General features: G+C 40.6%; 1 protein-coding gene and 1 long non-coding RNA gene across 3 annotated transcripts; one reads left to right on the top strand and one right to left on the bottom strand.

Annotated features, from left to right (window-relative positions):
• Window positions 1-59,635: 59,635 nt before the first annotated feature.
• Window positions 59,636-136,965, bottom strand: CRADD (CASP2 and RIPK1 domain containing adaptor with death domain). 2 transcript variants are annotated; one of them, XM_015628534.3, is made up of 4 exons: window positions 136,825-136,965; window positions 134,146-134,386; window positions 133,299-133,604; window positions 59,636-60,153 (listed from the first exon to the last, which is right to left on the bottom strand). In XM_015628534.3, the coding sequence occupies exons 3-4, from the start codon at window positions 133,594-133,596 to the stop codon at window positions 59,858-59,860; spliced, it is 594 nt and encodes a 197-aa protein (XP_015484020.1). In that variant the 5' UTR covers window positions 133,597-133,604; window positions 134,146-134,386; window positions 136,825-136,965; the 3' UTR covers window positions 59,636-59,857. The 2 variants fall into 2 exon arrangements, with proteins under 2 accessions (XP_015484020.1, XP_015484021.1); XM_015628535.3 differs by lacking the exon at window positions 134,146-134,386 and having other exon boundaries at window positions 136,825-136,964.
• Window positions 70,682-71,862, top strand: LOC107204790. The gene is made up of 2 exons (XR_001521743.3): window positions 70,682-71,136; window positions 71,563-71,862. It is a non-coding gene; the product is annotated as an uncharacterized LOC107204790 (long non-coding RNA).
• Window positions 136,966-144,179: the final 7,214 nt, after the last annotated feature.

Genomic DNA, 144,179 nt, shown 5'->3' with positions numbered 1-144,179 from the left:
CCCCAGTTCTTCCACTGCTGCCCTTCAGTTCCAGTTTTACTTGGCTTTTGTGCATGGAATTGAATCAGCCTGCTTTTGTTAAATTTCCCAGCTTAAGAAGAATTGTTTGGAAAGTGATGAGAAGAATCCAAAACCAGTACCCGAGTGAGATTTAGGCACTTGCTCTTTTTCAGGTAAATGAGAGGCCCACATTTGAAACATAGTCGAAATTCAAGGCCTTTAGGGCAGGAAATTGCACATTTAAAATTTTATTCTCAAGCTGGTAGAAATCATTGTAACTCCAGCTATGCATCCGGCTGGAATAATGAGTAACACCGCAGCCGACCATGCCAGAGGCTGCTGCTGCTGCTCTTCCCTGCTCCAAGGGCAGCACTTGGCACTGCTGGGGAGCCTGAGCTCCATCCATTCCGGCACCATGGCAGGTTAGAGAAGCTCAGCAGCTGGCAAAGGTGGGGTGCAGGAGAGCTCACCGTGCGCTGCGAGGTTCTGGAGCCCACTGGCTGAGGATGGTGGGGGGAGCTCCCATATGATGTCCTTTGGGAAATGGTAATTTTGCCATCCGCTGTGGTTGTGGAGGGCGGGATCCAAGAGATAAGGCCCAGGCTCTGGCTCCTTGCCACAGCTGGGAAGGCTGGTAAGAGAGGAATGGGTTCAGCTGCCTGGCTGGTTTAGCCAGCTCAGCCGTGGTGCTGCCCGCAGGGGTACACACACCCCGCTGGCACTGACAGCTGGCACAAGACATTCTATTTGCTTGCTTGTTTTTGTGTTTGTTTTCAAAGGGAACCACCTCTCCCCCTTTATCCATGAGATCTGAGCACGGGCAGAAAGCACATCTGTAAAGCAGCGTGCCACGCCCGGAAAGGCCTTACAGAAATGTCCATTCTGTGATTGCAGTAACTGGGGATGGGGGCACGGTGTGTCCCGTGGGAAGGGGGAGGTCTCTGGAAGTGCAGCTAAACCAAATGAAAGGGTCTCTTTCAGCAGCCAAGAGAGCATATCAGTATTAACTGGAAACATTAAGCTTGTATCAGTAGTTGTATGGTTTAGAAAGTTTGACTTCCTGGAAATTAGTCAAACATTTCTTTTCCAAGTATGAGCACGGTACCCCCTCACAGAGGATTCAGTGGATGAATTTGTACTTTTGCATAATTTATAGAGTGGTGCTTGCCATCTGTGACACTTGGATACACATTCTCTGGGAGACTTGTTGGCATCTTAAAAAGAAAGGTTTTGGTGTGGTTTTTCCCATCTGAAGATGCACTACAGGAACTCCAATTTTCTTTCCTTGGATGATAAATTAAATGCACATGATTTGTTTGTCTTTGGTGCCTAATATGTCAGCTTTAAACTTTACAGTTAACAGCTGCAAGGAGGCACGAAATTTGAGCTTTTTTCCCCCATCCACTGTCCAGACAGCTGCAAACTCAAGATCTGGGTTCTCTATTTTCAATAGTTTCTTCCAAATCTTGAGTTCTAGCCAGTTTCCTTTCATCTCAAGTGAATGCTGAGCCATGGTGAAGGATGGAAGGGGCACAGGGAGCTCCCACATGGAATGGTTAAGTTCCCAGGAGTCACCCCATCCACAGATGTCAGTTGTATCTGTGGTGAGTGTGGAGTACAGAAATAATATTTAAGTCAAAGTTTTATCTTCAAGGCTCTTGGAAAGCTCCAGCTTAAGACCCAAAGGCAACAAATCTTCTATGCAAGGTGCTACCATTTGCCATGAAATTTTGTTTTTAAAGCCCCCTAAAGAATCCATACACAAAAACAAGTGACATCATTTTAGAACAGATTTTTAAAGTAGCTATTAAAAGGTCACAGGCAATTAGAAAATTACTAGTGATTTATTAGAAAACTGGAATAATGTCATAAAACTGCATTCAGATTCTATCCTTCTACACCTTACCGCATTTTCCAGTGGAAGCATTGTGTTTCTCATTGTTTTACGAGGTAGTTCCCTGAGCAGAAGATTCCAGGGAGCTCTGATTACTCGAGCTTTAGTGACTATTGAGATTCTGCACCTCATACAGTGCAAGTTCTGATGGAAGCCTTTCCTATGGCTGGAGCATTTAAACTTCCCTTCTCCTGGGTATCTTCCTTTAATATCTTGTAGTAGTTTTCAGAGCTCATGGCAAAAGTAGTATCTTAGGTCTCTCTTCTCCACCCAGACCCAAAAGATCACAAAAACTGTAGGAATGTAATTAATTTAAGGGTTCTACAGGTCTCTTTTGATATGGCTGCAACTGGCTAAAAATCACGGAAGAGGACAAGGAGAAAGACAAATGGATCTCTAGGCTCTGTAATCATGTCAATAGCCAGGTATCTCTAGGAAATTAGACTAAAAATAATTTCTCTGGAAGTTCTTTCTGTGGGACTGGCCTACCCAAGCCACAGGATATCCTTATTAAGGGACTACTCTAGGAAATGGGAAAACTGACTTAAAAGTTCTGTCAAAGGTCCAAAACACACTATATAAAACTTGATTATTTTCTCCAGTGCAGTCATCCTGAGTATTGCTTCTCAGGGCTCTAAGTTTGGAAGATTAACCTTGAAATTGCCATATTATCTTCCACTCTGTTGTTCTGACAAACTTTTCTTTCTCCTCCCTTTTTTCATGGCTCATGGGTCTGTAAATTCTACTCACTGCGTGAATACCGCATAGGTGCACATGCGCTTATTAAAATGTAAAATCCATACCAGAAAATTCTTGGTGTTAGGCTTCTATTTCCAGCACAGCTAATAATAATTCACACTACATACATGTGAGTATATATGTAAATAATAATAATAATAATAATAATAATAATAATAATAATAATAATAATAATAATAATAATAATAATAATAGTGGTAATACAACCCCCCATATATATTTGCATATTTGTTAACTGTTCCTTTAAGGTGCCAGAAATGAGGCAGCCAGGGATCAGTTTAGGCAATGTTGTAGGCTGTGTGTAGGCAGTGAGAACCTAGAATATGAATTTGAGCTCAGCTTTGATGTAATCTCCAATGAAGTTAGGGGAGTTGCTCTGGATTTTCTCATTTATGAGAATGGAGCCTGGCACAGAGCCCTGTGGCTCAGGTTTTATCATACATACAAAGTATCACCTAATTGTACTTGCTTCTACAAGATTAACCCCGATGGTGAGATTTCTGCATGTAAACAGCAGTGAAATACATTGTGTAATCCCCATGACTGATGTTTTTGAGCGTGTTTTAGGCAGTGCTGTGATGGCTGTCTGCACTAGATTCCTTACCTACCGGAGGGCTGGCAGTATCAGCACAAAGGCTGGTTTGCAATGTCTCCTGCGCAGTCAAATCAAGTCAAAATCAACCACTTCAAAGAAAGGATGTATGGAAGGCAAAATTTCTGATTAACTCTCCCTTGAAGAAGGTGTAATGCTGACATGTAATGCTGATATGTAATGCTGACGTGTGTAGCTTCTGTCCTGCCTTCCTTTCCCCACCTTTCCTTTCTGATACATGAGCAAGCTTCTTGACAGAGATAGGAATTTACATAAATACATAAGCTCAGCAGCTCTCAGGACTTGTTCCTCAAGTGACTGAGAAGACTCTTTGTAGCACCACAGCTTCTTGCTGTGACTGTGAACATGATCAAAGATTAGGTTGACACATGTGAAGATTTATGGCCAAGGCAAAGATGGGCGGTTTTAATGGGAGGGTTAACTGTGATCTTATCCTGTGCTTGTTTGTTCCCAGTTAATTTTGCATGGAGACCCAGCTCCAACTCTCTGAGAGTCCCCAGCTTTGTGAACTCAGACATCGCAGCTGAAAAAAAGAGAAGCCACATAAGACTCTGCCCTTAGGTTACCCACTTCTTCAAAGGCACAAATTTGGGCTCTTTTACCTAGAAAATCCTAGAAAGCATGCAGCAGATGCAAGCAGGAGCATGTGAGCCTGTGATGAAAGCTGGGTTTATGACAAAAGCCCAGCATCAGGTAAGCTCCATAAAAAGCTTGGTTAGAATTTAAAAGTCTAATTAAGAAGCAGCCAAACAAAGGACAAATAACTTTGTACTCACAGCGCTCTACAGAGAAAGAGTAAAGAATCCACCCAGCTTCTACCAAAATTAAAGACATATTTATAAACAGAATTGTTTCTAACAAGAAGACAAATCTCATCCTTGTGTAACTGTCCTGAGGTCAATGGAGAACCCTGAGGGATTAATTAAAATCAGAAAATTCATAAAAGTCTTCTATGATGTGCCAGCTGGTCTTAAACAGGGAAGTATATTAATGGTTTCTCAACAAATATGTTGCAAGATTAGCTTCTTTTATTCAGCAATTCTTGTGCTCAGTAACGGTCTCTTTTTTCTTTGCAGAAATAACATTCCTCAGTACTGCTGGAAAAAGAAAAAAAACCAAACTAGTACTCTTTGGATGGATTCTAAATCTTTAATTTGTGAAGGCATTGTTCTGGAATATGTGGAATCGATTTTGTTTTTCTTTTTATTATAATTTGCAGAAAAATTCTTGCTCTGTAGAAAATGATAAGGATATTTTAAGTTCTTAATTTAAAAATTAATTGTTTTGTTTAACTCTATGTCATAATAAAAATGTCATAGTCACAATCCACTCAGTCCTTTGAGCCAGATTTTCAATACAAGAGTTAATGTCTATAAATCTAAAATTATTTTGAAAAATGTTTTGTAGATTCAATAGGAATTGCAGTGTTTCTTAAAAAAATTCTCTCCAACAAAATTTCTTTTACTTTAATAGAGAATATGCATAACATCTACAGAAATCCACTGAAATAAATTAAATAATGAAATTTAGTCATTAGGAATATTCTTACAGCTTCTCATATTGGTTTTGGCAGCTTGAAGAAATAGCTCATTATATATTTATTGTATATCAATAATTCTGTTCCATATGTAATTTTCCTTCCATTTTTATTTTTTAAAGAAATTAGCTTTACTTATTAGGCTCTCCCAGTTCCCTGGGAGTTTCCAACAAAAAATGGTTTGTTTAAAAAAAATAAGAATCTATTTCCATTTCAATGTGTTATAGTAACCTGTTCTTTATTTTAAAACTGAGTGAACAGTACTATATTTTCTAATAACCTCTTCTTCCTAAATCTCAGATTATTTCTAACACAAAGTTGAATATGAACATAAAATATAGTAAAGCTGTCTGTGCAGGAGAAAAAGGGCAGAATACAAGAAAAAATATAGAGAAAAAAACCCAGCAACAGTACAGCCAAGATTTTACTTCTCTGAAAACTGAAAACTTCCACTTATTTTTGTATTTCTGCTCTCTATCTTTTTGGAGGGCATGAAGACATCTTCAGGAAAGACATGCTCTTGTTGTGTGAAACACCATTGTAATATACAGTCGAGAGATACATGGATTGCAGAAGAGGGAACACCCCACTGTACATTTGTAGACCTGTTCTGTGGCATAACAAAAAAAACCTCTATAGAAACATTACATCCCACAGCACATTTCCTGGAAGTTTAAGAACTGGCTGCAACTATCAGAACCATACTAAGAACTATAACTAGTTTATTACAAAAAATAATAATGACTTATTACTAGCAATTAATTTAAAACTGTAAGAAGCTCTGTTTTTAGGAATGTCTTGACTGGACATTCAGTAACTTATTTGTACAGACAGAAAGCAAGCTTCTGAGCTTCAGCCAAATCCAGAACCATCTAAACTACATCAGTACTTAAGGCCTTACTTCCCAAAGCTGAACATTTTACACAAGAAACATTTTCAGTCAGCTAGTGGCTACATTTCTGCTGGCTCTGTGCAAACAACAGTCCACTTTTCTCCAGGCCAGTTCCATCACATTTTTGCAGTAGCAGAATATGATAGACAGCAGTCAAAAAAGCCTTGATCCAATTGCCCTGGATGTTCAGTGCGAATCTTTTATGCCACCAGTTTTATTTGAATTTAATCAGAAGCAAAAGGATTTTCATGATCATCTAATCTTGGCATAACTCTGTCATTTCCAGTACCTGTCCATGACTGCAACAAAAAAAAATCTGTGTAATGTGGGGTCACTTGAATGAATGCCCAGGGGGAGACATAGGCATACTCCTCACCTTCTGGAGCATGTCTTGGGGTTTCTCAGGCCTTAACCTCTCTCCCCTTCTCTTTTCTCTCCTTGCTCCTTACCTTTCCCATATTATCTATCCAGGTCAGATCCTCTGTTTCCATTGCTTCCACAGGCCCACACCACATGAGAAAAAACTGCAAGCAGGAAAAGAATAATACAAAATGAAGCCAGACCTTACTCATTGTGTCACAGCACGGCTCCACACTTTGGAACCAGACATGGTGCAGGACAGACCAGGTCAAGATATCAATGGCCCTCTCCTCCTTATAAACCCTCAAGCTGCAAATCTGAATGTGGAGATACACATGAAAGAATTTATATGAGTCCATGAACCCAAAACAACTGTTGAAGTTTACGCATCTAGTACTATAACTACTTCATCAGCAGGGCGGCACCAGTGAACCTTAATGATGAGTCTGAACTTCTGTTGCCCTCAGCATCCTTTCAAACTTCAATTTCCATTGATCTAACTCTAAATTTCTCCTTGCTAATAGACACTGTCTCTGTATCTCTGTCTTGTATTTTGGGGTTAGTTGCAGGCCATGCCCTTCTACCTATTTCACCAATGTTTACTTTGTGCTCGTTTAAGTTATACACTATAAGCAAGAAACAAGGGCTTCCTTGCATCCACTTTTCCCCACCCCCAATCACTCAGTAAATTATATGATAATTGTTTATAGGAAATTACCTCACAATTTCCTAATTTTGTAGGATGATCCGAAGAACAATTCTATTACAACACATGCCTTGGGAGTATTCAGCTGGAACCTATAGCTACAGATGATTCCTGAGCTGTTGGCAGCTAAAATGTAGACCACGTTTGTACATGGCAAATAGTATAAAGATAATCTTTTTGGAGATAGATACTCCATAACACCTGATGCAAAGAGACAGTAAAAAGGATTGTGTAAGGATGATTTGGAGAAGCATTATTTATATCAAGTGTCTATGTCAAAAAAACTCACCAAATAAAACAGGATACTCCAGTGCTGACATTTTACAATCAGTTATTACATAACATGACATTTTTTTAAATTTTAGAAGTATGCATAAATCTTGCCAGCACAAGCATCTCTTGCTGCCCTCTTGCTTGTAACTCCCTAACGTTCTTATTGTACACATAGGTAGGTTTACACAAGTTTTCTGTACCTGAAATTGGTGCATATAATATTTAAAAGACAAGAATTTTTAACAAAAGCAGCACAAGTAGGAAATAGAAGTATTAAAAAAACCTCTCAAGAGTTCTGACAAGCAGTGGATGTTGAAATATCTGCAAATGACAACATAGGATGTTTAGATGATCAGCTAAAGGTGAACTAAATGCTTCTACAGTTTCTGTTGAATATAATTGCAGTAGCCCAGAAAGCATGAGTGCTGCAAATTTCATTAAATATAACTGTTACCCTTCCCAGCATCAAGCTCTTAAATCTTTGTAATGAGCAGCAGGCATTTTGGTAAAGTCAGAAATAACTATGATTTTGTAAATGATTGCTGTTTCATGCATATATCCATTTTCATCAGTTAAAGACACCATCAACAGTTCTTTTTTTCTACTAACTGCCTCTGATTTACTGGCTGACTTTGTTATTTCCTTTGTGCAGTTTATAGGACATAATTATCTAAAACGGAAAGGAGAGAACTTCTAATAGACATTTTTCTGCAGACAGTTTCTGCTTTATATTTATTTAGTTCACCAGCCTCTCACATCAAGGAAGATGTACTGGCTTGCAGAGGGAATAAAAATGGCAGAACTGTGATGAAAATAAGCAATAAATAGTGAAAGATATATTACCAAATCATTCATTATTTCAGCCATGTAGTTTTTGTACTATAAAATCAAAACAGAAATTAAGCCATCACTTGCAAAATGCATCAAAGGTCCTTGTGACTGTAGGGACCCAACACAGGATTTATACTTCTTTTAAAGCAAACAGTCTCTTTGAGAAACAGTGAGTCAACCATCCAGCTGCAAAAAAGAGTGCTTTGTTTCATTTTCAGGTTATTTAACCCCATTTTCAAGATGCCTCCATCAATTTCAAAATGAAAATAATGTTGAAATGAGGAGTCCAGACGTGCTCTGCTGAAAATGTTTAAACTAGACTACCACCACTACCAAAATTAGAATTTTCTTTGCTGTTTATGTCACATGCATAGAAGAGACCATGCTGTACAAACCCCAATCTAGAAATTGACGGAATCTCTTTTACATATTGCATAGCCCCATTTTACAATTCAAGTGCACATTATTTCCCAACAGTTAATTAGAAAGGATGTGTGTCTGAATATGAGTTACTACATCTTGATTCTTCTCTTCATGAGGCAGTTCAATAGCAACCTTGAAAACCCAGTGAAGTGAATGAAAGGGAATTTGTCCCAGATTTTTGTTTGGAAGATGAGCACCAGAGAGCAGCAGTTCCCAGGAGTTGAAGAGCTGTCAGCCAGCAGAGCAGCTTCCACTGTACTCAGTATTTGTTGTACGACACAAAGCTGCAAATTCTGTTTAAAAAGCTGCAAATTGTCTTCTTCCAGGAAGTTCTCTTACTTTAAAAAATGAGATTTTGCGTTATTAAAAATGACTGTGATTATTTTAGAGAATTTACTATTTTTTTATGTGTGGTAGACCCAGCTCATCACGCCTTTCCCCTATTTCTATTTCAGGGATTTCTGTGTCTGTGAATTTTCAAAGTTTGAAAGGGAAAGTGCTAATCCATACATTAGATATGGTGGAGCAGAATCCCACAGTGCCTAGTGAGTGTGCACTTAACTTTCAGTGCCATTAGAACTTCACAGCTCAGGCTTAATTATTTTTTATTAATTTTCCTCACATCAATTACAGCATATTCTTGTTTTCTACCCAAACACGCTACATGCACAACATTCTGGGTTGAGGGATTATTACCTTTTAAGGTGACAGACTTTGGATTTGGAGAATTTATCAGCTATTTTGAGCTGTTAGGAAGTGTAGAGAATCTTGCTCTTTCCTTCAAGCTTTTCTGTGCAACTGAGTTTCCACAACCACAGCCATCAGGCCTTGCCTCAGCACTGCCAGATAACAGACTCCTAAAGTGAACAAAAGCACACAGAGAATTTAAAGATGATATGCTGGGTCAGAGCAAAAGTTCCATTTATCCCATCTGGCCACAGCAGCTGCAAGGAGAGTCCATGAGAAAGAGGCTGATTATAATCCTTACATTGTTATACTTTCCCAGTTTCTAGAAATCAGGGATTAGGGGCTTGCTGAGCAGAGCTGCTGTTTAACACTCAAAGATCTCACTCCATAGACACCTGATTTTATTTTAAAACTCTTCATATGCTAAACCTCTGTGGCATGTTTTGGCACTTCCACAATTTTCTGTGTGCTATTGTGGAAGATTATTTTTGTTTGATTTAGGTGTGCTGTTAAAACTCTCTGCTGAATGATCCCAGTTCTTGTATTGGGAAAAGCAGAATTGTTCGGTCCTCCTCTTCTCCATACAATTCAAGCTTTTTATATGTCTTAGGTGTGTCCTGTTTGGACCTTTTTTCAGTGTTAGCAGTCTTCATATATAATGCTCCACTTTTCCCAGAAGCCTCTGCTAATTTTTGCTACCATTCTTTCTGAAGTTTTCTAACTTCCACCTCCTTTGTGAGACAGAGGCCAAGACAAAAGCGAACCCTGTCTCTAAGCTGGGACAGCATTATTAAAATAATGCTGCTTTGTCTTAGTCCATCCCTAATGTTGTTCAAATTTTTGACAATGAAAGGTTGTCAAGCAGATGTGTTTGGAGAACTGTCCAGAGTTGTGCCTCATCTCCAAAATAAAACCAGCTAAATTTGGATCTGATAATTGCCAAAGCGTGCTTAGGACTGCGTTCCCATGTGTGAATTACTTCGCCTTTATCGAGGGTTAATTTTATCTTCCATTTTATCACCCATTCAGCATGATGCAAACTTTTCAAAATTCTTCAGTATGCTTTGGTTTCAATTGTTCTGACTGCTTCCAAAAGACCAGCAAACTTTTCCCTCTCAATGTTCTTCAACTTTTCTAGGTGATTTGTGGCTATTCCCAGCCAGATCCCCCTGGGATTCCCCGAGTTACTGCTCCAGGAAGAATAGCAACCATTTATTCCTGCCTGCTGCTCCATCTGCTTTGAGCAGTTATTAATGCACAGCAATCTCCCCCTGACGTTAGGTTTCTGTAAGATTGTTTAGGAAGGGATATTTTAGAAAGGTTTAGGAATCCAAAGGTAATTTTTTTTCTCAAGTTGCCCTTGTCTACAAGGGCAATGATCCTTTCAAAGAACTGTACAGGATTTGTGAGGCATAATATCTTTATTTATGAACCCTGTCCTCTATCTCCAGTAAGCTGTATATATTCATGTCTGCTAATTCTGCTCATTATTATAACTTCCATCAGTCTGCCTCAGCAGGAAGTCAAATTTACCATTCTCTGGTTTCCTGGCTCCCCTCCGGAGATTATTTTAAAAATTGAGGCCACATTTGCCACCTTCCATTACTCTGGAACCTGGGCCAATGTAAGCTATAGGTTACAAACTACTGTGAAAAGTTCAGCAATTTTATATTTGAATTCCCTTAGATCCCTCGAGAGATTGTTACCTGTTCCTGGCAATGTGTTGCTACTCACTTTATTGATTTGCTCTAAAACCTCTCTACTGACAGTTCAATTTGACCTAACCCCTCAGCCTCACCCCTGTAAATAAAGACTTGTTGTGCAAACTTCCTTAAACCTCTCTCTGCTGAGTTCTGACACAATCTTTCTCCTTTCCTTCTTTTTCTTCTTTTTCTTTTTTTTCTCCTTTTCCTTTTTTTATACTTTTCTTATTTTTCTTATTTCTCTTTCTTTTCCTTTCTTTTTCTTCTTTCCTCTTTTCTTCTTTTTTTTTTTAGTTCTTAATAATCTTCTCTGTTTTTGTTAACCACCCTTCTTAAAGTGTTGTGTTAATGTAATTGACTTATTAACCTTTTTCTCCTCTTAGAGTATTAAACTTCAGTAGTTTAGTCACTAGAGTGTTACATTTTCCATGATTCTATCTTGAACTGGATCTGATACAGTGTTTTTTTTTCCCCTATGTATATATAGTATTCACCTAGACCAGTTTGGGGACTGCTTCTTTTCACTTTTCTTGAGGAAACATAGTCATTTATGATGTCTTCAACTTCTGTGTCTGTGTGGTGCCCACAATGACATTTCCCCATTGTCAGGGGGATAAGCAATGACTGGAATTTTCCATTACTGTTCTGTTTTGGATCTTGGAGGCCGTGGTCACCACTGTGCTCCACTGATGTTGCCCCAGTATTAACCTATAACCCACAATTTCAATCCAGAGTGATACCCTCAGACTTGTTGATGTGGATGACTTAATCACATTATTTGACTGCCAAGGATTTCTTTAACACAGATACAGTTTCTCCACCAGCAGACAGCTATGCTTTCTGTTATGATTTTTACCTTCATGCTACACTAATTTTCTTTCCTTTCTCCTAGTTCACATTACAATATCCTGTAACAATATCTTCATTTAGACTCAAGTATTGAGTTCATCTGACTGTTTTTTGACCATTACCTTTAGCCCACAGGCATTGTACATTTTTTATCTTATTCTCATTGTATGTTCTATTTGATTGCAGCTTTATTTATTTTTCGATATTGCTCAATGGTTTTATAGACTTGTTTTGCATATTCTTTTTCCAGAAAAGAGAGATTTATCTCTTCCTCTATGGAAGATGAATCATCCTAGATTGGGTGTGATTGCTGATTTTTCATCTTTCTTTCACTTCTACACATGTATAACCTTTTCAAGTGAAGTTTATGAAGCTTCTTTTTGCTTGCAAAACAAAGTAAGAATTACATTAGGCCAATACTAAGGGCATCGTATTAATAAACTGGTCTGTTAAAGTAAAGGTAGAAATAGTCCTTTGTGATGAAGTATCTTTGTTCTTTTCTGATTTATTTGATTGCTAACAATTATCTAGTAAAAATTCAAATGTTCTCCATGACCACTGTATGACCTTAATTAATAAAATCTGAACTGCGCATGCAAGGCACCGCAATCAACAGCAATAGCAGAGCTGAACACCATTGGAAATGCATGATGCACCTTTTAGAAATTTTAGGAAAAACCAGTGAAAGTGGCCACATCACAGTGGCACAAGCTATTGTGAATTATACCTGATACTGCTTTCATTTGGACACCACAGTCCCTTTCTTATCTTTTTTGCACTGCAGAGAAGCATGCTACCTAGCAGAACATTTAAGAGAAGATTGCTTTGAGAGCTTCATTGACTTCAGCCATGGTAGTTTTTCCTTCTGGCCTCAATCCTGTGAACTGATCTGGCTCAGAGTAGGCAGAATCTGCACCAGCATGGACTCCTGCTTGGCTCTGGGGTCCTGGGAGAAGCTGGGCTCCTTGCTGGAGCTGTGGTCATGGAGGGGTGCCAGTAAGAGCTCATCTCAGTGCTGTTACTTTTCCCAATGGGAATAATTTTTGACATTCTTATCAGAGTTCCTCAGTTCAGAAACAGAAAAAAAAAGTATAATTACTATTTCACCGTTTCACTGTTTACTTTGTTGCAAAGTATTTTTAATGACAAACAATATTTAAAATGTCTGTATGCATATACATTTATATACCCACACACACACATTTGTGAATATAAAGCATACAGGAGCACACATATAATACATGTGCTGGCCCTCACGCACAGAAAACCACTAATTATACCTTTGAGAAGGAGAATAGAAAAAGAAATAAACTTTTTCCAGGCGCTTCATACTAAGTCTGAAGAAAAGTCTCCAGATGTCAATTTTCTTATAGCAATTTATTTAATCTGTTCCTGGATTTACCTCATTTTTGGTTAATCTTGCACAAATTGTGCATGTCTATATGTATATATATGTATTTTTGATAAGTATCTAACTGTGTGTACATTCATTTGTCTATGTGTCTTTGGACTCCACACTTTTTCACAGGCCATATACATTTATAATGCGAATGTAAATCAAACCTTACATATATTTAGGGAGCTGAAAGACTTGTTTTCTTTTAAAGACAAAAGGTTTTCAGGGCAATACCTTACACTCAAGTGTTGAAGCTTGTGGAGTGTGAGACTAATTGTTGCATATGTGAGGAAGGAAAAAAATGCTCCAAAATTCTCCATGAATGAAGATCATGGTAGGGAGGGGGAAAAGCACTTCAAAGAAATAAGCATAGCACTGAAAAGAGTAAGTATAACTCCCTGAATCTGTGCAATTAAACTCTTAGGTGCTTCAAAGCCAAAGAGAGATTCCTGTCTTGCTAAACTTGCATTTGTTTAGTTGTCCCTACACAATCCAAGTGCAGAAGTGAGTCACAAAGTTGTGACAAGGCTGAGTAGTTTGCATAGGGTCACTGCTGGCAACAGAGAAGCAAAAATCTTCTCAAGATTGTAAGGGTCTTCAAATACAACAACAGTCAATTAGCTAAAAAAAGTCTAAATAATAATAAAAAAATAAAAATTAAAAATATTTTTCATGCATTTCAACAATCATCATGACCTGTGATAACCCCTCATATTACACTATTAAGAAACTTTAGGTTATATAAAGAGCACTATTTAGCCAGTATTTATCTGCTTGAATTTTGGCCATCTGTTGTCTCTTCTGCTGGAAGGCTATTTTCTTCCCATCAGATGTCCTCAATCCAACAGCTACTTCAATAATGTAATAGAACTTGAGAAACCCATTGAGATTTGAAGAAAGCTGAGTTTCCTTCTCCAATTTGTAAAAATGAGATGTGAGAGGGTGACATCTATTAGTTCTAAAATGCTGAAAAACTTATTGATCCAAAACCATTAGTCTGATTAAATGTCTATGAAAAATGATGTTTTGTCTAAGGTATCATTTGGTTTAAATGTGTAGCCTGTTCCAATTAAAACTTTTCTTGGTCATTCAGCACAAGAATTGCATTTTTGTGCTATGTATCTAGTGTGTATATTATATCATCTTGGCTACCAAAAAGGAAATACCAGTTATAGACATGGGCTACTTTAAGTAACAAACCAATGTACTTTAATAGCTACCAACCTATGAAAATCAGTCTTTGTGTAGGAAAATAAATCTAAAATCCAAATACAAGTAGAAAATCAAAATCAAAGAGGACTATTTTATTTATGGCTAAAACGAAGTTATTTCAAATCATCTTGCATTGTCCTGGCACAAGAGGTCTCTTGTTGGCCAAGAAGTCATCCCCTGGACAGGTTCAGAGAGAAACTGGTGCGCCCTGTAATGGGCTGAGCACTGGAGAGACTGCCTAGGACTGGGGCTTTCCTCCCTGACATGGAAATAACCAGAAGATACACAGTCAAGCCAAGAACTGAGTTAGAGATTCTGTAGCCTTCAAAGACCATTAGGTATTAGAAAAGTTGGTCTGGGACTTTAGTACAAATACAAAAAAACAAATTGTATTTTATGGGATTATTGGATGATATATTGATTTCAAAAGAGTGAGTTGGTGAGTTTTATTATAGACAGCTACCTTGGCAGGACCACAGAGTGACTTGAAAGTAGTTGCATAACTCTGGCCCCCAGTTCATCTCAAACCCTTTCATTCTGGTCTGCCTGTCTTTTTTTTTTTTTTTTTTTTTTTTAATTTCTTCACTTAGCACTTGATTAAAACATGCCTTCTGCAAAGCTTTGCACTTCTGATATGAAGACATCAAGAGATGAGAACTTCACCATGCCTGTGGTCTACTGTTAAACAACCTCATTGATCAAAATCTAAATTTTATATCTCATATGAGTTTGTATGGTTTTGGCTTCCAGCCACTGAATTTGTGCCATTTCCCTTGAGCATAGAGCACTTTTATAGCTAGTATTTCCATCTCCAGCAAGCATTTATATGCTACAATAAATTATTTACACATGCTTTCCTTTCTAATTGTTTCTTGATAACAAGACCTCTGTTACAGCAGTCGGGACAGACACCAGTATGTTCTTACCTTGGATGGCAACACAAACCCTATGCTCACATATATAGATGAGATGCTAGACTGTTGTTCTTGATTAAAGAACAAGTCTTCAGTGTATTAAAGAGCACAACTTTTTATTGTTGCTTTCTGTACTCAAATGGAAGTATAAATCAGTGAGAGGAGCCCAGGCACTACCAGGGAAGGTATAGATCCCTGGACGTATGTTGCTACTGCCACAGCCCCAGACTTGCTGCTTTCCCTCTCTTTTCTGAAATCATAGATAAGAAACTTGTTCAAAGTGGATTGCCAGAGTTTATTTATTGTACTTTACTAAACTTCCCCCTTTTAAGGTCTTTAAACAAAGAGGCACTTCATAGCAAACCTCTGCTGGTTTGTCAGTCAAACACTTTGACCTTTCGCAGCTCTGCTGTAATTGAAGGATATTTTTTGAGTTTGAAAGGCTCCTATGGGATCTCAGTCATTGCCCTGCATGTAACACAGGGAATAACTCAGGCAGCCCTTGTCTCTCCAGTCTGCACACTGGTTTAGTTTGGGATGGTATGGTTGCTCTGTTCCCCAGAATATAAATCTCTCAACAAAGCCATCTGAACTAGCTTGTTGAGATGTGGCTTTAGTATGAGATGAGTATAGACCAGAAGTTAATATAAAACCTTCACACCCATGGCTTTCATAGGTGCAGTCTTTGCTGGATTAGAAACTGGCTGACTGGCCCAGCCCAGAGAGTGGCAGTGAATGGAGCTACACCCACTTGGTGGCTAGTCACCAGTGGTGTTCCCCAGGGCTCAGTGCTGGGCTTAGTTCTGTCTAAGGTCTTTATCCATGGTCTGGATGAGGGGATCAAGGGCACCCTCCTGTCAGTTTGCAAACAACACCAAGTTGGGCAGGAGTGTTGATCTGCTGGAGGGCAGGAAGGCTCTGCAGAGGGATTTGGACAGGATGGATCCATGGGCCAAGGCAGACTGGGTGGGGTTCAACAAGGCCAAGCGCTGGGTCCTACACTTGGGTCACAACACCTTCCCACAGTGCTACAGGCTGGGGCCAGAGCTGCTAGAAAGATGCTCAGAAGAAAAAGATACAGAGGTGCTGAACAACAACTGAACATGAGGCAGCTTGTGCCCAGATGGCCAAGAAGGCCAAAGACATCCATATCAGTAAGAGTGTGGCCCGCAGGACTTGGGAAGAGATCAGCCCTGTGTACTCAGCACTGGTGAGGCCACACCTCAAATTCTGTGTCCAGTTCTGGGCTTCTCACTGCAAGAAAGACATTAACGTGCTGGAGGCAGTCCAGAGAAGGGGAACAGAGCTGGAGAAGGGTCTGGAGCACGAGCCTGATGAGGAGCAGCTGAAAGAGCTGGGGTGTTTAATCTGGAGAAAAAGAGGCGTAGGGTGACCTCATCACTCTCTTCAGTGACCTGATGGTTTTCTGGGCTTCCTGTAAAAGAGACCTCAGCCTGTTGCACACCATTCTCCTCAGTTATGCTTCTTTTATTACAGCTTCATTACATGGAAATTGAGCATTAAACTAGCACAAAACCACTGGAGTGGAGTGAGGAATTGGGATCCTCCCATTTTTATGCATATAGTTGTGCCACAAGCCAAAGCGTGGGTTTCAGATTCTGAAGCTCTTGGCCTTAGGCTTTATGTATGAGTTGCTGCAACACAGCTGTAGGTTTGATGCTGTCTTACTAGGTGGTATACTGGCAAAACACAGCAAAATAATTTGATTCTGGGAAGAAATTACAGCACAAGTAGACAAAAAAAAACAAAACAAAAAACCAAACCAACAACCAAGTGGTGTTCCTGACAGCTCCTCTTACTGCTGAAGGGGCTCCACCTTGTCTCACAGATGGCTGCCACCTCCTGCCCAAAGTAAGGGAAAGAGAGGAGAAAAAGAAAATATGAAAGCAAGGATGACCGCAACAGTCCCAGGTCTGAGTACAGCATTAGTACTTGGCACGGCACAGCCAGTCCCTGAGAGGACCAGGGATGTGGGTCCTGAGGCCATTCCCATGGGAGAGGACTGACATTGCCTCCTGCTTTCTCAGAGCCTCCTGGAGCTCAAGCACTGGGAGCTTCTGCTCCCCTCACATCCTGAGAGCGATTGTTCCTCCCTGAGCACAGACAATTTGCATTATGCAGTACAAGAAAGGCAGATGATGGCGTGGGTGGTGGCGCCCCTGAGGTGGCCTCGCAGCAATGAAGAGGGTGGTGGGAAGGGAAGGCCAAGGGAAGCTGCTTGGTCTGCTGGTGCTCAAGGCCAGCCCTTGATGCACAGACACCAAAGCAAGCCTTGTGGACAAGCACTGGCAGAAATGTTTCCTGAGGCAAGGAATGTCTTTCTCAGGATGTCCTGCCAGCTTCCAAGAATGGTGCTCCATGTCACCATGATTGCCCTGGGACAGAAGAATATTGTGCTCTAGGTTAATTATAATTGACATTTGAATTTAAAAAATCCCCCATTCCTCACCCCATCGATCCCTTTGCTATTTGATTCCAGCGTGCACATCTAAAATTAGGCTTTTGAAAATACTTCATGGCAGGGGTTGTAAATGGTATATTTTCATAAGCCTGCTGCTCTTGAGGCTTATGTTTTGCCATCTTATGGCTTGGCTAATGGCCAGAAATGCATCTGTGTAAATCTGGGGCTTGAAGGCTTGGTAATATGCTGTGACTTCAATAACAAAAGAGCTGAAAAAAAATTCCACTAAAGCGTATCAAGCTCATTTAAACAAAGAGCATTGTTATTTAATCCTTATTCTTGTACCACTAAGAACATGGTAAATAAATCCGCAGCAGTCAACAATCTACCAGGGTTTCAGCATGGCATTATCTCCTCCCGAGGTTTCCTTGAAACACCTCTGTGGACATTTTAACACATGGCATGCAATCTCAGTTCAGCACTGTGCAGATGTGGTGGGGCCTGCTGCAATGGTGTGCACTGGGCGGAAGGGAAATTGCCTCCTTCTTCTTCCAACAGCCCAAGTACTCCACTTTGACACCCCTTCAGAACATGGCAGCTTATTTTTTGTGCATTTTTTAATGACCATCCATTACATAAAAATAAAACATAGGCCACCAAATCATCTACACAAATAAGACAAGTTTTATGTAGTCAAAGATTTGGCTTTGGATCCCATTTCAGTGGGGTGTTCCCTAAAGAGTATCTCAAAATGAAACTAGGCTATTAAAAGAAATTTTAATGTTCTGTTTTTGTAATGAATTTCTAATTTTAGTCCCCACTGCAGGACTCCAGGATTCTTCTGAGCTTTGGACCAGAGATGTGCTGATAATAGGGGTTGAGATTACCCATTCAATCTGTTTCCCCTGATTCAGAGCTTGTTTACTTGAAGAAGGAAACAATGTGCATACTATGGGTGAATGCAAAGGGCAGCTCCCAATCCTTTGGCATCCATCATCCATGTGTCTGTAACACATTCCATTGTGAAGTTTGTGTTGATATCTCTGGTAGCAGATTGCCACAAACTGTGAAAAAGTATTTGCAAAGAGGAATAAAGGTGAGGTACAGTTGATCTTGTTTTCTCACTCCCTCACATTCCTGCCTGTGCTCCATCCTGCTTTTCTTCTGACATCAGGGTAACACTGCATTCGTTTAATCTCTCTGGTGTGTGGCATGCAACAATGTCCTCAGTGATGCTATATTAGCCATCTCCAAGGCTGCCTTTTTAAGGCTTCTCTCTGCTCCCTGCATTTTAGCAGCCCTTTACTGTGGCACCATTCTCGTCATTCCTTCTGATATTTTTGTCTTTGAGTTTCTCCACATCCTGTCATTAAGCTATTGCTTGAAGCCACACTACACACCCCTGTTATTTTCTTTCCTTCTGAGCGCTTGTCTTTGTCCACCATCTCAGCTAAGATAACCAGGATAAGGATTTGGTGTTTGCAATTGCTAAAAAAAGTGAAAACCATAGAAGATTTAGGCATACCAGTGCTGTGATTTCACTACCAAATCATTGATGGAAGCAGCATGGCTCAAAGGACAAGGGCTGGACAGAAGGGTGGGACATTTACCCTCCAGTTCTGGTGAGAACCAGAGCAATCACTTGACTTGCTCTCCTCTGGTTTCCCCAGCTGTCACATGAAGCTGATGGGGTGCCACTAGGCTGTGCAGGGAAAGGGCACTATAAGTGGCAGATAATTATTAGAATTGCTTGCTTGATTTCAGGCCATGACATTTTGTGTCTCTGGAGACAGAGGTCAGGGAGGGGGTTCATGAGGAGGAAATTCCACATTGCCTGAAGGCATAGATGGCATTTCCATTACTGATGGAGAAGGGTGTAAAATAAATAAATCACACATGAATGGTGTTATAGATAATAATTTTCTCCCTTTCTATCCCACTGGTCTGAATTGTTCTCATGTGTTTATTTTGTTAGGTAGAAATCCCTTTCAGAATTGCAAACACAGCTTTTGGTTGTGAAAATTGCTCCACTTCAAAGGAAGGCTGAGCTTTTGACTGTATCTCTTCACTAGCTTTAGCCCTCCCAATACCCTTCCCTAGAGCTTTGGAAGACATCACCAAACCAGATGGGCTCTGTGCATGTCCCAGGGTCTGGAGGAGACCTTATGTCCCCCTAGGCATCCCCAGTCTGGGGTCCCACCAGGGCCTCTTGGTCTGACAAGGGTGAGCTATCCCTGCTTTTGGGCTCTCCACGTTTGCACTGCGGAGATTCCAGGTCCCTACTCCCCTGAAGGTGAGTGCCACCATTTTCCTGCCTGTCCCACCAGCTGCACTAGCCCTCCATACCTCCACACACTTGTAGACAGACAAAGTCACACATGTGGAAAACCTCACACCAGGGCTTCTGGCATGAAGACAAGATCATATAAAAGCACTGAAAGATCATATAAAAGCACTGAAAGACTCCAAAAAGAGGGGGCCTGCTGTGATGGGGAAATCAGGAGTCCTTTTAGCTATCAGAGTGCTGGTGTTCAGAAGAGCTGTTGTTTTCTCAACACCATGAGGTATGTCACAGCTTGTGGGCTGGTCCATAATGATCCTGCTACAGCACACCGTGTGAATTCCCATCCCAGCATCTCTGAGCTGACCCTGTCTGGGCTGCATACTGGTAGCAAAATGCCCATAAACAGCTCTTCCCCCTCCCTGCAGAGGGGCTGTGCCTCACTTCTGCAGCACTGAGTGGCCACAGTCCCTCCTCCAGCCCAGGGTTCACTGGTCAGATTGATCTGGGTCAAGTTTACCACCTACAATGCTTGTGGTGCTGAGGACCCCAAGGCTTCTCCATGCTTCATGTTGAGGGATAGAAAAGGCTTTTGGGATTTTTTACCTTTCTTGGATACATCCAGCTTACTTCATGTGCATGGAATGATGTTTCTGGTCTGACTGAGCTGCTTTATATTTGGCCAGATATATCTTTTCACATCTGGACAAGATTTTCAGAATCAGAAAACGCAGAAGAAAAGCATGTTTCTTAGAAACTCTTGATACTAAGTCAGTATTGGGCGATGGAATGGGTCATGTGCCTCATGAGCCTCTGAGGAAAAGTGCCAGGAGGAGGTGAATGGACAAACACCATTGGTGAGGGTGAGCAGGAAAAGAAGAAAAGAGCCTCTGCAGAAACCCTGTAGAGCTAAGAGCCCAAAAACTGGATTTGGAAAGGAGAGCTGGAAGCTTGCACGACTGGGGAGGCCTCATCATTCCAGGAATCCTATGTAAGGGTTCTCCTTGTCCTGTGGTTCTGCAGGTACAGACCCAGTGCATTTCCCTGGGACTGGGGTACATGACTTCCCTTCAGGAAAGTGTCATTGCCTGGCTAGCTCTCATCCAAACATCTGCATGGAGACGAACAGGAGATCAGTCATTGCTGGAGATATCCTGCTGTAGAAGTCTCTGCATGCCAGTCTCTGATGCATTCTTGCATCTGGGTCTTGGCAGAGATGACCAAGGGTTGTCTGGCATCAGATTTTTACCTTAGCTGCTCTTCCATGTTTCCATGGCAGAAATATTACTGACAGGGACTTCAAGTGTATATGGAGATTACATGGATTTTGGGGTACTGGCTAGGGGCATGGAGTCCCAGGTTGTGCCTTCTCAATATGGTTGAAGAGGAACTGCACCACTATTGAGTAATTGGGACTTGTTGGGACAACTCACACAACTGGAGTGCTGTGATGGGTGAATACCAGGTCTTCAGTGAAGACAGGCAATGAGACAAGGGGGTGTGGATATGTGACAGAGCAGCTCTGAGATAAGGAGTTCTTTGATGGGCCAGCTGGGAGAGAACCTGTGGTTTGGGACAAGTAATCAGTATTTGCTTCAGTCTGGTGGGAGCTTGTTAATGACCACTTAACTGGCATGAGAAAGAAGGCAAAGCCTTCCTTGAAGAATCTGAAGATATTTCTGGATCACATGCTCTGCTTTTGGGAGATTTTAACTTCCCTGGTGTATGCTGGAAGAGCAGTACAGAGGTATACAGGCAAGGCAGGAGGTTTCCAGAAAGGAAAGGCCAACTGCTTCATAAAGGTACTAGACAGGACAAGCTGGGATCCTACACACCCTAGACCTGTATTAACAAAGCATTCACACTGGCTGAGGGAATAATAATTGGTGTCGGGTTTGGTCATGGAGATACTGAAACAGTGGACCTAAAGATACTGAAGAAAAGAAGATGACTAGTACTTAAGACCACTAAAGGACTTCAGGAGAGCACAGACTTCAGTTTCTTCAAATCATTGAAGTCTGCATCATGTAGAAACCAGCCCTGAAGACAAAAAAAGCTTAGGCAAACTGGCAGGTCTTTACTGACAAACTCTTCTACGTACAAAATAGTCCCTAGTGTGTGGAAACAGGTATATCAGGAAACTGACTCAATTCATCAGAAAAATCATGACTGAACTACAATGCAAAGACTGAGTGTAGGAAGAAATTTCTTCATCACGATGGTCAAGAAGTAGCTGCCCTGAGAAGCAGTGCAGTCTCCATCCATGAAAGTTTAAAGGTCCCAAGTGGCTGAATTCCTGAGCAAGATGATTCAATCTTAGACCAAATCCTAATTTGAACAGAGGGTTAGACTGGTGACCTTCTGAGGTCCTTTGCAGCCTGCATGGTTTTGTCATTATGTGAAAGAGTTAACTTGGTAAGACTACCTGGTTCTTTATCATCTATGTCATTATGATCATTGAAGCCAAGTGAATTTCCATCATAACACGCTGAGTAAGTGTGAGTCTAAGGCTCTCTTTTTAGCCTTTTTATGTGCACATTCAGGAAGGCAGCAGCTTTGGAAAGTCTGGATGTTGCAGATACCAGTAACACTGCCAAAGAATGCTGGAGTGATGTACAAATGCCAATATACATCTACAAATTCTCTGTCCTTGTGCAGAAGTAGTTATAAGACCTACCAATAGTTTAAAGGGATATTTTGGTTTAAAAATACAGAGTAACATCACTGATGTTACAAAGAGAAATGAAAGGTTTCTATTACTGTCCTGACACTCTGTATCAAAAATCAGGTCTTATTTTTCCAAGAACAGCCCTTCATGGAGTGGTGAGTATTGTTGATTTTTCAAGGATTATGAAGTAAAGCTTCATATCAGTCTGATCTCTCTAATATTTGGAGATCAGCTTATCTTATTGGGCAGGTTGCCATAAGTGGTTACAACTGCAGAAACTCTACATTTGAACAAGGATTTTATCAAATCACTCACATCTGGAAAAAGACCAAGAAAAACTGTGGCTGGAGAGAATGGAAATCATGCCTCAAAAGTGGGATGAGAAGCTGCAGAATTATTCAAATGCTATGTGAATTTATGTGTACATCTGCCAGGTGACCAAAATTGCCATCTGAATAAGGCATTATTCCCAGTTAGACCAGGTTTAGCTAAACAAACCATTACACTAGGCATAATTTGACATTTTCCATCCTTATAGCTTTTCTATCACGTGTGGCTACCCCAAGAGCACTGTAAATTCATACCCTAACTCAATGCACACTAGCCTCTCCTTTGCAGACAAGCCCTTAGAAGCAGAGGTACCTCCTCCAGTATGAATGCAGAACTGCTTGTTTAAATGCTGCCAGATCAGGAAGCGATTCATGGTCACTGCAAACAAAAGGGGGTAAATGCACCACTGGCTATTGGAGTAGATTACTTCATTTAGTAATTAAGGCATCCATTACATTTGGATTGTTTAGCCAAAAAAGGCAGAAACAAATCCATAGGCATCCACTTCATGTATCAGTGTGCGGTCTCCACTGCCTGTGAGAGCACTGTGTGCAGAAGTACTTTCTCAAGCACTACTGAAGGTTCTTTTTCCACTAATGTGAGAAAAAGGGGAAAAAGATACAAGACTTTTTGTATCCTGGTTGTGCTCCACAAAGCAGCTGTGCCCAGCCATAAGTGTCAGGCCTGCAGAACACCTGGGGCATTAATGCCAGCTGGCCTGGGTGGAGAGGTGTGCCAACATCAGTAGCAGCAGGAGCTCCGAGCACAGCGCCAAGGGAGCACTCTTTGAAGATGGCATGAGACCACTGCTCCAGCTTGCTTTTTGCTAATACTCCAGCAGGAAGTCTGGGCCAGACAGAAGTTCTCCAAGGATTCAGGGGCAGCAAGGGCTGTAAAAAACCACGTTGCTGGATTTGCAGGCCATGGCCTGCATCTGCATAGCAAGCTGCTCTTTGCACATGGGTAAATTCAGGATCTGTATTCCCTTTGCTCATTTCAATACAGTCTGTGAGTTCACAGAGTGAACATCAAATTCAGATGCAGCTGGAAAAGATTGCCTTTTGAACTAAAACTTCTCTTTTGTTGATTCCTTCTGGAGTGTATTGCCTGGAGTAAAGCATTTACAAGTGCCAGTTTTTCAATTAATTTCACTTACATCACAATTCACAGATTAGAGATGGAACATGTGGCCAGGTCATCTATTTTATCTGCCAGTATACCATTCCAGAAAGAGACGATATAGCCTGCTTTTCATTTGCTTTCCCAATTAGAAGGGAGAGGGGAGAGAAAAATAATTCATGTGATGTTTTTCTGCCACTTGAGTTCCTGTAGATTGTAATAGGTATGTTATTAAAATAAGGGTGTTATTAAAATGGGACCATGCACACACATTTATGTGTACCAGGAATAACAACCAACAGGAGGGAGAGAACCAGAATTAAGTGCTTTATATGCATAAGGCATGTCTACACAGATCACTGCAGACAGATGTGGGCTCCTCTGCAGGGCATGTTAGGTTGGGCACAGAGCTGCAGGAAAATGGCTCAGTGACTTCCAGATCAGAACTGTCTCCCATTTGATCAACTCAGATCATGGCAGATGTGTGTACTTGTCTGGGCTCATCCATGTAGGCATGCCCAAACTCACCTCCAGACTTTCAAAATATCCCTGGAATGGAAAGGAACTTTTCCAGTTAGGACTTAAAATAAATATTTGCTGGGCTAACAAGCATACTTGATAAAGTGTTTGCGGTGGAGAGAGACAAAAAGGACAGTAGAAACCAAAATTAGATGATGATGAAACAGCTTGTTTAAGCAGGACCCATTTATCAGGAAACCATGGCACATCTCCAGCCTAGGGTCAGGTATTTATTTCCCAAAATGAAGAGGAACATGAAATTTAAAGAGTAAAATTTGGCAGAGTTCATGGAATAAGAGCACAGAAGGAGGAGAAAAAGCATAATTTAATTCTCTTTATGGGGCTTACAGACTGAGCTATGCTCTGGGTACCTTGGATGCCATTGGCAGTGTTTGTCTCCTTTTCTGCTCTCTGACTTTTTGAGGAAAGAAAGTGTAGAGTGATCATGGGCATTAGCATGATCACTGATTGAATTTACCTTAAGCCACCGAATTAAAGCCACCATCCGAAATCAGTGAAGAGGGCTAGTCACTCCCAGAAGCTGCATTTAGGGTAGTGAGAAAGGAAATTTACTATAAGTGACACGAATTGCACCCTGTGATTGTTGTCTCTTTCCTTCTTTTGATCTAAATCACACGAAGTCAGGGGAGATGAATCTCATCTTAAAGGGAGTAACAGAAGGAAGAACGGCAACAATTCACAGAGGATTCTGCACACACCAGATCTGTCTTCACTTCTGGTGTAAGCCTAGGAGTAACTCAGTCATCAGTGGGGGTCAACATAGCAAATTTTGTAGACAATAAAAGGCCTCAAATGAATATCCTTCATTAAACCAGAATTCAGAGGTAGCACTGTTGGAAGCAGCAGACTCACTTTTGACTATCCCCCCATCACGCAGACCACATTCCTTGTCTCTCAGTATATTGAGACACCTCAAAGTTACTATTTTTTTTATGGTGGTGCTACAACCTTGAGAATTAATAAAAAAATCACAACTTGTATCATATGTTTCCTCTGCTTATACAGATATTGCCAGATCAAATTACTAAAAAAAAACAAACCACTTCACTTGCTCCATTTAAGACTATTAATTTTGGCTTTTTCCACTATCCAGCTTAGTAATGGTTAAAGGTCAGATTCACCTGCACGTATCCTTTAACAAACACAGTTGGTCTGTGATGTAATCAGAGACACACCGGTATAGGCAGTACTGCATATTCAAAAATTTCTTGGTAAAAAAGCTAATGCTTGCTGGTTCTCTGTTTCTCTCCAGATACCTGACCAAATCTGCCCAAAAGAGTGGCAGATGTAGCAGCATCCTTGACCATCCTTGTGCAGGCTGTGAGCAAGGGCTGGACACAAGTATTTAATATCTACAACACAGGAGGACCAAGGCACACTACAGGTCTCTGCCTCCCTACTGCTCTTGCTGCTCTGTCAAATGAACTCCTTATGTTAGAGAAAATGAACAATAATAAGCGTGCTTAAAACAAAGGCTTTAATAATGTGGTAGACCCCTTCACCTCATAGATCAGATTAAAAAATGTCAGTGCTGTAATGCCCTTTCAGGTAAGAAAAAGCCAGTGAGGCTGCCTTGGTAAACAGACTAGCCTGGAAAGAAAGGAGATTTGCTGTGTACCATAAAGATGGAAAGTATACAAATACCTGGCTGAAAATGGCAATAAATCCCAGCAAACACAATAAAGGATAATCACATGTGCAGCAGCAGCAGCTAATTAAGGCTGCTTGGCTGTAAAGACCTGAAGGCATCACTGTGCTGTGGGATTGAGCGGCCCAGGCCTGTGTCATGGCTCGTTTGTGTGTGATTGCTAAAGACTGGCCATGGCTAATCCCAGTCCTTATCCCCTGCTCTAAATGAGGTCACTCATGGCACTCCTTGGGAACGAAGTAAACATTCAACAGTGAAACACCTCTTCACAGTGGCTCTCCACCCTTCTTCCCAGAGCAACCTCTGTGAAAAGTCAAAAAAAGGATAACATTGTGGCATCAGGAGTATTTTAAATGGGGACATGTCGAGATTAGGAGATGGCTAGCATCTGAAAATCTGTAATTATTAGAATAACTAATGTTAATGTATTCCATTTGGGCTAGACCAGCCATGTCAGAGATTATTGCAGTTTAAAAAAAGTAAAACAAGAAATCTGAGGCAGTTGTGTTTCTCCAGGATTTTTTTTTTTAATGAGTGTTTCATTTATAAAGTCCAGATTTTAGTATCCTGCACAGCCACAAGACGACTAGGCCTACCTCAAACTGATCAAAATGGAATTTTTCCATTGGGTTGACTATCCAAACATCTGTTTTGTGGTTCGTTCAACCTTATACGTCAGTATGATGTTAATCTCCTTTATACAGAAAGGCTGAAGTAGTGCCAATGATTTAACTTCCTAGGAAGATGGAAGATCCTTTCTCAAGCTGTAAATCCTTCTGGCCTATGGCCAAAGTGAAAAATGTAAATCACCAGAGTGGAAATATGGCAAAACATGATTTTCTGTCTAAAAAAGGGCAATATTAACTTTGGAAATTAATCAGGCTCTTTATTAAAAACACCTTCAATGACAAAAAAGACAAATCTCCCAGAAAATTCCTTTGGAAATTAATCAGTGTCTTCTTTACATATTTTCCCCCGTAGTTTTCTGGGAGATTTGTCTTCATTGACATTGTAGGTGTTTCTAGGCCATAAAAAATTCTCTTCTTAATGAACAGAGCCAGCAAAAGCAATTTTAATGCATTTTAAGCTTTCTTTCTCTATGGTATTTTCTAAATAATCCCATTCCTTCCTTTCCCTGAAACCAAATTTTTCTTCTTTGCAGAGGTGGACCTAGTGAGGGGGTAGGAGCAAAGAGCTTTATAGGCACCATCCCTGCCCCCATGGCCATCATTTTCCCACTTAGGAAGAAACCACTTGCATTTGGATCCAGTCCTACAGAAATGAGTCATTACAGCAAAATTCCCCAAAAATTATCAAATTTAACTCTCCATCCCTGTAGCTTCTTCATTCCCTTCAGTTTTCTCCAATGAATGATCCAGGAAAATTCCCACTTCCTTTGACAGGCACTTATTCAACTCTTAAAATCTGAGGACTGTCACAAGCAAGTTTTGTCCTTGATGATAAAGTGCAATGCCAAAGCAGAGCTGGACAGTTTGTGAGTACACACTGAGGGATATGGGACTGAGGCAAAGGGAGGGCTAGAGGGACTCTGAAAATGCAGCAAGATTTTCACAGAGTTTTGGCAGGGAAACAGGGTACCTGAAGCAAACAGAAATTAAGAAAGCATGGCAGCATCTGCAGGGCAGAGGTGCAGGAGAGGAACTGATAAAAAGAGCAGATGGAGAACTCTGGAGGAGGAGGAACAGTAGTAATGGGGTGAGGTAGGAGTGCAGGGAAGATGTGGATGCAGAGGAAGGGAATGTGGAGAGCACATGATGCCATAAAACAGCAGTTTCAGCAGAAAGGCTCTTGAGTCCGGAAGGGCAAACAAAAGTAGATGCGTGACATGGGAAGTGGGATCGTAAGTAAGAAAGGTTTGGAAAGTGCTGCCAAAACATTATGCAGCTGTGCTCAGGTTGGGAGTGACAGCCCATTGCATTGCCCCACATGTGGCAGAGTTAATTTAGGGAGCCCAGAAAGGTTCCTTAGCTCCTGCATAAGAAATGCTCATCTTGGGAGGCTAAGCCACTTCAGCACCACATGAGTCACCCTGGCACTGTATTCTTAGAGACTGACAGGGGTTTTGGAGAATAAGATATAGCTGTTCGATTTGACACTGTTTTCAGTACACATTCTCTCTGGAAATGTACTCTATCCACATCCATACCCCATGTGGCTGTTTGAATCTTATATCTCAGCTAAAAAGAGTTCCCATGGCAATGAATGGTCTAATAATAAGTCAGTGGAAAAAAGGTTTCCTTTTATTCATCTCAGATTTCTTGCTTTTTACGAGTCAGTGACCTATTATGAAAAGGGAGAAAGAACTACTCACATCTTCTACCTAATGTAAATAATCCAGATTTCAGTTGTACTTTCACAGACATCAAGTTGCAGAGTAAATAGAAAAGGAGAAGATTTACAGAGGCATGAGCACAGCAGGGTTTTGCAATAGCAGGAAGAGCAATGAATGCAACTTCTTCTTAGCAACTAATAGAACCACCCAAAACACAAAAGGTGGTATCAATGAGATTAACTCCCACACAGAGATTTGCTAGAAGAGAAAAATAGCAGGATGGATACAGTCCTCAAGATTTTGGGCTGTTCCATGAATAGCATTGCATTGTTAATGCAGAGAATGATGATAGCAACTAGAAGAGAGGATCTTCCTCATTCTCTTGTACATAAGAACATGGAAGGGAAGATGATCTGTACACGAGTGACCATGATATGACATATTCTATAACTCTTAGAAAAAACAAATGAGGAAAGACCAAACTAAAGAGAATGGGTTTAAGAAAGCAGTCTTCAAATTACTCTAGCAGATCTGGCAGGCAAGATCAACACAGAAAACAAATGTAAGAGAGGAAGGATTGAGGGAAGGTGGAGAGTCTCTGAATGTTAGAGTAAAAGTCTGATCTGCCCTAGTGAGGGGAACGTCTAGAATTGAGTGTCAGAGGAAAATGTGGATAAATCAGAAAGCAAAGAAAAGGTCAGCATATTTCTCATCATTATAACGAACAGGGGAATTACAAGGCAATTAACTTTTCTTCAGTTCATAGAAAAATGCTGGAAGAAGAAATCAGAGAATTTGGGGCACCTAGAATATAAAACACAGATGAATGACACCTAACAAGGATCTGTCATGTCAAACTAATATAATTTATTTTCTGTGTCAGGGCAACAGGTCTTGTGACTTAGAAGGAGGAAGTTAATGGTACATATCTTTATTTTATTAATGTTTTCAACACGCCTTGCATGACATTCCCACAAACAAACTCAGAAAAAAAGGAGTAGTTAAATGTTAGGAAGAACTGTTACTGGTTAAAACCATGTAATCAGAGATTAGTGCTCAACACTTCATTCTCAAATTCACAAAAAGTATCTGCTGAGGTTCAGCAATGTCTGTACTGCATCCAGCACTGTTCCAGATTTTCAACACTTCCATGGAGAGAAGGCATATGCTTTTTAATTATATGAATGACTAAACTGGGAGAAGCTGCAGTGATGACAGAAGACAAGATGGGAAGGTAGAATGATCTTGACAAATTGAAGAAATTATTTGGAAGAAATAGGGTGCAACTGGAAAAGGCTAAATTAAAGGTTTTAATCATTAAATAGTTACAGCAAACTCCACAAACATAGGGAGAAAATGCCCAGTTAATGCAGGATAATGCAGCTTGGGGGTATAATAGTCTGCAAATTCACTACTAGTGAAGAATTCAGACACAAAATAAGCAACAGCTGTGTTATGATGGATACAAATGACCAGTCCATGAAATATGATGTAATTATTTTGCTATATGTGGTGTTGGTTAGGTTGTGTTCCACTTAGGTCACAGTGACTCAAGAAGCATTTTTTCTCTAGGGGTTGGTAGAGAGACAGGTTGGAGGAATTTGGGACAGTTTGGAGTAGGCTCCTGTGAAAGATGATGAGTCCTTAAATATCTCAAAATCACACACCCAAGTTACTAAACATAAAAATAATTCTTTAAAGATACATAAACTAAGTCATAGGAAAGGAATAAACTTCTCAATGTCTGCAAAGGGTTGGATGTAAAGTAATGTCAGACATCACAGCAAGGAAAAGAGGTTACTGCTTACCAGGAAAATTTCTGCAAAGCAAGGACTATGCAGCACTCAAGGAAATTGGAAAAGGGGAGCAGTAAAATCTCCACTACCAGGGCTTTTAAAAATGGATCAGGTAAGCAATTGCCAAGAATCTACTGTATTTAACTATTCCCTGTCTACTTCCTTCTTTGTATTACCCATAATTTTGTTATCTTACAACTCACACTGATTCCCAAATTATTCACAAACATTGTGAGTAATACAGGCACCAGTTCAGGATCCTCTGTAATGAAAATAAGCCTGTAGTCCTACCCACTGCTTTCTGCCTCCTGCAGAATGTCTGGCTCATGACAGTACTCTGACTCTTACTTTCTCTCTGTTTATCTGCAGGGGTGATACCTGACTAGATCCACGTAGAAATTCAAACAATTTACTTTGCCTTCAGATGTTACATTGCTCTAATTTCAATGATAGTTTCAACCAGTTCTGAAACATGAACGCAACAGTTACTGATCATTGCCATATCTCAGCCTGTATGTGTGTAAATAATGGATAAGCCTTCCATTTGAAGTCCTCAGCACACAGTAAGTTTATTTTCTTTCAGCCCATTAGCCTGCTTGAGGAGTGGAGTGCCTTCTCACTCACATAGGCTATCTCAGAGTAGCAATTCCCAACTTCTTTAGTTTGCCCCAACACCTCAGTTGTGATATTTCCCCAACAGCTTCATCTTGTCATTGGGAACAGGTCCAAAATTAACACAGGTGAAGACTTACTCTGAAATATAACTTGCCTTGTGCTCCTTCAGTTGCTTCCTTCAGACCCTGGTACTCCCACAGTCCTGTGGATTCTTTCCTATGATAATCACATTTGACAGACTTAAGAAAACTTCTTTTTATCTGTAGTGTTTTTGGGTTTTTTTTAAGTTATATCCCTTTGAAGCCTTTGTTGATCCTTCTGATTTCCTGGTAATTTATCACCTACCATAATTTATAATCCTGTTTATTGCCCTCAGTAGGGTCAGATTTCTAAATCCTGAAGGACTGGCTCAAATTACCTCTTAAATCTTGGGACTTGGAATTCCTGTGCTGTGCCTGGTTCCCTCTTACTCAATCCCATGCATATCTTCTGACTGTTTTGAGTAGCATAACTGTTTTGAGTAGGTGACTTTCTAGAGATTGTATTTTAATTTTAAAGCCTTTTAAACTAAACTGTTCATCATATGTTTTAATGTTTACCAGAACACTGTCATTTTCTGGTGTTCTATTTTTTCCTCTGTGAGTCCAATTGTATGGCTGTCCCGAATTATTTAGCTACTGTCATTTTCTTTGAATTAAGTGCTGCATGTTAATTAAGATTGAATGGAGATTAGCTTTCCTTCTGATGTGCAAGCTCTTGGCCTAGTTACTCTGAGATCCAACACTTGCATCCAAGAAACTGTCCCTCTGGGCTGGTGTAAGCTGTCTGACCTGTGGCTAGGCTGCTGAACTCCCCTGCCACTGCCTCTCTCCTGTTGCTGGGCTCTTTTCTCTCTGTACTTGCTTTCCATCCTTTTCATCTGCAGATGTGTATTTTTGCTGTGAGCTTGCCATCAATCTGGCAATGTCACTTTTCTTGGCATTCATAAGCATCCTCTTTCTCTCCAAAGACTGCGCGTATCTGGGTTTTGCTCAGGTTGGCATTTTGTCAGCAACAGTATTGAGTTGTGTCTGCATCACCCACAATGACTAATTCCCCTCCTGGCTGAGGGGGCCCTTGGGCAGCAAGGGCACTCTGGCCACAGTATGCTGCTGGACAGGATGGAACCCCTGCTTCCTCTGTAAGCTCTGGAAAAGCTTTCACTTCCCACCTCAGCCTTGCAGAGGTGAGGAGACCCTGTGCTCCAGGAGGACCTTTATGGCCGTGTCCTGCTCTGGCACAGGAGTGAGGAAGGACAACAGCTCAACTCAGTGTTTAACTTGGAAAACAAAGAGATCTTCAATGAAACAGTTCACTGAAAATGGTGCTGGGCATGGCAGGGCTGGTGTGCCTCTATTTCCATCCCAAGCAGATGATGTGTCTCATTAAGAGGAGAATACAGGCAATTGTTAATACATCTCTTTTGAAGAGTCCTCATTTGGAGAGCTAATCTCATTAAACCCATCTGCAGCAGCCTGGGCAGTCACAAATGCCTGCTCAAGAGGCTGCCATAATGAGGCAAAGCCTTCTCCCTGCTCAGCTTCCCCCAGCGTGGCCGTGCCACCATGCACTGTCCGTCCCACGCTGCCAGGGACACACACCCATCTGTCCTTGAAGGGAACGCGTCGCACACCGCTCGGCACTGAGCAGGAGGATGTGCTGGGGGCACGGACACATAAACCCTCCCCTGTCAGGTTATGGGTTACACAGCTGTTTGAATTGTTGGGAGGCTTTCCCTCGGTGGTTCTTTTATATGGTTTATATGGTGTGAAGAGAGCATTACTCTTCAGGGGACTTAAAGCCCTTGGCCCGATTTGTCTGTGGTCTTTAAAGATCCCATGACGCTTCTGGAAAGAGCTGGAGAATGAATCTCTTTGTGCTGCTTAAATTTCAGCAGGGAGAATTATGTTTTGCTTTTCTATCCTTTCTCTTTCTGTGTTCTGCTTTGTAGATTCAGGCATTATTAATATCTTTTATAGCATTTTAAATGTGCACTGTGTGTGGCAATGTGAATGGAAATCTGAGGGGTTAAAGTCAGAGGAAAATCCAATTGTGAACAGTTTCTGTGCTGGGTGAAGATTGTGGTAACAGGCAAGAGGCAGTGCTGGCAGACAACATATGTGCATTGTGAATATTGAATAAAAAACTCACAGTGCTGTTAAGTACATAAAATATTTTAAAATTCTGATATGATTTTCAAAATTCTTTTTAATTGGAAAAAAGTGATATTTTCTTCAAAAGCATATTTCTTTGACATTATGATGGAATTAAGAGGATAACAGACCTCACATCTGATGTAAATACAGAATACCATGACTACATGTCATAAACCAAATTGATTTATGGCAGTGTAAATGAAAGCAGAATCTGTCCTGCAGCAGCACCCACGTGACAGAGTGTGGTAGCTGGTCTGCTGTCTCACACTCGGGTTCCTTCTCAATGTTTGAAACAATCAAATGCCAAATTTGCAGAAATCTTCTGGCTTTGTGTAACAGGTACATAATATCCATTAAGGAAGAGGTGATGAAATGAGAGGAAATTAAATGGAAAAAACTTTTTCAGAAATAAAGGAAAATGGGCAGTGAGAAAGAAACAACTTCAAAGACAAGATTTTAAAGTCCTCAATTAATTTCTAAAAGCAGTTATAGGACATGCCTGAAGATTTTCTACAGTAATTAACAACTGTAATTAAGTTACTGAGAACAGAAGGTGCCTCAACACCACAGGTTGTGTCTGCCCTTAACATGGGCTAGAAACCAGAAGTGGTGGTGCCTTCCAGACCACACTGTAGTTGTTGTCTGTGCCAGTCCTAACATCTACATTGTGCCCCAAACATCACGTCCCAGAGCATGTTCTCTTGCAGGCAAGCCAGCCAGTGAGCCACCAGCTGCCCACCACCCATTCTCCCACCCCACAGCTACCCTGCACAGGCTGCACTGCTGTCCAGGCTCTGCTCAGCCCCACAGACCCTCCCCCTGCCTCCTGCATGGCTGATTTTGGGGGACACTGTGTGGCACCTCCTTTTGCTACAGCAGACAGAGCAGTACTGGAGCCTGCATTTGGGCAGAACTCCTTGCCAAGCCACAAAGTGTGGGGAGCCAAGTGCACTGAGCATGGCTACCAGCATAAAGTGAGCTTCTAAAAGCACCAGCAAAGAGCCTTAAACTCAAGTGGCATGTTCCCCCTTCTTCAGGAGAGACTGTAGCAGGAGCAGGGACATGGAATGCCAAAAATATTATTGCTTCATGTCTAATAAGCAATAAATGAATTTTATTATTTCTGTTAAGTCATAACCCCTCTGTTGGGTTTCAGAGCTGCTGTAACCTGAGATAGCTAGTATATTAGATAATACTGTGTCAAGGGGAAATATATGGCTTCCTGAGGTTGTCACTGCCAAATCACACCCCATCACTATTGTTCAAAAATTGCCTGAGTGTTAGAACTGTAACAGATGACACTGGGAAGTTATGTTAAAGCACTGTAGTCAAATATCAAGTAATCACACAGTGGGGCCATTCTGATTTAACAGAAGCTGGAATTAAGTTTGGAGTTATGTATCCTTTTTTCTCTTTGATTTTACACAGGCCATGACATATCACAATCGTTTCTTCTCTTCCAGGCTGCATGGAGGAAGTCTTCAATCTAGTGGGTTAAAAATATAATGTGAAGACATTACAGGAAAACCAGAAGCTTTTAAGGGAAGAAAAGCTTCTTTGCTTATACCTGGGCATGGGTTTGAGACAAAATAATGTTATTTATTAATAAATTAAACACACAAGACAAATGACTATTCAAATTATTCAAATACTTGCCCAGCAGACCAGGGATAACACACACACACAGTTTGCTCAGGCTGACATGGATCCAGGGAAGGGAGCTGTGCATGCAGCCTCAAAATGATATTTTCCTTCAGGAACCAGGCAGAATCTAGAGCAACCAATACAGATACTTGTTCCCAGCTTTTGCTTTACAGCTCCAGTTTCCTGATGTGCATGTCTGACATATAATGAGAGGCACACAATTGCTGGCATCTAATGGAGGGGAAGTGGGCTTGTGGCAGTCTTATTTTTCTAATAGATGGCATTTCCACTCAGAGAAAAAGAGAGAAAATATCAGTTCCCAAGGACTCAAAAAGAAAGAAAAGATTATTTTAGTGTTTAGGAAACTTCCTTGGTTCACTGGAAAGATTTCACAGCTATAAACCTGACACCTTCTTTGCATCTGGCAAAGCTCAAAAGCCTTTCCTCTGGACACATTGGCATAAACCCACCTTATCAGGACAAGGGGGCTGCTTTGGCTGGCCTGCCAGCAGCCCCAGAACCTGTGAGGGTGCTAATCATCAAAGCACCCTAAAATTTACTGTTCTGGTGCCAATGGACATACCCTGTGACAGTGGCTGTGTAAGAGTGTCTGGGCTAAAATCAGTACTGAAATTTCCACTGAGACATGCCATTCACTCCCTTCTCCCCAAAAGGGATAATTTAAAGCCATTAGATCGTTTCCTTTTGCAGAGATCCCTCTGCTACACGGCTTGGGCTGCTGCCTCCTCTCCAACCCATAGAACAAGGGCAACTTTTTGGAAAGTGTGCTAATAGCAGCTCCTGTACTTCTCCAAACAGATCCTGTGCAGGCAAAACACTGCACTTATGAGAAGACTGCTCCTTGCTGCTCTTCCTCACATTGCAACCCAATTTAAGGCTGCAGCTGGACGGGGAGGTAGTTAAACACTTCCCATCATATAGTGCAAGATGGGGATAGACTGTAAAGAAGACTCACACATGGCTCTGAACAACTACATATGACATGTTTATAGCATCAAACCCATCTCAGAGCTGCTGGCATGCAGACCTGCTGAGGAGGGTAGTGAGAGCCGCTCCCTGGAAACCATACAGGCAACCATGAGAAGTGCACAGTTTCACTGACTAATGGGCAGAGATTATAATTCATGATGTGTATGGTACTGGAAGGAGCTTTAGCTACTGAGAAATGGGTGGTGGATGCCTGAGAATCCCTGTGGGTTCTGATGGGTTTGGAGCCCTATGAGAGTATGGGAATCAGGCTTCATGGGAGGGATGAGGATGCTCCTGCTGCCCACCACAGTCAGCTGCCTGGCTGGGGACTGTGCAGGACAAAAGCAGGATGACACCCAAGGCTTAAAAAAAGCTTACATTGGAAAACCACACCTTATATTTGATGGGAAAGAGGTAGCAAGACTGTTTTGGGGCCAGGGGAAGACGGCTACTTGATGCTGATGCCTGTTTTGCCTCACTAGCACTAGGTGTAAATAGAGGAGCTTGTCTGATGAAAGCATCAGTCTTTATAGACTTACTAAAAAAAAGATATTTATTGTGATTTTGCATAACTGATGGTGTTATCTGAGAAGATAATTGTTGGGTGTGATAGCAAACATTCCTGTTCTCCACACAGCCAGCAGGTTTTGGGAATGAATAAGGAATTTTTGTTTGAGCAGTTATCCCTGCTGGGCTCCTGTTTCTCCCTTGAAACAGGACTCACTGCTCCATCTTGGGGCTCCTGTATCTCTCAAATACAGCCCTTGCTTCAAGACTCTCACAAAGGTCAGTAAGCCCACAAAGCAGCAGTTGTGAGCCTCACTCTCTTGTGGTTTCTTTTTTAACTAATATGGATTATTTAATTAATTGTAATGACAACCACTGTGTAGAAAATCTGAAGACCACCCGAGGTGTGAGCTACAAGACAGTCAACATGGGCTTTTTTCCAAACATTCAAGTGGCCCTTTGAGTCCCCTCTCAGCCCTTGCTACCTCCATAGGCACAACCAAGGAGTGTCACTTTGCTATCACCATGCCCATGCCAAAAACAGCCCTGCCTGGGTGAAAGTTGTGTCAGGACAGAAAGGAAATAAAAGGCAGTGGTGAAACAAGAGAACAGGCCTGTGCACTAGCAGTCCCAGTGTGTGTTAGGTTCCACACCTGCTTCAGACCAGGTCTGTCAGATAAGCAGGAGACTCCCACTCCTCTGCCAGCGTGCCATGGGTGTGGACAGCTGTGTAAGCACTGTGCTGACCACAACATACTAAGCTGGTGGGAGCACAGTGACAGATCATTATAGCAGTGGTAGAATAGGCTTGGGACTGCAGAATATGGTATGTCATCTATGTTGGTATGGGCTTTGGGACAAGGACTCTCTTGCATGTTTGTTCTTGACTGTGAAGACATGCTTGGTGGAGGCACTCTGTGGGGCGAACTTAGCTTTCCTAAGGATTCATTTTCTCTTGTCATTGTGTCCTGGTGCTTTTCACAGAATCACTGTGTATTTCTCTTTGTTGCCTGATGCTTGGGCAGGTGCAGCCAGCTTGCCAAACTGGCTCACTTGATTGCTATTTTTACCACAAGCTACCTTTCTTCCTTGTATCTTTTTAAAAGCTGAATAGGAGTATGAATTTTCAGTTTCTTGCTTGATAAGGCTATCAAAACTGCTGTGTTCCCTTCCTGGTGAAAAGAACATAAGGCTCCTTGCCAAGTGCATGGGGGAACAAGCAACATGTGCTATAAAAATCCTTCGCGCATGGCAGCTTCACATCTTCACCTGAATGTACAAATGCTGCTCTACATTTTTATCTCTACAGGTGCCTGCAAGGGTGATGCATGAGCTTTGGAATTGGAAAGACCTCTGGACATGCACTTCGACTCTGGGAAGTTGCTGCAGCCTTCAGGTTGCCTGGGTAAGCACCAGGAGTCCAGTGTGATCCCCTGCAAAGTTGTGTGGTTCTGTGGGGTCCATCCATATGTAGGGCTGTGGGGAGAGAAGATATATCTTATGCTTGACAGGAGAAAGGCTGTGAGAAAGTGAGATACAAAGAGCCATCTGAGAGACAGTTTGTGAAAACTTCCCACGTTCTCTGAGTGTGTTATATTTGCTAAGGGAGTAGTTATTGCCTTGTACTTGTGTGTTGTCTCTGTCAATCTTGTTTTAATTTCTCTTTAACCATAACGTAGAGAAGAAAGACTTCACTGTGCTATGTTTACTGTTTTAGGTACATGCTTCAGTGAGTAAAGGCACAGGTTTTGTAATGCTGGGATAAGTAAGCAGCTACTCAATCAGTGTGAGCAGTGGAAGAGAGAGACACAAGAAACCTGTTGGTGGGGACTTGGGCTTAAGAGAATGAGAGAAACAGGTGTTGTTGCTGTCAGTAGCTTGAAATGGGAAGATTACATCTTCTTTGGGCCACAAAACCTGAAAATCTCAAGGAATGGGAAACTCAAAAAACTCCACATATTTTTCAGATAAGATGTCTTGTGATCTTCTGTGGCCATTTGTGGTAATGTGTGCACACACCACCTCCAAAAATAAAATTTCACAGGAAAACTACTCTGGTAATGTGTTCTTCCAAAACCAGGCAGCAAGACCTTCAGAAGACTCAGGACTACCTCCAGCAGCCATTTCAGCCCAGCATCTTCTGCATCAAGCAGGAGATGACAGAGGCAGGCAGAAATGCTCAAGCCCCAGCAATGTGCCTGGACGGGCCCCAGGCAGGATGTGCTTCCCATGCCACCCACCCCCAGCACTTGTGTGAAGGGTGAGTGGGTGGCCAGGCTGTGACATCACAACACAGCATCTGCTCACGTCTTTACGCTGCTCCAAAACACCACGGGCTATAAAGCACACAAAAAGCTTGAAGCCATCTCCCAGGGTTTTATCCCTACAGCCTCCTGGGAAATCAAGCTCTCATTCCAGACTCAGACCTAGTCACATGTGAGATGACAAACATTGAAATGAGTCTCAGATCTGAAGCTCATCTTTTTCTTGTTGACAGCATTCAAATCTCTCTGGTTTTACGCCAAGTTTTTATAGTTGTTTTCTTGTGGGTTTTTTAATCCTTTTTGTTATAAATACATCTCTGCAATTCTTTTTGAGAGATTTCAAACAGAAATTTCTTACGTGAATGTGGCAGAAGACAACTGAGTTTCAAAACTACCCTTCAAGACAACCACAGAAAAAAAGCAGAAAGAGAAGACAAAAATGAATCCTTGTCATATAAACAGACATGAAGTTGCCGTTTAAGCTGCAGTTCATGGTTTTTATTTGAGCCCAGTATGTTCCATCAGCACTGTCAATCCAAGTGTTATTTGATTAGGAATCTTGAATTAAGTGGCTGCTCCTTAAAAAGTAGTCTATGAGGCTAAACTTAGGGATTTAAATTAAGGCACTTCCTTCTGAGGAACCATAAAGGGCACTGGGAACATGAGCCGTTTAGTGGATTAGCTCCTGAGAGGAGCCAGATCTCTGAAGCACTGTCAGCTGGAGATCCTGCCATGCAGGCAGGAGAGTTTTGGAGAAGGAGTCCTGGCCACATACGCTGCTGTTCTTGCTGTCTCACATGCAGCACAGCACAGGCAGGTCTGGTCCTGAGAGAAGCCCTGCAGCAGCTCGCACCATCAATGCAGACATAATCACGATGGCTCAGAAAGGAGCAGCAGTGCAGAGAGAGGAGTCCTCTTTACCAGGAGGAAGGAAAACTGCTGGCATGCACAAATAGGGCCTCTTTCAGGCATGTGGACCTAGAGGACTTTATGAATGCCACAGTCTGCAAGAAGAAGGGTAAAAACATTATGTCTGTACAGAATACAGGTGATTTGTTGCCAATGGTAGCTAGGCAGGGGTGTCTGGAAAATAGAAAACAGTGCTAACAGGAGATGAATAGATAATCCTCTGAGTCATCATCAGGGCCTATGGGCAGTTGCTGCTTGATGGGGAGAAGATGAGGAGTGGAAGATTAGTGTAAAGGGTGTCAGAGGTATGTGTTGTTCCAGGTGAAGCAAAATGGAGGACATGTCACTTCCTTGGGGATTTGCATTCTGTCTCTTCCTTCCTCCATCTTTGTTCCCTTGCATCACAGCAAATCCAGCACCCATCTTCAAGTGACAGTGACTACACGCTACTACAAGACTTTCAATTCTTCTGACAGGTCCTAGATATCTCTCCTCTCACACCTTTTTCCTCTCCTGTACCTACTGGTTTCAGTATCCCTCCACTGTAACCTGGGCAGAAGGCAGAAGATTTATGCTGTTTAGAGGTATTTAAAATAATTTAAATAAAATTATTGTTCCATTGCAGTAATAGCAGCTTTCCTCTCAAAAAGGCAACTAATTTGGGCCTCCTTTCTCTCCACAGCTGCCCGTTATCTCAACACTTGTAGGATCTTTGAGATTTCTATTTCACTGTCAAATCTGGTGGAATTCAATCAACCTGAACAAATTTATGAAGAAAGGGACACACACATAGGGATTCCACGGTTCCATAAATTAAATTACCCTAGGAAATCCATCTACAAAAGAGCTTACTGCTAGTCATAAAATGAAGAAACTGCTTTCATTTGCAAAGAATTCGCAATCTGGCTTTTGTGGTTTTCTGCAGGGGAGACTGATAAAGGTCTGAATTCCAAGCAGGGGTGTAGGCAGAATAAAAGAATTAGTCTCCTCCTTTAAATGATGGAAAACATCAAACTGATTAGCCCAGCAGACTTTTACAAGAAAACAATTTTTACTTTGTTATTTCTACTCAACAATGATACAGTCCATTCTTATAGTATACATCAGCTGAGGATCTCACCATGCCTTGGAGCTCATTGAGCACTCCCACCTCCACTTAAAAACGCACCATCTTTGGAGAGATACACAACAGCTGCTTTGCAACAGCACAAGAACTGGCAGGGAATGTGGAAGACACCCATATTGCATCTTTCCTGAATGGGGACTGATCAATATGCCAAAGGTGATGTTTTGCTTGTAGTCAAGAAAAAGGCTTGGGACATGGGTGTTATTCTTTGTCAGTTACCTCTCTTGATGTAGCTAGATATGCCATCATTTAGACTGTGTACAGAGCAATCCCATGGTGCCCATGAGGATTTGGCTATGTCGTGTCACCAGATGGCAGAATTGAGGACTGAAAGCTAGGAGCTGTTGGTAGTGACCAAAAGTTTGTCTCCCAGGATGGCTGTTTCATCACCCATGGGACACATTTTGCTGATGTCAGTGCACTTCTCACAGAATAAGTGATCAAATTACCAACACTGTCAGCAAGGTCGATACAATTAGCTTTCTTGCTGGTCGCTTCAGAAATTAGCCCAAGGGTTGTGTTGAGCCTTTTCTTATAATTTAATAGTTTAAAAGTAAGCCAGACCAAAACTTGGAGTCATGGAGGGTGTTGTTCCTGTACCCTTAAGAAATGGCTGCTGAAAGAATTTGGAAGTGCAATCACCAAAATGCTGATTTTTGACATCTAGCTTCAGCCTTGCTCCAGCCATATCTGAGCAGTCACATTTCACAGTCTCTGTGTGTGACAGTCACAGATACCTTCTGCCTTGTGCTAGCCCACCCTGAGGCCCTTGTACACACCTAGTGCAAGGCTGCCGTTCTGCCTGGCTGGGACTCACGCTGGGGCCAGGCACAGCCTCCTCTGTCACACCTGCCCTGCAGAACTGCAGGCAGACATGGAGCAGGGCTGCTCCAAGGCAAGGCTCATGCTCCAGCATAATCCCCATCCTCAGCCTTTAGCTACCAGTGCTCCTGCTCTCCGTGACCCAGTGCCCCACATACACCCAAAAGCCGCTTCCAGTGGCGGTGAAAGGGGTTGTGCCCAGCTGGAATCAGCATGGTCTTCCCAAAAGTAAGCATACACAGGATTCTTTATATACTCATGGTTTAAGCTACTGATCTAACTTTGTTCATGCTTTTTGCAAGAGAACTGTGCTGTTGCTGCTGATAGAAAAGCTTTCTATCAGCTTAATTTCATACTCTGGACTGTCACACATGAATGGCAGCCTCCACAATAGACCACAATAACTTTGCAACCCTGCTTTTGTCCATCAAAGGGCTTATTTCTTTTGTCACCACATGTAGATGATTGTCTAAATAGAGCTGAAATCTATCTGTACACCTTACAGAATTCATGCTTTAATAGGTACTTGGGTTTCCAGTTGTTTATTTACTACCTCTGGTTTCCAAAATCCTAAGCTCCTGGGTATGTTTTTGCAAAATTCATCCCAGTTGATAGTGCCACCCAAAAACCACATCTGTGGTTGTTATTCCAATGGCTCCTGAAGCACTTAGTGCTTGAAATGTTTCACTCAATGCTTGAAGTGTTTGCAAGTGACCTTATTGATTCTGTGTCTGGTTTAAACTGCTTGCACATAGCAGCTAAAAGAGTTTCCTACTGTCTCTGTCTGGGAAACCTAGCCTTCAAAACCACAGTCCTCTGTGCTGCCAGGCTGTTCATTAACACCTTTGCATTGTTAATGCACTGAGAATGGAGCCCTATAGGAAACAAGTAGTCTCAAAATCTCCCTGTATTCAAAAGAGGGTCCCTGTGGCTCAAATCCTGCTCCTCCACCACATTTCAGCTCTCTGATTCTCACTTGCAGGTGCTAAAGCTCAAGGCTGGGTCCACAATGCATAGTCAGCAGCTGTAGAACACAGGAGAAAGAGGTCAGGGCAGGACTTGAAGAACACTCAGATACAATGGTGCAAACTGATACCCAAAATGACACCTCCAGACCAGGAAAACTTGAAGAACAAAGGACAAATGTAGCCCTTACTGGCAGACATCATGATGGGTAAGTTATGGTCACCCAGAAAGACATTGGCAAGTCAACCAGCAGATGCCCATGGTCCTATTCATACATTTTGTAAAGAAAGGACCTCAGCTCCTTTTTTAAAGGAACAATACATTTGATAATGATATTTTTTCCAAAATGAAATTTGGAGTGTCACAGCTAGTGAGGCAATGAAGGGAAAACCATCAGCTGTGACAAATTACTCTGCTGCAGACAGTCCACTGATGAACAGGTCTCCTTTTAGATAAATTCCTTTATCGACCCTTGACACTCATGTAGAGGCTTCCCCTCTTCCCTTCCCACTTTATGCATGTTTCCATAGCATTCTTCTTTTCCCTCCCAGTGCCCTCTGTCTTGTGTTGAAAACATCTACATGTGAAGTGGACTGATTATCAAGCTCGGGAGCTCTCTGGAGTCACTACAACAAATTATAAATGATGTGAAGTGATGGTATGAAATGAATAATCTCTGCAAACGGCATGATATACTAGCCTGTCTGCTGCATTAGTCAGACACTTTGCTTCGGTTCAGCAAAGTGCTGCCAGAAATTCTGACCACACCCAGAAAAACATGAAAATATTCCTCCCAGGAAAACAGAAAGCTTATTTTAGTCAATTTTTGAAATGACATGATAGCCAGCTAACTGGATTTGGCACAGAAAGAGAAAAAGAAAGCAGTGTAGCCCTCCTTCCTCAGAAGCAAATTATAAATCATTCAAAGAGTTTTTTTAATTATTGGGCTATTACAAAAATGCAGACAAATGCTGGATGTGTGCAAGGTATACAATTCCATTAGGGGTGAAATTAGGGATGAAAGTGTGAATAGATTCTAGACAAGCACATTGCATATCATTAATGTCCCCTTTGAGGGTTTCAGAATATCAGAAGGTAAAAAAAATGAAAGAAAAAATCCCTCTTAGGTCAAACACAGGCCTAGCAGAGACTTGGGCAGCCCTGAGTCCTGACTCAGAGTCACCTAACAGATGCTTTGTAAAGAATATAATGAAAGAAAGCAAATGCAGAGCAATCCTACACTTCCATACTCAAGTAGGCACTGTGGGGACTTTTTAAGCTGGAGGCTACATCTGGAGCCTGATTTTTAATAGCCACAGAGATGCTTACTGCTCAGGTGGTCTTTCTCTGCATGCTGGGGAGGTTTGCCTTGTAAACAGAACAGAGGAACAGCCCCAGGGACTGCTTTGGGCTGATGCAGAAGCAGCTACCACCTGCCCCTGCTCCTCCAGGGAGCCCCAACTTCGGGGCATAATTGGTCCTGGGTTCCTTTGCTGAGGAAGCCAACAAAAGTTATTATTATTAATATAAATTGTGGTGATGGACTCCCTAATTCTGTTCAGAGAGGTTATTATACAGCTATTACACTGCAACAAAATGTGACCACTACTGATCTGGGCTGGTTTGAATTAATGACCCAGAAATGAAAGGCTCTATATCCTATTAACAGTCTGCCAAGCAATGCCAAAGCCCATTACTTTGGTTTATTTGTAACCCATCAGGAAGGACCCAATGCAAATCCAGATCTGGAGTCAATCCAGAGAAACACAAACAGGCATCTCTACAGTCTCTCTCACAGGGCACAGCAGCGACTGTGGTGGGGAAACATTTCCATGGTGTTTTGTTCACTTAGATGCACATGTTGGAGGGTGATGGTGGAAGGCAACTGGGGAGACATGAAGAGGGACTTAGACTCCCACTTTGCAAAAGCCATCTGCTGCACCAGAGCTGCAAGGTGTAAATTCAAGACAATTACTTTCAATTTTAGCTCTGGTCAGTGCACAACCATATTTTGTACTTTGCTGGTTGCAGCTGGGAGAAGAGGGGTGGGTTTGGCAGTGGCAGGTGTGCAGGCCCTGGTGTGTACCGTGGGGACAGGTTCAAGCAGTTACAGCCCATTGCCTGAGACGTGCAACCCCTCTCCCTGCTGGTCTATTTGAGCCAGCAGGAGCCTTCAGCTGGCACAGGGCCACCACAACAGGACTGTCCCAGGGCATGTTTCAACCCAGCTCCCCACCCTACTATCCACACAGCTGCTGGTGCAGGGAGTGAAACTTTGGTACCACAGTGATAACTTTATGTCCTTGTGTTAATTCAAGTAATAAAGTGATAAGGGAATACCAAGAATACTGTGCTGGGAGCGTGTTATGATTGTTGGGGCCATGTGCCAGTCTTGGCAGCTTGATGTTAGTGATTGCCTATGAAATAGCCCAGGTAGGTTGTGTGCCGGGCTGGCAGCCCATTCACATGCAGCACTGCAGGTTTTCCTCTCTGCTTACTCCTGGAGATTACAAGTAAGGATAGCATACATGTGAGCTGAGGCAATCTGCAAAGAAGAAATCACTTCTTTCTTCCCCATCATTACCGTCTGATGTGAAAAGAAGAGGAGAAGGGGGAGAAAAGGCAGCCTTTCCTTCAGCCCCTCTGCATCCTCTGCTCCTGAATGAGCTGATGCAACAGCATCACCACCTCAGCAACTGACTGCAGCCTTGATCCAGTCCAGACTTTCTGCAGATCCCTACTGGAAGTAAGCCATTTTTCTTGAGTGTATTTCCAAGAAACAGTTGACAGGCTTGGCACTGCTATTCCTGGAAATGTTCAATAGGTCATCTTCTGGAAGAGAGTGCTGACTGATGGAATTGAACAGATCTCGTTCTGCATGCTGCGCACCGCTCGCTCCCTCTCCCATGATGTCTTGGCACTTGCCTTTGCTCTGTGCCTGTCCCCCCCGCCTCCTTGGCCTCCCCACCCTCTGGCTTCCGCAGCACACCAGCCTGTGTCCAACCTGCTCTGCAGCAAAGTGGCCACAGGATTCAGTGTGCTGGGAACTGTATTCCCCTCCTGGCATCACTGCCGTGGTTGTCTTGTGCTGCCGGAACAATTGCTGCATGAAGGCAAACGTCCACAGCAGTAAATTACAGAGCTGCCCCCTTTGCACACACGCACAGTGCCATGGAAATCTTGTGCACGTACGGAGACAGGCGTGTGCGTGGCAGTCAGGAACATGGGGACATGAGCAGTCCCTGTTTTTCCCTGATACAAGCATATGCCAGAGATGGGCTTTTAGCTTTTGCGTCATGTTGTTGATTGCCAGCAGCGAGGAAGCTCAGGGTGAAAATACCCTAGGAGAAAGTTGCCTAAGGTGAGTCTCTCTGGCAAAGGAAAAAGCCAAGATCCATGTTGGGTGATTTCTTTTGAGCTTCTCCTGTGTTTAACCTGTTTCTGGTGGTAATTGCCAAGGAAGATCTATTCCCTTCACTGTTTTTGGGGCGGATCCTGGCATCTCTTGCTAACTGAGGAAAAGGTTTTGGACAACGATCACAGCCCAACCTGAGCCAGGGCAGATCAGGATGTCTCGCTGGCACTCCCACCCAGGGTGAAGAAGTGCTGCCATGTGCCAGGACACCCCTGCCGATGGCAATGGGGAGGGTCTGGGAGCAGGGACAGTCATTCAACCTCCCTAACCTCTGTTTACCAGTTTTGGCATGTAGAGACTGCCAAGGATTGTGCCCTCAGGTCACCAATCAGGGAGGAAAGTTGCTTCATTTTAGAAAAGCACTTAAGTTTGCTCCATGCAGACTGCCATAGCCTGACTCTGCAGTGTCCCAACCAGCCTGGCTGCAGACAAGGGAGAGCTCAGGAACCCACTGCATCTGAGCTTCAGGGTCAGGCTTGCCCTTCTGCCCACAATAGGTACTTTATATCCATGTTCAGAGAGATTTAGCATGGCTGGATGATTTTAATTCTGGCCTACATAGCTCCTTATCTTGCTGAAGGATCTTTGCTTCTGTAACAGCGCAACCCAGAAGGTATGTGCTGTTACCACCAACAGCAGCCACGTAATGCTCTCTGTCCTGGAGAGGAGCAAGAGCAGGGCTTGTCTTTATGTCCATCCTCAATGCTTTGAGATGGATAAAGCCCTGGAAGTACAGCCTAGGTGTTTGACTAGGATGGGGGCACAAAGAGCTGTCCTTGACTCTGCGTTTGGGCTGTGGTGATTCTGCAGATTAAATAATGTTTTTCTTTTTCTTCTGCAGTCTGTGAATGCAGCTGTTCACTAAAATGATTTTTAAACAATGCTTTGCCAGTTCTGTTTTGTCCCACTTCAGTGTTATCCACAAACAATGTACTTGCACACTGACAGGAGTTAAATTTCATCTACATGTGTAAAAATATCAAGAAAAAACACACTCAGTCCAAACAGCTGCCAGAACAGATCCACCAAGTCTTCAGGCAGAGGCTCAGAGAAGCTATCCTTTCCCCTTATTTCCCTCCTTATTGCCCCCTCCTTGATCCCCAGTGGCCTAGTGCTTATCTCCTCTAGCCTGTGAGTTCCTAGAACTACTTTAGCATACAACTGCAGAGGTATTTTAAAAAATGAGGATTGGAAGGAACACCTTTGTGGTAGTAATGCAAACAGGGGTGAACATGCAGTGGACACTCATTCCCAGTGCCTCTGGAACAACCTGGAGCAACCTTACCTTCCTGCTCTTAGATGCTGCAAATTTTCACTGACTGAAAAATCCAAAGAATTGTTTCAATGCAACAGTAAAATCACTGCCTCTGTTTAGTCATGAGCAGTACAAGGGGGGTGACCCTGAGCACACAAGCCACTGACTCCAAACTAGAAGCCCATGAAAGAAAACCATAACACTCTTGGTCGGTCACCCCATTGCAAACACAAGAACGAACCCTAAAGTGCAGCCCAAAACAAGGACTTTCCCCAGGGATGAGGGAAGGTGTGAAATGAAGGGTTCATTCTAGAGAAACTCTTTCAAAGGGATGATGTAACCCTTCTGAGTACAGGAATGTGCCTTTACTCTTTAGGTTTTGCTCTCTACCTCCAAAGTGTGTGACTGAGGAAGATTTCTCCCATAACCACCCTCTTATGCGTGGGTGCAGTTGCCTGCTGCAGCATGTCCATTGGGATGGGAACCATGCCCATGGCTTCCCTCCCTCATTTCCCTTGCCTCAGCTCCCATGGGTCTTCTCATCCACTGATGGGAACCACAGGCATGCATGCACTGTAGACCTACTGCGGTATTTTTCTAAATTGAGCTCATTGTGGGGTGCACCTGCTCTGCCACATTGGCAAAGCTGTGTTTTTCCAAAGCTGTGTTTTCTAGTGCTTTTTTAGAGGCATTAATAAATATCTCAAATCATCATTTGTTACTGACTTAATTACTGGTTGTCACCACTCAGCAAGTATTTCAAACAGCTGACAGTGAGAATCACTCTGTCATGAGAAATATGGAAGAGGAACTCTTGAAAAAAGAAAAATATCTCTAAAATAAAGGAGGAGTCATTCAAAGCAACATTTTTTGGGGTCCTTGCCTCCTAGGGGGTGGACATACAGAAAAATATGCAAGAGTCTTTTATCAAGCATTCATTCAATCATTCATTTATTCATTCTTAAAAAGCTTCCCAAAGACTAATTTTAAGGAGCTCACAGATGCCAGTGGGACCAGCTCCCATGCCTTCCTCAGGGTCCGGGGTTCCCACCCTGGCAGTGGAGGCTGCAATTCCATGGCCCTCCATTCTAGTGCAATGTTGAGCAATGGGAGGGCCTCCTAGAAGAGGCAGCTTTGCAAAGCAGTGTCTACCTGAAGAACACACCTTTCACCTGATCCACTAGAGACCACTTTTCTTTATGCAAGACTTGCTGAGTCAGCAGGAAAAGCCATTTATGGCTAAATGCAAGTAGGTCAGGGTAAGAGTGGGGAAGGGGTATAGCAGAAATGGGACAAGTTGTGGGGTTTTGAGTAACTGCAGGAGAACTGACTGTCCTCTAGCTGAAAAAGAAATCCTAGCCTACATTCTGGTACTGGATTCATGTGAAAGATGTATCTTTTAAACCATATAGTGTTTATGAATAGAATATCCTCTCCTAAACCTAGATTCCCTATAGCTTGGTGTCTGCTGATGGGCACCTAATAGTCAGTGTTGCTTTGTCATTTTGTTCAGAGCTGGGGGTTTTTGAGCTATTTAAAAAATCTCTTCCATTTTACTTGCCTGTGCATCTCCTTAGTATCTGGACAGCTTGTGGCTGATAGTTTTCAGTGACTCACAGATAAAACCTATTAAAAAAAAGCCCTGAGCAGTGACGCACCAGATGTGCACTGAAATTTTAAAAACATGCTATGACTTTTTAGGAATACATGCAATTAATATTAAACAGATGCCTGAAGTTTCCTGCACAGCTGTTTCTCTGTTACGTGTCATGACTTTTAATGGCACTGAGGTGAGACATACAGACATGAGGAAAAGCAAGCCTATTCCAAATTCAAGCTTTTAAAATTCGAGCAAGAAAGGCTATAGGGGGTGGCGGGGGTGGTGGGGTGAAGCCAAGCTACTAAACCTCTCACAAGGCCCAAAAGGGAACGTATTTGCTCAGGAGTGCAAGTGACTTGGTCATGGTAGTGATGTACTGCTGAGCATTTTATCACCTTTATTTGACACCCTTGTCTTTGCTGGTTTCCTCCAAAAGATCTATTTTTGTAGCAGGGATCCACTCTGTGTTTTTACACAGCTGGGACCAGAACTCAATTACAAGGCTGCATTTTGTTCCAGAATCCCTCTTGCTGGGCAGGAACTGTTTAGACAAACAGAGTAGGTATTTCTCCAAGGAAGTTTGTCTTGCAAGTTTCAATTTCCTTTTATTGGATACATGAACCCTTTATTACCCCCAGAAAGGCCTCCCTGAAATTCACCTTGTCAGGACATTCACAGCTGGTGAGATGGCAGCATTATTGCAGCAGCCAACAGCATTGGCAGCAGAAACATCAGGAGCTGAAAACACTTTGTCTCAAAAATCAGTACTTTGGTGGGGTTGGGGGGATTGATTTAATTTGACACAAGGGATGTGATCTCAATTAATGTACACACCTAAGGCTGATCTGGGCATCATCCTAGAAAAAAGTATAAGAAAAGGTAAATGAATTACACCCAAAAGGCGCTGCCTTCTCTCCCTTGACTGTAAAAGGATGTGACAGGGATCAGCTCTGATGTAGGTGTCAAATTGGAGATGTCTATAGCTTGATAAATCCTTTGACTTTCTAACACCAAATGTTTGGCCAAAGCTAGTCATCTATGCTCCTTCAACAGTTGGTGGAAAAGAGATTCTTTCAGAAGTTATCACGCACTTCTACCTGACAGGTGGGCTGAATTGCCTGCCTGTAGGGCCCAACTTCATTCTGCTGTCCATAGAAGTGTAGAAGACATGCCTGATCATTATCTGGTGAAAGTCAGTGAAGCTGATGAAGGGATGATGTCAGGTCTCCATCTTGTAGGGTTTCTTTTCTTCAGGTTCCCATCCTCCTCATTCACCACATCAGTAAGGCTGCAGCTCTTCTTTGGCTGGTACATCTTGGGCTGTCTCAGTACCTTTGTGTTTCCTTGCGTATCAATTCTGGCTCCAGGATTAAGCAGCTACAGTAACACATGAAAGCCCCTGGATGATAAACAGTTCCAAACTAGGTACTCTCCGGTCCCTTACATATATGGTGCAGTTTCCCCTCCCATCCACTGCCTTCCATCCCACAGGGATCTCCTGTGGCCCCACATTTCTCCAGCAACAGCTGCTGTCATTCCCTATGTCATTTTGGAGTCTTGTTATAGTTCTGGTATTTGCTTTCTCGCTATTCATCATGCATTCTGCAGAGAGTCACAGCCAGTTTATCAGTTACCAGGAGCATGCTTTCTGGGCTGAAAAGCAATTTCCTTTTCTCCTCTTGTTGCAGGAGCCTAAAGAGAGTTTGATTTATACCATCAGTTTTAGATTTAAAAATCTTCAGCTTCACCTAGGTACATTTCCTGGAGATCAGCAATGCTTAGTATAGTAAGCATTTAGTAATGCTTAACAGATGAGCAATTCTGTTATGCCATATGATCATTTCTTATACATTAGGTCTGGATTTTTCCTACCATGTTAGTTATAGCCACTGTCAAACAGTGTCATTCTTCTTTCCCTCTTTCTCCTACCAAGCTTATGATCCCAGGAGAGGTCACAGCAGTGAATGTGGCAACCCTGCATTTGCCTCTTCTGATCAGCTGCACTTCTAGCTTGCTATTGTTCAGCACTCCTACTTTGTTGCTGTAATAGCCCTTAAAAACACAAGTGTTCACCAACATGTTCATGTAGGAGAACACAATGGCATCATCTGAGAAATGTCTGCCGGGAGATGGCATTCACCACTGCACGGATGGCTTAAACTCAACCGCTGGATTTCTGCAGGGCTCGTCAGAAATATGAGCCACTGTGGTTCACCCTGAGGGTCTACACTAACCCACTCCTCCATGGTAGGGGAGGCACAGTGGTACTGGCCATGCATCAGGCCCAGCTTGGGCATACAGCAAAAAGGTGCCATGAGGAATGAGCAGGAACACAGGCCTCTGTACTGGGCCTAGCACTCACCCCTTACTCTCTTCCAAGTTTGGAACAGGTTGCTCAGGGAGGTGGTAGATGCCCCAGTCCATTCAAAGCCAGGTTGGACAGGTCTCTGAGCAAACTGGTCTAATTGTTTCCCAGCTGATTGCAATGGGCTGGACTAGATGGCCTTTAAAGGTCCCTTCCAACCCAAATTATTCCATGATTCTATGATTTTATAAAACTTCAGAGAACAACCTGCATTTGTAAGATGGGACAGTTGTGAGAGATTTTGAAGCAGCTGATACTTCTGTTGAGTTAATTTGGTTCCCAAGGAACCAGCTATTTTGGTTGCCAGTGTCTTGAAGCAAGGCTGCGCTTTGACCCATAGGCCCATACCAGAGCTGGGCAAGCCCCTCACAGCCTCAGACCAAGCAGGATTCTCCAGCCAATGGAGCCTGACCTTCCCATGCTCCAGCTCCACCAGAACTGCACCCAATAGCTTGGGCATTTAGACCTGTTCCCAACCCATGGCCTGAAAACCATCAGGATGAAAACCCATTGGGTGGGATTGGCCAAAGCTCATTGTCCAGCCCTGCACGGTGCATGTCCTGATACTGTCAGAGCAGTCCTGTCCCCTGTGTGGTAGGGCAATGGTGGCTCTGCACCCCTCGGCCACCACTGGGTGAGCGGAGGCCACAGTCAAAAGTGTTTTCTGTGGTTAGCAGTGCTTGGCCAAGTGCTTACTGGTGCTTCTCTTGGAGGATGGCTTTGCTTCAGTCTCTCACGGCTTGTCACCTTGCCAGGATGCACACCTTTTGGAATTAGCTTTTGGAAATCACAGCTGGGTGCCCTGTGAAAATTGTCCCTTCTAGGAAAGCATGCTAAACCTGGAGCCATTCTGTCAGCTGGATTTCAGAGTTAAATCTGTGTTGGTAATGTCTGACTCAGAAGAGAAAAAAAAGAGAAAGAAAAATTCTACTTTCTCTGGCATGTGCTAGCATCTAAGGACAGGGGACCAGAAGGCAGGGACCTGGAGCAGCACTGGGAGAGAGCTCTCTGGGAGCTCTGAAGCATATTCCCTCCTCTCTTGACCTCCTTTATTTATGTCCTCTACATCCTTATGCACACACGTCCCTCTCTGACCTGCTTGCTATTCCCTGGCTTTACCAGATGCACAACAGCTGACTCCCCAGAGGCCCAAGCTGACATGGAAGCAGGGAAACCACCAACCAGTCACAGGGAGCTCAGTCTACAGCTGAAACAGAGAAATCACAGACCTCAAACTCACAGCAAACTGGTCAGCCAAACTCAGGACTTCATTTCCTCTGTGATTTTCTCCAGATCTTTGTTATTACTCTTGCCTGCTGATATTATGGGGCTCTTGCTTTAGACAATTAGTTTCAGAGGTTTAGTTGATTTCCTTTTTTCAGAGTTCTGTGGGACCCACATATTCAGTGGTGGGTGAGAAAATCTAAGTGTATCACAAGGATGTAAACCTCTGGTTGCCTCTTCAAGGCCCATGTTGACATGCTTTGTACCATGACTGAGAAGCACACCCATGCTTCTCAGAGCTCCCTTTGCTCTGCAGAGGTTTTTGAGGCTCCTGGTTGCCATGCAATGGCTGCTTGCTTTGACAGCAACCCTGAGTGCACACAATCTCAGGCTCACTACGCCTTCATCAAAATTTGCTCACCAAAAGTCTGCATCACAAGCTGCAATGTAAAGTGGTTCTCAAACGTTGCAGTCAGGACCAGAAATGGAGAGCAAGAATATGTAATTATTGGGGCTCATTTCATATACAGACATCAGACCCAATGCCACAGAGACCTCAGTGAGAGGCAAGTAAAATTCCTTCAGAAGGTTTGGTTTCCCAGGTCTCTTTGTGGCTTGTTTATTAATCCTGAGATTTTTCTCAGAAGTCTTTATTATCCAGAACACGGGTGTGTGCTGTTCGCATGCTGCTTCTTGGAAATTACTGGGAGGCAACTTACTGGGAGGTAATTCTAGATGGGAATCTGAACAAAAGGTGTTGCTTAAGCATTTCGAAGAATAATTGAGCACTTGCTATGCAGTTTGTTTAATAACCTGAAAGACGGATCCTTATCAGAAGTCTCCACATGCTCTAGTTACTCAATTGCTTTCTTATTTAAATAAAGCCTATCAAATATATCCATAAAAATAAAAGTACCTCATAAAAGGCAGTTTCACTGAGGTGTGCCTGCTCTAGATAATTAAATTAAATGCTATATTTTTCCTCCTAGTATGTCTTTATATAATTTTTTTTTTTTACAGGGGTGCTGTATGCCTGTTGGGCTTTCAAGGGCAATGACTGAGTCATGAGTCTCCAGCACTACTCCAGTTAAGGTGCCATGGCGGCAGATGTAGTTGTTGGCTCATCCTGACTGGTCTCAACCAAGTGGAAATGCTCCCAGCCCCTTCCTGGAGTTCACAAGGTGAAGCTGGGAAGCTTCACCCTCCTGATGGAGAAAGTATCACTAAAAAAAATCAAAATAAACATTGAAGTAGTGTAAGAATCTCTGTGTACCTGCTTCCTAGAGAATGGAGTTCAGTTTACATGTAAAAAAAACCCAAAACACCCTACTCTAGTTTGCAAGGAGAACTGAATGATTGTCTTCAGGATAACCCAAAATTAGTGTTACAAAGATAGACAAGTATAATAAATAACAATAAAATAGCTTATGCTTGAAAACACAGTGAACAATGACATGCATAAGTTGCAGGTAGTAGAATAATTGCACATTTTCAAAGTAAGAAGGACTAACATTGGAGGCCCACACCTGAGCTTCATGCCACTGGGCAGGCTAACTTGACAGCTACCAAATGACCAAGCGCAAGCATCCCAATGGCAGGAAAAAATTCCTTCTACAAGCACAGAACCCAAACCAGAGAGGAAGTACTAGATCAATTCTGAATTTAAGAAAAAAAGATATTGTTAACCAAAAATTAAGCCTGACTCCAGAAATACATCTTCAACTAGGAACACTGCTGATGGATGCTAAGCTTGAGCAGTGCTCCCAGCTAAGATGTTGTCCTAACCTGCCCTGAGCCTGTTCATGGAGGTGACTCTGTCATGCAGAAACAGGACCTTGGGCAGTTAAATATTATGCCTAGGCACACATTCCACAGGACAGCCCTCACAAGAGAGAGAAACAACTCACCAGCCAGTGAAAGGGCCTTTGAGCACGTGCTGCAAGGAGCTGCTAAGGAGGTCTCTGTACAACCTCTCCATGTGAATGAACTTGTTGCTGGTGTGGTGAGGGTCTGGCTGTCATCCTAAGAACCTGGTGGCCTCTCTGCACAAATCTCAGCAGCCACAGCAAAGCACAGAACCCCTGCCCCAGGGTCTACTGGGTTTGTCCCTCTCATGGCCTGTGGCCAGTTCAAGTGCTTGGCTCATTTGATCCTGCCTGCCCTTTCCCAAGTCTGACAGCAAGGACTGGTTCTGTGTGGATCAGATGTGAAAGTTGCAAAAAAAGAAGAAAACCCACAGATTTCTATTACATTGTGCTTCTTTTGGGTCAACTGTGGCTTTGCAACCTTGATCTCAAGGTGGAAAACTCCATGAACGAATTAATGATCTCCTGAGCCATCAAATCCCAGGTTTTATGGGATTATTCTCATTGGAAAACCCAAAATTATCTTGGTTTTAGAGACTTACCAATATGCTTTGTTGAATGGTTCCACTTTTCTGGGTTTTTTTCCTTTTTCATGGCATTTACTTTGAAGTGAACAGTGCAAAGTAGTACTTGTGGCAGTGAAAAGAGGACCCCATAGCCTAGAATGCTTATTACATCCACAAAACTGCCTTTCCTTTTGATTGCCTCAAATCCAAAAAGACTGCTTTTTCAAAAGGAGATAGTAAAAGTACCATGCCTCAGCAGGTTCCAATTAAAGAAGGCCTAATCCAAAGTGCACTGAAGTTAATAAGAGACTTTTTGTCTTTTTACTGTTGGGGCTTGGACCAGACATTGGTTTCAGAAATGGTACCTGTATCACATACAGATGTTTTAATGCAGACTCCTCCTGCAGAAGAGACAGGAATCTTCCTGTGCCATCATCAGCTCTACCCATCAGTTTCAAAGGAAAATTGCAATTAATCTTTTTCCACAACTAAAATACTAGGTTCAGAGGTGAATTCTGCTAAAACACATACTAATTTTTTAATCTGCGTATTTTTGTTTCTGGAAAATGTTCATTTTTCTCAGGTAAGCAGCTAAAAAAAACATTGCATTCAGGGTGGGGAAAAAGCCAGAACACTGAATTTATTTTTATATCTTTAGATCTTAGGTGGCAGTAAGACACCTTGAAATTTAAAAATCTTTTCATTTAGTGAAATTTGGACAAAGATTTTGAATCTTCACTGTAAATAGACAAAGGTTTTATCAACTGTCCTTTTAGCTCTACTTCTACTGTGTCTTGACATTGGTCTATGTCTATGGAGAATATGAAAGCTTATAAACAGCTTTATATATTTATATATTAGCTCTCAGAGGCTGTTTTCATTTCCAATAGGAAACAAAATTGGCAGCATGACCACATTTAGCATTAGATGAGCATGCCTTTTATTTTCTTTAACTATAATATAACATTGTTTATTTTTTCAGACTTTTGCAAAATGTTTTATTCCATAGATCAATGGCCATCATAAAATATGACTCCAGATGGAAATTTCCCTCACTATATCTGGGAGAAGTGGTTAACACATGAATGTATTTTCATTGGCAGTCTGACATGCTTTTACCCTGTGAAGATCCTTCCTTTGTGATTATTCATACAACTTATGCAAGTGAGAATTAGTGCTCTTAGGTCTCGCCTATTGCCATGCTAAGAGTCACCTGTACTTGCAGAGTACAAAACAGTTTTATAGAGCTTATTTACCACTCAGAAGCGTTAAATGGGATGTCAGAGTCTCCTCTGGAGACCAAGGAAGAAAATCAATGACGACTTCTTCCAAGGACTGCAAGCTATGCCATCTGTTTCATTTGAAGCTCCAGAAGTGGCCACATTTTATGCTTTCCTGTCCTGGAGCTCCTAAACTCTGCCACAAATAAGTAGATACCAATAATACCAAGTTTCGCTAGTGAGGATTTTCCAATATTGATTAAGAACCCTAAACACATCAGACAGAAGCTTCTTCTGGCTCACTTTTGCCAAACTCACACTCCATCCCAGAGCCCAAAGTGGCTGTGCACTTCACCACAAACGGTGGAACTGGGGTTCCTCTGGAAGCCAGCCTGCCCCCTGCACCAACCCTGGAAGCACAGTGGGCAGGGAGGACAGGAGCCCCTGTGCAGGTCTCCTATCATCACCCAAACTTTGGCACAAGAGAGTTTGAGAGTTTTGAAGGGAGAGATGGGGAAACTCACTGAGTTGCCTCGGTCCTGAACAACACTCAAGTTGCAGGCTTGTCCATGAGATTTAAATAAATAATATTTGCACGGAAAAAACTAAACGTTTTCAGATCTTCTGAGTGTTCTATGAGAGAATAAGAGGCCTTACTATACATCTGAAGAATTAAACTGTCCTAATTGCATCCTTGTGCAAAATAAAGCATTACATACAAAAGAAAAATATTTTTTAAGTGAATGGAAAAATCCACTGGGTTAAAGGAATACTACTGTCAGTTAAGTGTATCCCTGCATTTGTGTAGTGCAAAAACAAGCTTTAATAAAAATGAAGAATCTAATAGGAACATTTCCATGAATTTTAAAATAACAGCAATGGAAACAATCTCATAAAACAAGTAAACCTCTCCCTCCAATATATGCAACTCAAGTATTAGAGTATTCATTTAGGCCCTGGGAATGTGAAAGCAACTATAAATTATGAATTACATGCTTTGCTCTACAATATGAGAGGCCAGATTTTATAATCTTTGTCAAGCTGTGGCTCCTGTAATTTTAGTGCCAGATGCAAGGGTTGTACCATTTAGCCCACCTAAAGAAACTGGAGAAATTACCTGATGTGATACTCACTTATCAGGTTTCCAGTGGCCCATAGTAGATGCTCAGACAGATCCTTATCTTGAAAGGAAACTTTATTTGGCGTGAAATTTCCTATCTACTGAAGGTTGTTTTCTTAACCATTAAAAAGATTCTGAAGTGTATTAGTTATGGATTACCTGACATCGGCCAACCATGGCCAGCAGGTTGAGGGAAGTGATTATCTACCTCTTCTCCGCTCTTGTCAGACCCCAGCTGGAGTGCTGCTAACAGCTCTGGAGTCCATACACAGGAAGGACATAGGAGCACTGGAGTCCAGAGAAGTGCCATAAAGAGGACCAGAGGGCTGGAGCACCTCTCCTGTGAGGAAAGGCTGTGATAGTAGGGACTGCCCAGCCTGGAGAAGAGAAGGCTAAGGGAAGACCTTATAGCACCATCGAGAACCTGAAAAAGACCTACAAGAAAGCTGGAGAGGGACTTTTTACAAGGACATGTTGTGATAGGATAAGGAGGAGGAGCTTCAAACTGGAAGAGGGTAGGTTTAGATTAAATATTAAGGAGAAATTCTTAACTATAAGGGTGATTAGGCACTGGAACAGATTGCCCAGAGATGTTTGGATGCCTCATTCCTGGAAGTGTTTAAGGCCATGTTGGATGGAGTTTTGAGCAAACTGGTGTACTGAAAGGTGCCCATGGGAGTTGTGTTGGAGCTAGATGATCTTGGAAGTCCTTTTCAACCCAAACCATCCTATGATTTCATGAAATGAAGAACATGAAATGCAAAGTTCACCCAGAGAAGAAGGTACCAGGGTCCTGTAAGTGTGCCCATTACATTGCTTTACTGCCCAGACTGGTTGCCTCCTTGGAGCACTGTGATCATTCTAGGTTAACTGGGGATGAACTGCCTTGAAGGCCAGTCTTGTGCTCAGACTTGATCCTTGCTGGTTCAGAACAACATAAGGTACTTACATTTATGACACTGGGAGTCAACTGCTTCCTCTAAATCACATTTTCAGTAGTTTCTCCTGTCAACCATCTCTAACTTTTTTTCCTCCGAACTGCTGTCAGGAAGACTGCTTTGCATCTCCTCCCTAATATGCAAACCATGCTCCTGTCAATCTCACTGGCAGAATTGCTTCAAAGTCCTCATCCCACTCCCTGTGCTGGGCTGTGCTCATATGAATTTGCCAAATGTCTGCACACCTGCTCTGGGATGGTTTTCCACCTAAAAAAGAACATGTTGGCATTAAAGCATTGTGAAACAGAAAAAATAAATAAATCCCAAACCCTAAATTAATTTAGCTTGTTTATCTGGAATTTGTTGATATAATTAATCTCTGGAAGCAGGATATGAATAGTTGAGATCTGAATAGGAGTAGTTAAGATCTGAGTGATGTATAACAGTATCACAATTTACTGAGGGTCATAACTGTATACAGAAGATTAAAACCAAAATATTACCAGATAGTTTCAGAACCTGCAGGAGCCAGATCCTGCCAGGATATATTTTCTGTTTCTATGCTTCTAAAGACCAAGGCACATAGGATTTCTTTAAAATCTTTTTGTCTTTTCTAATTTACTATGTATTTCAAAATTTAGGTATAAAACTAACAATTTTTAAAAAATAAAAAGCAATAAATTTCATTCTTGCCCCAGTAAAGACTTCAGACAAGGCTGTTAAGCTGTGAAATTAGAGCAAATTTTGCAGGATGGGAAGTTCTTTGGCAATGACTCTGTAGATGAAACAGTCTAAAGTAACTTATTCATAAATAGACCTAGAAACTCTGCATCAAAATTCTGTTCTTCATTTACTGCACAGCAAACTGCTCAGCGAGAATTAAAATGTATTCTGCCTCTTAGCCTTAGGCCTCAGAGAGCAGCTGGTCACTCCCATTGCCTTTGGGTATCCTGCAGACTGATCCCCACTTGCCTAGTCAGCAAAAATCTCAGTACTTTTTCCCAGCAGGAATAAAATTTCCATGACAGAAGGGGAGGAGGAGAAGAGCACAAACTTTACTGTTTTTCTGTATAAAATCTTATCTTCATTGGAGGTACAATTACACTGGCAAAGAACTGAGGACAGCAGTGCCAAAATTGCCCCGTGAGGTGCAGAAAAGCTGGTAAAAAGTAAATCAGCCTGGTGGATGGCTGAGGAAAGCTGAAGGGAGAATAGTGGGAAGTTCATCTTGACCAGAAAGGACCTGCAAAATTCACTATCCTGTTGGGTGTGCAGTGGTCAGAGCAACATGCCTATGGATGTTTGACCTCACCATGAAACAAGATTGCCTGGATACAGAGCACAGTTCAAAGACTCAGCAGACACCAGAAGGTCTCCCAGTTATTTATGGACAACTTAGAAGCTGTCTCCTTTTTTAGGCTGCTTCTTGCTCAGTTTACTTGGTTCTTGCCTACTTCTGGTCACTTTTCTACTGTGTGTCTTCCTTGAGAACTCCCCACCTGTGACATGGCATATGCACATAGGGCCTGCCTGCAGAAACCTACACCCATTAAATAATAACAGCAGAAACCCTCACAAGCACGCTACAGCCCTGCTACTTCCACTTAGGACCTTTTTCAATGGCAGACAAAAGTGACAGCCATCTATCCTAGCATGAAACTGTATGCGGTGAAACTTTTATAAATGTGAAATTAGCCACCTGCAATAACTGTTGTAAAATTGTTAAATTAGTAATGGTGATTAGTCTCATTTCTTGCTATAATATCAGGGAACTAGCATGAAACAGCAGTAAAAAGACTCCAACATAGTTCAGAAAATAAGTGAAACCAAGTCTTGTTCCCTCAGTGAAATCAAAAACCTTGCTGAACTCACTGCAGGCCTGCCTGCTTGCAAGAACTTTGTCACCCTATATCCCCACTGAAATAGCACAAAAGGGAACAGGAAAGAGTGATCTATTTTTTAATGTCTGCTAAAAATTAATCTGGCATGAAAAGAATTACAAGTCATAAGATGTCACAGAAAACTGGAATGTTTAAGCTTAATAAAATCACAGATCCCAACCTCACTTTTTTTACAGTTTGAGACATCCGATCTTCAACATACATTTCCATCCTCTTCACTTAATTTAATGAAATGTGTGGAAGCACTGAATAAATAGCATGTCTTCACTCAAGCATGTACTGTATCACCGAAGGATCCACTTCCTCTGCCATCAGACTGGCGTGCAGTCTCTGGATGGTCGCTTTTTTCCCCAAACGCTGTTTCCACAGGACAAATGCAGCTACCATCTGAGACTGCAAGTTGTGAGGGTGATTGACTTTACATCGATAGATGTCAGTATGGGACAAACCCAAGCACAAAACTATATGCTCCCATTCAGGTCCCAGCCTCCTCGCCAGCTTGTTCAACTGCTGATCTGTCGGTGACATCTTCAAAATGCATGGTGCAACTTCAGTTATGTCTGTAAAAGAGAGACAGAAAAAGCATGTGTGTCACTAGGCAATGCTGCAAGAGTTAATGGGAGACATTGACAAAGGAGGGAATAAACATGAGCAAGGCTGAAGTGAAAGAATTAATTAATTAAAGAAAGAGAATACATATTTACCTAGAAAAAATAATTATGTAATGAACCAGAAGATTAATCAGAAGAAAACTATTGCTCAGTAGACCATGCTAGGGAGCCTTGTGATTTTGGACATCAGTAATCCAGACATCAGAACTGTACACCAAAGCCAAGACTTCCAGAAGTAATTATAGATTTCAGGATAGTGAACAAGAAAGGTTTTCAGGGAACCTGTTTCCAGCAGCCATCATCCTCAATGTGTTTGCAGCAGTATGATATAGTGACAAACATGGGACCAATAATTCCTTATTACTCCTATTCTGTGATTCCATTTATACACTTCAGAAATAACTTTGATCTCTTACTTAATAGGCATTACTCTTTTTTTCCTTCTGAGGGTTGTTCAAAGGAAATTCTGTCCTAAGATGCTACTTACCTATTCTGCCCTGTCATGTATAGCAAACTCATCTTGAGGAGACCAGCCTTGAGGGCTTTTCCTCTATTTGAATTAATCTATAAGCATGGTTCAGGTGAACCCAAGTGAACAGGGCATCAACAGTGTTCACAAATACAAGCTATGCTTCTTTATCCCTCAGCCCAGTTCTTGTAACACTCATGAAAGCAGGCATGTATGTGCCACAGCTCCATTCATCTGAGCTCCTTGAAGATGTTTTCAGGAGAATGCAAGGAGATCCCATTTTTTCTTAGAGATTTTTGCCTGATGTTTAGTCCCACAGGATTGTCCACATACCCAAGAGAATGCACTCTTCATCCAAAAAGATGTTTCACATTAAACTGGTACCTGAGGAGGACAGGATCAATTCAACTACCAAAGCAGCTTTCATAGGAAGCATTAAGATAGCTGTAATTATCATCAGTAAAAATCTTATAGGGACTGAAGCAAGCATTTCTTACAAACACAACTGATCTCTTTATGTGTTCCCTAGAATAATCTGGTGATTAAAATAAAATCCCAAAAGTATTCATACAAACAGTGTTAGTAGCCAAGTGAGAATACAGTGCTATTCAGAAACATGCTATGTGAGATCCAGCTCACCTAACTACAGATAACCCCTCTTGAACTAAATATGCTAGGATTAATGACTGCTGAGAAGAGAAACAGACTCTTCTAAAATACAAACTCTCTCACTGGAAAGAAGATTTCTAAAATAATCAGATTAATTAACTAAACTCCTCTAAATGTGCACATTTCTCTCCACTTAGTGTAAAAGGAGAACTGGGTATAAGCTCAAATGTTGACGCTGATGCTGTAAACAGCCAGTGCCAGTGAAATGATTCTCTTCCTGTAAGTTCAAACCACATGCCAGCATTTAAAAAGGTGCATTTAGAAAAGCAGCATAAAATACCTACAAAGCATATTTATTCTTCAATAGCTTTTGTGATCAAAAGCTGAAATGAAGAGTCAATGCAGTCTGCAATTGCTATTCTACTTCTCTTGCTGAAGATACTGCAAAAAAACACAGGCAAAATATCCCCTTGAAAAATGCTGATTATAGCCTGTTGGTCTAAAGCAGCAGACTCCCTACAGAAATGCTGCTTTGCAAAATCTAATTTATTGCTCCAATATCATGCTCACAGTCTCCACTACAGCAGAACAGCAATACCAGAAAGCACATTCCTTCATTTTATCAGAAGTAATTGTTTTCGCATAGAACACCCAGAGCCTGCAAATGTTTGTACAATTTCAGCCAAATAATACACAAGAACTATACAAAGCTGCTTTGAGTAAAGAGAAAATTGCTTTCTGAAGACTATTTAGGTCTCTTTGATCTTTTTGCCTCCAGACAGCCAAAGGAATCTGGGGCAAGTGCTGGTTTGTGGATAGGGCAGAGGATGCACAACTTCTGAGAAGGCTGAGCAATACCAGTGGGACTGCCCTATGCTGTCACATCACATGTGATACCAGTTTCACAGGTAAGTCAGGACAAGGCAGTGTATTTCATGAATGCAAATAGTTGAGAATAAAATAAATATAGCTACACTGTGCTGTCACCAACAATACTTTTTGATATTAAACCCTTTCCTTGGCTTATGGTCAGCTACTAAGTGTGTACCCACAGCAGTAATACCTGCCAGCCTGGGATTTTTGCTCTCACACTAAAGTTTTTATATGTCACATCCACTAGCAGAATGATTTTACGATACTGAAATGTGATCAAGAAGGAAGGCCTAACAATAATACATGTCAGCTTGTCCATCCAGCCTTTGATATTAGACAGGCTTTTTTTTTACTACAATAAGTATCTTGCGTTCAGTCTGTTATCTGCCCTTTAATTAGGATCAGAATAAAACCCATCCAGGAGATCTTTTCATCTTACGCTACCATCTGATTCTAATATGGATGTGGAAAACTCTGGGACAGAAGCCAAATGTTAAATTTAATACAAAGGACTGGTATTTCAGTCTCATTTTATTTTCTTTGATAGCTCATTTTCAGCTCTGATACAAAAACACAGAGGAAAATCGGAGATAAATATTACATGACAGACAATATTATTTAGAGGTATAGAGAAATATTTAGTGAGAACTTTCCGTTATGACAAATGCAAAATCACAAAAAGATCTGGGTAAATTCTAGGATTAATGTCACTCCTAATTCAATAAACCTAATGGTATTTGAGGTGAAATAGAAATGAGTTCTCTGTGCTCATGCCCAAACTGCTTTGCATATATTGCAAAAATATTAAAGATATCTTTTATTTTAGCTATGTTTACTACAAACTCTCATTTATAATCTCCGCTTGTCAGGAACAGCCTGAGGGAGGTAATGAGATTAGAGAAAAAGTTTCAATTATGCAGATCCTGCAGTTGCATTTGAAAGGTACTTTTAGGATACTGAGACCTCATTTTTGAAAAAAAAGGTCAAGTTTTTCTTGTTCTAGGTGGGTCTGATGAGTAGGTGTACATGCTTCTGTCAGGCAAGTGTTTCTGCTTAGCAAAACAAGGACTGCACTGTTAAAAATGGGAAGAAGTGGAAGAAGTGGGGCTTGGGGCACCACCAGAGGGTGTTGAGGGTTGCTCTGGAGTAGGTAACTTGTGCTGCTGTCACCTCCACCGAGAACACCAAATGAAACACTGTGTCCAGCTGTGACCATGGTCTGGGCTGCAAGGTGCCAGCGCCACATGCTGCAGAGAATTAGAGGCTGAACTCTCACTGCTCATGCTGAAGCCACTAAGGTCCTGAGCAATGAAGAGCCAACACCTCTGTGCTGGGGAGAGAGGCAGCCTGGTGCAGAACTTCTCTCCTGGGACCACCAGCCAGCTGGCTGGCATGGTTCTTGGGACTGTGAAAATCCCCTTCCCTAAGGCTGGAGATGGGAAGGACACTCTTCACTCTGGCTGTGAAGCTGAAACTGACCCAGAGAAAGATCTGCAGCTCCTTCTATTCAAAGCTGTAGCATGAGGGAATGTGCTTCTCCCCATTGCTGGTGAAGGAAGCTCATCCACACTGAGCTTTATCCTAATTGTTCCAATTAAAAAACAGGAGACGTTGACAACTTCTGGCCTGTGTGCACATCTGTACTTCCAGACCACTGCACAAAACAGGAGTTACAGTGGTGCTGGTGAGTGTGGACAGGAAACACAAGATATAGATATAAATAGTATCACAGATACAGACCAGACAAAACAGTCACCCAGATAACAAAGATACAAAAAACACAGGGGGAAAAGGCAGACAGTCACCACTTTTGCATTTCTTTTTCTTCGGAAACTCTGTAGCTTTAAGTAGGAGACTACAAGAAGATAGTGGAAAAATCAGGGGGATGGAAAACAAGCTCACCTTAGCTGTGTCTCACTTGGCACAAATGGAAGGATGTAAGATAAAGTCCACACAGGAGACAGCAGCAAAAGGAGCTGAGGCATTCACTGCTGGATAACCTGCAAAATACCCAGCTGATTCCTCAGAACTACTGGGGACCAAAATGCCTTACAGTTTTGCCTAAAGGGCCCTTCTCCATGTATGTGTGACTTCTTTGTGCATGACCAAAAGCATTTGTTGGAGTTTCAGATAGATTTCTCTGTGAAATCAGTACATTTTAACACAAACTCAACTTTCTGGCTTTTGCTCCCCGCTGTGTAAAAGGGACTTGGATGGAAATTGCACCTGAATCCAAATTGCTGAAAAGATCTCAGTCAGTTGCTGCCTAATCCTACGAGAACAATGCTACAGGCAGTTCAGAAGACAGTTGAAGAGTCAGGGATATATTATGGCCCATCTTTTATCTAATAACTAATAAACCTGTCTGTTGGGAAAGGTGTTTCTGCAGACTGGTCTTTGCTTCCAGCACTGCCTCTGTATTTTATCCGCTTAAGAGGACCATGTACATACTTGTTGGATAAGACAAGAAGGACCCGTGGAAGGGGAAATGGGAATCCAGCTGTCTCTTGAGTTGCACATTCTAATGCCCAGACATACTCCATTTCTCCTGGTAAATCATTACAGAAAAAATATAAAGATTTCCCTGGGAAGGGTCAAGAATGCTTCCTAGCCTCCAGAACAGCACCGGCTTGAGAGAAAACTCTCCTGGGAATCAAGGAGTATGCTGAAATCAAGCATGCAAGAGCTCTTGGCAGGAACAATGCTAGGAAAATGCTCTAATTTTTATATAATGACATCAGAAACATGTCGGTGAGTCTGGTCTCAGACCCTGCAAAACTGGAATGGGACTGTAAAAAGGAATAACTACTTGGGCATGCATCTGGCCACAGCATCTCCTCCTGCTAGGTGTATGGAGTCCTTCAGTGATCTGGACTCAAGACGCTAACTATTGTTCACTTAATCCTCTTATCAGATACTAGTCATGATTTCTGAAGAGTTCAAAGCAAGCATTTCAGAGTCCTCTTTAATCATCTTTTCTGGCATCTGGAGAACAGTTCTTCCCTGAGAAGTGGTAAAGTTAGATTAAGAGGTTCTACAAGCAGCAAACCAAAGAAGCCTCACTTCCTCCCCAGGATGTGAATCCTACAGAGCTAACTTCAGGTCTTCTCCAGCTGCTTACCTGTTCTCAAGACACTCATGAAAGTGCTCCTTTCCTCAACAGCAAATAGGCAGGCTTCTTGATGTTGGATAAGAGGTTCAGAAGCTACTAGGGGTACATGCATGTACACAACACCCCACAGCAGATTAGCACATGGCCCTGGTTACTAGAGAAAATTCAGCTAAAAGGGACTCTGGAGCTCCCCAGAGCCATCATGGCTAACATGCCATCAGTGGCATGTGGGGCACTTCAGCTAAAGAAAAACATACATAATACTGAATTTAGTGTGAGGTTCTGCTTCCCTCCAGCCCATTCATTTAACTAGCCTGAGCCACAGACCCAGCACTGGGTACAGAAGGGGCACGGTTGCCAAGGCTGTGTGTTGTGTGTTTTGGCAGTTGTGCTATGTTACAAAAATTATTTACTGACTGAATGTCACAACAGTAAATAACTTGCATATAAACAGGTATATCTGCTTTAGAGTAAAATCCCCTTGTCATGAGCACAATAGTGAGAGTGTGTCATGAACAAAGACAGCACTTGGCAGATCAGGACAGGACAGGCTTTCATGAGCAGCAAGAGCTGCAGAACCTGAACTGAAGGACACTACGTAACGCTCCTGGAGAGACTGGAGATTTCTAGGAGCTGCAACCTCCCTGAGCTGCTAGAGATGCTGGATGAAAAGAATAGCAGAGAAGAAACTTTTTGAGGGATCCCAGTAAATGCCACAGATAATTGAAGTAAAATGCAAAATTATGGTGGAGATCCTGGTGAGAAGGCTAGAAAAAAAAGAAGTTGTTGGGTAACTGCAGGGGATTGCTTGGCTTGATTTGTTAGAAAAGAAGATGAAAGGTTACAGTAAGTCTCCATTTGTAAGCTGCTCTGCTGCTTTCTTGTTCAGCTGTTCTCTCTCAACACTGTTAACAGGTGAAACTGCAGGCAAATGCCTGTCTCTTCCTACATCACATTCAAATTCATAAGCCAACCTGCAGCCATGAAGGACTGGAGTGCCAGACAGGAAATTATCACATACAATACTTGGCATGTCTTCATGGAGTGTCCAGCACTCAGTCCTGCCTGTGCAAGTCAGAATTGTCATGAAGGATTATAAGGTTATTTCATTTCAGTGAACTTTAGGATCCAATTTGGGATCTGTTTAAACACAAGAAACAAGTTCAAATTGCTAATCAATGAAATCAATGAAAAAGAGTAAAACAGACTATCCAGAAACCAACCCCTACTATATAATTTGGGTGTTATTTTTTAATCTTGTTGTCATTGTTGCTAATTAAACACCAGACTGCTTCAAAGGCCAAGAAGGGAACATTAGTATTTTGCAACAACTCCAAATAATCATGCTCCAGAGAACATGGAGAAAGTATTTCTCTTCTAGGTATCAGCACATACGTATCTTCTATGCATCTGCAAACTGCACTCAGTTTGCATCTGCATCTGCACTCAGCCCATCCAAAGTCTACTCAAACCCACCAGATCTGCCTCCTGGTTTCAGTTGGTTTTAAAGAGTGTTTGATGAAGGAGTGAGAAAAACTGAACTGTACTATTTGCAGACAGATACCAGACCCCATAAGAGATATTTTTCCATATATAAAGTTAGTACACTCAGCTAGAATTCACTTACAGAAGAAGAGTAAAATAACTTGGAGAAGTTGTATAGCTTTCTCCTGCTTTTAAACACGTGCATAGCTGTTTCTGTCTCTCCTGCCAAATGTGAGCAGTGAGCAGCTACACAGGTAGCTGCAAGGTGGGAGGCTGTGACAGCTGTTCCACTTGTTTGTGCTGGTTGCCCCCTCTAAAGGCTCCTGCTGACTACCAAAGAGATGCCGACCTCCTTCATCCCATTTCAGGCTACTTGAGAACACCATCTGATGATGACTACCAAGCAACAGCTGATCTCTGTTCTCTGCTTGGGAAATCCAGATTCTTCCTCCCACAGAGTAGACTCTGCATGGGGAAATCCTGGTGATGGAAAAATCCTGGTGATGGAAAACTTGCACCTTTGTAGAAACAATAGATCCAATATCTTCTTAAGAATATATACTATCTTTCCTAATGCAATCCATTCAAATCTTGGCCAGTTAAATATCCAGAGTAACATACAGAATGGAAGATCTACAGTGAAAACACTGAAAGATAAACATCCAAAATAAAAAATATACTTTAAAAATCAGTATATTTTTTTTCAGCTGACCATGTTACAGTAAAACAAATCTAACAGAGAATTTTATGAGTAGTCATGCTTCATAGTTTCTGTAACTTGGTAACTTCTGATCTGATGAATGCAAACATTATATATGGAATTTGCATTAATAAAATCAACTTCTGTCAATTAGTGATCATAAAACACGTACTTGTAAGCATACTTCTGTCATGGTAATTTACATCTCCAAGTATCTTAATTAAATTACGAAAGGTACTAATCAAGATGAAAGCAAATATGAAATACATTTTTAAGATTGGCTCCATTCCTCCTCATTGTGCTGGTTTTTATGACTTGCAGTAAAATATACTAATTTCTCTGTCTTATTTTTAATAAATTGGAATCTACCATACATATGACTGCCAATATGCAGAATAAATTGAGACCATGATCCTTTGGTAATCAAATTGATGGCACTTCCCTGAAGTGAAGCATAATCCACCTCAGGTACCAAATTCAGCTCCTTCCTGCTGAAAGCTAGCTGGGACTCTGTATTAGTGGTGTAATTAAAAAGTACATAGATCTTCATTTGTTGGCAGCCCTTCTCCTCTGTGAGCTCTAAAACACCACACTTCATGACATTAAGTACATTTTGGGTATTAGGGTAAGAAAAACAGCATAAAATTTTGTAAATTAACAGGCAATTCAAGAACACAAATGTTTCTATTTTGGCTCAATACCAGCAGCTAATTCATATATTCTTTATCACTTGCTAAGGACTGCCTAGTAGCTGCAGATGGGGAAGCAGACTGGTAAATCTGAAACATAAACATTCAGATTTCACGACAAAAGTTTTTAGTTGTATTCCCACTATTCAGTTTCAGTTGCTACACAGTTTTCTTGAACATTTTTTAATCTGCTGCTGCATACCATGAGATCAAGTAATTAATTTCATGAATAAATGGCTGTTGCAGATGCATGCAAGGAAAAGAGCACCTATGCAAAGTAAACAGAAACACAACATAATATAACGTCTACTCTTTTCAGGCAGGATGACCTAACACTACAGGCAGTGCTGGATTTAATCATACTGTGGCTTTAGACCTTGCATTTTATGTTGCTCTAGGCACTGATGTAGAAGTAAAATTTGCTTGATATTTCCTATTAATTTCTATATTGTTATACATAAGCGAGCAATATGCATGAATACTGAAATCACAGCTAATGATGGCATCTTTGCAGTGTACCTTTGATATAAATGCATGAACAAGTTCAGCATGCAGCAATACACTAAGGGAAAAAAGAAAGATCTACTCAATTGTTAGGTTCTGTGGAACATTGAAGCTTTCAGGAGCTACTAGACAGCACAAAGACACCTGCTAGTCTGAAAGAGTAGAGAGTTTTTGTTTTACAGGCCAGCAGTCACACCAACAGTCAAGCCTACAAATAATGCTGAAAAAAATCAAATTCTGAAGAATGTCACTTCATTTCTATAGTTTTCAATGCTCTGCAGTTCCTAGTGAATTGAATGGTGTTTGATAATACAGAACTTTCAACCATTAATTATAGATCTGAAGCCCACAGAGCTCAAATTTATCTTAGTCAAGTTTCTTCTCCATGCCATCATAAATAAAAAAAAATTATCAGTGGGTGATTGTATGAAGTTGTGATGATCATAAAATACATTCATATTTGTTGTAGACTTCTTATGGTATCATAGGAGGCAAATGTTTACCCATGTGGGTTGGGCAGCTCTGACAGATTAATTCACCCACACTAAGTGAAAAACAAAACTAACTAGAGCAATTAATGATTGTTTTGTCAGTGAGGTGACAAAATCATCATGCAACTTTTGTCAGGGGATTGGAAGCTAACTTTTTTTGACAGACGTTACTTGAATGCTTATTTCAAAAAGCCTGAGCTGTCTTTCAAAGAGCTGAGGCAAGTGTTAATCCTGCTGCTCCTTTGCATGCAAGACTCAAAGACTCTTTAGGCTTTTAATATGATGAGTACAATAAGTGAGTAAACTTTTTTTACTATAAACTTTCCTATCAAGAAATCTTTCTATAAGCTACAGCATTTCAGCAATAAAATCATGTGCTTGAACTTTAGCTATCAATATTCCTTTCATGCAACAACAACAACAACGACACTACAAGTATGAAGGACTGTTTTCTTCTAAAACAATAATATATCACACATGTTTCCCTTGCAGGACTTAAACTAAATGTGACAATAAGCCATTATATTTAGCCTTGATAGAACTCTTCATTCCTCCTCAAGTTTTTTTTTCCTCAAGTTGGCTCCTCTTTTTTGTTTTGGCTCGAGTCATTAGAAATATCAGAATCAAAGATCTGCATGACAGATGGAGCTCAGTTGTGAAGAATGCCTTTGGCTGGTGAGGATCTTTGCCTGGCAGGTGTCAAACCAAAATTAATACTGCACATATTATAGCAAAGTGAGACTGCGTTCCTTCCTGACCACAAACATATATTAATAGCACGAGCCACTCACAGCAAGCTAAAACAGTACTATCATTCTGCTGAATCCTCCTCTGCTTGGCATTTTATTTAATCACTTACATCCATGCAAAACAAGTAAACAAAGTGCAACAGGTGAGTTTAGTGTCTCCTTACAGACATTTTGCATAGGTGTAAAGACTTCACAAAATGCCATAAGCGACATGGATGTAGACCCCTCCTGGTTTCTTTTCTTCTTCCATTTTTTGCATCAGTACTCTAAATGCTTATGAACTTTAGTAGACTTTTTGACATTTCAAAATACACAGGAAAAAAAAGGTAGTGGTACTAAAATACACTGCTCAGCTACCATCAGTTGCTGTGCCTGGCTTGCCAAATGCAATTCAACAGCCTGAGTCAGAAGACAGAGCTTTCCATAGGTGTCAGGAAGGAGGGCTTCAGGTGGCGTCACTTGCGTCTCTCCATTTTCAGATGAATGGAAGGCTTAGCATCACAACCAGCCCTCTCAAGTGCCAAGTCAGTCAAAGAAACCAATTTAGAACCTCATGGCAGGTTTCACAGATCCATACTGTCCAACAGCAATTTTAGCTGTCCAATAGGACCGTAATTTTAGAAGGTCACAACCACAAGACTTTTAGTTATCTGTAAAGCAAACGTGAGAATGCATTTGTGTGTGTGTGCATATAAATATAAATAAATATATGTGTATATATGTACACACACACACACACATTTATATGTATGCGTGTATGTATGTATGTACATGTATACACAAACCTCCCTAATTTTTCAAAATCTTAATTAAAATATATGGAAGTCTGAGATATATGCAAGTCAAATTCATTCAGTTTTTAAAATTTCATTTCCACAAATTGGTTATGGATCTGTCACCTGATCCTGGTAGGAAAAGGGTAAAAATGGGAGTGTGGGTGAAGTAATTTCCGAAACCAAGGTCCAGAGAGCACTTTACACCAGCAGGAATTGGATGAGCACTTCTTTTTCCTCCTTGAGTCAGCACTGACAGAACAGCCTGCACCATGTGCTCAGCAGTGGGGCTCGTGGCTGCCCTGTGACATGGCTGGTGCCGGGTGACACAACACGCTGATCCTCTGCCGTCACTAGAGATCCCAAGACAGCACGGAAAGCAAGGAGATGACTCACAGCTGCAACCATGCACTCGAGGGCTAAGGACCCAATTACTCCACTACTCACTCAGGAACAGCATTATGCCAAAGGAACTGAAGTAAGTTCAAAATTAAACAAGGTATTAGCAAACATTTGCATTACTTAGGCTGTTTGTAGAAGATTTATGCTACTATTAGTGGGATGATTCATATGCAAAAACTTAAACATCTGAAAAAATATTTTCCTTAAACAGTTAATTTTCATGTCTCATGCATAGACAATGTTTTCCCTCTTAGTTTTGTAGTTTACTAGCTGCCAAACTTTGATCCAGAATTGAAATTTCAATCATTTTGGCTTTTGTACCTAATGAATCAGAAATAAAAATGTTTTAACAACAGAATGAAAAGGCTGGAAGATTGACAGACCATAAAAGATTTGTTATACTTGGTTTGGGATTTTTGCACAGCTATGTCTAATCTAAGTGAGATTGAAACAAAAGTAAAAAGCAAAACTAAAAACTAGACAAATCTCTTCTGTCCCACAGATGCAGATATACAAGTGATATTAGTGTCCTTGAAGGAAACAAACCTGAAATCCTGCTACAAACAAAAGAAAATGACTGTTATTTCCTTGACAACTGTTCCTGACATCACAGGAACCTCTTAGAGGTAACAATGGAAAACAAATTTAAGAAAGGATTTTTTCTTTGCTTAAGCAAATATCTTTTAGGTTCTACAAACTCAGAAACAAAGAAATCAAGAGGCTTTCTTCATAATGCTGAAAATTTTAGCACCAGAACTGTAAACATCAGCTGACTTTATTAAAGAAATCAAACACACACCTTGAAATTAGCCTTCTAATTGATTTGCGGGTTAGGGTGAAGTATTTTGACCCTCACATTCAACATGTAACCTTATTTTGTGTGTGTGCTCCTCAGAGAAGAGGTACATGACCCGGCAATGCAAGGTTAACACATTCTACAGAAGTGGTTCTACCTCAGTTTCCCCTTTGTGGAAATGCACCACACCACATCAGCATATGAAAACTCAGCTGTGTTGTGCAGAAACCACACAGTGCCCACCCACCTAACTGAGCCTTCCACCTGCACCTTAGTATGTGGGAATATCCTAATGACAGAGGGTTCATGTACAAGTTTACAAGCACCAAGACAGAAGACAGATGAAAATTTGGCTGCAATTCTTTGTTGTTCTCTGATCTTGGGAGATTCGAGCTTTCTAAGTTTGTTACAGAGCCTAGGAATTGTATGCTAAAGCCACAAGACTGAATATTTAAGTATATTTATTCAGTTTTGTTGATTGAAACTGGAGGCTTCTTATCTACTCAAAAGAGGTTGACAAGAAGATGAAGGTACTGCTACAACTCAGGCTTTTCAAGACATGCAATTTACCAGGCATTACATAGTGATATTTATACTGTATTTGAGATATTTGAGAACTTCAGGCACCCTGTGAAAAATCCTTACTTGAGGCATCTTGGCATTTATACATATATAAAGATTTTCATGTTTAAAATTGCCAAGTAAATGGGAATAGTCAAGCTGAAAACTGTAAAGAGCCTTCCTCTTTTCAGGAAGATCTGTGCAGGCAGATTTTGAGATTTGGGACAAGAATCCTAGGATCACCTCAAGAAGCCACATCTCCTTTTGAAACAATCCAGGTCTCAAGCATTTGACAAAGAGACTCAACAGACCCCCTCTGTAAACCAAGCAAGGAAAATAGAAGCCATTTTTAATACAGTTCTTTGTGTCATGCAAGTATTTCCACATGCAAGTAGAGAAACTCAGTCAACCAAAGATGCCTGTGTCTGTAAGGCAGGAACACAGCTTTTTCAGGGAGCAAGTCTGTTTGGAACAGCTGAACAAAAGCTTGCTGAAGGAATTTCAAATAACATAGAAAATTGTCTCAGATACACAACTGAAAAAAAAAATAGCTCTGTAAACCCACAGAATGCTCTTTTAAAGACCCTAAGGAACACAGCTTGAGAGACTCTATCAAATAAGATCAGTCAGAGATACATGCAGAGACAGCAGGAGGCAGCTGAAACAATCTGCAGCACAGCTCTAGTGCTCATCAATCTCCGAGAAAAAAGATAATTACTGCATGAATGTGCACATTACACCAAAGCACAAAGCCAAGGAAAATACATATCTCTGCTAGAAAGAGAAGGTGAGAACTCCTCAGGTTTTGCACAGTGCTCTACAGCTCTGTATATTCCAATCCAGTATACTTTCTTTGACTGAAAACACAGCTGTGGCTCTAATTTTGAAGTCCACATTTTTCTGTGGGAATCATTAAATGTAACATCTTTGTCCTGTTCAAGAGAAAACAAATTCATTTCTATTTTTTTATTCCACTGCAGCCTTAATTTAATTGTGCAACATTTGCTTTAGAAAAATATTTGAAGATGTTTTAGATATGACCTCATTTATACACCATCCCAGGCTTTCCAGGAACTCGGAACCATCAGCCTTTCTTGTATCTGAACTACTGTATTTTATGGCTTCCACGCTGTACTGTCTGGATGCTCCCCGAGCAACCAGGGAGGGGAGATGTTCTGCTAAATACAAACACTTAGGGAGGGGAGTTTGCAGTCTCAGGTGTGGGTTGTGAAAAAGGCTTTGTATGTATTAGGTTATGTACACAGAGTTTGCCATGATTATGTTAAAATAACTCCAAAGAGCTGGGCCTCCACATGTCAAAAAGGAAGAGTATCAGAAGAGCCAACAGCCCAGCAGCTCATCTATCCTGCATTTCCCACTCATGATCACAAATTTGAAAGATGCCCATATTCAGATACTGCTGGAGCCCTGCTTGCCTCCGCAGTTTTAATCAAAGAAGCTAATTGACCGGGTCCTAGAAAGGTAAATATATAGGTTATCCCAAATAATCTTGAGTAAGGAACTGAGCATAATGGAATATGGAAATCCACTAAGGTGCTGATAACAAAAGGGAGCAGACAACCAAAGGGGTCACTTGCTATTTGAGTCAGAAAGGCTGAAATGTTATGGAAACAAATAGGTACATATATAAACCTCACCTCTACTCTGCCAGCTGCTTCACACAGAATTTTAAGGCATTGAGTTTAATATGGAAAAACATACCTTTGATTCAAATTCTGATGTCTGCATTTACACAAAGTGATAGTTTTTCCAGGACAGTTCACAATGTAGATTCCTTTTTGTCTCTTAGCACTGGCTTAGTCTGTTCCCACCTTCTATCACCTTCTCAATCTCTCTTCTCTTCCCTGCCTCATGTTGCAATTGCTGGAGGATTCTGGTGCTGGGACACTGTGCTACCACAATGTCCACCCACCACAGAAAGGCAGCTGGTCTCTTCCCCAGCCCATGCTGGGCAGGCATGCAGCCCTCCCACTGGATAGGTGGACTTGTCTGTCAAAGGTATGTTGCAAGTTTTTCCATGACAAAAATCCCCTGCTACTTTTAAGAAGTGCATTTGTTTTCTTCTTTTTCTCCTCCAACTTTTTCTCTCCTTCCCCCACTTTTTGAGCAGGAAGGAGAGTGACAGGGAGAATAATGATGTCCTCAGCTTCTGTTGGAAAAAACCCACAAAAATTTTCCACCAAAAGTGATTTTTTTTCTGGTTTGTCTTTTTTTTATTTTTTTAATTTTTTTTCCTTGTTTTTGTTATCTGTGGGGTTTTTTTTTTGTTTGTTTGGATTTTTTTTTTTTGCACAGTTTGGTTCAGAAACCATGTTTTAAATTTAAATTTCCTAAATAAGGGTCCAGTTAATGCTGTCATTTTGTGTGGAAGGTAGTGACCTGGTACCTCTGTTTCACTTAGCAGAGATTGCCGCTGTAAGTGTTGCAAGAGGTCAGCTTGAATTTTTCTCTTGAACTTTTGTATCTTTTCAAACCTCTTTGCAGGGTTTCAGTTGTATAAATCAAGCCCCATATTCCAGTGTGGACGGACAGCTTGTCAGGCTTGCTTTCTGCCAGTTGGCTCTGCACTTCACAGTGTTAATTCCCACTGGCTCCACATGTTCGAGAAGAAGGAAGAAAATCACTGGTGAGCAAAGAGAGGACCGGAGCAGGCAAAAGCTGCAGTGGCCTTCCCATGCATGGAGAGAGCATCACAGGGGGGTGCAGCAGGTAATGAAGAAGAAAAAGTGTGTGTATGCACCACACACTGTCTTGGTGTCAACTCAGGAGTCAGCCTTGTTTCCTGTGCGCTTTGTCTGAGCAGATGGCAAAGCATGATGGCTGCTGGGTTAGGATTCTGCTGCCAAACCAGCCCCCAGCTGTTTTCAGACTGCTGCTCTCTTTACCAATGCAAAAATAGTCATCTCCCTAATTCCCTCCTTCAAAGTATTATTTTTGGTATTACAGGAGCATATACCTAGCCAGACTATATAATTAACATTACACAATTTTTAATTATCTACCTACAACCATCTTCCTGCTCTAACTGGCGATGGTGGTGTTGAAGGGAGGTTGTTTTGCTGGGGTTTTTTTTGAGACTACTATGAAAATCTGAATTCCTGGGTAGAAACTCACTTGGTACAGAGCCTGCACTACCAAGTGTAGAAGGTGACCCATCACTCTAGCTGTACCACACCTCCCATGGAAAAAAGCTTGTGACATTGTGACACAGAAGCAAGCCCAAACTTCATTTGCAATAGCAAATACATAAGGCAGGAGTGTTCTAGAAAAGACAGTGACAGAAACACATACTTATTTAATTTATTCCTTTGTCAGCTGGGGTTTCCTCATTTATTTTTGTCCAGGAATGTCCTATAAGACTAGGTTTTTAACTGACTAGGACCCTTCCATCAGAGTCTCCAAGTTTGTGCTCCACAGGGCAGCACACCTTCCTTTGGGTATCACTGCTTCTGGCAGCGCAAAAAGGCTCACTAGCACAGCAAGGTGTAACTCCATGCCACCCTGACCCAGGAGCAGGGTGTGGGCCTCCTGAAACACAACAACTATCTACAAAACATGAAACAAGTGAAAATCCAACTCCATGACCTCGTTAGCACAAGTAAGTTCCAGACAAACCAACACAAATACAGCTCTTGGATACATGAGTTTTGGGGATAAACAACCGTCATCCTCTTTGCTCCATACCTCTGAGTTTGCTTGCTCCTGGAAATAGCGGAAGGAACACCCCAACTGCGTGTATACGCACGCACTTCTCAGCAGACCAACAGCAAATGTTGATCCAGCAACTATAGCTGGAACACAGCAACCCTACACCAGCAATAAAGCACCACTGGGTCAGATGTTATGGTGTCAACCCAAATTAAGCATCATGAAGCATGCATCAGCCAAGCCAGCAGCCCTCCTTAGCTTCAGTAAACCCTGAGCTGTGCTATGTGGAATTGTTGCTTTCCACATGGAATATCTCATTTAAAGCAGGGGCAGCCACAGCAACTGCAATAGCACTACTGATTTTTGATGTGATAAGCTGTATTTAGAGCAGGAAAACATTGCTCTGTGAACTGACAAGCAAGCCAAACAATGAGCGATAAAGTCATGAGCTTCAGGTTTTAATACCTGGTGTCAGTCCCATTTCCCAAAGCAAAGGGTAGTTTATGTACATTGTAGACATTTTCTGTCTGAAGCAATACTAACACATAATCTCTTTATTTATACAGCCCATGAAGTGTCCCCACCCACACAATGGTCTGATTCTAGATCCACCCTACTGTTGTTTGTGGGAGGAAATCCAGGTGTGTTGCAGAACCAATGGGTCCTCATATTCAGACAACGTGATTTCTTCCTCACAAGGCTCCAAGGTTCTCCTAGACCAATTTTAAAAAGTGAGAGGGCAGGAATAGGAGGGAATGGTAGACAGATTTGTGGTGGAACTAAAAACTCAGTATTTCTTGAGTCTTTGTCATATGCTGTAATAGCAAAATCATGCTTCCTGTCTTCCACATAAACAGCAAACCTTTTTTTTCAGGGTACGAGATCATTAGGAAATTACCTAAGCTCACCTTACTTTGGTTTCTTCCCTCACTTGGAAACATAATTTCAAAAAAAGATCAGGCCATTAAATGTAGTCTGGATTATTGTTTCCAAATACTCCTTTCAGCATGGAAAGGACCAACCATGGAATAACCAAGCAAGTCACCCTCTTATGCAACAGGCAAGAAAACTATTTGTGCTGGTACACTATGTTTTTAATTCCTCTGAAGGCTGCTTTCCCCCAGGGAATTCCAGTAATCTGACTGATTGAAGTGTGTTTTGACAAGTTATAACAGTCCAGAAAACCCACTTATGAAATTACATCCTGGTAGCATCTTCCAAAGTAAACTGAAATCTTGGTATCACAGCTCATTTTGGAAAGTACTGTGCCATATCTTTCATTTGTTATGAGAACATAGGTTGAGTTTTAGGTGTAGATAACAGGTGGTGTTACACCTATTGATGGTACAGCAAGATGTAATCTTCCCCTGTACCAGGTTTTTGTACCAGCAGGGGCCCCATGGATCATCTCCTGGGGAACTGACAAGAATAAAACCATACAATCTTAATATATTCCTATTTCATCTACTTTCTTTCACTTCAGGTGAACACACTGTAAAGTCATCAGCTCATCCTGAAGCCTGTTTGTCCATTCCCAACCAAGTAAATCAGAACAAGATGCCAGTGTAGATGTCAGCCTGTTGGAAAGACAGGAATATTAGCAGAGTCTAAGGAGCAGAGTCTAAGGACCAGGCAATGTTATGCTGAGAAATTCTTTTTATTACTCACTACCAGCAGTGCCTGCAGGCAGCCAGTCACGTGCCACATGCCAGGCACAGCACAGGGTTCCCATCATGTAGGTTTTCTCTGGTTACACCACTACTCCACAAGCCTACCAGTCTCATACTGTATTTTGCTTGCCACTGCCACGGAGAGAAGATATTTGACTGTGTTTGAAACTCTTATATATAAAGAATTTAGGATTCAGAGGGAAGAAGCTTTAAAATGCTAGAAGTGACAACATTTTGGGAAGTGGGTCCCAGAAAGTATGGATGGAACAACCCCATTCTGTCCCTGGGCTCAGCTCCAGCCCCAGATGAGTTAGAACGTCCTGGAGATACCTACTAGGAAGACAAAGGAGACAGAGGCACTGAAAAGATAGAAAGTCCCACACTAACACATTGCATTATCCATATTTTTCTTCCTGAATATCCCAAAACAGAAAACAGACAGATTTTCTGTAGAAGTTACCAGGATTTATTAAAGACAGGATATTGATATGAAACATTCATGACCCTCAACTTAGCAGTATTTCTCTTGGATGGGGTAACAAGGTAAATTTATTACACATCAGTGCCAAGAAGCTCATAATAAAAATACAGATTATAGTTCTCAGACTCATCAGCTCAAACCAGATATTGTTGAAGAAACAGTCCAGCACGAAGAATGTCTCATAAAATACTTGCACTACCAAATCAACATATGAAATATATATTTTATCCAACTATAGGATACAAAGAAAACAATTTGATTTAAAGACCCTGACACAAAGGCAGCCTGTGAAGACATGAGAAGGAGACCCCTTGTCATGTTATCCCAGGTATGGAGTGTGCAGAGGAAGGTGATAGATATGTTAGACATGGACAAAGCAAGCAGAGATTTTATAGCATCCTGAGCTGATGATATTACAAGACATTAAATTAATTAATAAAGCATGAATAAAGCAAGATAGAGAAATACTGCAACTTCTTGGAAAGCTAAGCTTCAGCAAAGGTTCAGGCAGATCACAGCCACAGCAAATCTTTACACCGATTTTACCCATATAATTTAGCCCCCTTTCCTCTTCCATTCCTGAGCTTCATTTAGTTTCTTTATTGGAACATATATAGTGAAGAATCAGTAATTGAGGACCAATTTATTAAATTCCTGATAGTGAGATCTAAATATTTCATTCTGCTTCTGCTGTACTCCATAGAAAAGTAAAGATATCTCTTCAAAATGGTCCCAGAGCTTGCCTTTGTGGCATCTGCGTGGTCTGCATGGCTCCAGGAACACCTAACACATCAGCCTGCTGTGAAAGGAGGACCTAATATGTCCTTAGGTTTTGAAGATTGAAGGCATTGTAACTGCTGAAAGTTTCCATAAATCAGAGTATAACAGTCCTTTAACAACTCGTCTCTTCTCATTTCCAGACATACTACCAAGAGGAAAAATTTATTCTGCCAAGGATTTCCAGTGTTTCCAATTCCTCACTTCTTCCATCTCATTCTCAGGAAAAACAAAGCAAAGCCAAAAAAACACAACCCTCCCCCAAATTCCCAAAACAAAGAAAAATTAAACAAACAAAACAAGTAAGCACCACAGTGTTTCTAACTGCCTTCCAAAATACAACAAACAAAAAAGCATTTAAAATTATTTTAATTTGGGAAAGTTACTAACCATGAGATCTCTAGTGTGTGTCTGCATTTAATAGAGAATGTAATGGAAAAAAAAATAAAACTTTAGTGACCATCCAAGAAAGATTTCATGAAAAACAGGGTGGAAAGGAGTTTGTTTGGATTTAATGTTTCCCCAGAAGCATCTCTAGTCCAAACATTACACCACAGGTCAAATGGAGGGGAGCCAGAAAGTGGAACACTTTAAAAATAACCCCTAAAAAGGAAAGTGAAAGTGGCCAGTCTAGTTAGAATCACAGAATGGTTTGGGTTGGAAGAGACCTTAAAGACTCTATAGTTCCAACCCCCCTGCCATGGCCAGGGACACCTTTCAGTACAGCAGGTTGCTCAAAGCCCCATCTAATCTGGCCTTAAATACTTCCAGGAACAAGGAATCCGCAACACCTCTGGGCAACCTCTTCCGTCGCCTTATCACTGTCACTAAGAACTTCTCCCTAATATTTAATCTAAACCTACCCCCTTTCAGTTTGAACCCACTCCCCCTTGTTCTGTCACAATACGTCCTTGTAAAAAGTCTCCTTCCAAGTTCCACCTTTTGTGAGCATGAAATGGATATTCTGTGATAAAAAACAAATTAGGGCTCTGGTACCATCACTGAATATCAGTAAATACTGCAACCTACACATAGGAAGTTCAACAGAAAAATATATGTTCTGCTTGTAAAATTCTTCCTGACTGGTACTACTGCTTTCAAGGAAACTTACGTTAAAATACTCCAGTTTGGAACTGACAGTTTAAAATACTACAAACTATCTTCAACCCTCTATTGTAGCCCTTTCAAGATGCCTCCTTGCAGACAGAGAAGCTCAACAAAGCTTTCACATGAGACCACCTACTAGCAACATCAGTAAAACTGTATGGGGCAGGTGCCTTGGTAATATTTTATAGCAATAAAGTTCATCTTGCCAGTCTGTTTCATGCATATTAATACTCACTTTATTTTAGATGTTCCTTCCAAATGAAGGAAAGTAACCTGTTCAATGTCTGATAATGCTCAGACACTGCATTGTGATGTTCATGCAAGTTCATTTCTCCTTTATATCATTTCCCTGGATCTCAAGGTTGAAGATGCTGAGAGAAGAGAGAAGGATGATGTTGAGCACTAAGGCAATGGAACGTAGTTATATGTTGTCCCAGTAGATCTCACAGGCAGCCCTTGCAATTTCATCGATGCCTGTCAAATTGTCAAGATCACAAAATGCCTGGAAGGAAATTTTTCCCTCTTCTCCAGCTGCTCTTTGAGACAGAGATGTGTGCCATTTAAGGGGGAACCAGAGGATTAAGCATTAAATTGCCTGACAGGCAGAGCACTTGAGGCCCATGCAAGCTAAATATCTTAATCAAAGAGAAGACAATTCCAAACTTCTTGTCAAGCATGACTGAGAAAGAAGTGATCTTACTAGAGAAAGAAATGACCAGCAGCTTGAAGCACTCAAGCAAGCTGTAGAGGAAAATTCTGACACAGCCTGAGAGGATGCTGAGAAGAGCTTTGAAAAGCTAATTTCTCCTGAGGCTCAGGAAGCTGAAGGGAAACGCCCTTAGAAGTCAGAGGAGCTGTCAGCTATCTACTCTGATGTGTCATCTTGCAGGAAATACTGTAGCTTGACAAGGTAGCAAAGAAAAAAAAAATGAGAAAAGACTAGTTCTGTATCTTGGAATTGACCCAGAGCGGGAGACTTGCTCCACTACTACAAGCTGAGCACTTCAGGCTTCAGAAGTAAGTAAGCTCTGGAGAGAAACGGGCAAATGCAAACAACACTCCAAGGAAAAGATGCTGATGAAAGGTATTGTGCTGCATGCTGAAAAAGAGAAAGAATGCTTCAAACAGCCAAAGGTTCCACAGAGGTCTGAAAATGAAATGTAAAGAGGTAAACACAACTTGGAAGACTTCAAAGACTGGATTTTCATGGGACCTTCAGATGCTTTCCTGAAGGGTGAGGCTCCCTCTTTGCTCCCTCATTCACAAGGTGAATGAGACTTCTGAGAGCATGGTCCACAGCAGCTGGCAGACTGAGCAAGAAACAAAGCAATGAGAAATGCTGAGCCCCTCAGTAACATGAAAGCCTAACACAGGGCCACAAGGTAATATGTCTCCACTCATGATTTGCAGCCTAGAATTCTCTTCCAGAGATGGGTAAATACTTCATTTCAAAAGCAAGCAATGTCATAGCCCTTGCAATGAGATATGAGAACTAGTGCTGCTACTGACACCCTTCACACAACATCTGTACACTGACAATTCAGTTACAAGGAGGTTTGAAACCACAGCCCTCAATGCCCAGAAGACTGCACTGACCTCTCTATCCTTCCCAGTGAAGTAGTTCCTCTGGCTGCTCTCAGACACCAAAGACATGTAGGGCTTTCTAGCCTCCTGCCTCCGTTCACAACCACTGGTTGATCAAGGGTAAGCAAATGACTAGTGAAACTCTCCATGTGAGCTGCTAAAGAAGATGAGTCTTGCAGCAGAACCTTCTGTGCCAGCAGGGCCAGTGGAAGCAAGGGAAGAAATAGGAAAATTGAATCAATTGAGGAAACTCAATTGGTCCTGGTCAGGAATGTCTTTGGTTTCTTAACTGCCTGATTTAAAAAGATAAAGAAAACAAACAAACAAACAAGCAAAAAGAAGATGAAGAAAAAAAAAAAAAAAGGCTGTGGTAGAAAAGGCACAGTCAATCAACTAGTCAGTCATTTCCAGTTCAAATATTTCCATAAGTGTTTGGCAGTGTTTTCTACATAAGGGACGTCTACTGCTGGTGAAAGATTTCTTAGATGTTGGAGAATTCCCCTTGATGACAAACTCTCCTTAGACAAGCTCCAGTCTGGGCAATTTCCCATTGGAAGCTTTCACAACTTGTTTGTTCAAGCATTCTGAGTCTTCTTAAAAGAAGGCTATCAGTTGTATTTCCAAACCTGACTCACTGAAAAAGGCAGTGCTGAAGTGTAGGAAAATTCCTAAATTTAAGACACCAGGAGCATACTTGACCTGAATGCTTTACCTTTACAGAAAACATTTACACAAGTCCTTGGTGTGTCTCAAAAGGATGTACACACAAGATGTGTTTAAGAATCATTTTATCTGTTATTAAAACTCATTCTAATCTGGATTATAATTTGGCAATTGAAAACTGGCAATTCTTACACAAGAAAGTATATAGGTGGTAAGTAAAGAGAAATACTGCAATCTTGTATGTTGTGATAACCTAAACAACCCTGAAGTTCTAAAGTGTAAATAATTTCATATTGTTCATTTGAATTTAGATATCTTTTCTTACAGAAAATATTGCGGACTTTTAATCAGCCCCAGGAGCTGAAGGGGCTGAAGCTTAGCTCTACTAAGCTTCCCAGTCTCAGCAGAGATTTATAAGATAGGGAATTCATGACCTGGCTCTGCAAGCAGGCAAGAGATTGCTCCACTTTTTAAAACCATTAAAGCATATATGAACATCACAGTAGTTCTGCCCTCTTCTGCTCTACTTTTGAATGGTTATGTCCTTGAGATCACCTTCTGTAGTTTGCATGTTAACCAAATCAGCCTTGCAGGTTTGTTGGAAATCTAGAAGGCTTTGCCAAGGAGATAAAAGCTGTTCTCTCCACATCTTCCCTCTAAGACAACTCCCTTACAAGTCAAGCAATGCAGATATGAACACAACACACCTTAGTCCAAACTGAAGAGCAGAATAGAGCCAAACTCTAATTATTAACCCAAGAGCAGAGCATACTCCCACAAAGGGACATACAGGCCAGCCAGAACACAAGTAAGATTATGATCAGTAATGACAAAAAGGAAAATGTTAATTATGGTACGTGTCTCCATTATGAAAAAAAAGTCTAAAAATACCTATTCATTTATTTCCAAACTTCAGAAAGTGGTTACTATGCCAGTAACATTGGATCTTCAATCACAGCATTTGATGGCTTTGTCTTATTTTTCTTTGTTGCTTATGCTGGCAAATCACATACAAGGACAGCTAACAAATATTCCTCATACTGGCAAATGCTCTAATGCTTTCTGAAAGAAAAAATATCTAAATGATGCAGTTTCTATTTCTTTGTGTATGTGTTGAGGGTTTTTTAGCTTTGAAATGGGAAGTGCTCATCAGCTGCAAAGTGTTCCTTTAATATCAGCCATGGAACAATTACCTCTGCAATAACCATCATTATATTAAATTATATGCTACCCTTCCTCAGCTCAGTGTGAAGACTAGCTGTAGAATAAAACAAGAAAAAAACCCCAACCCACTGAAAAGCCACTGTAGCATACTGTGCCCACACCACAAAGGTAAGTATACTTTCTGCAGGGAAACTAAGTATCAGTTAAGAACTGCCTGTCTTTGTTGGAAGTCTTAAGTGAAACCTAAGTGAAGGCCCCTCACCTGTTCCAATATTTATTTCGCTCTAATGATGCAGTGCTATTGCTGAAAATGCATACATGTGTAATTCAAGAGTACACAGTTATGATGAGTCAAATAGTGAAGATGATTTTGCTTTCAGCATTTTCTTATTTTAAAATATTTTTCTTAGCAACCCAAATACTTTAATGAGGTCTCTTTCAGTACAGAGCAGGGATTTATATATTCTGCTACTTTCTCTGAATAACCAGAAATAGTTTGGTTTTTCCTAGTTAATTTTAAAGATATATTTGTACTTGCTGGCTTTTAACAAACATGCACCATTCTGAGGCTTTAAAATGAAATCTATTTTGAAAAGTGACTTACTGAAACTACATTCAAATTTTGCATCTTTTATGTCTTAGTGACTTCCAGATATAATTAATTCCATTTACAAAGTATAGGTTTGGTGTATTTTTTTTTGGTGGTATCTTTTCTTAACTCTTAGCTTGATTGACTGCCCAGGAGCTGAAAAATCAGCTACCCTCTAATTCAGTTATGAACACTGGTAGTTAATAACTAGTTAACACTAGTTAAAACTGTGCAGGATAAGACATGGAAAGAGAACAGGGCAGTGTAAGTCAAGTCAGGCTCAGTGTAAGTAACAACTCAGCAAAGAGTGACACTGAATAGAAAAGAGTTCACAGCAATGCATGCATTTCAGCATTCTGAAAAAACACAAAAACAAAAAAACAGAAATAAAAAATCTCCAAGGAGTTTCAAGACTTTGTAGGCAAGGCATGTTCCTTGCTGATGGATAACTCTGTAGCAAGGCCACAAGCAACCACAGCATCATGAGCACAGGTAGAGAGAGGCTGAGCAATGGAGGTGGACACTGATAGAACTGAAGGGAAGGATAAAGAGTCCTGCTTCAGGATCTGCACTCCCAGATCACAGCTTGAATAGCAAATGACAAATCTCCTCCATGTCCTCAGTCAGAGAAGACTGGATGGAGGGCAGGTACCTCCCTGTCCAACACTGGGTAATGTGTTGCAGGAACGTTGGGATCATCCATTTGATTCGATTCAACTTGATTACAACTTTGTGTAGTTCTGGCTACACTGGACCAGTAATAATGATCATGTGGATAACCAACGTTTCCTGTAAAGAACATGGAACTACTTTTACTGGTTGACATGTAATTAGGCTCTGAAGCAAGCACCAGCTGCTGAAGTTTCAATGGATAGAGGCTATTGCCAACTCTATCACAGCCAATTTGCATCTCTGAAAGCAGCCATGACTTCCTCTTCAGATTTAAAAAATATCATTGGATATTGGGGGAACCGGTTGAGAAAAGAGAGGACCACAACCAGCAAGACAATGATGAATGTCCCTGAACTCATTCTCGTGGAATTAAAATGCTGCTATTGTTGGCACCTTTGGCAGCAACAAGATACATCACAGGGAATCCCACTGATTATGTTCTCTCCATCAGTTTCTCATGAATTTCCCTTCTACTCTGCAAGATTTTTAATTTCTGAGAGTGAAGAGCTAACAGAGATAGTCCATACTGAGAGCATAAGTATGGGGGTTTGAAAGCTCTTATGTTTCCAGCGAAACAACAAATAGGCATCTATTTGATCTTCATGTCAAGCATGACTGAGACAATGTCTATCAAGGTCTCCACTGTGCATTTTTTATAAAAGTAGGAATACAGTAGCATATTTATGGTCCAGAGTTCCAAAATATTCATATTATGTGATGTTTTCAAAATGCTATGTCAGAAACTACATGCTCTGCTAAGCCTCCTAAATTATTCTGGAAACACCAATGATCAAATCCGCAACTGGGGAGCCAGTAAGCTAAGAAGGAAAACTTTCTGTGGGAGTTTAACTCATCTGTCAACTGAGAGAACATGAACCAACACGATACCTTTTCTGTAAATCTGCTGTTAAAATAAGGAGCAGGTGCACTGAAGTCAGAGCTCTAAGGAACAAAGATAACATCTAGCAAACAGCAGCACATTCATGAATATCAAGGTATTTTACAGCACATCAAAGCATATCTGGATAATCCTTAACTGGATTTTATTTCAGGTCATGCAATACAAATGGCCACAATCCTTAACAAAAACACTTTTTAGTCATCATGTTTGTCATAGCTCCTAGACAATTTGTTGTCATTGATTGCATCAGAGATGACATTACTGCACTTTTTTAGGACACAACACAAACCCCAAGAAGACAACATGTTCCAGGCTGCTTCCACTTTCTTTTCTTTCTCCTGGGCAGAACTTCCAACTCCTACACTGCAAGACAGTAGGAATGTAATCATATTGCATTTCAAACCATGTGGAGGAATCATACACAAAATCTGATCAGTAGTAGAAGTTGATTCATACTTTCATTTATTTATTTTGCAACATCCAAAAATTAGATGAAAGGAGAAAAGAAGATAATCTTTATTCAGAAACAAATCTAGAAAGGACAAATTTGAAGTCTAATAAAATTAATGGTTGGATACGTAATTCAGTTCATCTCACTACAACAGAAAGAAAAAGGGAGTTGTAGTAGGACCACATTTACTTTATTCTGTCATATCTTCATTCACAGGAAGCAGATATACAGAACAGGAATGACATGGACAAACAGTACCATTAAACAAACTCTCCTCAAGTTGATGCACACCTACTGCAGGATGGGACAGTAACACATAAGTAAAGGAAAAATAATCTGGCCTCTGTCTTCCAAAGGAGTACAGATGATAAACTGAACCTGCCCGTAGTACACATCAAGCTTGCAATTGCCTGGCATATACAAATGCACCCTTGAGTGAAATCTTGGCGTAACTGAAGGATAATCTCTGAATAATTCAGGCTAGAAGGAACCTCAGAAAGTCTCCAGTCCAGCCTTCTGCTCAGAGTAGAATTGGCTGTCAGGTCAGATCAGGTGAATCTTAAAAACCTCTAAGAACAAAGTCTGCATTGCCTCTCTGGGCAATCATTGCTTAACCATCCTGATGGAGAAAACATTTCTCCTGAGGTCCCCATTTCAACATATGTCTGTTAACTCTTACCCTATGACTCTGCATCACTGTGAACAGCCTGGTTCCATCTCCTCAATTACTCCAACAGAAGCAGTGAGGGGCAGATGTCAAGTCCCTCCAAAGTGATCTTTTCCGAGATGAGCCAGGCTGGTCCCCGGTAGGTGCAGCATCATGATAGTTCTTTGCTCAACTCATTCCACTTTATTGGTGTCTTTCCCATGCTCAAGAGACCAAAACAAGCCAAGTATCTAAATGTACCCTCATGAGTGTTGAGGGAGATAATCCCTTCCCTTGATTTACAAACTCCACTCATCTTAAAAGAGCCCAGGGTGCTCTCAGCCATTTTTGCTGCCAGAACAGTGTTGGCTCATATTTGCCTGCTATTTATAAGACATTCACGTTCTCTTTTGACACAGTTGCTCCCCACAGTCAGTCACCTGTTTTGCTTCATTTCCAGATGCAGGACTTCACATTTGGTCCTGTCCTAGTTTCAGCCAAGACAGAGTTAATTTTTTTACAGTAACCAGGAAAGGCATGAGGCCAGACCCTACTGTTACTCAATACCATCTCATGTCATTTGCAATGGGCAGGACTAAAGGACTCTTTCTCATTTCAGGACAGGGAAAAGTGTGGTGTGGTGAGGAACAAGTTGCTATTTTGTCCCTGCAAATAGTTTCTTTGTCTTATACCTTTTGTTCTTAATGCTGTTACTGTTCATTACCTTATTTCATTGCTGGTTCCAGTAAACTGGATCTCAACCTGTAATTTTCAACTTTCTGTCCCTCCACAACTCTGTCCTGGCATCAGGAAGGGAGAGGAGAAGTGGGAGGTGGGAGAGAAGCAAGCAGCATCTGGTTTGGGAGAGTCTTGGACTCTTGGACCTTGGGAGAGGTTGGCTGGGGGCACTGAATTGGGAAGTGCCATTCCTAGACCACGACAGGCCCTAATGGCTTTCCTGCTGGCTCAGTCTACCCACGTCTCTCTGAATGGCAACCTTGTGCATCAGCGTACTGACTGGTTTCCCCAGTTTGATGCCATCTGTAAACCAGATGAATGTGCACCTGGTCTCCTCACCCAGGTCTCTGATGTTAAACAGGGCATGTCCCAACATAGACCCTGTGCTTGTCACAGGCCTCCAGGCTGAACACGACCTGGTAACCACTAAAACAATCCAATACAACTTCACAGCACCATGGAACAGGATATTGCATTGCTTGTACAAAACCAAGTAGGTTTACAATAGCAATATCTCAAACTGCTTTGTGGGCTACAGTAAGTTTCAAAGGGTCATTAAAAAAAGTATGTTCTTATCTTATTTGAAACTGAGTCTGTGAACATTAAGAGCCACCAGCTGTGGCTTAAATCTTTAAATGATTATTTGTCCTCATACTTCTCTCTAGGTAATATTTTCTTTTTTTATTTTCAGGACATACCACCATGTCAGCAACACCCACTACAAACAAAGGAACAGAAAGTCAGATGCAAACCACCCTTGAGCACAGGTGCTTACCATACATACCTTAACAGGCTGCTTATAAAGAAAACACAGTCAGGAAAAAATTAGGTTTTTTCCTCACTCTACAATTTGTCAAACTCATAGACACAGGAAGTTCTAGAGGTTAAGTAAAACTGGGTTCAAAACAGATTAGATATATTTGAAGGATAAACAGTCTCTAGTAACTACAAAACAGGTACTCCATCAGTACCTCTTAACAGCCTCCTTCAGAGAAGCAACACTGCACTAGGGTCTTTTTCCAAACCACTCCTCAAGTGTCTCTGACAAAGAGGAAATGTTTAAAATAGGACCTCCCATTAAAAACTCCAAAAGAGAAAGAAAACAACAAAACAAAAACCAACTTCCTATCAACTGCCTCATAGATTGATCTTAAGCTCTCACAGAAAGATCCTACTTTTTGTCTCAGTTCCCACAATACTCTAGGCTTGTGTTAAACACCCCTACCAGGCTATGTTGCAATATTATGCAATGTGACATAAGAAACAAATCAATTCAGAGATCCAAGTCTGGATCTGAATACTTGGACTAATTAAAAGAATGTTTGTACTTCTAGAAATCAGTATCTCTACTAACAGGCTAAGTCAGCATCTTCTATGAGATAGTATCCATTCCTCAAGGAGCTGGCTAACCTGGAGAAAAAATTCTGTTATTTGCTTCAGATAATAATTTCCAACTCTTTCTACAAAATTCTCCTTTGCTATGCTGTCTGCAAAACTTCAGCAGTATTCAGAGGACAGAGGTGCTGAATTCAGGGTCTACCATCATGCAGAAAAATATGTCTTATAATGCACTGTGAAGCATGGTGGTTGGTTCATTTGCTAAATAATTGAAGTGGAGTAAATAAGGGTTGTGATTTCTGAGAGGCACAGCAGATTTTCTGTTAGATGGCCTAAAAGAGAAATATTTTGTTTTTTTCATAACTCAGGAGACAGAATTGTTTCCTGCTAATTAGGTATGAGGCAATGAAATATTAGATATGCAGCTGGGCAGCTTAAATCTAATGAGAAGGAGTGGAAGGTGATGTGATACAGGATGATTAAAGTATTTGCATATGATATTATGAGATAAAAAGTTTGGATAAGATATTTGTAGGGCTATTATTACACTAATTATATTCAAAATCCAAAAACAGGGTACATGGTACAAAGGCACGGTTCATATAATAAAAATCAAATTGGGTGGTTTGATTTACATGGCTTATAAAAGCCCATGTATGCGGAGCTTCCTCCAAAATGGAGGAAATCTTTTTATCTCAACAGAACAAGGTGATGCAAAAAGTAAGTATAAAAGGGATCTCAAAACACTGGTGGAGTTATGTATTTAAAGAATAATATCTTTGATTTTAGTAACAAAGGAACTTTCTGTTTACATAAATTAATGACTTGCCTTTAGGTATCAAATTATTTCTTCTTTGATATGACAGTTCATGCCAAGTCTGACTTGGAAGAGGAACTGCATCATCTGCAAAATGAAGATGATGCTTTGCATTTGCATAATGATCCCTGGTTAGCCCCTAAGCCCATAAAAAAATGCCTATGATGAAAGTAACAACAAAACCACACAACTTATAGCTATGTGTCACAGTCAAAAACTAAATCTCACAACAAATACCACTTTCCCAGCAATGTATTTGGTTCTGTCATCTTCCGAGCTCTATGCAGAAGAATCAGAGCTGTTCCTGTGCCCTGAACAAATGTTTCTGGGAATTATAATTGACTGATTTATGAAATACATTATTAATGCAATTTTTATTTTTATGACAGGTATTTGAATAAACAAATTCTCTCATAGCTGGAGTTTCTATGGATGGGTCAGATAACAGCAGACAATCTGCCTGAGATTTCTAGAGAAGACTACTGGAGTTCAGTGGGAGCTGAACCCCAATGCACAGACATACTTTATGAAGTCTCAGACTTGGTTCACAAGTCTGTTATTTCTGATTCATGGGACTATGGACACATTTCACTATGACATCGAGCTGTCACTGCTCCAGTGATTTCAGTGGAAGGATCATAAGCAGTGACAGAACTGGAACCTGGCTACAGGCATCTAAGTGTATTTTCTGCTGTCATAAGAAGATAATTTCACTAAATTATATGGGTTTCTTAATTGCTCCACACATTATTATTTCACAGCTCACTCACCTTCAAGCCTTACCCATACCCAGGATCACAAGAAATAAACAATATATACTTGTTGTACCTTCTATCTGGGGATCAGAGAGCGCCATATCCACACTGCCATGCCTTTTTTAATTAGCCAAATGTTTTCTGCATTTTATAAATTGACATGTAGAGCTACAGTAATTTTCTTCCTTGCCCATCCTTTTCTTGCATCTGTTTCTTCCAGAAAAGTATGACTGAGTTTAACAGAAGTGATGAGGTTCACAGAAGAATTACTGTGCAGAATAAGACCCATAATGTGGGAGGACAGGTTAAACAGTACCTTCCAACTCCCTATTTCTCCTGTCAACCCCAGTCTTACAATTACATTGATGAGACACTTAACTTCTACATTTTCTGCCTTGGTCATATCCCTGGACCATTTTCTGTCTTTTAAGTGTAAGTGTGGGGTTCCTCAGCTCCATTCCTGTCTGGCTACACTACGTCAGTGACAGCAACTTTGCAAGGACAGTTGCTATGAGTTTCTTTCTAGATTTTCCAGTCTTTAAATTTTCTCTGTGGGTAGATCCGTTTGTCTTTCTAAATCATTGTATCCAGGTGTGCCCTATTCAACATTTTCTCACATCTAATCCCAGACTACAAGCAGACAAGTGTGGAACTAGTTGAACTTCAAGCACAAGTGTTTGAGTTTTAGCAGTGGGCTCAAACACAATGTCTTCTGCATAGTCTCCACTGTCCCCAAACAGAGGGACCTGGGGACAGGTTACCAGCACCAAAGAGTCCCTCTTGCCAAACCTCAGCAGGAGATACAAAGTGGTCTAAAGGCTGGACAACTGTTTCTTGTCCAAAGTATCAGCCCCAGCCTTCCCAGAGGCCTGCTGCTTTTCACCCCACCTCACAATGGATGAATGCTACAGCAACAGAGGGTGGCAGGCTGCATAAGGGGCCACATGTGGTCTAGAATTAGATGCTAAACCCTCCTGCTCTTTCTAACATTTTGCATTAACATATGCCCTTTTATTACAGATTGTTGCCCTTGCACTAGGTTCAGCTGTGTTGGAATACAGGACAGATTTATGTCTGGCTACACAGTGCGTCTACCAGGAAATCTTTCAGTCTTTACTAAATAGAAATATTTAATTTGTCAACCAGAAGTTTCCTCTAAAGGTTAGTGACCTGTCTTATTAAAAGTATGAACCCTACATCTAATTTGAAATTTTCTGGCCTCAGATTCTAGCCACTGACTCCTGTTATGCCTTCTGTTCCTGTAAAAGTGACCTTTTAGTAACCCCTTATTTTAGCATCACATATTTTCTCCTCATGAAAGCACTTAAACATTACAAATTACCAACATTCTAGTTTCATTTTAAGAAGATAATTCAAATGTTAAGTTTAGCATTCTTCTTAAGTAATTGGAGGTCGCATAAAAAATATCTTGTCCCTCATTTCTACATTCTCTTAATTAGAGCCAAATGTTAGAAATATCCTTAGAAAGCCAGAAATAGGCAAGACATCCCTGCTTGGCCTGGTTACACAGCATGACTCAACGGTGGCCACAGATTTGCAACACATTCAAACATTTTTAAAAAGGGGGAAAAAGAGCACTACTTATGCAGGCAGTGAAACAAAGTTTTTCCCTGTAAATCTAGTATAGCACTGAACCATTACAAATTATTAACTAGCATGGAAGTTAAAGAATTTAATTATAACAAAAGGAAACAAAAAATACCCCAACTGGAATAGCAAAACTATACAAAATTGTAAACTACAGATTTTACTCTGATTAAACTTATAGTAAGAAAAAAATGAAATCACATTTGAAGAGCGGTGATATTCCAATGTTATCTGGGAGGTATTTTTCCTTCTAATGATTGAAGATTTCATAAGTTATTATTACTAACCTGCTTCATTCAAAGTTCCAGAATAATTTTTGCACTGATTTCATATCCTCCCCCTTTTTTTTTTCAACTAAAGCTTAAAAATAAAAGCTTGAAAAGTTTTAGTAATTATTTGTTAAATTAACTTAAAGTACATTTTTTCATGTTAAAAGTAGCCAGATTCAGGCTTAAAATTACAACAGAGGTTTCACAGCTTTGAGAGATTTGAGATTTGAGCAGCTAGTTAGCAAATTCAGTGGCTAAGACAGTAATGCATCAGTGTATTAGCTGTCCTTTTATCCTCAGCAGTTTCCTGATAACCTGATAACTCAACCTGACAGCCTTCTCAAAGGAGATGACTTCTGGGTGGTGAGGGGAAAGCAGTGGATGTTGTTTACCTCAGCTTCAGTAATGCCTTTGACAGTATCTCTCACAACAACCAAGCAAACCAGCGATGCAGTTTGGTCCAGGTAAGAGGACAGGCAGCTAAACTGACTACAAAACAACCTGTTGAGCTTTAAAGGTTGTGGTTAGCGGCACCAAGTCTAGCAAGACACAGCTGAAGTACCCCAGCAGAAGATCCTGGGGCCAACAAAATTTAGCTTCTTCATCAGCAATGTGGATGCTGGCATAGTGGGTACCCTCACCAAGACCACAGATGATATAAAACTGGGAGCACCTTGCACTAGAGCACCTTGCTGCCATCCTGAAGGACCTGGACAGGCTGAAAAAATTTGCCAACAGAAACCTTGTGCAGCTCAACAAAATTAAATGCCATATCCTGGGCAGGAATAATCCCAAACACCACTACAGGCTGGAAAGCAGCTCCCTAAAGAAAGACCTGGGCATCTTGATGAACAAGCTATGAGCCAACAATGCACCCCTGCAGCAAAGCAGGCCAACAGTGTCCAGCATTACATTAAGCAGAGCATCACCAGGAAGTCAAGGGAGGTGATCCCTCCCCTCTCCTCAGACCTGGTGAGACACAGCTGCAGAGCTGGGTCCATTGCTGAGACGCCCAAAAAAGAGAGAGACATAGGCATGGTGGACTGAGTGGACCAAAGGACCAGGAAGACTGAGAGGTCTTGGAGGATCTGACAAATGAAGAGAGGCTGAGAGAGTAGGCAGTGTTCAACCTGGAGAAGCTCAAGGGCATCCTATTCATCCTACCCACTCTTGATGGGGGGAAGCCAAAAAGATGGAGCCAGGCTCTTTTCAGTGGTGTCCAATGACAGGATGACAAAAAACAGGCAGAAATTCAAATAAAGGCAACTTAATTTAAAGACAAGAAAACTTCTCACTGGGATAATGATTGAATACTGGACCAGACTGCTCAGAGAGGTTGTGGAGTCTCCACCCTTGGAGATGCTCAGAATATGATGGCTTACAGTACAGAGCAACATGTTCTGTCTGACTGTAAGCTCACCAGGAGGTGTTGCATTAGATTATGTCCAAGGGTCATTTCCACCCTCAACCATTCTGTGATGTTGTGACTACACATGTGAAAATAGAAATTCTGTTCATTAGAGATATAATTTTGCCTCTCTGAGTAATCACTTACCTCTCACTGCAAACTGTTTTTTGAAACTTTTATGATCTATAGAATTGTTCTCTTGGCCATTTTGATAAACATTTCTTTTTCTGTAACTCATCCACTCTGCTAAGAGGAATTAAATCCTTCCAGTCTGAAAGAGCATAATGTGTTTTCAGGGTGAAAGAGCAGGAAGAGGAAAATAATACAGGATGAACTTCCTATGCTAGAAAAAAATACAAGTGGTTATATTTAGAGAAGACAGCAAATGGACTCTTGGAAATGGCTTTGTCAACACCTGTGATAAGTGGAACTACCTATATACTTGAAGTTAGGATTGTGATTAAGAACACTGAACAAGAGTCAGAGTATCGTACAAGGAATCCCCTTGAGTTCTGTTCAGCAGATGGACAAAATTTAGAGCAACAAAATCAGCCAAACGAGCCAGACTAACATAAATGCAGCCATATCCCTGATGGTCATCCCTGCTAATAAAGATATACCCACTAGCCCTTAAAGTTATATCTTATTTACTTACAGAGTTTCTATGCCATAGATACCAATTCACAACCAATTCGGTCTACACTCATAAGGCTCTTAGGAAATTATTTTCATTTCAAACTCCTAAACATGCACATTAGGAAAAGGTTCCTACTAAGGTTGCTAGACATTTCCAGATAGAGCCCAAAAGCTTTGCTACCAGGAAACTGAGGTCACTCTGCAACACACATACATGTGCTTTACAATGCACATCATCCTGAGATATCTGCTGATGTGCACCACGGTCAGATGACAGATAGAACAGGCTGGACATGACATGCACAACACACCATAACAGGTGTACGAGTTGTTTTCTTCATTATAGGAACATCTTAGCAGAAACAGGGCACCAGGGTACCACAAATGTAAGATACTCTAACCTCCATTGTGCTCTAATGTCAAGAGGACTGCGGGAAGAAGGACAGAAGAGATCTAACCGGTTTCACCATTGCTCACTATTAAATTAGCTTGGCAACTTGCCCTCGTTTTAATTCAGATAATTTGAGAGAAAATAAACTTGTAATTTGGGGATAGGGAAATTTTAGAATAAGTAGTGTTGCAAGAGATCCCCACTCTGGCTGCAGTGTGGTTTGAAGAGTGGGATTTTCTGGGTTTGTTGGGTTGTTTTGAGTGTGCAAGTTGCTTTTCTCATAACTCAGAGAAGTACCTGAGAGCTGTGTGTTTTTATGTGGCTCAGAAAATATAATTTCCTACCAGGCTGGTGAACAAATACAACTTTACGACATTCAGAGTTATTTTTTATTATCTTGAACACTTGAAGAACTCTTTTCTATTATTATATTGAATAAAAGAAATATGGGAGGAAACAGTTTCTCTCTTGCTTGTTTTCTCTCCTTCACACAAAAAAAAAAATAAGGCAGTCCCACTATTATTTTAATGTTGAACACAAAAATTAAAAAATGCAGCTCAGGTTCCTAGTAAATTTTCTACAGAAAGGACTGATCAGCCTTTCTTGTCTTCTGTAGACAACAAACAAAGGGCCACAAGAGGCCTCCAGTTCCCCTTATATTTTGGTAAAAGCAAACTGCAGTTCAGATAAAAAGAGAGATTCAGTATTTTGGCCTTGATAAATAGATTCTATTGAAATGAGCAAATCTCAGCAACAGGGAGATGCTCTGAACATTTAAGCTGCCTGTTCTAGTCTCTCGAACTTCATAAACTGCACCTAAGTTTCAAGGGTTTTTAATAATACTGGATTTAGGAAGTTCTGATTTACTACAGAAAAAAATGCACTTCAAGCCACTTTAAAATCCTACCATGTTTTATAATAAAAATAAAAAGCAAAGTAGCAAATACAGCTGGCAGTGCCTAGTTTCCGTGAGCTCCTGTGCTATTTGTATCACTCCACCATGCAGAGCTCACTCCAAATGGATGTTCTGGCAGAGGTCCCAGACACACATGCCACCAAGTCACAAGCAGCTCATCGTCACACCACCCTAAATAATGAGAGCTACAGCAGCAGTTCTTCAACATCTTTTTCTCTATGCAATCCTGGGATATATTCCTTATGTCTTCTCCTGCCTTCCCCAGCCAGATGGAGAGGTGCTGTCTCCAGGAGAAACAAGGAAGGGAAAGATGGGGAACTGCAGGCTGCCCCATGAGGATGAGGTCGCTCTTGCAAGGAAAACCATGGGGAGGGCGGCTAGCAGTGACTGGGCAGGAGTAGCAGGAGCAGGCACCCAGCTCTGACCACAGCTAGAGGAGGGTAGGGTGAAATGGCAGCCCCCACAGCTGAAGACTGGTACTGACTGGTCACTATTCTGATAATGCTCCATGCTGTGTTTGCCCTACTCCTTCGCCTTCCCCAAACAGCTGAAGACTCCCCAGTTCCTCCAGCCCTGCCCTAGCCACCTCTTCTCAGGTGCTTCTTTTACTCTGCTCTCTGAACACAACCTTCCACAACCCCACCCCAGTATATTCCACATTCCCCAACAGACAGAGGTGTGTCCTGGCTTGGCAAGCCACTGAGCTGCATCACTGGGAAAGGAGAACAGCAAAACATTATATGGTGTGAAAAGCTGCTTGGATGAGAGGGTAGGCAGCTGGTATGTGAGAGAAGGAAGATTCAGAGGGAAAAGCTGCAAAGCAAAGTTGAGTCCAGGTGAGACACTGAGTGGTAGGCACAGCAACAGCAGGAGAGAGAAAAAAGTAGACAAAGAGCTTCCTTCAAAAGAGCTGGAAAGGATTATGTAGGATTGTGACCACATTTTTCCTCAACCATCCAGGCCTGCCTTCCAGCTAAGCAAAAAGTAGGAAAGCTCATTTTTTATTGTGCACAAGGAAGCTCTGGGAAGCTTCTTTTGAGAAGAGTGGCTATTCCTCATTCAGGGGACAAGAAAGAATTTTCTTTTGCACATTGCTTCAAGCACTGAGATAATCCAGCTGCTAGTTTCCTCCTGAAGCCTGAGAACACCCCTAAGCATATACAAAATACTGATGAGCAGAACAGTTAGCTCATTCCAGAAAGCAATGGAAAGGAACAGCAAAAAGATCCACCAGACTGTGACAGCATACATGTATGTTGGAAAGTGAAATGGATGCTTTTGGGAGTGTCCAGAAAGGATGATAGGCAAGGACAGGGACCTTAGCCATGCTCAGGTCTAATAGAAGAGACTGAGGGTTTGGAAACCAGAGAGTGGAAGCATAAGCGGCTTGAGGTTTTTATGAGGGAAATCACAAAGAATGTGATGACTGGGGGGAAATGGGGAGAGTTCTCTAGGGAAGTCATTGAAACATATGCATATACATTACATCATTGTCTTGCTCTCTCGGCCACCAATGTAACACATACATATATTCTCTATGCTCCATGCTGGGTACCTGGGTGGGTTTGATGCTACACTGCAGCACCAAGAGGGAGGAGACCCTGCCGATCAAAATCTAGCACAGGTCTCACCATCCGGTAGAAACTACCACAGTCCTCAAGTCAGATTTACCATTCTGCTAAATTAATGAATTTGCACTGCATACAAGGCAAAGACTAAGGAGGAGGAAGGCAGTTTCTCATTACTTTTTTTTTGGATGCAACATGAACTTCATTATACAGCTTTAAATCAGCCTCTCATGTGCAAGAAAGAGGTCTCTCTTCCCTACAGGCACTCTAGCTGAAGTGACTGGCAGATGAACTTGTTGGCTAATTCTGTGGTGCTTGTGGCCATTTAAAGGATAGGTAGCATGCAAAATCACTGGGCATCTCTGGGTTATGATATTTTGGATAGTTTATCTTACCCACCTCTGTGGTAAGCCTATCTGAATAGGAGAAAAAGCTGTGGTGTGTTCCAAGAATAAGGAGGCTTCAGAGGGAAAAGAGGATGACAAGCATGAAACAGTCTAGCATGTGCCAGCAAAAGCAGGAACTTCATAAGGGTGGCCTTTTGCTGCCTTTTCCTGCTGGATGTGTGAGTCCAGCAGGGCTATGGCAACCGCAGCCAGCACTGAGTCCTGCATGAGGCACTTTTGGAGTGGTACAGCTTCAAGGATTCAGCATGCCCCTCCTCTCAAGACAGATGTTGTGCAGATTGCGTGACATTTAAAACACAAATCATCATGAGGGCATATAGTCTTCTTTCATAATTTCAATTATCTACCAATAAGTCATTCAAATTAAGAATTGCTTCCCAAGACGGCACAGGCATTTACCACACCTGCCTGACTTCAGCAGCACAAGCAGAGAATTTTTCTAGAGGGATCTTGGGTTTTGGTGGGGTTTTCTCTTGCTATTTTTATGCATTTCAGCCAGAGACTTCTGCCCAACAGAATCATGGTATGTGAGAAAACTCTTAAGGTTTAAATAATTAATGTCAAATATTAGAAGTTCTCTAAGGGAACCTAAAGAGAAAAGCAAAATCACAACCGATATCTATATTATAAGTAAGTCTGCAGTAAAAGTCCAACTCACTTGTTCCTCAACAGAGAGAAAATTGCAGGTTTGGAAGAGAAAATGCTTTGCAAATACAGGGCTTCACTCAAGTTATCTGTTACAGTGAAGTGAGGAAATAGATGTTACTCCTGTCCCCTGTAACTAGTACAGGGTGGATCCGAGTCAGTCTCTACACACAACTACAAGTGCCACCATGACAAGCAAAGGCATGAATATTGTCAGCAATGTTGTTTTCTCAGCATTGAGACTATAATTTAATTTACTGTGGTTGACGTAAAGTAAACACCAGCTATTGAAAAGGATATTGTCTGTATTAGAATCCACTGAAGAAATACCACTGGAGAAAACAAACAACTTCAACCCAGGAAAACCTAAGTGAGGAAACAGAAAAGCAAGGCAGCAGAAAGATCAATTTTCTGGCCCATCATCTAAAAGAACAAGCATTAAATCTTCAAATGGGTTTTAGAGCCTGTGTCTGGTTTGAAGGTAACCTGAAGAAATGCAAGCATTATGTACTGCTTACTTACAATTTGCTTGGCTAAAAGCATATAGTTAGTATATCCAATGATATTTGGCCTCAAATGGAAGAAGTAAGAAATGTGTCCCAGGATACATGCCAGGAAAAGGAGTAGGAAGGTATTGCTTTGGGAAGCAGCAAGTCTTAGCTTTTTGAAGGCTGTTTCAAGGAGGCAAGATACAGGCTCAAAGCAGCGGCCTGTGCATGCTGGATACGCTGCCAAGAGCCAGGTCTGATGCAGAGGGAAACAATCATCCTTCTGCAGAGCTAAGGAAGAGGCAGTTTCACTACAAGCTGTTGTCTGGTTTGGACCTGCTTTCCCCTTAGATACTGTTGGAAAAGACCCTCTTTGCACACATCAATAATTTCTACTCATAAAATAAACCTAGACTATAATAAAAGATGTTCTTGTTGCTGTGCGCTGGCTGACTACTGCAAGTGCACTTGTACTCTTGATTGACCACTCAATTAAGCTGAGCTCAGCCTCCACCAAAGACATTATTCACTTCTCTCAGATGGCAGAAAGTATTGTAATCCCAAGAAGGATTAGCGAAGCAGTATCATTTTACATCATGTGGGAACCAGACTATTTACCTTAAACTGCATTTAATTTCATAGGCTACTTATTTCAGCTTTTCCTAGGAGTTATTATTGCAATCCTAAAAAGAGGAGAGCTACACTGGATATTAAGACTCAACAAAATAGGTCTGGCAGCTGTGAGACACATTCTGAGATAACAGAGCAAGTAAAATTCAGTTCCTAAAAACAACCTTGAATTCTGCTGATGCGATATTTTCTTGTGTTTCACATTTACTAGTCTAGTGTTTCCTTTCCTCTTCTCTTTTTTTTTTATTTATTTTAAAATAATTTGTAAAATAGTAGTCAGCAATAATAATAACAATAACAAGTATCTACTTGCAGCTTCCAGTGACTGATGGAGGGATTGACTTCCTCACTAAGAACGGGATAGGAAAGTGCAAGATTAAGGAAAGTACTGCCATGGTTTCCTCTGAATACTGTGTGCCACTGGACTTGGGCACTGGGAAAAAAAGGAAGAGGGTGGAGAGAATAACAAAGTGCAGAAAAGGACTAAAGACAGAATACTTCTAAGGAAACATTTGAAAAAGTGGAAGTATAAAATGAGAGAAAGATTGCCTTGTTTGATGCAGAAAGTAATTAGAAAAATGATACGAAAGAAGGAAGCTCCTACTTTCATAGAAGACAGCAAGAATAAAAAGCCAATATGTTTAACAGAAGAACAGTGAATGGTAACAGGCAATTACAAAATTTCTGTATCTTTAAAAAATCAATTTTAATTATTTACTTATCCCTTCCTTTATTTTGTTTTGTTATTAAAACCACTGTCTTTCAGAGGGAAGTGTTTGCTTGTTTGATGTAGCAAGAACATATCTGCAATTACTGTTTGTAGGGTTTTTGCTCCATGAAGTGCAATTAAACCATATTAAACAGTTTAAAAGATAACACATAGAGTCAAAAATTAGAGAAATCTGTTTCACTGCTTTCCATGCTTAAAAATAAACTCAATGAATTGATGGCTTTATGTTTTCAAATTCTAAGTAGAACATTTCTTAGTTCCAGAGTTCCTGGAAAACAGTAAGAGTAACTAAGAAAAAAAAACTAGGAACAGCAAAAGCTCAACAAATAGCAACTGTAACTTAATAAAAAATTACTTAATTTCATACTCAGCTGCAGGAAACACCTGTAATTGTAACAGAAATTTTGGTCTCTTATTCAACTGTCAGCCTGAAATAGTTCATCAATATATACTTTAATATGTTTTTAATGTGGATTTTGCTGGGGAGGGAAGATCATCCACTAATTATTCAAAAGCTTTAAACTTTCCTGTTCTATTGTAAAAAAATTCCTCAGTTTTGGGAAAGAATAAAAATTTAAAGCTCTGTGACTCCATCAACAGCCTTTAATAATTTCCCACTTAATGTAAAATATTTGCATGAATGTTAAGAAATAATTCTGAACATTTCCTTCAGGCTCAAATGCCCAATGAGAATTTATTGTATTAGAACTAATCATATTAAGGAAATATGCTGCCCTCATCTATTACCTAGACTTCTTGAAAGCTTCAGCCAGTAAAAGTCAATTTACAAAAGTATCTTCATTTTTCAGGAAAATATTCTTAGAAATTGCAGCTTGTTAATACACGCAGTCAAATATTAAAATGCTTTCCTGCAGCGCTGCTATGCTAGGTAGTAAGACGCTCCTTTAATACAATAGCAAGCGATATTAAATTTATCAACTTTTACTATGCTGTGTCAAAGTCCCCAGTGCTAAATCTTTCTATTAAGCTATTAAGCAATGCCAGCAACTGGCTGGCAGGGAAGAAGACTGGCCTGGCTGAATAGAGTTTTGGCTGGAACTCAGGAAAAAAAAGGAGAGTTTATGACCTTTGGAAGAAGGGGTAAGCAACTAAGGAGGATTACAAGGATGCAATGAGGTTATGCAGGGAGAAAATCAGAAGTGTCAAAGCCCACCTAGAACTTAACCTGAACATTGCAAGTTTGTAAGTTTGCAAACAATACCAAGTTGGACAGGAGTATTGATCTGCTGGAGGCTAGGAAGGCTCTGCAGAGGGATCTGGACAGGCTGGATCAATAGGCCAAGGCTGCACTTAGGTCACAACAACCCCATCCAGTGCTACAGGCTGGGGGAAGAGTCGCTGGGAAGTTGCTCAAGGAAAGGACCAGGGGGTGCTTGCCAACAGCAGCTGAACACAAGCCAGTATGCGCCAGGTGGCCGAGAAAGCCAGCGGCATCCTGGCCTGGATCAGAAACAGTGTGGCCAGCAGGACCAGGGCAGGGATTGTCCCTCTGTACCAAGCACTGGTGAGGCCACACCTCACCAATGCCACTATAGGACAGACATTGAGGTACTGGAGCATCCAGAGAAGGACAATGGAGGTTAAAGGTCACACATCTTATGAGGAGCAGCTAAGGGGAACTGGGGTTGTTTAGCCCAGAGCAAAAGAGGCTTAGAGGGGAACTTATCGCTCTCCACAACTGCCTGAAAGGAGGTTGTAGACAGGTGTGGGTCAGTCTCTTCTCCCAAGTAACAAGAACAAGATTAAACAGCCTCATGCTGCACCAGCAGAGGTTTGGTTTGGGTATTAGGAAAAATTTATTCATTGAAAGACTGTGAGAGCATGAGAACAGGCTACCCATGGAAATAGTGGAATCAGCATCCAAGGAAGTACTCAAAAAACATGCAGATGTAGTGCTTAGGGACATGGTTCAGTGGTGAACATGATGGTACTGGGCTAATGGTTGGACTTGGTGTTCTTAAAGGCCTTTTCTAACCTAAATGACTTCATGATTGTGTGAAAAATCTCCTAAATAAAGGTGATCGTATATGGAAAGAATGAGCAGTGGAGAGAAAGGGAATATGAGGAAAATGGTAAAGGGGAAAAAAAGAGAACATGACAAGCAGGATGCTCCACTGACAGTAGAAAAGATGGAAGGCAAAGGAGTCAGATTTGTACCAAAGGAAAGAGGTACTTATGATGGGAGGCTGTCCTTAACAGCTGAAAACCTGTCATCTAACTGGATCTACAAATAAGAATGGCATATCAAATGGAGATGGAATTTGGAGTTAGGTTTTTAACAATATTGCACTTAAAAGATATGGCAGTGGGAAAAGGAATGTCAGTGAGTGAAAAAAAAATGAGAAAGAAAACAGATTCAATACTATAGAGTGCAGTAATTGAGAGGAAACACAGGATTATGCCTAATCCGGTACAGGAAATGGATGTGGTTAGTGAGAAACAAGTGAAATGATTGTATACTAATACTTAGGTCATAGACCAGTGAAGAAAAAAATGGAATTTCAATTGCTGATGCTAAATGTGAAGCAATAGATTGCAGGAATAACAGAAAATGCAATCAGGATTAGAGCATGACTATGTTTGGAAAAGGGGGAAAAAGAAGTAAAAATGGTGGACAAGAACTGAACATGAATAATGGCAATGAGATGAGAAGGAAAAACATGAATAATACAAAATCCATTTAGGAGAAAGACACTGTGCAGTTGTTTCTCAGTTCCTTTGAAGGAGACCTCTTCTTCTTTTCCCCCAAAGAAATTTTTACCTAACACTCAAAAGACACAATTCATAGTAGAAAAAAGAAGATTTTAAATGATGAGTTAGAAATAGCAAAACAAATAGATCTAGTAGCAGCAGGGGTCCAGTTATATCTGGGTGTGAAATCCTATGCTCTTTACTAAAAACAGTTAAACAAGGAGGATAGTGGGTATTCTTAGGGTTGATTTTGGGAATAGCAAAGTTTTCTGTAAAACAGTTGGATTAAGTAAATAATGAGTTGTGAGACCATTATTTGGTTTTGTTTACACTAAACAGAGAGATAATCAAAATGCTTGTAAAAAAGTTCAGGACTTCAAAGGGGCAATTTTAATAAACTTCAAGAAAATAGTTTATTAAATATTCACTTGACCTGAGGAGGTATCAGATAGGAAGAATTATCTGAAGCCTTTAGGCATAGCTACAGAACCACAACTGAAAAAGCAAGACCATGAACAGAATGACTGAAAGCCAAATTTACGTTATAAACTAGAAACTGATAAGCTGGAAATATCAAAGAGAAACTCATAAAATTGCACAGATAAAATCATATATATTTTATACATCATTATATCACCCTGATATAATCATAAAAGACAAAGACATTGCTGAAGTGTATCAGATGTAGCTTCTGCTAGACAAAGGTCACTGCAGTGCTCTTGCTGTACAAGTCAAGAGCTCACCTTGAGCACAGCGCAAAGGTTTTCATTACCCATATTAAAGGAAACTGGTCTCAAACTGGTGCAGAGCAAGGTTACCAGGGTGGTCAAAAGAACAGATAAGATTTGCCTAGACAAGAAGAGGACCCTTGGTTAACCTTGGAATAGGTAGACTTCTAAGAGAGCTACAAGGTTTGTTTCCATAAATATTTTTCAGAGGCACTAAAAGAGCTATTTAAGCAAAACAAGTGTTAACTTAAGAACAAGTGGATATAAACAGGCCACAATGAAATTCAGTCTGAAGTTAGAAGAAAGCTTCTAGCCTGACTGCACAGAGGTTTTGGAACATAATTTTAATGACAGCAGTGAAGACAAAGAACTTAACTGGATTTTGATCATTTTGCAAATGGCATAGTAGAAGGAGGTTGCCTGGAATAGTAAAAGAACAAATGCTAGGATCAGGAAATCTTTTCCATTCCTAATGTAAATAAAAAAATGTTCACTGAAACTTGGCAGAAGCTATTCAATGCTGTGTTTAAATGGCTGTCTTTGTTATTTCATGAAAAGTACTTAAAAGGATTGTTAAAAGAAAAACCTTTCTGTTGAAAGACAGCATGGTGTTTTTATGAAGTACAAACAATAAGTATCCTGGAATCCTAGCCAGCACACTGAAAGCCCATTAAAATAAGTTGCAGCAAATTCATTAGGAACAGTGATAACTATAAAAATGAGGCATTATTGCAACAGCCTAAAATTAATGTATTCTGTAGTTATGTATTTTGGTAAAATTGATGATAGGAAAAAACATCTGTGGTTAGGACAGTGGACTGGGAGTTAACAGTTCAGTTCCTGAACCTGACATAAACTTTAGGGAAGCCATTCATTCTACTGCTTAATTTGCTAGCTGTAAAAGTAAAATAATCATATTCTTTTCCCTTGCCTGATATATATCAAGGTCTCCACACCTGGAGATGGTGACTGTTGAGAACACCAGGGCTGGTTCTCATATTACATTTCTCATGTTACTGCGACCAGCAAATTGATCACGCAGGATGACTTTGGCTCTGCTGGTTTATTCCCAGTGGTTTATTGCAGTGCTTATACAAGTAATATCACACAACAACTTGGAATTCAGCCATGACATAAGTCAAGCTTTCTGTATTGACCTGAAAAATCAAAGCTCTGGCTTGTAAATGAATTATATGTAAATGGAAGACAATGCAACTATAACCACTCCTTGCAAGGTCGGTCACAAAACTGTCATATTGACAACTGCCAGTCTTCAAGTTCAAAGGTCTAACTCAGTAACACTCTTAAGATTTAAGCAAAAATAAAATGTACATTAATGTAATCTTTAATATCTTTTCATGGAATGTACTTTATATTTTAAGACAGCTCTTTGAATGCTTGTTTTATACAACTTCAGTAAATCCCACCAATAACAAAAAGAAATGGGATAAACCCCAAGGATTTCAGAGTAAGCAGAAAATCTTGCTGCATGTCTGAAGAAGTTTTTGTAAAAATTACCACATTTGCATAAAAGTTGACTTGTTTAAGTCCATATTTTGCTATGGAAGGCCTTTCATAATTCTCTTGCTTATTATTATTTCTACAACCTATAAGGCAACATGGAAATCCATTCTGCATCTTATGAATTGAACACCTAAAAACTTTCATCTTTGTTTTAAAAACTCTAGCAGCTATGAATTAATAAGCCCTACTTCACAAGATGCAGAACAGATTCTACCTATCTGCTATGCAGAGAGCAGAGTTTTATTATCTCCCTTCTGCCAGAAAATCCAGTGAAGAGATGAAGCAGCTCTTTTGATAGATCTGGAAGGCTGCCCATGTAACGCAACATTCACATCACGGCACACATTATTTTGGGTTACTGTTGAATGGCTATGTGAACAGTGCACATTAATCCCATGCTGAAAAGAAACAAACAATGCTTACAGTTGTGCCAGCCAGAAAGCAGCCACACACAGTAACACTGCTGGGGACTATTTTATACGAGGGAGACAGACAGACAGACATTGACTTTTTGCATAGGAAGTTGGTTTGTCATGCATTGCACACAGGCCAAAGGGAATGTTTCTGGTCTTTGTGCAAGGCTTTATGTAAATAACACCAAACTGACACCTTCAGGTAGTCACGTGCCATTATTGTTTATCAGAAGCATTCCTGACTTCACAGATCCAATCCTAAATGCAAAAAAAAGCTCACTTAGGTCTCTTGAGCCTAGGAAGAACCCTGGTGAATGAAGAGAAGAAGACTAAAGAGAAAGGGTCTTCCTGCATATAGCTCTTTGAACAACTGGAATTTGCCTTTGAAGGCTGATATTTTTATTACATGGCCAACGCAGGCTGCATCCTTGGTGAGAGCATACTGATGTCTCTCCTTTAAGTCAACCATGTTTGGGGAACAGAAGTGCATCAAATGCAACTCAGTGGGAAAGCAGGTCAAAAGTTAAATCTATCACAATATCCAGGCACCTGATTCCAACAAGCATGTTCTCAGATTAAGGGAGAGTAAAAATCATGAAAGAGAATACAATGCAAAGACACAAACTACAGCTCATGAAGCTTCCAGGTTCCAGCCTCCAGGAAAAGCATAGCAGATACCTACTGCCACAGACAGGTCTTTCTGAAGCTCTCCCTCAGCCATTGGGCCATGATCCTAATTGGAAACAAGTTGCTAAGACAGATGGACCTTGGTCTGCCTTTATATAACCATCATTAGAGTTCCTGGAATGAGTCCACAGAAGGGCCATGAAGATCATCACAGGGCTGGAATTGTATAAGACAGGCTGAGAGATTTGGGACTGTTCAGTCTACAGAAGAGAAGGCTTGCTGAAGACTTTATAGCACTTTCCAGTGCCCCCTAAAGGGAGCTACAAAAGAGCTGGGGAGGGACTTTTGACTAGGGTACATAGAGACAGAACAAGGGGAAATGACTTAACAGTGAAAGAGGGCAGATTTAGATTTAAAAAGATGTTTACATGTAAACACTCTTCCTAAAACTTATTTGTTAGGAAGAAATTCTTTACTCAGAGGATAGTGAGGCACTGGAACCAGTTTCCCAGAGAAGTTGTGAATGCCCCATCCCTGGAAGTGTTCAAGGCCAGGTTGCATGGGGCCCTGAACAACTTCTAAGTCCCATGGCAGAGGGGTTGGAACGAGATGATCTTTAAGGTCTCTTCCAACCCAATGGTTATTCTATGATTCTATGATTTTTATGTGTGTATTTTCTCAAAGTCTGTTCACACACACACGAAAAAAATAGAATCACAATATGTTTTTTCATAGAGTCAACACATGGTTTAGTAGAAATCAGTGATATTTCGTAAAACACTGCCAACCCTGAGGGGTTTACACAACAAAATGACAAAACAAAATAAAAATCTGGAAATAGCAGAGGCAGAAGAGGAAGTTTATTTTACAAATTTTTGACTAGCTAATTTGTTTTTCAAAGTTTGATTCCATAATTGGTAGGGGTGATATTTTTACATTATCAAGAATTCTTTGCAGGATTCAAGTTATTTTGCCATAGGAAAATTAAAGCTCTAAAACTGCTACAAATTGCATTAGTAGAGTATTCAGCATGTTATACCCTCTAAGACTGGAATTTCCTTGGGGTTTTTTTCTCTTCTGGTGTTCCTCAATATTAGCTCACATAAGGAACATTGCAAGCGTAAACTGAACCTGCTGATAAAATCAATGCAGAGCTCTCCCTCCCACATCAAAACTCAGGAAAGGTTTAGGAAGAAAATCAGTGTTTTATATACCCCAGCACTGAGACTTCTCTCCCTCTGCTTATATGGGAGTAACCTGAAGATTCTCAAAATATTTCCTTGATCTTGGGAAATCTCTGGAGTGCCGCAACATCCCACTCTGGTGCTAATCCCATGAACTACCAATTAATTTCACAGCCATAAGCCTAAACCATGAACATGACTTTAGGAGAGCTGCACCTGCCCTGGCTTGCAACAGGATTCTTGATGGCACACCTAAAACTGCTTGCTAAACTTTCTTTCCTAAGCTGTATGGCACCAGCAGTGGGACAGGCACCAAGAACCTGTGATAAAGGGCAATACTCTTCCCTTCAGCCAAATGTCTCTTCCCACCACATGAGTCTGAGATCCTTTTAGCCTACCCTAGGCCTGAGTGAGGATATAGCTCAGCCTTGAATACTCTCCCTGCCTTTACACAGTAATGAAAAAATCAATGACTATAGGAAAAGTATTAGTCCGTCAGGATGCTCTGTACCACGAGAACAAAATTCCTTAGAATCTCATCCCATGCCAGGCAAACAGACAGAAAAGCCTGCTGGTTATAAAGCATGTTGTTAATCTTCGCTTTTCTCTTCCTCTTGCAAGCAAAACAGTCCCAACTCTAGGAATTTTACATAATTCACTTTACTGCAAATTAACACAGAATTCTAACTACTGATTCAGATATTCGTGGGGGGGTGGGGGGAGGAAGAAATTCACTTCTCCCCCTTCCTAGCCTCAATTTCCCTTGTTTTCCATCACCCTCAGTCTGCTGGAGGACAGGCAAGACAGGCAGCTGTGGTCAGGCAGCTACTCCTTCCTGCTGTACCTCCCTTATTCCTTCTCCCCACATCTTGTTCTTCCTGCCCTTCCGAGGACCAGGAGTGGTCCCACAGATGTGTCCCTAGTGATGGCCCCTTTCCAGATGTCTCCTCCTGCTTGCTCGTGACATTGCTGTTTCCCAAGCCTTACTGACACCCTCCATGGGGCACCCCACAGCCTCACTCAAACCTCCTTACTTACACCCCAAACCCTCACTGACAACAGGACCCCATAAGCCAGGGTTGTTGTAATTTCAGAAATTGGACCATGAGCCCCTCTTGTGAACCGGCAAAATAAAGAAAAGAAGGAAAAGAAAACGGCAAGAGGCCAAAACACGCATTGCCCAGGCATCTCCGAAAGCTGCAGCAGCTGGGCTGCTAACGCACACGGCTGACATCAGCCAGGCTGGGTTTTTGCAAGCAACTCATTCTGTTTTTTCCAGACAAAATCAGTTTTAGCTGCAAAATCCAGTTTTCCAGGTGGGTGTCTCTGGTTTGGGGAAGGAGAGGGGGTGTTTTAAGCATGGGGAAAACGCACTGGCAGGGTGTGGGAAGGGGCCAATGTTGCATCTGCAGTTCTCAGAGTCATACCAGCAGAACTGTGAATTTTGTGCCTGTAAAACTTTCAGGGTAATGCTCCAAAAGTAATAGCTGTAAATATTTATCTTTTATGCTTAAAAAGCCTGACTGCACAGAATGCTAGATGTTGGTGCATGCAAAGGAGGGATAGGAGAAGGGGGAAAATGTCAAGGCCCAGGGAGTTGTCTGCTAAGGTCCTTCTAAGGTAAATTTTCTGTAGCCTGTTAGCAAGAAATCGTCCGTTTTAGAGAGAAGCACGCATTGGAGTGTTTTGTTTTCTCAGAGAAGTGTGGAATTTGAATCCAGGTCCTTTGGCTTATCTGTTGTAAACCATGACTGTTTCTCAGCACCACACCACTCAGTATTTCCTAGAGAAGGGATTCTGAGAAAAAAGAAAGAGCCCCAGTTCCCTAGAAGCATTAAATTAACACAAGGGATCTGTAAACGAAACAGCAGAGGTTTGAAAGCCTTACCCTTTACTGTTTCCTGCTTTCTTGGAAAAATCTCAGTATTAAAACAGATTGGATTACATTACAGGACTAGTTGCTGCTGAAGAATTTTATTTTGGGTTATAAAACACAATGTTTGCTGTTTTTCTAATTCAATTTGCTTTTACCTTCCTTATGTCACACTGTTAGTAAGGCTCCTGTGAGAAAATGCAGGTTGTTATTGCCTGCAAACTACCCCAATTATCATCTGCTCTCACTTTGTAAAGTAATGTGGGTAGAAACTGTGTAGTAAGTATAATGCTGATCTAAAGAAGTATGTTACAATTTTAAATCCATTTACAGCTTTTGCTTTGGGCATATAAAAAATGACATTAAGAACTTGTTTCCCAAAAAAAATCCCCAACCTTAAAAGGTTAACACATCTCTAAATTAAAACAAACAGTAATCCTAACACTACCAACCAGTTTACATCTCTGAATTATAAAATGTAAACAAGTGATCTTGCAAATTTTATTTTAAAGGGTTTGTGCCTTTGTAGTGAAGTTTTCAGCTAGAATAACAACATCAGCAGCCTCGTGTGGACTCGGAATAATTTCACCACAAACGGCTGACTATAACTGCAGCCCTATGCCTGCAGTCCTGACTAGGAAGACTCACATTTAATTTAAGTGGGAATTTTTGCCAGGTGATAGCTATAGGATCAGGCTTCCTGGGTAGGATAAAAATCTAAAGCAAATTTTATATTTCACGTTTAAAAGTTTTAAGTAGGTGAAGTGAAAATTCTTGGCTTTCCCAAATGACATCAAAGATTGAGGGAGGAAAAAACCAAGAGATTCTTGGTAGCAATATATTTAGCACCTTTCTTGGAATGTAATTGTTACTGGAAACTTTGGGGGTGTATCCATATGCGTTAACCACTCTTATACAGTAAAGTCTGGTTTCTGAACTCATAAAAGAATTACACAATATTCTAACTACCTCAAGAGGCCTGATAATAAAATCACAGCATTTCACAATAATTCTAAAGATAAAGAGAATAATCAATTTAAGCTGGAAAAAATATTCTACTGCATATGTTACTGCAATTACAATTTCTCTGCATACTGCAGTGATGCTTTTCACATGGCAAGTATGATCAGAGTTAAAAATATAAAAGTGTCAGCCCTAGGCAAGTAATTGATTCTGCAAAATTTATACATGTGTGTAAAAATTTGATTTAATTATGTCTTTTTCAAAGTATTCATGGGTTGTGTGAAAAATGGGGGACAAAGGGAAGATGTAGTGAAAACAAGTGTTGCAGGTCAGGATCAGATTGTTTTTCCTCTCATCTCTTAATAATATGCATTTGTTTGGTTTCATCTTCCTGATGCCACCTGTATGCTAAAACACTGAACTTTTAATGAAGAACATTAAATGAACCATAATGCCTGTAAACAATAATCCTTCTTGAGATGGCACAGGACAGCAAATACCAGATTTGAAAAAGAGGGAGTTGTGTGACTGAAAATCTATAGCCACTACCCAGTCTGTTCTGGAGTGTTTATAAGCAGTTTTTTAAAAAAACTCAATTGAACAGCAGGACAGTCCACCAAAATCCTATACATTTCACTTGACAAATACTTTACAACCACCACCTTTTTTAAAAAAAGACATACATCAATCTAAAATCAAACTGCTGAACCATTTTTAAGCTAGACAGGAAGAAAATATAAATGACATGGACTAACTAATGAAAATGATGCAAGAACTCTGCAGATTTATGAATTATTTATTCTGGTCCTTCTTACATACTAATGTAGTTTCTAATATGATTAGTAGAAAATATAGACAACCAAACATACAGTTATTACAATATTAAATAAATACTTCAAGTGTAAAAGTTTCTGCATTTCCAACTGAAATGCTGAGATCTTTTTCAAAAAATTAAATACAAAAATCATGGCTCAGACTTGCCTGCAATTTGCAGGTGACTTAAAATGACCTGAAAAATAAATTAAGATAGTATTCACCAAAATGAATTTCTAGTTGAGTATTCAGATCAAACAGCAACAAGGACAATAGCTCATATTATCTTTTGAATGTAATTTAAAACTCAGGCACAGAATTATAGTAATTTTGACAGCAGAAGGAATAATTATGGTTCATACAGAAGTCTTTCTGTCTCCCAACTGCACAATGTATGTAATAAGTTATAATAAAATAACTAAGTAGTTGCTGAAGGAGAAAAAAAAAAATAAATTGTTGTTCAATACACAGTATGTCTGTTCAGCTCTTAACACTTTCAGACTTATTTTCTTTTACCTCATCTCCTTCAGAATACATTTACCACTGACCATCAGATATTTCTAAGTGCAGCCACTGTCTGCCTTGGGACATGAGGGGTGCTCCTTATTATAACAACTAAGTTCCAACTGCATTAGAAAAAGCCATTAATGGACTAAAAATATTCCAGGTTGTCATAACCAATAAATATCCATGTCTGAATGTTTTTAAAGGAAGTTAATGTTAAATCTAGGTATTCTATTTGAGTCGTAATTCAAATAGAAAGGAAACTGTCTGAGTTATTCCCTCTCTGCTAAAATGCAATCCCTACAAACTTCTGGGATCTTTGGATTTCAGGAAAATCAGACCAATATTACACAAGCATATGGAACTTTATGGAAATAAAATATTTTAAACTCTTTGTACGGTTCTACACCCACTTGTTCTTTCTATAGATATATATGTGGGTAAGTGTGCATACACATCTATTTTAGACATCTGCATATGTCTGACTTCTTAAAAAATCTTAAATATTGATCAGATAATGTGTGACTAATCTAAGTGCCAAGCTACCCACAACCAACAACAATAAAACTATTCCCAGGAAGGATTTTTCTTAGGTTTCTGTAATAGCTGCAGAAACAGTTCCATGTTTTTAAAATTTATAGCTAAAAAATTATTCCACTGACAGAATTATGTAAAAAACACAGACATACTAAAAATTTGGTAAAAGTCTTCAAAATAAATATGATTAGTGAATATGGTACCGTATCAGCTATTTTATATAAACATTCAAATTTTCAGATCATTATGCCTTTCTTTTTATAAAGAGGCTGTGCTAACAAATAGGTTTTAAGAACTTACCAAATATACAAATATACAATACACATATATATAATATACAATACACAAATATACAATATGCTTGGAGAAATATACTCCTGATTTAAATGTGGATGATGTGACAAAATATTTGCTTTGAGGACAGGGAGTGACAGAAATAGAAAAGCAAATTCATTCTGTCTGAAATATTGAAGCAACTTAGTGGCTTCCTACTCTAAATCCTACTTACAGTATAGAATATGAAAACAAGTCATTAAAGCTTGACAATAAAGCCAGAGATAGTGCTGTAACTGATAGCCTTGGGTGCAAAGGAATAAAAGGCTTAAATGCAGAATGTGGACAGATTCTTAGTTGATGGCCCACTTGTTTAGCTGTTTTCAGTGGGACTATGACAATTTAAACCAGCTGAAGGCCTACCCCACCATTTTCTTGTTCAAACAATTCAATATGATCCCTGTTTCAGCGAGAAAGGAGGACAAGATTTCTAATAAAAGGAATACCACCACCTAATTTTGTGTTTTCGTTATTTTTAAAATAGGCAGAGCTGTAGAAGTCAATAATAATATCCCATTGTAGATGTGGGACTGAAATCAATAAAACACAGTAAATTCAGTTATGGGAAACAGCTTTGAATGGTTTTAATTATATTTTCCTAGAAAGGCTTATAGAATGTTATTGATATTTGACCTGGAAAATTCTGTTTTCTATTACAAAGTACATAATATCAATACAGCACCATATATGCCTGCATTCGAAGTCTTTAACCCTTTGCAGGCCACAGATGAAAGGAGAAGCAGGTGGATTTTTTTTTTTTAAATCTGAGGAAAACAGATGTAAATAAACCTGTCACCTGTCATAAAGCTTTAATCCTCCTTTGAAGTTAAGAAGTCTGAAACACCATCACATTCTAGTATGATGAAGAAAAAGAGCAGACTATTCATTTTGTCTATGATGGTAGTTGTATGTTAACTGCTAAAGATATTAATATTTTATTTTATTTTACAGCTTTGCTCTCCTAAACCCAGCTCATCTGCCTGGCACCCCTGGAAGCCTCTGCCTTCTGTCACTTTCTTAAGTGCACGTACCAGCTGATCAAATCCTTTATTAAATTAGACACTGAATTAAAATTTAAAAAAAAAATTTAAAAAAGCCAGAAAGAAAAAAGAAAAAAAAAAAAAAAGAGCCATACAGTATGAGGAAAGGAATCCAGTTTCTCAGAACTATAAATTTCAAATCCATCTGGTCTGGGAGGGGGACAATAAAAATATATGGAAAGTGATTAAGAAGTACTCCACGATACCCACTCTAGCTAGCTACCACAGATCCTCTGGACCCATCCACGCAGTGCATTCATACCACAGCTAAGCAGCTCCAGGAGATGCATAAATGAATATCATTGCCTCCAGTGAATGTAAGAGAAAGCAGACAAGCAGTCACTTGCCCAAGGCGACGCTTTAAATCAGCGTTAGAACTGGGAATAAAATTCTCAAGTCATTCTGCTTTCCTGGTTCAGGCACCATTCAGTGGATTGCAGCACAAAAAGAAAAAAAAAAAAAAGGCACCACAGACAAAATTAACAGTTTGGTGTAAAGGGAAAATTATTTCAAGACAGGAGCATTGTGACCAGGCTAACAGCAGCCAAATAAATGCATTCAGGCTCAATCAGAGCACTCACCTAAAATGGGACTGCTGATAATCCCCAAAGAAAAGTGGGTAATTTAAAAGCCCTGGTCATTATGAGCACACCAGTTCAAGAAAAATGCAGGCACACTGTGACCAACAGTTACCACTTCATTACTTACAGTACATATACTCTCTATATACTTGTGTTTGTATATATATAGTTATATATATATATATATACATTCACATATATATTCACTCACACCGACACAGAATACAGGTCTCAATGATGATTCAGTAAGGTTGGAAGTGAAAAGGAGCTGCACAGTACTTGAAAGGATGACAGAAATGAATGGAGACAGCAAGGCTCAGATGCATGCCCCAGACCGGCAGGATACAGAAAATCAGAGCTATAAATATAGGTTAGAAATACACAGGAGTCACTGGTGCAATAGGCCAAGGGAGCTGTTTCAACACCCTGGCATGCTACACAAAATGATCTTTAAAATCCATTAAAAAGGGAATATATAGTGAGAGTGAAAAGGCAGCAAACGTAAATGATTAAAGAAAGCAACCTCCCACCCAGTTAATGCTCTGCTGGGTTATATCCTGCACCAACACAGATTCAAACTGATACCAAGGGGGCACCAACACACAAAGCGATTTTTCTTCCTCTTTTCTTTTTTGTTTTAAATATCAAAACAAAGTTTCTTCAGAGCCACAATTAAAATGCAACTGTTAACCCTAAGAAGGCAGCAAAGGAATTTTTTATGAGTGAAGTTTTATTCATAACTAAGGATTCTTTCATGTTTCTCAAGAAGCTCTAAACTAAACAGCTCGATATTTGGATGGATGACACATCTGTGAGTGGCTTGAAAATGCCATTTGTTGAAAATGTAAGCAAAAGGCTCTTAGGGTAGTTTTTGATGATTGAGGAAGAAGTCTTTGGAGAGACCATATACAGTGATTATAAGGGCAAGAACTAAATTCATCAGTCTTAAAGGAGAAGGGAATTTACTGCCCTCAGACTGTGAGAGAAGCAGTGTTTGGAAGTGTGAGATATATAGCATTTGGGTAAATACACTGGATCAAGCCAAAACATAAAGCAAAATGTGGATGAGACCAAACAGGGAGTTCAGAGACAACTCAACAACAGCATGTCAGGGGATAGCTTGTGACCTGCAAGACAGGATGTAAAAAGGCACAGTTGAGCCTGAGCGAGAGAGACAAGAAGTAGGAATGCACAGAGGTACCAAAGCGTCCTTTAAAGAATACAAATCCTGCTCATTTACCACAAACAAATGGAGACCTGCATGTCAAGGAAGGGAAGAAAGGAACAAGCCAATTGGGGCAGCAAGACTGAAGTCTGAAGAGGGAACTAACAGGCTCCAGAATGTGGTGTTCACATCCCACCTTCACCTTTGCTACTCACCCAGCACCAACAGCTCTTTCTCCATAGGAACACACTTTTATTTGTTCTGCCTAAAGGCCCAGCTCCTGGCATCTTTTTGCCAAACATGCTGCCCTTGGTTTTGATGAAGAAAAAGCCCTACATTCCCCATGAAGAGGAAAGGAAGACAAGATTTGAAAAGTTAACCCTCGAGAGTTAGAAACGAAAACCATGCATTGCTCCTGTGCCATGCCTGCAGCTGTGGTTGCCAGGCTCCAAACACCCCTCCAGCACATGCCAGCAGAAAGCCAGCTGGTCTCATGCATGGCCCCAGGAGAGAGCAGATTTTTGTGATCCTGGTTTGGCGCCCAGACAAAATTTAGTCATGGTCCAGATCGAGACCAGAGTTCCCCACTTAAATCTCTCTTCTGCAGGCACAACTGTCATGTAAACAATCATTTAAATCCCATTTTCTTTGGTAACATTTTTTGGAGGAGAACAATAAGATGGCATGTGTGACTGCAACCCATCTCAGCCACCCGTGAGAACAGAGCAAACAATTAACTTTTTTTTACTTCACTGTTTGCTGTTGACTTAAAAGCAGAAATTCCTTTTTCAAACAATTTTTATGGGCAGTCAGTGTGTCCTGGACAAAGATTAAGATCCACGTAAACTACAGATTAGTTTGGAAAGTTCAAGCGTCATAAATCAGTTGGATCAGAAATTCTGAAAAAATAGCATAAAGCAGCAATGATGCTTCTTGACAGAGCAAACTGAAACCCTTTAAAAAAGCAACTATCCCTGAAAAGTCGATTATGCACTGTCATTTTTAGTAGCCAGTTCAAGAAAGAACATGACAAAACACCAGACATTACCAGCTGCAAATCTTATCTCAGTCCCAGGGGAAGGGGGAAAGACAAAAACGTTCGATTATGAGCAATATCATACAGACAAATCAAAACAGGTTAAGTAAAGAAAGTGGAGGTTTAAGCAGCTACTGAAATCATGAGCTCAGTGGAATGACAACGTGTGTTACATGACCTTCATCTTCTCTTCCAAATGCAACACAAGGCGTTGATCACAATCCTCTGAAAGCTTTAAAAACCTGCGCTGTAGTTAACAAAGATTCCATGGTAAGTTATGAATACCTGGGTTCACCCTGGTATTAAAGCTCCTCTCCAGCAGCAAGAGGTGCTTTGCAAGAAAAAAAGAAGTCTTTGGAAAACGTGTCCTCTGAAACATCTGCTTCAGGGCCCCAGGTCCCAAGGATCTTCAGTATGATAGCAATCAGCTGTATTTTTATTTATGAGTTTTAAACACTAACTTCTGTAAAAGCTTCAAAGCCTAACAGTAAAGTGTTTATACAAGATTGCAGCTTTCACGTATTTTATTTATGTACAAGATAAAAAAAATATATCATTGCTAGCCTTTACGATGCCTGAGAACTATGCTGCTCTTAACAAGATCTCTTTCTCTAGTCCCAGTGCCTGATGGGAATGTGAGATATTTCAACTCTGGGATGTTACCTAACACTAACTGGTCTTAAGTTCACATTTCCCATAAATATTCCTTAGGACAGGCCACAGAGTAAACCTGAAAACTAGCACCTTCATCTTAAGATACAAACAATAAAGGCCTGCAGGTGCTGCAGTGACTTCTATTCCATAGGCAAGATTCTTTATAACAATTTAAATAAATTATTAGCAAATTAAAAGAATTTTTTTCTCGCCATCCAAATTTCCTTCACTATTTTCCTTTAAAGATTACAATTTACCTTTTCCACCACAGTAAAAACAAAAGCAGAAAAATGTATCGTGGAAAAACAAATCAGCATCAAAAAGACAGCCTTGCCTAATTCACAGAAATGTTTATTTACCAAAAAACTTTGATAAAAAGGTATCTTCTCCCTGTGGTTCATATTTCTCACGGTCCAAAAGAAAATAAGAACTGCTAATAAACATGATGAGAAAACACAGAATGGACAGGACTTTGTATATCAAGAGCACCTTTTCCTTAATCTTCCTTTGAAATGGTTCATTTGTGCTCAAAAAAAAAAACCTAAACAATAAAAACAACTCAAAACTTAAATCTTCAGCTTGCAGAAGAGTTACGAATGGCTTTATCTTCAAACAAGAAAGATCCTTTAACATTCCATTTTGAGACTTTGTTATGAAACGACACCAATTATTGAGCTTTGAAGATTAACTGAAACTGTACAAAACAGCTGCAGACAACAGGCAAACTTCAGCTTTTCCTCTAGGTTTAGTCATGAAGAAAACTACCCTGAAATTAAATTCTGGTGCATTTTACAGTATAAATGTAACAGACACACACTTTCTGTAGTGGGAAAAAGCTCCAGCTGCTATGAATTGCCTGTTCAAAGTGTAAGACACTTTTCTGAGAAGACTGAGAAGCTCACCGGCGTGCTGCCTAAAGCAAAACACCCAACATGTACAGAGGGAAAAAAGTAAGTGATGTAAAAGAAATCTAAAGACAAGCCATTTACCTTTCTTCAGTACTGAATATCATTCACTAAATGCAGATTTCCTCATTAGAAAACACTACGAATAGCAAAAGATTCAGCTACTCTTCTTCCCATGGTCAAAGGTTCACCAGCCAGCCTCAGTATACCACAAGGTAAGAGGATCATGGTCTGCTAGAAGCATTAATTCTCTTGAATAGCCTAATTTCAGTTATTACAATATATCCCTTTTCCATAGGAAATAAACTACTTAGGTATGTATATACATTCTGAATTCAAGCTATCAAATGTAGGGTGACCCACTCAAAGCTGAGAATACCTTTCATCACTTCCTCATAACCCGTAGGCAAAAGAAAGCATAGAAATGGTTGTAGGTCTGTCAAATTGCTACATGCTATCTGGCATTTGTCTGCAGATGCCAATATTTATTTTATAAATCTGAAATGGTTGGGAAAAACTTTGTAATAGCACATTTCCCATATCTTAACCCTGAATCATACCTTGTTTTGAGTGATTGTCCTCTGCCTCTACATCTGAGGTAATTAATTTTGGTGTTCCAGACGTGGCATATGCACTTTGTTCACATATGTGTTGTATTATCACTCTGCATGAAAATAGTTATGACTGTGGTGTTAAAAAACAGAATTTTTATTAGCTACCTCCAGTCAAATGAAAAAATCAAATAGAGTAGTAAAACCTATGCCTAAAAAGGCAGTCACTGAAAACACTGGGATTAAATGCTCAGTCTCAACCTAATCTTTCCTAGACCACTGTCCTGACTGGATTTCATTCCTGGGACAGGCACCACAGGACTAGATGTGGGGAAATCAAGAAAATTACTGCATATGACTATCAAGGTAAAAGAGAGGCTTGAGGGTCAAAGGTATTCAAAAAATGTAAAAACAGTGGGCCAAAGGGGAGTTTTGAACAAGGCGGTGCCATTTTTCTCTCTCTGGAGACAGGACAGTAAAATGGAGCGGGAAGAGGTCCTGTCACACTGCTAGGATTCCCCGAGTCAAGCTTCCTTCTCATGGTACTGTGTGTATTCAGCTTGACAGAGCCTGGGAAAGGTTAACAACAGGTTCCTTGACACCATGGGTGTATTGAGCAAGACAGACCTGGCATAGCTGTCCTTCCACTGTGTCTCATCCCAGTGTTCTGCAACAGAAATGCTGAATAAAACCTCAGGCATCTCTCTTTTTACAGCTAAGACCTGATGGGTTAAGAAAGTTCTCTGAGCAACTGCAAGTCTGCTATAGGGGAAGGAATATTACAAATAACATCATAGATCCTACAGGTGTGAAAAAAATTATCAAAGCCTTATACATCCCTACAACTCCAAGGCAAGGGAAAAAACACTGGTACGTTTGTAATGCAGCTTATACAAGGATAGGATAGGATAGGATAGGATTAGGATTCCATCTTGAGAAAGCTCTTTCTTTAAAACCAAGATGAGGAAATCTATAAAGCATAGTAAGCTCATCAGCTGTGGTCAGGAATCAGTGAGTATTGCTACAAAGCTGCAACGATGTAAGGAAAAAGCAGTAACTGTAACAGTACATTAGAATTTGTATCTGATATAGAACATCCAGGAAAAGATAAAAGATCATCTCAGCAAGATTGAATGTCATCTCTGCAAAAGAAAGATGAACACTTTTGTAGAAGGGTCATTTTGGTATTGACAATTTTTCACACAAGGAAGAAATTATATCCAAAAACTGAAACACAATATCCCATTTCAATGTCATTTCCTAATAAGCATGTTAATAACTCACAGCAGTACACCATGGTGAGTTAAAGCAGCCAGCTCTTAATACTTTATATGTTCTATGCTCCAATGACTTTTTTTTAACCTTGTGATACCATTGGACTCAGAAGAGAGTCCAGAAAGCACATGAAGTAATAATGTGCTCAGTCCAAATCTCCTTATGAAGGCAGAACATGCAATCCTAAGAGAAAGAACCAATTAATAACTTTGCTTTCAGATCATTAAAGATGCAATACAATGAGACACATTTTATTCACAGAAATTACATTAAGCTTTTCTCTGATATGCATGACCAATGTGCTTTGCATGCCAGAATTAAATCAACTACATGTTATAATGTTGACTATTATATAAAATGGTTATGAACATGAAAATAGTAAACTCAGAATTAAAAATCTATGTAGAATGGGGAAAAGGCTCAAAAGTTGTGGCACAGGCATGACTAGAATCACAGAGAAAGGAGACTCTTAAGAATTCATGTAAGGGGTACAGGATTTTATACGCTGCTCCCATATTAGTTTACTCAATAAAGTACAGGACCTAACCTATTCAGAGAGCATCTCTTCATTGTTAACACAATAATATAAATGTTTTTCTTGAAGCAGAAGACTAAATTAGGAGTCTGAGTAACTAAATAGTGACAGCTCTATGGGAAGAAAAAGGGTTGTGTTGATAGCTTGTAGGGTCAACAGGAACTGAGCAAAAATAAAAGCAAAAACTACACTTACAGCACAGAATTGGAGAAAAAGATTTTGTTTACTGGTGCATATCCAAGAGGTGTACAAATGTTAGCTAGTGCCAAATCAGAAGGGTAATTAATGCCTGGAAGTAGAGAATCTCTTACTACCTCCCTCTCCTCACCAATAACAAGCATGCTTTGGGACCCTGTGCCCACTTTGATGCTCCAGGATTAATTAATTAATTAATTAAAGTTATTAGATCCCCAATTTCAGGACTTCTGTTTTCTTTCCAGGCATGTGTGGAAAGAGCTCATAATTAACCCACAGGCAGTAATGCAAGACAGTGATGAAGTCAGAAAAGCTCTAGGCTTGTCTGGATATGTGTATCCCAGATGATGTTGCGGACATGATGACAACTGTCCTAGAATGAACCTACAAGTTAAGGACAACACATAAAAAAATAGTGTTTGTCTTTATGTACATAATTGTGAGGTTTCACAATTTTAAGTAGACAGCATATTATTTAGTATAAGAAGCTTTAGGAATGATGATTGCACAAATAATTCATAACCCTACCAGAAGGAATCAGCTCGCATGAAATCAGTATCAAGACAGGGACATTCTATATATTTCTTCAACTTAGAACTCTGAAGCTTTACACACAAAAGTTACCCAATATCTGATCATATTTAACAAAAGAATGCTGAAGTTGAAAAGCCAAGATGTAGTGTACTTTGTCCTGAGGGGCACTATTAGGAGGGCTAGGCACTAACAAATACACACAATCTATGACCAATGTAAAAGGCTTATACACAACAGCAAAAAGCTAGTTCTGCCTTTCCTAACATTTATAGGTAATTTAAACACAGAAGCCTTACACAGAAAGTCATGGGATTACTGTTGCTATAGTCATCAAGATTATTTTTCTTTAAGTCCCTAAGTAATTTCAGCACTTGTCAAAGCACTTTTGAATTGGAAGAAACAATATATTTTTACACTCAGAACAAGAGAAGGAAACCCCAGCACAACGCCATTTTAATCAGACAACAAAAATACTCTGATACAGGAGGAATTTTACCAAATGCATGAGCTACTGAACCGTGAAAGTAAAAGCTGTTAAGTCATAAATTCAAGGCAGTGAATCACAGTTCCCTTCGTAACTGGCTTCATGGGGAAAAAAAAAAATCAAACAAAACAAAACAAAAACAACAACAAAAAAAAACAAAACAAAGAACCAGAGAAATTCTCTAAACCAGAGCCTGGTATGCCAAGAATTTTGTAAAAGGGTGCCAATGGCAAGATGAACACTGCAGTGGACATTTAATCACACTAGGAATGTCTCTGATCAGCATTAGCTAGGAAAACTCCTTGTCATGTAGTAGGCTAGAACACAATACTCAAGTGAACAGTGAGTTTACACTCCAATTCTGCATTATATTAGCCTGAATAGAAAGGCAGCATGCTTTTTCTCTAAATGACTTGATATTTATTCATTTACACTACTGTAGGTGGAAAATTGCAAAACAAAAGAAAAATGTTAACAGAACCCAAACAAGACATATATAACCCTGTATTATTCCCCTGGACTCCCTGTGCCTCCTTTAGTGGAAGCACAGTTGGTTTCACTCCTACAGACTCTGTTTATATATACATTATAGCCCAATCCTGTGGATCATTAAAGTAAACTTGGAGCAAGTAATCCGCCTGAGGCCACTGAGCATGTTAACAAGAATACAGTCACACAAACCAATGTTTGCAGGTTGAGTTTGACAATAAAAATATATTAACTCAGATCTCTTTAAATTAGCTATTCCAATTAAATTTTAGCAATACACATGCTTCCACTAATTGGTATATGGACAACATGCAAGATGACTATTTACTTCTGGAGACTGAGAAGCTCCTTTCAGGACTTTTGTCCTGTGCAAGGTACCAGACCAGTGTAGTGCCATGCCAGGAGCTGGACAACTTTCTTATCTCAACTGAAGCATGGTAACAGCCTCTTAATAAACAACAGATATTGGTGCTAAACAGGTATTGCTAATTTCTTCTATATTTCGCCCCTTTGTCATACTGGAACCTAAACAATCTCTAATATAAGTAACAACTTTAAAGAGACAAGTGAAGTGCATGTGTCTACCTTCTACATAGGAAAAGGAGTGTTGCACTTAGTTGAAAAACTTAAAGATACATTTAACATTGCTATGTATGAGAACTAGGATGAATGAAACATAAACGATGATAAATGCAAACAAGACTCACAGTTACAGAGTCAATTCTACTCCATTCAGTTGCAAGGCAGAAACACAGGTTTATTGTCAATCCCCTTATCCCAGAAGAAGGTCCAATTATTGTGCTGAAATCCATGCACAATTTCTGAGGAAACTTAGGGGCATTAAGGAAGGAATTCACAAAGGCCAGCACACCAACTCAGAAGCTGCCTCAATTAGCCCAGGTGAAACAAAGAGAGGAACTCAAGCCCTATCTCTTTCTAGGACTTAGAAAAAGTTCTTTCAACTACTGGAAAGGACTTTAATCTACTCAAACTTCAATATATGAGCTCTCTCTTGGAGCTATGCCTCCACAAAATATTTACAAACACAGCTGAGGGGGCACTGCTGATATAAACCATAGATGAGCTTATTAGGGAAGATTCTAAGACATGAAGCCACAAGGAGGTATCCTACCTGTTACTCTGTGGGGTGATATCAATATTACACTATTCCATGTGAAGAGCTGCACCTTGCTGCCAGCAGCTGGCAGGGACATAGCTCTGTCTGACAGGTATGTGCTGCAAAAGCCCACAGGATTTGGCACCGTAGGTGAAATGGCCAGAGAAAGGCCTGGCTGTGCATGCCAACAGCAGTGATGAGCAAGCACTGCGCTGCTTGGCACGGCTAACAGGCAGCCTGGGACCTGCCCAGAGCAGCCTTTGAGGTGACCCAGGCGCTCCAACAGCAAGAGCTGCAGTGCACCCGGGCTGGAAGCACAACCAGCAGCTTGCTAGGGAACCATTTAAGGCTGCCCATTTAGAATCCAGGTGCCAGCAAGAGAAATGCCCTGAGAATCCTGAGTTCATTTCTACTGCAAACAGCTGGATAGCATTTCTCCTATAACCTGAAGTTGCTTTTAAAACAAGCACTTTGCAGATGTAGTCATCAGACCCACCATGAGTACATTAACCAAGGGGATGATAAGAGTGTTTTGCCACCCTGACTGCAGCAATCACTGGTCAAGAATATCAATGCGAAACTAATCTTATGTGGGATGTAGCAGAACTGGATCACAGGGAAATAAATTACTTTTTAATTAAATGGAAAATGAGTATGAATAAAGAACATGTCACTTTCAAAAGCTGAGCAAACAAAGCCATTGCCTACAGTGAATAAAATAATAGTTAAATAAATATTTTCTTCACATACAAATACTAGAAAGTACTGACTTTCCTTTTCATTCCAGCTTTTCTTTCCCAGTGGTTGTTCTGCTGAGGACACCTATGGCCCTGCTTAGATGCAGCATTACCTGCCTATGGAGGGAGCTTACATGCCACCAGAGCCAGAGAGAGATCCCTGGGACTGGCAAGGGGCTTAGTCCTTTACCTGTCAAAGTCCTTTTACTCATTCCCAGCACATACTTTATTAGAAAAATCAAAAACTGAAACAGGCTGTTTGTTAAAAAAGACAACATATTGTTAACTACAAATGAAAGCTAAGAAAAGCATATGCACAGGACTAAAATCACCTTCTTTAAAGCCATGGGGAGCTTACCCTTGACCTTGACAGGAGAAGGGTTAAGTGAGCTTGGGTTAACGATGAGCACTTTGGAAAATCTCAAGCAAAGTGATGAAATAGTAAGATTAAGAAGGTTGACAGAAGAAGTGGTGCACTAATACTGATTTATTTACCTTGATCCAGTGCATTAATGCTTATTTCCTGCACATATAAACCCTATAGCATAAATCAAATTGGCTCCTTCTCTAAATGTAAATTGGAAGGAACATCGAAGCTTCACTTCAGTTTGCATCAGCAGAGATCGTCAAAACACATATAAAACTCCTTGCCAATACATCAATATATGGGGTTTTCTCATTTGCAAGAATAAATTACTTAGTTATAAGTTTTCTCAGTTACTCTGGAGCATGTGTTAGCGTGTATCTGAGGGGCACAGAGGACATTAATTAGCATCAACAAATTTATTCACAGAAAAAGCAAGAGCAGGAAGAAAAAAAGAAACTCTGACAGTATACTGGAACAATGGCCTAATGGGAAAAAGAAGCAACAAGATTGGTTTTCTGTTTACACAATTACCAAGTAGATAAAAACTGTCTTTAAAAGCCTTGTATAAAAAACAATAAATCCTCTAACAAGATAGACTGTATCACTTGGAGGTAATGAGTGATACTTGGGTGCTTTAGTTCTCCTTCATATAAACAAACATATGACTGTAAACAGATCTGGAATGAAAATTTAGCTGCATAGGGCAGTGCAGGGAGGGCTTCAAGATACACTAACAATGTAATTAACTGTATCCTAGAGGAACCTCCTGACCTTTGCCATACAAGTGACATTTCCTGGTGAGGATTAAGTCACACCACTGCTGATACTCTCAGTTGACAGGCAAAAGGAGTATGGAGACTAAATTAGTAATAGCTTTCCAGATGTGGAAGTTATTTTTCTTTGAAGGTCAAGTCATGCTGCCATGTCAGTGCAGGGAAGACGGCATAGCATCCATTCTTTCACCAGAGAGAACATTTTAGTCATCAGTGGCAAAGCCTTTGTCCTGCTCTGGTCAACAGGAATCTGGCCTCTGACTTCACTGGAGCCAAGACTTTTACTGAGACACTATTTAGCATTTTTACTGACTTTGGGAGGTTATGCAGCCTCCTCAACCCAGAAAAGTTAAGGTGAATGTGTTTTCTCTGCTTGGTTGGTTTTTAAATAGTACGCATCAACTTAATTTATGAAAGACAATAGATTTTCCCATACAATAAAAATAAAAAATTAAACATCTTCAGATGGTGCTACAAGGCAGCTGTGAAGGTGCTAAAAAAGAAGCAGGTCAGCTCTGAAGGAGAATATTAATGAAGATAAAAATTCATAAAATTAAGGCTAGAGACTCTTAAGCAGAAAGTTCTCCCAGTTACTTTGGAACACATATTAGCATGTATGTATGGGCCACAAGAGCCATTAATTAGTATTGTCAGAATGCCTATATTGATGACATCATGCAAAAATAACAGTTGCATCTTTTTTTATGCTTACAAGTGGCTTTATCAAGCTACAGGATCAAGTCCTTACAAGAAAGTTTCCAGTCTTCTCCAGAAAAGAATTATCACTGTCTGTACAAAGCTTCTTCAATGGTTGCAAACAAGACCAACTGTGGGAAGTTTGCAACAACCAATAAAAGATCTCAGGGATCACAGAGGATTGCAATTATGCATGTTTTTGGAAATATAAAATACAAGCAAAATTTAATTGTTTTGTGATGCAAGTTGAGGAGAAATATTGACAGAGAATTAAGGCATTTTGTCTAATGGAAAACTACAGGTAGTGAACTCTGTAAGCCATTTGGAATGGACATACTCCAAGATGAGAAACAGTACTATAAACTCTAGGAAACAGACATATTTAAAAAATCAGAGGGAGATAAAAAAATAAAAATAAAAAAAAAAAAAAACACATTTATTTTGAGTACCCCTGATATGATACTCATCTACATCTACATGGAAGTATGAAAACAGAATTCTGGGAAGAAAGGATTCCAAGATGGCAGGTTCCATTAATAGACAATATTTCTCCCAAATTTGCCCTAAACCAGGACACCACCTCATTCTGTGGCCAGAGAAGGATACAGATGCTGATACATGTGTATCAGCAAGCAGTAGAACAATAGGAGACTAGTTACACATATACAGATTATGCTGAGGATCTGGTGTTCAGACTACACACAGTTGGAAGGTTTCACTTCTAACTTTGTTCTAGTCTGGTCCTATGGATCCAGTGACCAATTTTCAGTTTAGATTCACCTGAAAGAAATCTAATTCAAACACTCCCATTCACTTAAAAAACACATTCCTAATCTGAACTTGAAGTCACACATACGCATCCAAAGTACCCTGTGTCAGCAGCAGTTACATTTGGAATAAAATCCCATATACTGTGCTCAGAGAGTTTGAAACCAAAGTTACAGAATCACAGAAAAAATTAGGTTGGGAGGTACTTTTGGAGGTCATCTAACATCAAAGTAAAGCCACTTTCAAAGTCTGATCAGGTTGCTCAAGGTCTTGTACCCCTGAGTGTTAGGTGTCTCTGAAGATGGAGATTCCAAATCCTCTTTGGGCAATCCTACTTGGTCTGCAAACTCTCCTGGCCAGTGCTTAACTGTCTTGTGAATTTTTAAAATTTGAGTCAATTACACTTCCCCTCACTACAACTTGTGGCCACTACTTCTTTTTCTTTTGCAACACACCCACATAAAGTATCTGACTCCACCTTTCCTGAGTCTCCTTGGCCTTCTATCCTCCAAAAATAAAGTCAGTTGTTTCAGCCTTTCCCTGTAGCTCACACTGAATTAACAACTTTAGTGGTGCTCCACAGGACTCTAGTTTATCAATCTTTCATTTGTACTGGTGGCATAAAGATAGATAGAGTATTTTAAATACAATCTTCTAATACCAAGTATAGGCAAATAATCACTTCCCAAAGCCTGCTTGCTGGCTTTGCTTTTGCTGACGGAATCTTGTGTGTTCATCATCATACTTGTTGTCTATCAAGACAATCACCTTTTTTTTATCCAGATTTGCAACTGGCCAGTCAGTGCCCATCTTGTACAATTTTGTATCCCAGGTGCAGGACTTTACACTTCTTTCTCCTGAACATCATGAGGTTCTTGCTGGCCCATTCATCCAGCTTTCTGGGGTCCCCCTGAGAGGGAGTCCCACTCTCCTGTGTCAAATTATACCCAGGGTCTGGAGTCATCCTGTTTTCCAGCTTCAGGCACCATTCAGAAGGTCAAGTGAGCAATCAAAATTAATTCACCTAGCAACTTCCTGAAGATACAGTCACTCCAATCTCTGACAAAGAATTGGTCCCACTATCAGCCCTGAGAAACATAATTCCTGATTAGCCACCTGTTAGATGGACATTGAAGCTGCAACCATGATCCACTTAGACTAGTGGTCCAACCTTTCTTTCAGCCACTGTGCAGGTCACCCATTCAGTCCATACCTTCCCAGCTAGCCACAAGCATGCTACAAGACTGTGCTGAGAGCCTTGCTCAAGTCAATTAAATGAAATCTGCCGCTGTCATTCAGAGGTGATTGTTTTATTATAGAAGGCAAGAATCAAATTGGTTAAGCTTGATTTACCTATGGTATGCCCAAGGTGACTGTTCCCTGTTACTTTACTGCATTTTGTGCATTTGGCTTGCCACAGCCTCCCAAACATGACAGAAAACAGCCTCTCAAAGACATAGTCTGGCTCCCTCAGTTCTCTCAGATATATCCCATCCAGCTCCATGGATTTGTGGAGAAAGCTGCTTGGACTCAATTCCTTCATAAGGGATCACCGAGCCCTACAGTCATCCTTAATCTGCTGAAGTATTATTATAACCATATGAGAGAGTAGCAAAGTCTGATGATGCCAGGTTTTGGCAAGCTCTGTGATCCAGTCCTTGGGGAAGCAGCAAACTTCGGAAGGCATCAAGTCTGGTCAGCACACGGATGTCTCCACTTCCTACACCAGGGAGTTTTCAATACCAGTTACCCATTGCTTCCTCTTAGCAGCACTGGTTAAGAGTAGTTGATTTGGCACAGCTGGTCTGAACACCTCTCTTGCCAGAACTCACTCCTCCTTCCTTGTTTTCAGGTCTACATGTTTCATTAAACCTGTACGATTATTAGCCTCACATATTTGTGATACTGAGTACACCAAGTATGGGTATATCTTTCCATTAACTTACCTGAAAGAAACTGCTTGAGGCTGGAAACACTACTTTCTAACACCAATGCCTAAAATTCAGGCTTCTCAAAGTGAAAACATAAGATGTATGCAGCATAAAGCTAGCTACTCATGAACATGGCAAAAAAAGAAAGCAAGCAGATATTCCTTAAATTAAAAGAAAAAGAAGAAAAAAAAATCTATACACACATTAAACTAAAACTACACACACAGACTGTTCCATAGTACCTGAGAAGTCAATTACTTGTCCATGTCGTGATGCATACAGTTAATATTGAGTGTGTGCACAAACCTTTAATGCCAGACTTCACAGATCTTGCTGTGGTCAGGAACACAGCCAAAGCCATAAATGTAACACCCGATTTTCAAAGGAGATGGGAATGTGAAAAAGAGTTTGGGAAATTCTCTTATGAGGATGCCTTTGAGTTGCTCCAGATAGTCAGAGAATATTTTCTGTAGCCCCCAGCCATTAAGATGTGGCACAAGGGCATTCCTTCATCTCCAGGTCAACCAAGTGAGGCCAAGGCTGCTAAGCCCACCCCTTTCCTTCAGACATACATAGGAGGAAACTCCCCCTTCTGCCACTGGACTATACAAGAGAGGGGAGGGAAAGTGAAGAAAGAAAAAAACCTACCGTCTTCTGTCCACCATTTTAGAGAGAAAAGGGATTCCTCAGCTGCTTTTCCTATCTGACAACTAAATGGGAAGGCAAGAGATCAGGCTGTTTCCTCACTGCATTAGATGGGAGAGGAAGCAGAATAGGAGGAGGGCAGGAAGCAGCCAACAAAAGGTAAGAGATACTAAAATTCCCCATGTACTAATGCTTTTGCATTTGAATCCAAATTCTTAGAAACCCACAAGCCAGCTGTGGAGAAAGGACTTTGGGAAAGCTGGGAGGGGATGGAAGGATGTCTTGTTTTCTCAGCATAAGTACTCAGCATAAGTGTTTTGCTTTGTTTTGTATTTTCATGCTTCATCCAAAGTGTTACACAACATGAAGCTTTATATAGCTACATGACAACACACAATCCCCACATGTCCAGGGAAAAACCTCAACCACACTAAAATTTGTTCAAATGAACACCCAAGTCTAGCAGGACACTAATGTTGACTAGGTACCACAACAAAATTATGCATTAGAAAATATTCCTCGCCTAGTTGTGAAAGTACAGCTTTCCCATGGCAATTCTGATGCCCTAAATTCACTAACATTTGCCAGATAGCAGCAGCTGCTCCAGGATTCCTTTGGCAAATGCCGTATCTCACTTTTTTGTTCTCGGTATGCTGCAATTTCCTGTGGAATGAAGAAATCATCTATACTACAAAGAGGTGCAGTACTAACAGTTTTAGAAGTAAATTATTTTACAGCACGTGTATTATGGAGAGAAATATAATACTTGAGCTGAGAAATCCCCAACCAGAGAGAGATTAGAAAAACAATCTGGTAAACAAACACCATCAAAACTTGTATTTTTTTTATTCAGAGCAAAAGATACTGGGTAATTGTTGCTGTTTGCTGTTCCTAGAAAGAAGGGAATTCTGTTGCCAACAGCTGTAGTTTTTCATAGGAATTATAAGACTATATTGAAGATTTATGTTCCTGACAAAGGCATAAAGTTATCCAAACTAGGGCAGAAAAATCAGAAGCCTTTCCCCAATGAAACATGCATTACTTTTGTTAACTGTTACTATGGCAGAAGTTTTGATCTTCAAAACCAGAAAGTCATTCTGTGGTCGATGTTTATAATGATTAAGTTTGTGTGGCAATGCCACTCTGCACAGGGTGAACTGGCTTATCACAGGTTGTTATACAAACCAGAAAGATACCCTATCACCTTTAAATCAATTGAAGTCATAAACACTTACCTCCAAAAGCACGACTTTAAACTTTCTTTTTGAAATTTTGGGGTTTTACAACTATGCTTTCCCTAACTTATGAAAAGGTTTCTCCAAAGCTGTGGCCATCTGACAGTTCCATAGGAGAGAGGAGAAAGAAAAAATGCTGTCCTTGCATAAAGTAAACAAGCAAGGGGAAGAAATCCTGTGTTTGCTTCAGTTACACAGATGCAACTGGCCCTACCTGCCTGCACACCACCCTCCTGATTCTCATGGAAAAACTATTCCTCATGCTCTGCAGAATTAAGGTCTTCTGTGTTCAATGGAAGTACATCAGATAACAGTATAAAGAACTATTACTTTTAAGTCAACTGACAATCAGCAATAAAACTCAGGATAACAGAGGTTTTAAAGCTCATTTATTTGCAAGCAGCCGAACAGCATAGTCTGGGTTGAATCCTGGGCCAATTTACAGTTCCACTCTATGCTGTTTCACGAACATTACACCGAGTTACACAACTTAGGAATCAATAAATTCATTGCCTTGAAAGAATTTGCTTAAAGACTCACAATGAGTCAATGGCAGAGTCTTGTCTAGATCTCAGACTTTGGCTTCCATTTTGCAGTTGCTTGGTCCACCAGATCATATTTATACAACACCAACAAAAATATTTTTATTTCTGACTTTCTGAAATTGCTGTTTGATTTATTGGTTTGGGCTTGTTTTTTACTAGGAAAAGAAAATAAACTGAAAGTTTCTACATAATTACAGTTTTGAGGTTTTTTTAACCAACTATACTTCTCAGCTGAAGGAAGGATAGAAAGCCTGATCTCTTTGAACAAAATGCAAAATAATTCAAAGGCCTACACAAAAAGAAAATCACAGAGTACATGCCAGTTTCCAGGTTCAGATAGACATAATTTAATAGTCTATTTAATTACTGACTTTAAAAATCCTACATGTAATCACTGAGAAGCAAAAGACTAAAACAAAACCTTCCATCAAGGATCAATTTTCTACCACTCCTTACTCCTGCAAAAGGGTCTGTAAAAACTAAGGATAGTTTTTTTTTCCTTAACAGAATTTTAATTGAGCATAAGCAAGTGAACAGAAAGCATTCCATTTCCTTGGCTTTTATGATCCAAAGTAAAAAATAAAAAAATTTAAAATCTGGGGACATAAAACCAACTTCCATTTTAAAAGACTTAGGATATACAAGAAGGATAGTGCCTATGTGGCAAGCTTTTTTCACCACAAATGGCTTCCTTAAAACAAATTACCACTGACAAATAATCAGTTATAAGCATAGTTTCCAATAGGGCATAAGTTATCCAGCATGGCACTAGAGAACACAATTTTAAATATGCTTATAGTTTTTTTAGAGCCAATGGCTCTTTCCATGCTTAAGGCTAAGCGGATGTTCACGTACTCTGCCAAGACAAAAGCTTCCAAGTCTGTTGTTAGAATGCAAAGTGAATCTTTTTATCCCAAACCAATCAGCTCTGATGCTGCCACCATAGTTTCCAATTCATTCCAGGGTGCACTCAGCATTTATGAGGGCACAGATGGTGCTCTTTCTTTGGTTTCTAAAGAACATGCCTAAATATTAAAACAAACTTGGCTTTCCGCCTCCTATTCCGTTCTAACTCTCTGTATTGCCACCATAAAAATAACGGTAACCTTTGATCTAACCTGGAAGCCTTTTCTAATTTACACACAAAATTTGGCAATAGGACTATCAAGTACAGTCAGCCCACTTGAAACCAGAGAACCTGATACGCAGAAATCCAGCACATTAATCACAAGCCGTCAAGAGCAGGAACAAGCAGTCCACAAAACAATCAAAAGGACAAAAATTGGTAATAATTTTTTTCAGTAACAAACTACATGATCCTGACTGTATTTAATGGCTGTGTGTGTCTGGAACTATAAGGTTATTCACCAGCTTAAGCAGCAATTATCAAACAAAGAGGCTGATTTGTAAGGCAAATAAAGTGCACTAGCATGACAGTATTTAAGTGAACAAGGCCTTTTCCAACACACTCAATGCCATGGTTTGCATTATGATGAGAACTTGTAGGCAGCATAGGACACTTATTCCCAAATTTTGAAAATTGTTTACTCATTTCCAAGCATGCACACAGCAACGTACACAGAGACCAACAGAAAGACCAGCTGTCACAATATTCCATTAAAAATGTCCTAAGGTAAGGGAATCTCAGATTTGTCCAGCAGATCTTGATAAAATGTTCTTGAACATGCAGCTAACTGAGATGCAGGTGCACATGATGGACAACGGGTCTTAGCCACCCTTCTTCACAGGCTTTCAGTCTCACGCAAAGCACACTGACACTGGAAAAATCACACGTCATGTGCATCAAAATATGCATGACCAAACTAAAATGGGGGTACAGCAGGAGGAAAGGGCTTGGAGAAAGATTAATCAGACTGCTTGGATAAGATGTTCTCAAGTGAGGACTATTTCACTACCTCACTGGCAACATGAGGTTAGCAGACAGTGCACACTGCCAGAATCTGGGAAAAGAAATGTGCATTTAAAGCTGTTCACTTGAATTCAGAACAGCTCAGCAACTGTATGCATAGACTGGTAAAGAAACATCTGAACAAACATCAAGTCTAGAAAACTAGTTTTAGAAGTATATTTAAATGCCAAAAAGCCAGAGATTATACTAAAGAATCAGTTAGCTCCTACGTTTGTTTTAAAAATAAGCAACGGCTAGTAATTTTGCAAGTAATGATCCTAGATATGTGCACTCCACTAAATACAATAAACTAAATAAATCTAAATTAGCATACAGTACTAAATCAAAATTACATTAAAATCATAATAAAAGTCAACAAATAAAAACTCTGTAAATATAAATGTTTCAAGAACAAACCACTGTGAAACATACATAAATGAAACAATATTAGATACGGATGGCAAAGACACTGTTCTGCAGCTAGTCTAAATTACTTTTTATAGTCCATTCCCTTTGAGGCAATGGGTCCTCCTACATCCCTGCCTCTCCCAAGGTAGCCCCTCCTGCTGTCTCCTTGTCTCCTGAAACTCAGCCCTGCTCTTGTCCCAAACTTTGCAGTATTTCCTGCGGTTTGACTGGCTTCCAGGAAATTCAGGCTGTTCCCTCTTCTTGGTATCATGAGTTTACACGACGCATAACTTGAAATTACTGGTACATTCAATACTTTCAAAATTATGGCTTGAGAAAAAGCTTCAAAATAGCAGCAACAGCAACCCTGGCCTTACCTGAAGGATCTTGTATTGTCATTTCCTTCCGCTTCAGCATCAGCTTGTCCTTAACCCACGGGAACTCCTGTAAGGAATCCAAGAATGCATCAAAAGCTTTGGGTCCTCTGGTAGGGAGAATATCAAGGAGCATCATGGTCTTCCTCTGGCTAGTGGTTTGGGCTTTTATTTCTTGAACATGACTGTCTGTGAGAATCCCCTCTTGGTAGAGATACTGAATAACAAGTCCATCCACCAGCACTTCCGTGCAGAGCTCCAGGCGCAGGGAGCGTAAAAGCTGCTTGTCTCTGGCATCCATCTGGCAACCTAGAGTGTGAGAAAAGGAGTAAGGAAATGTGTGAAGATTAAAATACTTCAACCTTTAACATTCAGAAGTGATATCTGAACATCCCAAAGTGATGTCTGACACCTGACAACCTTTAGAGAAAACTCTAAGCTCAGAAATCACCAACCTGGCAAAACTACTAATGATCCCCATCATCTTCTTTCCACTCGGATTTCACTGTCTCATGAGGTAAAATGATGCAATTTCTGGGAAATACTAGACAGGAATAGAACATTTGGCATTGCAAAGACCAGTCCTTTGCTGGAATGAAACTCATGCCAAATAATCCTGCTATTAACTGGTTAAGGTCCATACTAAAGGCAGTTAGAGCACTTGCCAGACCTTACGAGACACTAACCCCCCAAAATTAAACAGATGTCACACCTGACCACTGATACAATTACAAAAGCAGCAGCAAGACTGGTAGATGCATCTCAGCCAAGCAGAAGCAACAGGGACAGAATCAGCAAGTAGCTTTGGTCTTCATGATGCATTTCAAGTTTACGAGGGGTAGAAACATACCTTATGTACCAGGTCTTTCTCAACCTTGACTCATCTTGGAAGACTGCTCAACTGTTCAACAGTTGATGAGAAGAAACTTTCTTTGAATTTCCATCTCAAATTTATCCCCTTCTATTTATAGGCATTTGTTCTGCCAGAACTGTTGCTTAGCTTAAGTAGCTCTTCTCCCTCTCTTCTAATGTGTTCACAGGAAGTGATCAGATGCCATCTGCCAGCTTCCGTTTCATTTGGCTAACACTGACTAGACAAAAGGTGAAAAAGATGCATTTATTGCCACTACAAAAGAATAATCAGGCTCCAGAGACACCAAGCAGCTCATCCAAGACCAAGTCAGAAGTTCAAGCCAGAACCTTTGAACCATCAAAGTTCTTAACGACAAACATATCCCTGGGCCCATTACTAGGACTTGAAAAGGAAAATGACAAGACAACATAATTAAATACTTTCTCATTAGTAAAATGAAGTAAAAAAATGGCAGCAGTGTAAAAAAATGTTGAGTGTGATTATCAAGAGGGTTTCTCATAATTAAACTAGACACTGCTGTTTGAACCACTAGACCTTGCAGAAATTCTGCTTCATTCAGCTTGAGGATACAAGGACAGAACCTTCAAAGCTTTTCCATGAAACCTGATATAGTCTTCTTACCAACAGAGGTGCCTACTCACTCCCAGGGCCCCATCAAAGACAGTGTGGTTGGCCTGGTTGTTGAACTCCAGGAGGGTGACCAACAGAACATATTGGCATGTAAATGGCACCTTGGACAGAATGCAAGAACTCAGTGCCATGGGAGAGACTGGAAAAGCCTGTCTGTGACATCCACTGACACAGCTACTTTCCAAAAATGCTTCCATCAAGTGCCAAAAGCACTGCTGGAAAGCATCTTCCTGGAAGACTACCATCTTTTCCAGGTTACCCAGTGCATTTCTCATCTACTGAAGTGAATTTCAAAGTGCTTATCTTCTGTCTAGGGGTCATGTGGGAATCAAATACTGCTATGCCAGCCCATGTCCCTATGAAATCCTTCCTGAGCAGAGTTCAAACATCAAACTCCATCATGGACTGAGACAGTAGCACAAGCAAGGAGATAAAAAAGAGCAGGCAAGAACTGGATTTTCCCACTTGATGTCAGGATGCTAATTTTGGACAGGTGAAGCTGAAGATTCTGGTCATTGTACCTGTACACTACAGGAAGCAATCTCTGGACTACAGCAAAATTCAGGCAGTAAATCCTACCACTTCTTCCTTCTAGGAGAACACCCCCGAGCTCATGAAGCACTTGCAGGGCTCAAGAAAGGCATCCAGAAGCACCTCTGAGGGTGTGATCTCCCAGGTAGAAAACTGTTACATATACTACAAAAGTTTTGTCTCACATTCTGAATGGGCCCTGAGAGTCCCTGTCCAGGATCATCCTCACGTGCTGGATGAGGACTGTACAGAACTTGATGAGCTCCTCTTCTTCATGACCAAAGCAACCAACATTTTTCAAAAATAAAGCTCTTACAAACCAAAGGTTTGCACCTTTGAACACTGAGAAATGCCAGGAATCTGAAGGGGGAATTTCTGCTGAAAAAGGCCTTTGCCTTCAGACTGCAGAGTGCGCACAACTGAGGGTCTAAAGTCCTGGCACTGGCCTGGTAAACTTCCAGGATGGGGCATGCTGATTTCTGAGGCCTTTTTAAAGATAAAGTGTTTCTTTGTGTGTGTTTACTGTGAGAAGCAAATGTCTGAGTTAGGAACTAAGCATCTAGATATGGAAATATATCAGGATTTTGATGCGTAACAGTGTTGGGACAGAGTTTAGTGCAACACAGAATTAACAAATTCATTTTAGCCACAGCCTGTATCTGGATTCAAAGTAAGCTCTGAATTAAATTTAGTCTAGTAATTTTACAGAAAGTAAAAATATGAAATGTCCATTTACCAAAAAGATTACATGGTTCAAACATCCCCAGATACTTCTGAAAATGGATCTTTTCCATTCTAAAGCCAAGTTTTAAGAAATATAGCCCATGACCTGCTGAATGAGCACAGTCCTTGAATCAGCAACACAAGCAGGTTTGCATTTTTCTGGATCTGACAGAGTAACTGTGCATGACTGGGGATAAAACTTTTGATAAGGGCCCCTTCTGACACTAAAAAGGCTCATTCACTTAGATTTTTTTGCTAGAAACATTTCACCGTTTTCTGGAACTCCAACTGCACTCACCTGCCTAACCCATGAGTGATTCTGGCTACTAACAGCATGCCTACGGGTTAAAAATCTTACCCCCCAAAAAAAATCCCAAAACCCCAAGTTCTGCTTTAACGTCTTCCCTGCCGAGGTGTGGCAGCTGCTGCTCCTGTAACAACCAGGGACCAGCTGCCCGCACCCCGGCCCGAGCCCCCGCCGGCAGCACCGGCCCGCGGCCTTCCTCCCCTCCCGGCCTCCCTCCGGGCAGGGCTGCGGCAGTGGAGGCGGCCCCGCCGCCCCAGCCCGGCCCTCCCGGGAAGCCCGGCCCCCGCCCCGGCCCCGCAGCGCCGGGGACGCCGCCGAACGGCTCCGCTGTCCCGCTTCCCCTTGGCGGCGCCCGGGACGGGACGGGACGGGACGGGACGGGACGGGACGGGACGAGCCGAGCGGAGCCGCCGGCAGCGCCCGGCGAGCGAGCAGCGTGCGGGGAGCGCCCGCCCCGTACTTACGCGAGGGGAGCGGGAAGCTACGCGGGGCGCGCCGGCGCCCGCGGGGCCTGCGCGGGGAGCACCATCTTTGTTGAAGGCAAGAGGGCTCTGCCGGAAGCCGCCGCCGCCGCCGCCCTGCTGCGGGCGGCCGAGGAGGGGCGGCCGCTCCGGGCCGCCAGCGCGGGAGGGGCCCGCGGCCGCCATGTCAGCTGCGGGCAGCGGCCGCGGCCCGCCCGGGAAGGGGCCCCGCCGCTGCTCCTGCCGCTGCCGGGGCGGGGACGGGAGGTGTCTCCGCCAAGGAGGCGCCTTTCCAGGAGTTCTGAGGACCTCCTGCGCTCTCAGGAGTTAGAGTGGTGGGGCTGTTTAGTGAGAGGAGGGGTTGTATCTGAAATCAAATTAGAAATTACGAAATTGCAGCTTTAATGACATTAGAAACAGCTGATCTCATTACTCTCTAGGCATACTGATTACTATTTGTGAGTATGCGCTAAACTGAACTTCATCCTGGTGCTGGTATCGTCATATCAAACACGGAGCATATTATAGCGAGTATTGTACACATTTAGCTTCGTTACTTCTATGTGAACAGCCTAAAAACGAAAAAACTTTAATGGACGAAAACCATGTAGTAAAGTAATAGCTGGCCTGTGTCTACCACAGCGCCGTGCACATTCTTGTTGTTTTATTCTTCTGTTAATGAATACTGTATTTAGTAAAGTAAGAGCTGGCCTGTGTCTACCACAGTGCCGTGCACATTCTTGTTGTTTTATTCTTCTGTTAATGAATACTGTATTATTCACTTGGTTTTATACGGATACCTGGAACCGAAATACGGTAGAAAAGAGAAGACTGTGATTCACAGAGCTGTAAAAACGAGCCGGTGTCACTTTCGCTCACACATCATGGAATAACTTTTTCCCCCTGTTGCATAGGTGTCAGGTGTCACACGGGATTGAGTGGTGTCAGCCCTTTTTCTTTCATGTCGGGACCGCAATAGCGATGAAAGAGGGAAAAAAAAAATAATATCTTCCAGTGCTGGAACGTACTACCTTTGAAGCTGCAGGCAGCCACAGCAAGCTGGCTGTGGTCTGCACAGCGTGCTAATACCTACCCTCTGGAAAAGATGGAAAAGTGGTTGCTGCAGCTGCTGCTAGAAACGTCGTCACCTTGTGAATCCCATTTGTACACTCTGTTTAGACTAATCGTACAGATTTAAGGGTATTTGAAATATTTAAGGGTATTTGGAAGCTAGTTGTGGAAACCTTTACGTGTCTTTCCTAGATACTGTACCCTGGAATTACTTGCCATGGAAATACGTAAGCAAAAGTATTGGTGGAGTTCACATACTGCCTATGCTTAACATGTTATCTGTCTACAAGATTTTGCATAAAGATAGGCAGTCACACTCAGGAATCTTAAATCCTTTCCCTTTGCTTTTTCCTGTGGCTGACATTTGAGAATTTATGTGGACACAGAATATAAATCAGCCTTAAAGGCAACATTTGTATGCTGGTTTTAAGAAATGTTTAAAAAAAATAGATGCATTTGTCATGCAGCCAGTTTCTGCAAAGATGCTACTTATTTGGCAGTTTTATACCAGTGTTTTTGGTTTGATGACATAACACTTTTATCTATAATTATTTCCAGGTAATTAGTTTGATACAGGGGGTTAAATTGCTTGTGAATAATTGATAAATAGTATCTTATTGTAATATATCTGATAAACCAAGGTAAATGTTTTTTTTTGTCTCAGGCACATGTTAGTCTTCTAGGAACACAGACATAAAAAAAAATCTAAATGCTCCTCTGTGTTGTTTCAGAGCAATGTATTAACAGACAACAGCCAAGTAAGTAACTCCAAGACAAAAAGTATGCTGCTGTTGGTGCCAAAGTACAACTGAGGTGGTTTTAAATTTTCTTGCCACAACATTTGTAATATTAGTTGTGAGAAGATACATTTGTAAACAGCACAGAGCAGCACCAGGGAGCAGAGACAAGCACAAACCGTCTGTACGATCTTTTCTCAGCGCAGCACTACACAGCTACTGAAAGTTTCCTTTCCCAGCTTCTTGTACTTCTGATGGTCAGTGCTGGTTGTTGGTTTTTATTTTGTTTTTTCAGTCATGATCTAAGGACCTGTATTATATCTGGAACAGAAGTGACCAAACTTGGAGACTTCAGAGAATCTCATCATTGCAATCCTGACAGCTGCTTTTAATTGCAGATAATGTGGCTGCATTTTAAAATAGAAAATTAGGACAAGCAGTTACATCACTTGCATTTACTATATCTTTTTTGCCAGATGAGGCAGATAGGTTTTTTAAATTTTATACTATCCAAGAATGTCTTAGAAAGTTATAGATAAAAAACATATGGATATGCATAGAGCAGCTCCAAATTCCACCCAAGGAAATTATAGCAGTTATACAGTCAGCATTTAGTCACGTATTTGCTTGCAGTCTGAAGAGAGATAGAAAGAAGAAAAGCAGTGAAAGGAAATAGATAAGCCTAGGAAGGAAGAGGACAGCACCAGAGGTCCAAAGCTCATTAAGGGAAAATCTGATGTTTCCTTTTCCTAATATTAATAACTAGTGCTGCAAATTGATTTAGTGGAAACTGTAAATATGCTACTAGTGTTTTGGGTTCATCTTTAGCAATGCAGCCCAGGTTTTGATTATATAGTACAGGTTACAGGATAAGGATACACAGAGTTAATACTTTAAGTCCAAGGAGTGAAGTCCTTAAATTCTTTGTTTTGGTCCCATTTGAGTTCAGCCCTCACTAAAAGTCTTCCAGTTCTGTTCTGGTCCAAGTTCAACAAAACTTCAGAGAGATGGTTTGGTTCTATTTCAGTTTTAAGGACAAATACATACATATATTTTAGATATATTTGAGCCAGTTTGGTGTCAACTCAAAGGCCCACTAACTGCTTAAATCTCAAAGCTAACCATGTAGATTAAAAAAGTATTTCCTGGACTTTGCAGATCAATGGACCACAGTCAATTCTGCACATCAGTATCCTCAGACTTTTGGTCTTAAAAGGTTGTTCTGTTTGGTTCTGCATATTGAGAGGCCATCATGTCTGTATTTTGTTTTCTACAGACTAGTTTATTTTCTGCTGATAACAAAAGGCCAAATGGGTTGTTAAAACTGGCACAAGCAGATTAAATCTATTAGGATTATGCTATTTTCAGTTGTCTGCAAGACAGCATTCCAGCTTTAGGGACAAAAGAAAAAATAAGATTTTGTTATTAAAATAAGGTTTGTTTATTAAAAACACATCTAAATGGTTAAATCTCTCACAAAACCTCAGAAATTAAGAAGGGAAAAGAGAAACATATCTTGCATGCTTCCCTGTCAATTTTAGAAAAAAGAGCACAGAAAACTTTTCTGTAAGTGATGTGTCTCAAAAACAGTGTTAAAATGTAAGTCAGAGTGAGCCAAACTAGGTGGTCTGAAGGCCAGATGAGGGTCTTGCAAAGCACTGCTGTCCACTGCTGAAACAGGCAATAACCCCTTCCTCCCTCTTCTCTTCCTCCTCAGTCTGGTGCCCATTGCACTCCCCTTTGCAGCCCTGGGCCTCTGTAATGCCAGCATCCAGATCTCCTGTGCCAGTCACTGAAAACCTGGCTGTGATGCCAGGGAAGGGAAGGGCTTGGTGTAGAAAGTTTGCCCAAAATGTAGACCAAAATCTGGGCATGCTGTGCTGGATGCTGGCAGGATTTGAGGGCACTAGATGGTTAGTTGGGAAGGGGTGTTGCTCTTCAGGTGACATCTGCTACTAGAAAATGATTCCTTATCCCTCCTAAAAAAAGATGTTGGGAGAACAAAAGCACATCACTGAATGGGATCAGCCCTTGGGCTGCTGCATAATTGTTCCGATACTTCGTAACTTCCATTCATTTAAATGATAAAGGCTTTAAATGGAGATCAAAGAGAGGAATTAATATAAAATATAGGTGACATGTCATGAACTTCCGTAAAAGTAGCATTTTATTAAAAGGCACATCCAGCATATAAGTAAAATACAGCACAGAAAGTTTTAAAGGATCATAAAACATGGGGTTTAAAGTGATTCTGTAGTGTCTATACATTTACATTGTTTCCATAATAAAAATAAGTGTTTATTAGCAGTACTGCAGTGAATTCTTAGTGCTGTTTCCTGTGATACAAATAATCCCTAGCAAAAAGTTATAACAAGGAGAAATAGTTATAAAACGAAGCAAGCATCAAATGCAAAACTTTTGCATACATTTAATTTTAAAAATCCACTGAATTGTAAAAAAACCCGTGTACCTAATACTTCCAAAACATGACTCAGTATTTCTCAGAATTTGTAGTCCTTCAAATATATGAATTCATGTAGTTCTCTATTTTTAAGTTTAATTTAAAGATTCTTTGAGGAGACAGATTAAATACTGCAAGCCTCTTATTATTTATTATTTATTACAGACTTAGGAAATTATTTTTTAAATACAAAGCACCATTTTATTAATATGAGAACAAACAAAGAAAATTCACTAATCAACCTGAAAATCAAACATGGCAAATGACTAAAATAAAGATTGAATTCTGAAACCTTTTCACAAAACCAACTTACTTTACTTGCAAATTACAGCGCATTAAATGGTTTTCTAATATTTTAGATATGGAAGGTTGATTTTATTTAGGTGGAGAATAGCTGTTGCTATTATATATCTTCTGTTGTTTTCCCAGGATTTGAACTGGGCAAACTCATGCACAATACCTGCATTTTGTGAGGTTCTTACTTTAAGGGTAGACTTCAGGAGCTAGTAATGATTCATGGAATGTTTTTATAGGTACCCTAACAAGATATTTGCCACTGCTTATACCTTTCCCATACATCCTGTTTTCAAACAAAAAATACTGTTTGATTTAAAATTCACTTGATCTGTTTTGTTCGCTTTCAAAATGAAACCTGCCTGCCTGCAGGCTAGTGAAGCATCCTGCAGTAGGCACTGCATCCTCTGTCAGGGGAGTTAAAAGAAACAGATGAATTTCCTGAAAGCTTCTCACAGTTTCCCTCGCAGAAAACACAAGTCTGAAGCACTTCAGCTCAGGAAGGAGCTGTGCCACATCCACTGCAATCTAGTTAGACAAGGATCACACTTTCCTAACTTACTTCCTTCTCTCTTTTTAGCAGTGCAGCCAATCAAAGATATTTTCCTCATTGCAGCTTAAGTCCCTATCAATGTTATTTGAAGTATAAGCCACTTTTCACCCCATGCTGAGAAATTACAGAATGTTGAGTCCACCGCCCACTTTACAGATGGATAAATTGCAGCTCAGTCTTTAATAGTGCTCTTCCTACAAAAAATGACCCAGCTCAAAATCCCTTGAACAGTAAGAGTTGGTCTACAACTTATTCTGCCCTCCAGATGTGTCAAACAGGGTAAGAAAAAAGCAAATGTGTGTAATAAGGTATCCAGAGCAATCTCTCAAATTTGGAGATTCTCCCTGAAGGCAGAGTGTGGGTACAGCAACTTAGCCAAACAGATCCTATTTCAGAGCTGCAACCTAAAGAGAGAAATTGTAACAAAGCATTTTGAAATGGGATTTTTGTGCTTTCACCTACCAGATTTACAGCTATTTTTCAAAAAACTCCTGTTATCAAGCCTGATCCAAATATCTTCAAAAGAAGAATTTGCACTGGGCTTTGAATCTTTCCCCATATCTAACATACCTCTGCATTTATTATTTGTTAACTAACAGTGCACCAAGTTGCAAACCTCAGCTATGAAACATCAATTATAGAACAGTTTGACTGGAATCAAAAGGATTTACTTACATAAACCTTGCCCTCCAGTGGAAGAAAAATCAAGGCAGAAGCATTGAATTTGTTTGTTTGGGTTTTTTCAGAGTATTTTGTTCTTTGCAGAAGTCACCACTAAACTTGCACTGGATATCTTTTGAACTTTTTCCTACTAAATGCCAGCTCATTCCTTATGCTAATATAAATAGTTTTTGCTCCAGTATTATATTCCTCCTTAATACCATAGAAAGGACTGGTATTATTTTGGTGTTTCAGTTCCTGGAAAAATAATGGCTCAGATTCTGGAAGAAAACAAAATTAAACACAGGTGCAATCCCTTTTTAAAAATAGAATCTAAGTAGAATAAAATACACAATTTATCAGGCAGATTAATCAGCATAATTATGGTGATATATTTTTGTATTTCTATAGACTTTCTCAGAGGCACTGGCTACTTTAAAGCCCTGTAGATAACCTGATTGATTAACACAGTTAATCTCTCTCCTGCTTGGTAACCCTGGCCCCAGGACAGACTTGAATTTGCTATAAGCTAATTTTCTTTTTTCTCAAAATTGAGCTGTCTAGCCAGACTTTGTCTATGTGTGGATTCAGACTGTACTGATACTAGTTCTTCCCCTAGACCTTTAATCTCTACTAATACACCTTTCAGGATTGTACTCATCCAGGTGGTTAGCTATTTGATACACCTCGTGAGAAGTGCCACCTCTCACAGGAGTTGCTGGCTTTTCCATGTCCTTTCCCTCTAGTCCCTTCTCAAACATGAAAGCCAGACAAGTAATTCCCTCCTTAGAAAGCAGAATATTCTCTCATCTTGTTCCTGGCAGCTGTATTTCACCTAGCTTGTAGTGTGCTCTCTGTCAAAGATGGGATAGGGACCGGGGATGGTCAGCCCCTGAACCAACTCTGCCTTCCTGTTCCTTTGACTGATACTCAGCCATTTGTAGAAACTACCCAGTTTTAGCAATACTGTGGCAAATCGCCATGTTGTTGTAAAGTAAGCTCAGACTATGGTGACTGAAGTTATGTGTCAGTGGAATGCTGTTTCCAGGCATTTTCAGTCATGCTAATGGCTTAGCAAAATACTGAGACCTGCTGAATCTAATGCTAATAGAGAAGTGGTTTTCAGGAGCTAGACTGAGATACCAACGCAGCTTGTCATCCCTACTTCCTTTGTGTATACAGAACTAACCACTCAAATAACTTCTACTTACTCTATTTGGATTTTTTTTGGTTTAGATAGTAAAAGTTACATTAATTTCTATATTTTTAAAATACAATTTCTTCTTTCAACAACTTTTTTTATTGTTATTTAGAATTAGCAATACAGCTTTTAGAATCCCTCAAGCCATTGTTTCCTCTAGCAGTAAATACGATACTTAGATTTATTTTTATGACTGCAGAGTTGGCAGAAATTTTGTTTTACATTATTTTAAATGACTCTTAGACATGATACCCATGTCTAAAGATATCTCTTGCCATTTCTATTATGTGTTTTGGCTTAAAGAAAGCAAAGCCCTAATATCACTTGACTTACTTTCTGCTAGAGCCTAAGATAATAGCCAAAGGAAAAATCAATAGGATT

Source organism: Parus major, chromosome 1A (genome assembly GCF_001522545.3).
Source record: "Parus major isolate Abel chromosome 1A, Parus_major1.1, whole genome shotgun sequence".
Lineage (NCBI taxonomy): Eukaryota > Metazoa > Chordata > Aves > Passeriformes > Paridae > Parus > Parus major.
The sequence above is the reverse complement of the archived record's forward strand: the minus strand, read 5'-3'. Positions and strand labels throughout refer to the sequence as shown.

What these genes read in the sequence shown, in the direction of transcription:
- CRADD (XM_015628534.3), bottom strand. Translation starts at nt 133,596, where the DNA reads ATGGATGCCAGAGACAAGCAGCTTTTACGCTCCCTGCGCCTGGAGCTC. An exon ending in GACAATACAAGATCCTTCAG is followed by an intron (nt 60,154 to 133,298) that starts GTAAGGCCAGGG and finishes TCTCTTTTACAG; the next exon opens with ACATAACTGAAGTTGCACCA.